The sequence below is a fragment of the Anolis carolinensis genome, chromosome Y, assembly GCF_035594765.1.
Source record: "Anolis carolinensis isolate JA03-04 chromosome Y, rAnoCar3.1.pri, whole genome shotgun sequence".
NCBI classification, from domain to species: Eukaryota; Metazoa; Chordata; class Lepidosauria; order Squamata; family Dactyloidae; genus Anolis; species Anolis carolinensis.
Window position 1 is genome coordinate 677,899 of NC_085848.1, and position 117,285 is coordinate 795,183.

The 117,285-nt window shown below is 45.6% G+C and overlaps 2 protein-coding genes and 1 long non-coding RNA gene across 9 annotated transcripts; all 3 read right to left on the reverse strand.

Moving 5' to 3' along the window:
* Window positions 1-831: 831 nt before the first annotated feature.
* On the reverse strand, window positions 832-57,079 carry LOC134292958 (ubiquitin-conjugating enzyme E2 L3). Of its 4 annotated transcripts, none has more exons than XM_062958867.1 (5): window positions 56,942-57,079; window positions 49,200-49,287; window positions 24,992-25,087; window positions 9,846-10,032; window positions 832-2,707 (listed from the first exon to the last, which is right to left on the reverse strand). In XM_062958867.1, the coding sequence occupies exons 2-5, from the start codon at window positions 49,224-49,226 to the stop codon at window positions 2,553-2,555; spliced, it is 465 nt and encodes a 154-aa protein (XP_062814937.1). In that variant the 5' UTR covers window positions 49,227-49,287; window positions 56,942-57,079; the 3' UTR covers window positions 832-2,552. The 4 variants fall into 4 exon arrangements, with proteins under 4 accessions (XP_062814937.1, XP_062814936.1, XP_062814939.1 ...); XM_062958866.1 differs by lacking the exon at window positions 56,942-57,079 and adding an exon at window positions 49,768-49,925; XM_062958869.1 differs by lacking the exons at window positions 24,992-25,087; window positions 56,942-57,079 and adding an exon at window positions 49,768-49,926.
* LOC134292955 (density-regulated protein-like) lies at window positions 53,880-72,430 on the reverse strand. Of its 4 annotated transcripts, XM_062958865.1 has the most exons (8): window positions 72,231-72,414; window positions 71,186-71,305; window positions 69,554-69,573; window positions 61,667-61,751; window positions 57,484-57,567; window positions 57,165-57,281; window positions 56,942-57,081; window positions 53,880-55,749 (listed from the first exon to the last, which is right to left on the reverse strand). In XM_062958865.1, exons 2-8 carry the CDS (start codon window positions 71,283-71,285, stop codon window positions 55,705-55,707), a joined length of 591 nt encoding a protein of 196 aa, XP_062814935.1. In that variant the 5' UTR covers window positions 71,286-71,305; window positions 72,231-72,414; the 3' UTR covers window positions 53,880-55,704. The 4 variants fall into 4 exon arrangements, with proteins under 4 accessions (XP_062814935.1, XP_062814934.1, XP_062814933.1 ...); XM_062958864.1 differs by having other exon boundaries at window positions 53,880-57,081; window positions 72,015-72,430; XM_062958863.1 differs by having other exon boundaries at window positions 53,880-57,081; window positions 71,892-72,430.
* A 12,413-nt stretch (window positions 72,431-84,843) lies between these two features.
* LOC134292959 (uncharacterized) lies at window positions 84,844-96,675 on the reverse strand. Its single transcript, XR_010000043.1, has 3 exons — window positions 95,736-96,675; window positions 92,180-95,481; window positions 84,844-91,925 (listed from the first exon to the last, which is right to left on the reverse strand). It is a non-coding gene; the product is annotated as an uncharacterized LOC134292959 (long non-coding RNA).
* Between the last annotated feature and the right edge of the window lie 20,610 nt (window positions 96,676-117,285).

Sequence of the window (117,285 nt, forward strand, 5' to 3'; positions counted from 1 at the left end):
ATAACATTTTTGTTATGTGTATGCAGTTGCAATAATTGCAGTTCTTCACTTGCTTGCCTTATTTGTTGCTGCCAATAAAAATGATTAATCATTCTGGCATGTCACTGTCCTCCTGTGCAGCAGCTTTCTAGTTTCCCATTGATGTATACTCACAGTGACAACGAAGAACAAACAGGTTGTTTACCTGTAAAGGTAGTTCTTTGAGTGAATAGACACACCTGATCACTTTCCCCAATTACCACGCCTTTCATATACACGTAGGTTTCTGCCCAACAGAAATCTGAATTGAGGAAATGGCAGCATCTGCCCAATATACAGAATATTTCAGAATGGTAGGTGGGGCTACCACCAAAAAAGTATTCTTTAGAGATCTAGAGATCTGCAGTTAACCCATTGGAGTGGATTCACAGAGGACTACTCAAAGAACTGCAGCTACAGGTAAACAACCTGGGTATTATAAGAGGGAAATATTAGTTTCTCTTTCACATTCCACATATCTTTTTTATGCATCAACACTGAACAGGTTTGACCTTTTAATAGCAGTTATTTTGATTACTTACATTTGCCTGTTCCTTTTTTTCAGAGCTTCAGTTCATACATATGCAGTTTGCTCTGTGAGATTTTCAATTGAAAAGATATTGAAAAGTATTTATCTACATACAAAGAGGCAGATAGCTAGATTTTGTACTTTGAAACAAACAAGAATGACTAATAAGTATAGAATAGGGTATGAAAAAAAGATTACCACACCAACAGATGCAAGTGACAGATGAGTAAATAAACATGATTCCTAGTAGGATATGTAGGATATACATACACGAGACTGACAGCTAACATGTGGAATTTCTGTTTATTTTGAATTTGTGTGAGCATGGTATAAATCAAACCAACTTTCTGTATATGAAAACACAACACCTGAAAATTTTGCTAACTGGCAGTGCTATCCATCAACCCTTCCTCCACTTTTAATCATTTACCAAAAAATTGCATAAGAACACTTAAAATAGAGATCCTTCACATCCAAGATATAAAAAGGATTTTCTAAAAGAAATATTATATGTTGGATTATGAAGCATCTTTAAACAGAGTGTATTATTTCCATGGATTTAAATCCAACTTTTCAGTATGGAAGACGGCTATACAAAACAGAATTCATAGTCATTCTGATGACCTGCTAACATCACAAGGTGGCAATTACAATTATACTTCTAGATTTTATATAGCCATCTATCTGTATGGAAAGATTTATTAACATAAATTTCTGAAAATTATAATATGTCCTCCTTTGTTTCTTAATATTCTATAGGGGTCAAATGTTTTCTTGAATCAGACAAGAACTCCAGAAATTTGTTTATGCTTAAAGCTTAAAATATTATTAATAAAATATAAAAATATTAACTGCAATTTACTTGCAACAGAAGTCATGTGACTGAAATGAAATTTATTAACATCTAATTCTAGAACATCTAGTTTCATAAAAATATTTTATAAATATGATCAACATAGCATTTGTTGGCCACTTACAGCTTAATGGAAATTTCTTGGATTTTCAACAATTAGATAAACAAATTCCTATGTTTTTAACAATTCAGTAAACTATTAGAGGAAAGTAAGAAAGAGAAAGGTAATTTGATAGAGATATGTATTCAAATGACTAGAAATCTAATTTTTGAAATTAAAATTTCCAGTATTCATTCTGTAACTCTTTCTCACAAGTGGGGATAAGATGGGGAACTTCCGTTTTCCATGTTGGTACATCTTGTTCTTTAGTGTGAAATTCTCAAATATGAATATTCAATGCTATACTGAATAATGATTATTCTAGACCCTGCATAGCTAGTACAAATAATATTTTTTTAAAAATTAAATCCCGTTTCTTTGCTTTTTCAACAATTCTCAGAAGCATATTGATTTTTCAAGCACACATAGCTTTGAGTTTCCCATTTAATAAAATATACTAAAGTAAATCAGAACAGTTGTACCTAACAATGGAAATCAATTCTAATTTTATAGAGTACATGTTTTGGATTTATTGTCTTATGAGAAATCAAGGACTAAGTTCCAAATTGTAGATTGCAACATTTAAAAGAGACTGGACAATCTGATTCTTTTTCTTTCTCTCTCTTTTTTTTTTGCTTTAGCAATTTAATTTTTGTAAAGATATCAGTGTTTTTAAGGGGAATGAAGAAAAGAAAAAATGGAATGGAAAGGAAAATAAGAAATAATAGTTAAATCCTTTAGAATGTCCCAGGGAAAATTATAGGTCTAATATATTTTTAAAAATTCTAAAAAGGAAAAAAGATACAGCCTCTGTTAGTATACGAAGCAATGATTTTAAACAAAGAAAGCAGTTCTAGAATTTCTTGAATTTTTAATATTTTTACAGATTACCTAGACCACTTTTGATTAAGAAACTGTAGAAAGTTAGTAAAGCCATAAGCTAACAATGGGAGGTGGCACTTGTCAATTTTCCAGAGTCCTGTTTGTGGTGTGTCTGAAATGTACTGCTCCAGGTCTTCTCACACACATTGCTAACTGTACTTCAGATTTTTTTAGTCCACTGGTCGCTTCTCACCATATTTCTTTGTAAACTCTTCTGCATTCTTACAGAATTTTTTACGGTCTTTAGAGTATTCTTCAGCTAGGTCAGCTCGAAGTGGATGCTCAGGCTGAGGATCATTCACCAGTGCTATGAGGGACTGGATTACTACCATGAAAAACAGGATAAATTGACAGATTAGGAGACATTTTGTTTTACATCTGCACCAAAATAAATAAATAAGCAAATACTTAGACATTACCTTAGTAAACAAGCCAATAACTTCCCAAACTCATAAACGGTTGACCTCTAAACTGCTGTTCTAAACTATGTGTGCGTGGACTACAAAAAATTGGCATCATCTGGATTTTAAAAATCTCACTGAGACATAGATCACTCCAAGTGTAACCTTGATCAAATCATTGTCTCTCCTAGCATCAATTTCTGTGAGTTTATAGAAGAACAAAAATAAATCTGAAATAAGGACAGTTCTACTTCCTTGTAAAAAAGTTCTAAACAAACTGCCTAACATTTATAGACAGGTGTAAATTTTTCTGCCTTATGGACTTCTATCAAGTGAAGAAACAACACTACATATTTAGAACATCAATTAACTGTAACTTTTGTGTGTTGTGAACTGTGGTAAAAGAATTTAATCTTTCCTGCAGCTGATGTCTGCACTGAACCATCTAGGAATTCATAGGAAATGAGTATGGCCATCTACCTATTTCAAAATTGATATTTTTAAACTGTACAAGATACATAATGGATTTTCATACCTTTTTATTTTTTTATTTTTATTTGCATAGACAATCAATTTATTTCATTCAACAGATTACTGTCCAATCAAAGTTAATTATGTTTTTAAAAAGCATTAATGGAGGGGTATACCCTATTTTGGAGAAATAGACCAAACAAGATAGGGGGTAGAGTAGCATTATATTTCAAAAATATTTACACCTATGAAGAGATGCAAGACCTCAGTCCTGGAAACCAGGATGAGAGCATCTGGATAAGAATTAAGAGAACAAAGACTGGAAAAGATGCAGTTGTGGGGGTCTACTACAGACCTCCAAGCCAGGCAGAAGAACTGGAAGTATCCTTCCTTGACCAGATAACCAAACATGCAGAAAGAAGAAACATAATGGTAATGGGGATTTCAACTCTTCTGATATTTGTTGGAAAGCAAACTTTGCCAATAGTACTGGCAAGTGATGGGGTGCATCTCACACAAGTAGGAAAACATCTTTTTGCACACAGACTGACAAACCTCATCAGGCACACTTTAAACTAGATCCACTGGGGGAGGGGAACAACAGCCTGGCGAACACTATATTACCCACGACTACAGGGAACCGCCAAAAGGCTAAACGGAGGGCTGCACAAACACAGCAAGGACCAAGTACGGAAAGCACAATAATCCCAAATAAACAGCTCAAGGGGAGGTCACAGGGGCTTACATGTCTTTACACCAATGCTCAGAGCATGGGAAATAAGCAAGACGAACTCCAACTCTTAGCACAACACCATACATACGATGTCATAGGCATCACTGAAACCTGGTGGGATGACTCCCATCACTGGAATTTAACCATTGAGGGCTATAACCTCTTTCACAGAAATAGAACAAAGGGGAGAGGAGGGGGAGTAGCTTTATATGTCAAAAACAGTTACGTTGCAGAAGAAATGCAAGACTGTAATCCGGAAAACATCTGGATAAGCATCCGGGAAAGCATCTGGATGAGAATCAAGGGAACCGGGACTCAAAAAGATCTCGTCGTGGGTGTCTACTACAGACCTCCGAACAAAGATGAAGAACTTGATGAAGCCTTCTGTCAGCAGCTGACCAAACAGGCACCAAGAAGAGATATAGTAGTCATGGGCGATTTCAACTATCCCGATATCTGCTGGAAAACAAACTCGGCCAAGAGTACAAAGTCCAACAAATTCCTCACTTGCCTTGCAGACAGTTTTATGGTCCAGAAGGTAGAAGAGGCAACAAGGGGATCGGCTACTCTTGATCTAATCTTAACAAATGTGGAAGACCTGATCAACACAGTTGAAGTGGTCGGATCCTTAGGGGCAAGTGACCATGTGCTCCTGCAGTTTGTGATACAAAGGAAGGCTGAAACTAAGACAAGTCAAACACGCATTCTGGACTTTAAGAGAGCTGACAAGGGAGTTAAGGATGGATGGGAGTTTTTCAAAAGTGAAATACTCAAGGCGCAAATGCAAACAGTGCCAACAAAGAAGAAAAATAAGACAAGTGCGAAGAAGCCAGAATGGATGTCCAAAGAACTTCTAACCGAGCTAAGATGCAAAAGTGACATGCACAAGAAGTGGAAAGGGGAAGAAATCACCAAAGAAGAATTCAAACGTATAGCCAAGTCCTGTAGGGAAAAGGTTTGCAAGGCTAAAGCGCAAAATGAGCTCAGGCTTGCCAGGGACATAAAAAACAACAAAAAAGGCTTTTCTGCTCATGCAGGTAGAAAAAGGAAGAACAAGGAGGCGATAGGGCCATTGCAAGGAGAAGATGGGGTGATGGCGACAGGGGACAGGGAAAAGGCAGAACTGCTCAATGCCTTCTTTGCCTCGGTCTTCTCAGAAAAAGAAAGCCATCTTCAACCTCAGCAACACGGAATGGACGAAGGATTGGGGGAAATCCAACCCCAAATAGGGAAACAAGCTGTCCAGGACCACTGGCCTCTCTAAACGAATTCAAGTCCCCAGGGCCAGATCAGCTACATCCAAGAGTATTGAAGGAATTAGCGGAAGTTATTTCAGAACCACTGGCAATTATCTTCGAGAGTTCTTGGAGAACGGGAGAAGTCCCGGCAGATTGGAGGAGGGCGAATGTGGTCCCGATCTATCTTCAAGAAGGGAAAAAAGAACGACCCAAACAATTACCAATGTCTGGTCAGCCTCACATCGATACCAGGCAGGATTCTGGAAAAGATCATTAAGGAAGTGGTCTGCAAACACTTAGAAACAAATGCAGTCATTGCTAATAGTCAACACGGATTTACCAAAAACAAGTCATGCCAGGCTCATCTGATCTCTTTTTTCGACAGAGTTACGAGTTGGGTCAATACAGGGAATGCTGTGGATGTAGCCGACCTGGATTTCAGTAAGGCCTTCGACAAAGTCCCCCACGACCTTCTGGCAAGGAAACTAGTAAAATGTGGGCTAGACAGAACTACGGTTAGGTGGATCTGCAATTGGCTAAGCGAACGAACCCAAAGGGTGCTCACCAATGCGTCGTCTTCATCATGGAAAGAAGTGACAAGTGGAGTGCCGCAGGGCTCCGTCCTGGGCCCGGTTCTGTTCAACATCCTTATTAACGACTTAGACGAAGGGTTAGAAGGCACGATCATCAAGTTTGCAGAGGGGACCAAACTGGGAGGGAGAGCCAACACTCCAGAAGACAGGAGCAGAATCCAAAACGATCTTGACAGACTAGAGAGATGATTGGCCGAAACTCACAAAATGAAGTTCAACAGGGACAAATGCAGGATACTTCACTTCGGCAGAAAAAATGGAAATCAAAGACACAGAATGGGGGGCGATGCCTGGCTTGACAGCAGTGTGTGCGAAAAAGACCTTGGAGTCCTCGTGGGGAGGAAGGGGAACATGAGCCAGGAATGTGGTGCGGCGGCTAAGAAAGCCAACGGGATTCTGTCCTGCATCAAGAGGGGAATAGCGTCTAGGTCCAGGGAAGTCTATTCCTCCTTGGCCAGGCCACTTGACCTGGAATCCCACTGTGCCCCATTCTGGGCACTGCAATTGAAGGGAGAGGGTGACTCTAAGCTGGAAAGCGTCCAGAGGATGAGGGAGGCTCAAGTGATCAAGGGTCTGGAGAACAAGAATCCCCATGAGGAGCGGCTTAAAGAGCAGGAACTCTCTCTCTGCCCCAGGGGAGTGTGGTGGAGAGAGGCTCCTTCTTGGGAGGCCTTGAAGCAGAGGCTGGGTGGCCATCTCTCGGGGGTGCTTTCAACGAGATTTCCTGCTTCTTGGCACAATGGGGTTGGACCGGGTGGCCCATGAGGTCTCTTCCAACTCTGCCGTTCTAGGATTCTAGGATTCTAAGTCCAACAAATTCCTCGCTTGCCTTGCAGACAATTTTATGGTCCAGAAGTTGGAAGAGGCAACAAGGGGATTAGTTATTCTGGATCTGATCTTAACCAACACGGAGGATATGGTCCATGGAGTGGAATAATACTAATACTACTAATAATAATACTTTATTTATACCCTGCCACCATCTCTCCAAGGGGACTTGGGGCGGCTTACATAGGGCAGAGGCCCAACAACATAATTAAACAAAAACAACATACATACAATTCACAGTATAACAAAATAAAAACAAAATACAATATATATATATAATAGTTAATAATATCAGTCAACGACCAAATACAGTTCTGTCGTCTACATAGATGGAGGAACTGAAACATCTATGCAAGAATACAATGATGAGATAAAATGCATAGATAATAAAACTAAGGACCTAATAAAATACCAGATAATACCATCTGGGGCCGATTAGTTAATGACTGTCTGACCGAAGGCCTGCCGAAACATCCAAGCCTTCAGTTGTTTCCTGAAGGAGGATAGAGAGGGAGCCATCCTAATCTCCCTGGGGAGGGAGTTCCAGAGTCGGAATGGCCGAGAAGGCCCCCCCCCCCTCTCTCTCTCTCTCTCGTCCCCACCAAACACAGTTGTGAGGAGGGCGGAAGCGAGAGGAGGGCCTCCCCGGAAGATCTCAGCGACCGGGTGGGTTCATAGGGGACAACGCGGTCACGAAGATAGGCAGGTCCAGAACTGTTCAGTGGAAGTGAATGGAAGTGGTGGGGTCCTTAGGAAAGCTTGGAAAAGATCATGATTGTGGGGAAAATGGAAGGAAAAAGGAAGAGAGGCTGACAAAGGGCAAGATGGATGGATGGTGTCCTTGAAGTGACTGGCATGAAGGAACTGGGGGAGGCGGTGGCCGACAGGGAGCTCTGGCATGGGATGGTCCATGAGGTCACGAAGGGTTGGAAACGACTGTGTGATTGTTGAAGAAGGACCTGTGAGGGCTTTAAAGGGATAGCCCAAGTTATAAATTATTATTTTTTATTCCCTGAAGTGAAATAGAACACTGAGGGACACATTAGGAACAGGCTCCTTTGGTCATTCAGTCCATGATAGCATCAGGATCCTTAATCGCACCGATGCCTCTGCTTACAGCCTTCTTTTCCTCTGTTAGTATTGATGATGCTGAAGAACAAAGCATCCTGTCTATCAGTGTGCATGGAACTGTTAGCATAGTGTTAATTGGTGGTGAAGTACTTGTTATTATTATATTTTTAACTCTAACCTGCTTTTTAACAGTGTTATCTAGGTTTCATACATAAAACGACAGTGCAATTAATTTTGTGACATGGGGAATCCCTTGGATATGAATCAAATACCCTTTCAAGGTCAATAAAAGTCTATACCTACAAGCAAATTGATTAGTTGGAAAGCTTGCCTGTCAGAGGAAGCTGAAGTAACTTCCAATACAAAATACCTTTTGCATACCACATGATTTTAAAATTTTATTTGCTAATAGGCAATTCTAATATAGGTTTATCATTCTAATGTGAACAATCCAGTTCTTCAGGATTATTTAGAATATTTCTGAAACGAGTTATAAAATTGAAGTTAAAAGTGGTGGAAAGCAGAAAAGAAAGCAAAAAGGCATATACAAACTTAAGAATGTACCATATATACTCGAGTATAAGCTGACCTGAATATAAGCCGTGGCACCTAATTTTACCACAAAAAACTGGGAAAACTTATTGACTTGAGTATAAGCCGAGGGTGAGAAATGCAGAAGCAACTGGTAAATTTCAAAAATAAAAATGGTCTCTGCCCCTTCCTTCCTTCCTTCCTTCCTTTCCTTTCCTTTCCTTTCCTTTCCTTTCCTTTCCTTTCCTTTCCTTTCCTTTCCTTTCCTTTCCTTTCCTTTCCTTTCCTTTCCTTTCCTTTCCTTTCCTTTCCTTTCCTTTCCTTTCCTTTCTTCCTGAGTGCTTGCTTTGCTTCCTCTTTATCCATCCTGGGCCCGGTTCTGTTCAGGATCTTGATTAAGGACTTAGACGAAGGGTCAGAAGGCACGATCATCCAGTTTGCAGAGGGGACCAAACTGGGAGGGAGAGCCAACACTCCAGAAGACAGGAGCAGAATCCAAAACGATCTTGACAGACTAGAGAGATGATTGGCCGAAACTAACAAAACGAACCTCAACAGGGACAAATGCAAGAGACTCCACTTTGGCAGAAAAAATGAAGTGTATTATTAGAAACTGGGATGGCACATTTTGGGGCTTTTATTTCAGTGTTTCTGCATGAAAGGAGGTGGGGACTGGACTACATGGCCTTTGGGGGTCTCTTTCTACATCATCACATCATCATCATCATCATCATCATCATCATCATCATAGGCTGGGCTTGCCACCTTTGTTAGCTTTTATTGTGGTTTTCCTGCATGGGAGCGGGAGAGGGTTGGACTACATGGCCTTTGGGGTTCTCTTCCTACTCTATTCTTACCTGCATGGAGCATGCTTTCTCTTGAAATCCACAAGAAGCAGGTGAACAATTTCAACAGAAAGCAGGAAATCATGAAAATGAACAAAGTCTGTCTCCCAGTATTTAAAAACTCTACAATCATAACAGTAAATAAGGAGCAAGACTCAAAAAGCAGGGGAATTCCAGACAAGAATCAATCAGTAAGTGGTGTTTATATATCTGTGGAATGTTCAGGGTGAGGAAAGAATTCTCTGGAGCATGCCTACACTCCCCTCGCTCCCCACCCCTTCCCTCCTGACTCTCACCCAGTATGGCTGGGACAACACAGGAGAACGGAGGGGAAGGGAAGGGGGGGGGGAGGAAGCAAATGCAGCCTCCCTGGAGCATGCCTTGGTCCAGGGACAACATGCAGCCTCCCTGGAGCATGCCTTGGTCCAGGAAGTGAAGAGGAAAAGAAGGAGAAAAAAGGCAGTGAAAGAGCTAAGCAGACTTGCCTCAAATTTCTCTTTTGCAGGAAGGCAAGGTTGGCAACCAGCAGAGCGACCATGGAGGGGTCCTGGTCTTTAAGCCCTACACTTTCCTGCCAGGACCCTCACCCAAGTATTAGCCAAGGGGAACTTTTTCAGCCTTCAAAAAGGGCTGAAAAACTCGGTCTATACTTGTGTATATATGGTAATTTTGATTTCCAACAGCCTAAAGTATGAGATAGTTAATCAATCCTATTTTTGGGAAAATTGGGTTCATCATTTGAAAACCTTTACCTTGATCAGTTTTGGTGGCCGGTTTCCAGTTTTCGGCACTAATTACTGGAAGACAAACTTGCCCTTTTTCATCAATGTTAGGATGATATATCTTTGTTTTAAATGTAATCTTTGGTGGTTTAAAAGGGTACTCTGCAGGAAAGTTGATTTCGATTCTGAATGCTCCTTTGTCATATGGAGGATTGTCCTGCAACAAAAATATCAAGAATGGGTCAAGACTGCAATAAATAAATAAATATATTATTATTATTATTATTACTAAAATATGGTGGTTCATCTGAAGCAGCAAAGGGAAAATGCGGGGACATGGAAATCTAAGCAATTTAACTGAAAGAACAAAACTGATAGCAGTGACCTAAGAAGAAAAGATGCAGCAATACAGATTTTAAAAAAAGAACCAAGAAGCCCATGGTCCACATGTACCCATGTTTAGAATTGCATAGTTCATTATAATTATTTTTAGTATTGCAACAAATATGAACAAGATACAAGTGGCTTTCTAAAGATAATATTCTTGCCAAATTCTTGGGGCTATAGAGCTTGATTCACAACACCAAAAAAAAAACCCCCAAAGAATTAATTCTCATCACCTGCCCATACAGATGTGCACTCAAATAAATTATTATGTTGTGAAAAAAGCCCCCACACAGGCAGGTGACACTTCAAAGGGAGCATCCACAGCTGATCCTTCAAAAAAGGCTTTTTTCACCATGTAATACTTTCCACCATATGGCAATCACCCCTTTTATAAATCATTTTTATTATTTATACAACAAACACATTTTTATATAAACACTGCATACACTATCAATATAAACATCAAACACATTAAAACAGGACTATATTGTTCAAGCTTCAAACACTTTCAGTATAGCCTTCTTAGATCTGATCATCTTGTCTACTCAAAGTTTTCTTAATCACAGATAAATAAGTTGATTCTGCCATTGAAATAAGATATTTATCTTCAAACCCCCTATATTCTGCGGTATTATCATCTTATATTACAGGGTCCCCCTGGGGGAGAAGAGTGATATCTGAATTAAATAAATAAATAAAAGTCATTCAACTGCTTCCAGACTTTGCCAGGTGAAGCAATTAAGTTATGATACTATGAAATTTATCAATCTTACAGATGAGAGGGGGGGGGGAGCGCAAATGGAGTGTGTATATACAGTAGAGTCTCACTTATCCAACATAAATGGGCTGGCAGAATGTTGGATAAGTGAATATGTTGGATAATAAGGAGGCATTAAGGAAAAGCATATTAAACATCAAATTAAGTTATGATTTTACAAATGAAGCACCAAAACATCATGTCAGACAACAAATTTGACAGAAAAGGTAGTTCAATACGCAGTAATGGTATGTAGTAATTACTGTATTTATGAATTTAGTACCAAAATATCATGATGTATTGAAAACATTGACTACCAAAATGCGTTGGATAATCCAGAACGTTGGATAAGCGAGTGTTGGATAAGTGAGACTCTAGTGTATTTTTAAACAAGCAATGCATGGAAGTGGAAGAAGGCAATAGAATAGGAAGGACAATTTCAGGCAAAAATGGGCATGATCAAAAACAAAGATGGCAGGGACCTAACAGAAGCTGAAGAGATCAAGAAAAGGTGGTGAGAATGTACAGAAGGAAGGATAATAATATCGAGGATGGCTTTGACAGTGTGGTGAGTGAACTAGAGCCAGACATCCTGAGGAGTGAGGTTGAGAAGGCCTTAAGAAGCATTGCTAATAACACGGCAATATTCGCAGGGACCCAAACAGGTGTGGGACGGGAAAGAGAAGAAAGGAGAAGGGAAAACTGCAATCTGTAGGTTTGCATTGCACAAAGCTCTTCCATTATTGGTCTTTTCTTCCATCCCTAACCCTTTCTGGTGGAAGAGGGGCAAAATCTTTTCCAGAGTGGTGTCCCTCCAGCACCAAGGAAAACTTTTTGCTCTTTCCTTCCTCAAGAGAAGGTGGCGAGAATGTACAGAAGGAAGGATAATAATATCGAGGATAGTTTTGATGGTGTGGTGAGTGAACTAGAGCCAGACATCCTGAGGAGTGAGGTTGAATGGGCCTTAAGAAGCATTGCTAATAACAAGGCAGCAGGAGACGACGGGATCGCAGCTGAACTGTTAAAATCTTGAAAGGTGACGCTGTCAAGGTGATGCATGCCATATGCCAGAACATATGGAAAACTCAAGAATGGCCATCAGGTTGGGAAAAAATCAATGTATGTCCCCATACCAAAAAAGGGAAATGCTAAAGAATGCTCACTCTTTCATACAGTGGCCCTTATTTCCCATGCCCATAAGGGAATGCTCAAGATCCTGCAAGACAGACTCCAGCAAGACTGGAGCAAGAGTTGCCAGATGTCCAAGCTGGGTTCAGAAAAGGCAGAGGAACCAGAGACCCAATGGCCAATATCCGGATGCTGGATCATGGAGGAAGCCAGGGAGTTTCTCTACTTCTGCTTTATTGACTATTCTAAAGCCTTTGACTGTGTAGACCATAATAAACGGTGGCAAGTTCTTGGTGGTCTGGGGAGACCAAGTCCCCTTGTCTGTCTCCTGAGGAATCTGCCTAAAGACCAAGTAGCCACAGTCAGAACAGACCACGGAACAGGAGACGGGTTCCAGATTGGGAAAGGAGTGCGGACATCAGGGCTGTGTCCTCTCACCCTCCCTATTCAACTTGTACGCAGAACACATCATGCGACGTATGTGCGGGGCTTGAGGAATCCAGGGAAGTCATGCTCCCCCTCTATTCTATTCCTCCTTGGCCAGGCCACTTGACCTGGAATCACACTGTGTCCAATTCTGGGCACTGCAATTGAAGGGAGAGGGTGACTCTAAGCTGGAAAGCATCCAGGGAAGAGCAACTAAAATGATCAAGGGTCTGGAGAACAAGAATCCCCATGAGGAGCGGCTGAAAGAGCTGGGCATGCTGAGCCTGCAGAAGAGAGAGAAGGCTGAGAGGAGACATGATGAGAGCCATGGATCAAGATGTGAGGGGAAGGGAGGAGGGAGACCAGGGCGCCATGGGACAAGGGCTGCAAAGGACAGGAAGGGAAGGAGATTCCGCCTGAACCTCAGGAAGAACTTCCTCACCGCGAGAAGGGCTGTTCGGCAGTGGAACTCTCTCTCTGCCCCAGGGGAGTGTGGTGGAGAGAGGCTCCTTCTTGGGAGGCCTTGAAGCAGAGGCTGGGTGGCCATCTCTCGGGGGGGCTTTGAACGAGATTTCCTGCTTCTTGGCACAATGGGGTTGGACCGGGTGGCCCATGAGGTCTCTTCCAACTCTGCCGTTCTAGGATTCTACGATTCTATGATTCTAATATTAACATTAACGGCCTCAGATATGCAGATGATACCACGTTGATGGCTGAAAGCGAGGAGGAGCTGAAGAGCCTTATCACCGAGGGGAAAGAAAGAAGAGAGTGCAAAAGCCGGGCTGCAGTTAAACATCAAGAAAACCCAGAGGATGACAACCAGACCGATTGATAACTGGCAAACAGGCAGGGACAGACTTTATATTTCTAGGCACAAAGATCACGGCAGACGCAGACTGCAGCCAGGAAATCAGAAGGAGTTTCCTTCTTGGGAGGAGAGCAATGGCCAACCTCGATGAGAAAACAGTGAAGAGCCGAGCCATCCCACCGGCAACGAAGGTCCGCATAGTGAAAGCAATGGTCTTCCCCATAGTAACCTATGGACCATAAGGAAGGCTGACTGAGCGAGGGAAGGAAGAGAGGCGCTTTTGAACCCTGGTGTCGGAGGAAAATCCTGAGCGTGCCTTGGACCTTGGCAAGGAGATCCCCCCAGTCCATCCTCCGGGAAATAATGCCCAATGGCTGCTCACTGGAGGGAAGGATACGAGAGGAAAAGATCCAGGACTTTGGCCACATCATGGGAAGACAGGAGACCTTGGAGTGATGCTGGGGAAAAGGGGAGGAAGAAGGAAGAAGGGCCGACCAAGGGCAAGATGGACGGACGGTATCCTTGAAGGAAATGGCTCCACCTTGAAGGAGATGGGGGGGAGGGGGGGCACCGCCGACAGGGAGGTCTGGCCTGGGTGGGCCAGGAGGTCACCAAGACACAGAAGCAAAAAATGCTACGGTCAGCGAAGGACAAGAGGGATCCTCTCTCCTCTGGAGGAGTCTACTGGATACCATGCAGCTGTGGACAAGTCTACACAGGGACCACCACACTCAGCAGCATTGCCCAGACACGAGTCAAGGAACATGAAAGGCACGGCAGACTCACTCAACCAGAGAAATCAGCCATAGCAGAGCCCTTGATGAACCAGCCTGGACACAGGATATTATTTGAGAACACAGAAATGCTTGACCTCTCCAACGACTATCACGTCAGACTACACAGAGAAGCCATTGAAATCCACAAGCATGTGGGCAGCTTCATCAGAAAGGAGGGAACCATGAAAACGACAAAATCTGGCTACCAGTATTACAAAACTCAAATATCAGAACAGTAGATGGGAAGCAACACTCTGAAAACAAAAATTCCAGACATGAATCAACCAGGGACAGCTAACGACTCTGAAGAAAGGATGCCCCCAGGCAGGAAGAAGCCAGGAGATGAAGCTATTCAATGCTAATTAAAGTGATTAATTACAACATTCACACTGGCCTCCAACTGACAAAGAGTTCTTCTCTCGCCCTGGACTTTCCACAGATATATAAACAATCCTTGCTTAGTTTCTCCATATACCTCACAACCTCTGAACACACCTGCCATAGATGTGGGAGAAACGTCAGGAGAGAATACTTCTGGAACATGGCCAGACAGCCTGGAAAACATATAACAACCCTGTGATCCTGGCCATGAAAGCCTTCGACAACACATTAAACAACATCAGAACCTGAGACTGGATAGTATGGACCCCAAGTTCTGCTGTCAGTGCTTGGACCAAGGTGTTTTTGTCTGTTCCAAGTATTGTCCTTAAGAGGCAGCCCTGTGTCTGTTCCAGAAGGCTACCTTCATTTGACCCCACAGTTCTGCCCCATAGGATAATACAGGCATGTTTTCGGCCCTGTAAACTTTTAGAATAGGGAATATACTGGTGGCCTGGTTGTAGGTTAGCAATTTATAAAGTACTAGCTGTGCCCGGCCACGCGTTGCTGTGGCGAAGTCTGGTGGTCTGGGAAATAAAGTATTGGGGAATTGGTGGTAGTTAAGGTCAAGGGTCAAGGTTTTCCCCAGACATTAAGTCCAGTCGTGTCTGACTCTGGGGGTTGGTGCTCATCTCCATTTCTAAGCCGAAGAGCCGGCGTTGTCCGTAGACTCCTCCAAGGTCATGTGGGATGACTACATGGAGCAGCGTTACCTTCCCGCCGGAGCAGTACCTATTGATGCACTCACATTTGCATGTTTTCGAACTTCTGGGTTGGCAGAAGCTGGGGCTAACAGTGGCTAACCCTAACTGGCTCTCTCCGCTCCCCCAATTCAAACCTGCGGCCTTTCAGTCCAGAAGTTCAGCAGCTCAGCGCTTTAACACGCTGCGCCATCAGGGGATATTATTTCCTAAAAATTGTGAATATACAATGTTTCTGATTGGTTTTTTTTGTTTGTTGGAGGCAAGTATGAATGCTGCAATTAGGAAAAATTCTATCCCAGTAATTATTTCATATTAAAGTAGAATCTCACTTATCCAACATTCACGTATATAATGTTCTGGATTATCCAACGCAGTCTGCCTTTTCATAATCAATGTTTTTGTAGTCAGTGTTTTAAATTCATTGTGATATTTTAGTGGTAAATTTGTAAATACAGTACAGTAGAGTCTCACTTATCCAACATAAACGGGCCGGCAGAATATTGGATAAGCGAATATGTTGGATAATAAGGAGGCATTAAGGATAAGCCTATTAAACATCAAATTAGGTTATGATTTTACAAATTAAGCACCAAAATATCATCTTAGACAACAAATTTGGCAGAAAAAGTAGTTCAATACACAGTAATGCTATGTAGTAATTACTGGATTTATGAATTTAGCACCAAAATATCACAATATATTGAAAACATTGACTACAAAAATGCGTTGGATAATCCAGAACGTTGGATAAGCGAGTGTTGGATAAGTGAGACTCTACTGTAAATACTACATAGCATTACTGCGCATGGAACTACTTTTTCTGTCAAATTTGTTGTATAATATGATGTTTTGGTGCTTAATTTGTATAACGATTACCTAATTTGATGTTTAATTGGCTTTTCCTGAATCCCTTCTTATTATCCAACATATTCACTTATCCTGCCGGCCTGTTTACGTTGGATAAGTGAGACTCTGCTGTATATTTCTCATCTTATATTATCTGCTCAGAACTGGATTATCTGAGGCCCCTTCTTCACAGCTGTATAAAATGCACACTGAAGTGGATTATATGGCAGTGTGGACTCAAGATAATCCAGTGCAAAGCAGATAATATAAGATTATAAATGGGTTATAGAGCTGTGTGGAAGGGCCTTGAGTCTACACTGCCATATAATCCAGTGCAAATTAGATAATCTGTGGAAGAAGCCTAAGTGAGGCCTAAATCTGCCTGTCCCCTAACTGAAGCCTGGCTGTCCCTTGGTTGCTAGGCAACCAAGTGGGCAGAGATTAGCCCTCTAAACTGGCAGCAATTGGATAAAAAGAATTATTGCTCTCCCTGTAATTAGGACTTTATTTTTCTTTTCTTTTTGTTGTATCAACCTGGAGGCGTGGATGATGGGTTGTGTTGTCAAATTTCGAGGTTGCGGGGCCTGTACTTTTGTTGTTTTGTCCACTGCCCTGATGCCATCACTCTTTTATATATATAGATATTTTCCTCCCAACCCTGCTCTACGCCTGCGAAACGTGGACGGTCTACAGACGTCACACCAAACTCCTGGAGCGTTTCCATCAGCGTTGCCTCAGGAAAATCCTGCCAATCTCTTGGGAAGACAGGCGGACAAAGGTCAGCGTGCTTGAGGAAGCAATGACCACCAGCATTGAAGCCATGCTCCTACGCCATCAACTCCGCTGGACTAAAGGCCACGTTGTCCGAATGCCCAAAGATCACCATTGTCTCCCAAAGCAGTTGCTCTACTCCGAACTCAAGAACGGGAAACGTAATGTTGTTGGGCAGGAAAAGAGATTGAAAGATGGGCTCAAAGCCAACCTTAAACACTGTGGCAGAGACACTGAGAGAGAACTGGGAAGCCCTGGCCCTTGAGCGCACCAACTGGAGGTCAGCTGTGACCGGCAGTGCTGCGGAGTTCGAAGAGGCACGAACGGAGGGCTTGAGGGAGAAACGTGCCAAGAGGAAGAAGGTGCGTCAAGCCAACCCCGACCGGGACCGCCTTCCACCTGGAAACCGATGTCCTCACTGCGGAAGGGAGAACATGCGGGTCAAGAATAGGGCTCTTCAGCCACCTAAGAACCCACCCCCAAGATGGAAGACCATCGTCCTCGAGCTACGAGGGATCGCCTAAGTAATATAGAAGTATGGACAAAGTAACTGCCTATTATGGAATGGTTTGAAACAAAGAATTACAGAGTGGAGGAGAAAGGAAAGCTCCAGAGGGGCCAAGAGCAGGAACTCCCCGGAACATCTTCATCTATGAACTGCTTGATAGAGGGAGAAACATTCAGACAGGTACATTGGACCAAAGCCATTTAAGGCTTTATCGGCTAAAGCCACACTTCTGCTAGTTCCTTCAATACTCTTGGATGTAGTTGATCCGGCCCTGGTGACTTGAATTGATTTAGAGCAGCCAAGTATTACTGGATGACTGGTTTCCCTATTTGGAGTTGGATTTCCCCTAATCCACTCCATGTTGCCTCCCTGTCCCGTCACTATCACCCCATCTTCTCCTCACAGAGGCCCTATTGCCTTTTTTTGTGAAAGAGGTTATAGCCCTCAAAGGTTACATTCCAGTGATGGGAGTCATCCCACCAGGTTTCAGTGATGCCTATCACATCATAAGCGTGGTCTTGTGCTAAAAGTTAAGAGTTCATCTTGCTTATTCCCCATGCTCTGTGCATTCGTGTAAATATATGCAAGCCTCTGTGACCTTGCTAGTGATTCAGCTCTAGGATGTGGACAAGGTGCTTTGAGAAGTGAGAGCAACTACATGCACCCTAGACCCTTGCCTATCCTGGCTTATAAAAGACTAGCTGTGCCCGGCCACGTGTTACTGTGGTGTTGTCTGGTGGTGTTGGTGAGAACTTGTTGAGGTAGTGGTGGTATTGAATGTCTGTTGTATGGTTGTCTTTGTGTTTAGTATGCATTTGGTTGTTTGTGCACTGTGAAAGTGGTGAGGGTAGAGGGGGTCTATGTCCCTGTGTAGAATTGTATAGTATTTATACATTAAGTCCATATGTTGTGAATGCTTGGATTGTGTCCTCCTGCATCGTAGAAAGAGTTGGGCTGAATGGCCCTTAGGGGTCTCTCCAAACTCTTGGATTCTATGCTTCTATTATCATCATCATCATCATCATCATCATCTTCATCCTCATTATTATGTAGAGGCTGGATGGCCATCTGTCGGGAGTGGTTGGGTTGTGTCCTCCTGCATGATATAAGGAAGTTGAACTGGGTGATCCTTAGGGGTGTCTCCTAACCTTAGGATTGTATGATAATCTTCTTCTTCTTCTTCTTATTATTATTATTATTATTGAGAGGGTGGCTGGCCATCTGTTGGGAGTGCTTAGATTGTATCGTCCAATGGCAGAGTTGGGTTGGACTGGATGGCCTTTAGGGGTCTCTTCTAACTGTCTGATTCTATGATTCGATTTGTATTATTACTGTGCAGATCTTGGATGGCCATCTGTCAGGAGTGGTTGGATTGTGTCCTGCATGATATAAGGAAGTTGAACTGGGTGATCCTTAGGGGTGCCTCCTAACCTTAGGAACGTATGATATTATTATTATTATTATTATTATTATTATTATTATTATTATTGAGAGGCTGGGTGGCCATCTGTTGGGCGTGCTTGGATTGTGTCCTCCATGGCAGAATTGGGTTGGACTGATTACCACAGTAATTATTTCATATTACAGTAGAATCTCACTTATCCAACATTCGCTTATCCAGTATTCTGGATTATCCAACACAGTCTACCTTTTAGTAGTCAATGTTTTTGTAGTCAGTGTTTTAAATTCATTGTGATATTTTGGTGCTAAATTTGTAAATACAGTAATTACTACATAGCATTACTGAGCATTGAACTACTTTTTCTGTCCAATTTGTTGTATAACATGATGTTTGGTGCTTAATTTGTATAACGATTACCTAATTTGATGTTTAATAGGCTTTTCCTGAATTCCTTCTTATTATCCAACATATTCACTTATCCAACGTTCTGCCAGGGTGTTTATGTTGGATAAGTGAGACTCCACTGTATATTGATAATCATATATTATCTGCTTAGAACTGGATTATCTGAGGCCCCTTCTTCACAGCTGTAGAAAATGCACACTGAAGTGGATTATCTGGCAGTGTGGAGTCAAGATAATCCAGTGCAAAGCAGATAATATATGATTATAAATGGGAAATATAGCTGTGTGGAAGGGCCTTGAGTAGTCTACACTGCCATATAATCCAGTTCAAATCAGATAATCTGTATCTTATAGGCAGTGTGGAAGAGGCCTGAGGCCTAACTGTGCCTGTCCCCTGGGCTGAGTAGGTTGCTAGGAGACCAAGTGGTAGAGCTTAGCCTTGTAACTGGCAGCAATTGGATAAAAAACAATTATTCCTCTCCCTCTAATTAGGACTTTATTTTTCTTTTCTTTTCTTTTCTTTTTGTTGTATGAACGTAGAGGCATGGATGAGGGGTTGTGTTGCCAAGTTTAGTGTTTCTGGGATGTGTAGTTTTGTTGTTTTGTCCTAGGCCAAAATTTGTTTACCCTTTTATATATATAGAAGCCAGAGGGGGTTTGGCAGAGTGGGAGAAGGCGGTGGTTAATGCCTCCCTCCGGGAAGGCAGTTTTCCAGCCAGTTTAAAACAAGCCATTATAAAACTGCTGTTGAAAAAACCATCACTGGACCTCACTCAATTGGTGAGCTATCGGCCTATTTCCAATCTCCCCTTTTTGGGCAAGGTCCTGGAACATGTGGTGGCCTCACAACTCCAGGGATTCTTGGTAGACACTGATTTTCTGGATCCGGCGCAGTCTGGTTTCAGGCCCGGGCATGGTATGGAGGCAGCCTTGGTCACCTTAGTGGATGATATACACCGGGAGCTGGACAGGGGAGTGTGTCCCTGCTGTTTCTGCTGGACCTCTCAGCAGCCTTCGATACTGTCAACCATGATATCCTTCTGGAATGCCATGCAGGAATGGGCCCTGGAGGTACTGTTTTGTAGTAACTTGAGGGTTGTTCTCAGAAGGTGTTGTTGGGGGACAACAACAACAACAACAACAACAATAATAATTTTTAATACCCCGCCCTATCCCCCCAAGGGGACTCGGGGCTGCTTGCATGGGGCCAAGCCCAGGCAAAACAGACAATATAAAACACAACAATAAAAACAAAGCAATCAACAATAAAGCAAGTCATAAAACAAATAAAATCATAGAAAACAAACATGCTTGATAAAATCCTGGGTTGGCTCCTAAAAGGAACTGGGCCATAAAAGTGCTAGTAGTATCAGATACAATTGGGGAGAGGACGATACAAAATCATTGTCCCATTAAAGTGCTGGGGAAGGCACAGGGCCGGCCGGAGATATTTTTTTATGTAAAGCGGGGGTGCTGAAAAGCGCCCCCGCCACCGGCGCCCTGGCCCCGCCCAGCGTGCCCTGGCCCCGCCTCCCACGCTGCGTGGGAGGCGGGGCCAGGGCGAATAGTGAGGGGGCGGGGCCAGAGTTGGCCCCGCCCCCGTGCCCTGGCCCCGCCTCCCACGCAGCGTGGGAGGCGGGGCCAGGGCACGCTGGGCGGGGGGGCGGGGCCAGAGTTGGCCCCGCCTCCCACGCTACCCCCGCTCGCCCGTCTGGCCTTTTGTAGCAGGCCAGACTCAGTCTGGCCTGCTACACAAGGCCAGACGGGCGAGCGGGGGTAACGTGGGAGGCGGGGCCAGCTCTGACGCCGCTCCCCCCCCCCGCCCAGCGTGCCTTGGCCCTGCCTCCCACGCAACGTGGGAGGCGGGGCCAAGGCACGCTGGGCGGGGGGGGGGGGAGCGGCGTCAGAGCTGGCCCCGCCTCCCACGCTACTCCCGCTCGCCCGTCTGGCCTTTTCTAGCAGGCCAGACGGGCCAGGGCGCACTGGGCGGGAGGCGGGGCACCGTCAGGGCGGTGCCCCGCCTCCCGCCCAGCCTGACGGCGCCCCCCCGGGCCTGCGCCCGAGGCGGCGGCGTCAGCTGCCGCATGAGTGGGGCCGGCCCTGGGAAGGCATAAACAAAGGAGGCTAAAGAAATAAAGTGCGGTAAAAATAAAAATGGGCAACTGGTCAATCCTTTGCTATGGAAGGAAATCACCAAAGGCCTGTTGGAAGAGCCAGGTTTTCAGGCTCTTCCTGAACACATCCAAGGTGGGGGCTTGCCTGATCTACCTGGGGAGCGAGTTCCAGAGCCGGGATGGGGGCCACGATGGAGAAGGCCCTCTCTCTCCCTCGTCCCCACCAACCGCGCTTGTGACGGAGGCGGAAGCGAGAGGAGGGCTTCCCCCGACGAACGAAGAGACCGTGCAGGTTCATAGGGGGAGAGGCGGTCACGAAGGTAGGGGGGTCCCGAACCGTGCAGGGCTTTGTAGGTGAGTACCTGCACCTTGAATTGGGACCGGAAGGTGAACGGCAGCCAGTGGAGCTCCCTAAACAAGGGAGTAGACCTCTCCCTGTAGGTTTAGTCTGGCTGCTCCGTTTAGTCTGGCTGCCGGTTGTTGGACTATTTGTAATTTCCGGGCCATCTTCAAGGGCAGCCCCAGGTAGAGCGCATTGCAATCGTCCAGCCTAGAGGTGACTCAGGCGTGGACCACCATGGCCAAGTCAGACTTCACGAGGTACGGTCGCAGCTGGCGCACAGGCTTTAGTTGTGCAAAGGCCCTCCCGGCCACGGCCGACACCTGAGCCTCAAGAGTCAGCCCCGAGACCAGGAGGACCCCCAGACTGCAATGGACCTGCGCCTTCGGGGGGAGTGCGACCCCGTCAAGCACAGGTGGCCACCCAATACCCCGGTCAGACATGCGACTGGCCTCGAGGACCTCTGTCTTGTCGGGATTAAGCTTCAGCTTATTCGCCCTCACCCAGCCCATCACAGCCGCCAGGCACTGGTCCGGTACCCGAGGGGCTTCCTTGGAGTTTGGTGGAAAGGAGTAGTAGAGTTGGGTGTCATCTGCGTAGAGATGGCACCCAACTCCAAATCCCCGGATGACCTCACCCAGCGGTTTCATGTAGACGTTGAAAAGCATGGGGACAGAATGGAACCCCACAGGTGTCCCCCAGCTTCACCAACTGGGAACGGCCCTCCAGGAAGGACTGGAGCCACTGCAGAGCAGAACCCCCAAGGCCCATCCCAGAGAGCCGTCCCAGAAGGAGACCATGGTCGATGGTCTCGAAAGCCGCTGAGATGTCCAGGAGAACCAGCAGGGTCACACTCCCCCTGCCCAGCTCCCTGCGGAGGTCATCCACCAAGGCCACCCAAGCCGTCTCGGTGCTGAACCCAGGCCTGCAGCCGGACTGCGATGGGTCCAGAAAATCGGTGTCATCCAGGAAACCCTGCAGCTGAGAGGCAACCACCCGCTCCAGGACCTTGCCCAAGAAAGGCAGGTTCGAGATTGGTCTGAAGTTGTTTAAAATAGAAGAATCAAGGGAGGTCGAATCAAGCCTTATATATAAAGATCTAACTTATATATCTTATATATAAATATCATATAAAGATATCACCTGATATCTGTCGGGAAGTAGCAGCCAGCAATTAAAGGACCAAAGCTCAATGATCTCCAGGACTGATAACCAATATGGGCTATGACCAAGCCAAATCTCTGATTAAGTAACATATAACTGACATTGAGTTCTAATTAGACTTAGCCAATGCCTCATGCTTTATTATTGATGGAGTCGGCAGGTTTTATACCTCTCCTATGATATATCTAGAGGTTCCTAGCCATTGGAACCTGTTTAAGGAGCTCCACTGGCTGCTTTTTATTTTCCGGTCCCAATTCAAGGTGCAAGTTATCACCTACAAAGCCCTGAACGGTTTGGGACCCCCCTACCTTTGTGACCGCCTTTCCCCCTATGAACCTGCACGATCTCTTTGCTCATCGGGGGAGGCCCTCCTCTCACTTCCACCACCCTCGCAGTTGCGGTTGGTGAGGATGGGAGAGAGAGAGAGAGAGAGGGCCTTCTCCGTCGTGGCCCCCCGGCTTTGGAACTCGTTCCCCGGGGGGATTAGGCAGCCCCCCACCCTCCTCTCCTTTCAGAGGAGCCTGAAACCTGGCTCCTACTAAGCAATAGACCCTCAGGTATGCTTTCTCAGGATTACACTTAGCACTTTAAGTACTACACGTGCTGTGTAATTACCCCTCCCTGATGACTTGACATTTTTTCTGCACCTTGGCCCAGATCTTTTGATCCAACTCATGATTTTAACATTATTTTGTATATTGACCTTTTATGACTGTTTTATCCATGTTGATGTTTTAACTGTTGGCTGATTTATTGTTTTTGTTTTGATTTTGTACTGTTGCGTCCGGGCATGGCCCCATGTAAGCCGCCCCGAGTCCCTTTGGGGAGATGGGGCGGGGTATAAGAATAAAGTTGTTATTATTATTATTATTATTATTATTATTATTATTATTATTGGAAGGCTTTCATGCTGGCCCATTCCCAAGCCTTCCCAACTGCTGTATTGGAATGTCATTACTGGAAGACCCCATACACTGAGAGACTGTGCCTGTGACTCAGAACACATAGAGAAAACGGAACATGTGCTTCTTCAGTGCCTATTCTAGAGAGATATTCGATCCCCCCTCATTATGCCAAGGATATACAAACCACCCAGGGTGCTCTGGACAATCTTACATCTCCCTTCTGCTTTCAGATAGAACTCAACTATAACTTATAACGTCTCCACAGTGGTTAAAATACTGCAGTCAATGACTAATAGCACAAGCTAGTACAAGTCAAGATTTCAACTAGCAGGAAATTGGGATTATAGTCTTTTAATTATAGTATAGATGTTGCTCTCTCCTCTATTAGACAGGATTTCCTTTCCCTGTGCCTCATGAGCACAACAATTTCCCTTCAGGCTCCCTCTTTTAATTCCACCAATTGTGTTGGGTTTTGATATAATCCTGTATATGGCTTGTCCTGATGTCCTGGCAATGGACTTATTTTAAGGTTTTAGAGTTTCAAAGTTTTGAAGTTTTAAAGCTCTACATTCCCTGACCCTTAGACCTGATGTGTTTGTCCGGAACTGGGCCCCTCTTCTTATGAACTGGTCACTGACCATAATACAGAGAACTTGAAAGGACCAAGGCATTGACATCTCCAGCCATCCCCTGTCTGGATATCAGACAGAAAGGCAATGCCTTCAATCAAGAAACAGCTTTCTAAGATCCACAGAGATACTCACAGGAACACTTCAGCAAGCAAGAGTCCAAAGTGGCAGGCTAAAACCTGGAAACTCAATCAGTGGCTGAGACCAGATGAGACTCCCTCCTGGGCATACAGAAGATGAGGCAACTCAGAAGGCACTGAACAGACTGCGCTCTGGCACCATGGGATGCAGAGCTAATCTTAGGAAATGGGGCCACAAAGTGGAGCCGCAACATGCAAGTGTGGAGAAGAGCAAACCACAGACCACCTACTGCAATGCAGTGTGAGCCCTGCCATAGGCGGGGCTTTCTCAGAGCTACAAGAGGCACTCTAAGTGGCCAGCTTCTGCTCAAAGGAAATTTAATATCATGCCAAGTTTTTAATTTTGTTTGTGGTTTTAAATACATTACAAATGTACCCTCAATTCACTTCTGACACAATAAATAAATAACGGTCAGATTTTTTTTTTATACTAACAGATTCATTAAATTGTCACAAATTTCTTTGAATGTAAGATTTCAAGAGTTCATTACAAAGTACATTTGTCAATTTCTTTGGAAAATTTATCACAAATATATAAATAATCCATGTAATATTTTCAAAATGGCAGCAGGCTGCTTTTTACACTCACGGGAACAATAAGACCTTGCCAAGTCAATAAGTTAGCTTCATCAACTTGGATATTACGGAAGTTCTTCATTCCACACTTGCGGATTTCTTCTAGTTCCTGTAAATGAAGCACAGTACAGATGACACATTATCAAGTATAGCAGAAACAACTGGCTGCTAAGTTTTATGAAAGCTCAAGTTTTTCTTTTCAAATATTTATCCATTGTAGGCAGTGACAGCAAATTAGTTTCTGCTGTAGAGCCCCCAAGAGAAGTAGGTCTGTGTATGGGAATTCCTACGATCTCGGGGAGGGGGAGGTATGACGGTAGGCGCAGGCCGAATATTAGAGGGAGGCTGAGTCGACGGAAGACTCGGCCCCCCTCTGACCTGCGGCCTATCCCCAAATGCACCTATGACAGGCGACCAGTTTCCTCCCCTCCTACCCTGGTGTTAGTGAATGCTAGGTCCATAAGGAATAAAACTGCTACTATCAGAGATTTTCTTACTGACCAGGGAGCTGACCTAGTGTGTATCACAGAAACTTGGATCCAAGAGGGGGATGAGATCCTACTCCAGGAAATAACGTCTCCATGTTATGTAATCACCCACCAGATGCGGAGTGGGAGGCGGGGTGGGGGGGTGGGGGGGGTGGCTATGCTCTCCCGAGAAAGCTGTTCTCTTAGGGCAGTTCCTGTTGTGGACATCTCTGGCACTGAATGTGTTGTTCTGGTGTGGGATTCCCCTGAGAGCATGGCCTTTCTGCTGGTGTACCGTGCGCCTATCCCAGCTGCTCGAGACTGTCGGAGTGGTCCTTGAGGTTCCCCAGACTTGTTGTCCTGGGGGACTTCAATGTCCACGCTGATACGGACTCTTGCTCAGCAACGGCTACGGACCTAGTGTCTACCATGGAGACACTAGGACTCTTGCTCTGCAGTACTGGGCCCACGCATCAGGCAGGACACACGCTAGACTTGATCTTCAGCGCAGGAATTCAAGTTTATTTATTTCGTGTCAAAAGCATTGCACGGCAAATACATTTCAAAATGATGGGGGGGGGGGGAAGGAAATCACAAGCAACGAAATAGTTTTGGACCAAAAGCGGGCAACAGCAACCGCATTGTCTGTAGCTTTAAACAACTCCTCCTCCGTACATGAGGCAGGGCATTGTGGGCAAGCAGACATATGCGGAGTTGTTTGTTCTGCTCCACAGTCACACAAGGTTGAGGATTCCTCCAGGTAGTGCCATCTTGCCAGGTTCCCTTTAGATCTGCCCACTCCGATTCTCAGTCTGTTTAGGGACTTCCAAGTTGCCCATTCTTGGTCTGACCCTGAAGGAAGACCCTCATGGCGGGTCATCCAGTTAGAATTGCCAGGTTTAGCATTCAATTAGTTAGAATTCAAGTGACCCAAGCCTCTAGAGCTTGGGTATGTATATATACTTGTAAACCGCCCTGAGTCCCCTTCGGGGTGAGAAGGGCGGTATATAAATGTCACAAATAAATAAATAATAAATAGAGGTTCCATGGTCGGACCACTGTGCCCTGAGAGTCAGGCTGGAGCATGCCTACCCACCTGGCAAGGGTGCCGAGCTGATTTGGGCTCGTCCAAGAAGATATATGGAACCTAGTAGGTTCCAGAATGCTCTGAAAGATCTGGAGCCTGTCAGCGACTCAATCGATGTGCAGGTGGACACGTGGAACATCAGGCTGTCCAATGCACTCGACGAGATCACCCCTAGACGCCCTCTCCAACCCCGCCGAAATCGGTCTCCTTGGTTCAACGAGGAACTTCGATCGATGAAGCGGGAAAAGAGACGGCTAGAGGGCATGTGGCGAGAACTTCATGACAGAGCCTCGAGATCAGCTTACAGAGCATTTATGGAGTCCTATGAGCATGCTACCATCGAAGCAAAGAGAGTATACTATGCCTCTTTGATAGAGTCCGCCAGCTCACACCCGGCAAAATTGTTCAAAATAATTAGATCTCTAACAACGGTTCCTACCAACCCAAAAAGTGATGATCAGGCCCCTTCAGCCGAGGCTTTTCAAAGCTATTTTGCTGACAAGATCTCACTACTACGCCGGGACCTCCCGGCCACAACTGATACAATGAGAGAACTTGAGACTCCGTGGCCACTTGCTGGGCCCACTCTCAACCAGTTCATCCCACTGGACGCAGAGGCTCTCGATAGGCTCATAGCTGCAGCTAGACTGACCACTTGCTCCCTCGACCCGTGTCCCTCCTGGTTGGTAAAATCCTGCTTGGAGGGATTACGTGAACCTCTGTTGAAGATAATAAACAGCTCCCTTGAGCAAGGAGTCTTTCCAGAGGGTTTAAAAGAGGCGGTAGTCTCTCCTCTGCTGAAAAAAACAGATTTAGATCGTTCGGTTCCCTCCAGCTACTGCCCAGTTTCGAATCTTTCATTTCTGAGCAAGGTGATTGAGAGGGCAATAGCGGTGCAGCTGCAGCAGTTCCTAAACGACACAGCCGGACTGGATCCTTTCCAGTCTGGCTTCCGTGCGGGGCATGGGACAGAGACTGTATTGGTTTCCATCATGGATCATCTCCGATGCCAGCTTGACCAGGGCGGGTCGGTGTTGCTTGTGTTATTGGATCTCACAGCAGCATTTGATACAGTCGATCACAATCTTCTGACCCACCGCCTTGCCGTGGCTGGAGTTAGGGGGACAGCTTTAAATTGGCTGGCCTCCTTTCTTCACAACCGTGGCCAGCGAGTGGAGAGGGGAGGCCTGGTCTCTGTAGGTCCCCTCTACATTGTGGGGTTCCTCAGGGGGCCATTCTCTCCCCTCTGTTGTTTAACATCTATATGCGACCACTTGCTCAGCTGGTCCGAGATTTCGGGCTCAAGTCTTATCAAAATGCTGACGACACTCAGCTTGTGTTAAAGATGGAGGGCCGACCGGAGTCTGTACCCAACTGTTTTCATCGGTGCCTCGAGGCCATTATTGGATGGTTGCGTTCCAGTAGGTTGAGGGTGAATCCAGCAAAGACGGAGATCCTATGGCTGGGCCGACCGGGCAGTGGGGAGATCCGGTTGCCAACCCTGGATGGCGAAGTGCTACGCCCGTCTTCACTAGTAAAGAGTCTGGGAGTCCTCTTGGACGCTTCATTGACGATGGAGGCCCAGGTCTCCGCCGTTACTAAAACTGCCTTTTTTCATCTTCGGCAGGCTAGACGGCTGGGCCCCTCTCTGTCTAGGGACAACCTGGCTACGGTGATCCAGGCTACGGTCATCTCGAGACTGGATTACTGTAACGCCCTTTACATTGGCCTTCCTGTGTCGGTGATCCGGAAGCTCAAATTGATGCAAAATGCAGCCGCCCGGCTCCTTGCGGGAGTCCCGATGAGATGCCACATAACACCAATCTTACGGCAGCTGCACTGGTTACCAACTGAGCACCGGATCACTTTCAAAGTGATGGTGCTTACCTTCAAGGCCTTACATGGTCTAGGGCCGATGTACCTGAGGGACCGCCTCACTCCCAACAAACCCCAGAGATCCCTCCGTTCTGAGGACCAAGTCCTGCTGGAAGTCCCCAGTTTTAAGACCTTGCGTCTAACAACGACTAGACGCAGAGCCTTTTCAGCAGTGGCACCGTCTCTCTGGAACACCTTGCCACCTGAAGTCCGTGCCCTGCGGGACTTGTCGGCCTTACGCAGGGCATGCAAGACTCGTCTGTTTCGACAGGCTTTTGAGTTCTGTTGTTGATGTTTTAAAAGGTGCTTTTAGGATGTTTTAAAGATGTTTTTTAAAATGATGTTTTTAAGATGTTTTTAAATTGTTAAAACTTTTAAACCCTCTGGAAAGACTCCTTGCTCAAGGGAGCTGTTTACACCAACGTTACATGGTGAAGCTGTATTTCTGGCCTTGCAGAGGGATTGGCTGGTGCCTGTTGGAAGAGCACATTGGTTTTCTCGATGTCCAATGAGAGGCCGAGCTTCTCGTATGCTTCTGCGAAAGTGTTTAGAGTGGCTTGTAGGCCTTCTTCTGAATGCACACAGACTACGTTGTCATCAGCATATTGGAGTTCTATAACACATGTTGTGGTGACCTTGGTTTTGGCTTTCAGTGTGCTGAGCTTAAATAGCTTGCCATCTGTCCGATAGATAGTTCCCGCTCTGGTGGGGAACTTCCCATCAACAAGGTGCAGAATCATAGTGATGAAGATGGAGAATAAGGTCGGGGCAATAACACATCCCTGCTTGAATGAATAAACAGCAGCAACAAAAAAGCTTGACACCTGATTCCACCTTGAATGGGTCACTTTGGGAGCCGTTGCTGTCCAAGACTGTCGCCGTCATGTCATCATGGGGGAGCCGCAGGATGTTCACAAATTTGTCAGGGCACCCGGTTTTTTGGGGGATGCTCCAGAGAGCCCTTCGATTCACTGTGTCGAATGCCTTTGCAAGGTCAATGAATGCCATGTACAGAGGTTGGTTTTGTTCCCTGCATTTTTCTCTGAGCTGTCGTGCATTAAAGATCGTGTCCCCTGTTCCTCTGGAAGGACGGAAGCCATTCTGGAAGGCTGTCTTCTGAAACAGGGAGAAGGCGGTTTGCGAGAATTCTTGCGAGGATTTTCCCAGCGGAAGTCAGATGGGAGATACCGCGATAGTTCCCACAGTCTGTTCTATCCCCTTTTTTTTGAAAAGGGTGATGATGGTGGCATCCTTGAAGTCTGTTGGGATTTTCTCGGTCATCCACACCTTTTCAATGAGCTGGTGGAGTTGTTGTATCAGCTCAGGTCCACCCTCTTTGAAGATTTCAGCAGGGATCCCATCAGGTCCTCTGGCTTTGTTGTTTTATTGTTGGCTGGTGGCATTGCTGACTTCTTCCAAACTAGGTGGTGCTGCAAGCTCATCCCTGGTTTGTTGTTGCGGGATTTGTGAGAGGGTCTCTTCGGCCACATTGGAGCTGCGATTCCGCAGGTTCTGGTAGTGCTCTTTCCAACGTAGTGCAATTGATGGTTTGTCCTTCAGAATTTCGTTCCATCTGATGAGCGTAGGGGCTGTATGCCATGGTTTCTTGGTCCATAAATGATCTTTGTGGCTTTGACAAATCCCTGAGTATCATGGGTATCTGCAAGGTGTTGGATTTCTTCAGCCTTCTTTGTCCACCAGATGTTCTTGAGTTCCCTGGTCCTTCTTTGGACCTCAGCTTTTGCACTGGCGTAGATCTTTTACTTAGCAGCGCAGTTGGTGTCTCTCTGCCATGTTTGGAAGGCTTTCCTTTTTATCAATTAGCTGTCGGATCTCTGTCATTTTCATCAAACCAATCTTGATGTTTTTTAGTTTGGTATCAAATAGTTTCTTCACAGGCTGTGATGATGGAGGTCTTCAGTTTGTTCCAATGTTCCTCAACATTTTTGGGGTGTTCTGTGAGTAGATGATCTTTGAGTGTTGTTTGGAGAAGGGCTCGTTTGGAGGGCTCCTGAAGGGCTTGGGTGTTCATTTTGTACCTCATCTTTCTTCTTTGGAGCCTGCATTTGGGGGCGATCTTGATAGCCACCATGGATTGGATTAACCTGTAGTCTGTCCAGCAGTCATCAGCACCTGTCATGGCTCTTGTGAGAAGCACATTGTGGTGGTCTATGGTACATGTAATTACACAGTCTAAGAATCATAGAATAGTAGAGTTGGAAGAGACCTCATGGGCCATCCAGTCCAACCCTCTGCCAAGAAGCAGGAAATCGCATTCAAAGCACAAAGAGGTCCCAAAGCTTTGACCGGGGGTGCTCCCATGATGTCTTGAGCTTGTATTTCTGGCAGAAGTGTATGTTGGTGATGAAAGGGTTGTGTTCTGCACATTTGGTGAGAAGCAGGATGCCATTTGAGTTGCGTTTCCGACCCAATCTTTTCCTATGATCCCTGGCCTCAGGTTGGAGTCTTGTCCGACAGTTGCACTAAAATCCCCCAGGAAGATAATTTTGTCTTCCTTAGGTATTTCCAATAGAATTGTGTCCAGCTAACAGTAAAAAAATTCCTTGATGTCTTCATTGGCATCTAATGTTGGTACATAGCCACTTATGATGGTTGCCTGTTGGTTTTTAGCAAGGCTAATTCGGAGGGTTGACAGTCATTCGTTAATGCCAGTGGGTGCTTCAGTCAGGTGCTTCACCAGGTCGTTTCTGATAGCAAAGCCAACTCCATGTATTCTTCGCTCTTCTTCAGGCAGTCCCTTCCAGAAGAAGGTGTAGCTTCCCTTTTCTTCCTTCAGCTGCCCCTCTCCTGCTCTCCGGGTCTCCTGAAGGGCTGCTATGTCGATCTTAAAGCGTCCCAGCTCCCTTGCAATGAGAGCAGTCCTGTGTTCGGGGCGTTCGCTGTCAGTGTTATCTGTATGTTCCATGTTCCAAAGTTCCTTTTTCTTTTTTGGCCGCAGAGTGGTGACCCCTCTGGATGCGGCAGTCCAGTCAAGGATAAGAGAGGCAGACTATGGGGTTCTTGTATGTTTTCTGGATTGTATGGCTATGTTCCAGAAGTATTCTCTCCTGATGTTTCACCTACATCTATGGCAGGCGTGTTCAGAGGTTGTGAGGTATATGGAGAAACTAAGCAAAGGTTGTTTATATATCTGTGGAAGTTCTGGGTAGGGGGAAGAACTCTTGTCTGAAGCTATAAAAGCTGAGTCACACTAGGCCTGGTAAGGCTTCAGTCTGCTGCAGCTTTTCCACAAGAGAACTGAGGATTCCATCCAGTTTTGCTGTCTCTGGACTACTTTTGCAGAATCCAGAGGTATGGCATTCCAGATCAGTGATTTCCAATTAAGCAGAGGCAGGTGGTGCTCCCAAAGAGCAACAAGGAGGTCCCTGGGCCAGATTTTACGTAGAAGCCTGCGGAAGTCAAAATTAGTCTATCAATTGGCTCTGCAGAGAATATCACAGCCAAGATCGCTCTTCACACTTCCTAATTACATTTGAGGATGTTTCAGTACTTGAAGAGATCCTAGCACAAAAACCTCAATTGGACAATTGGGGAATTTACATCAAAAGAATATTCAAAGACCAAATCATCCGCCCCCTTATCCCAGGACTTAAATTAGGCACTGAATCTAAAAGGAACTTAACCCATCCCAAAAGCCCATTACAACGATCACAGAGAACATCAGATAAAGATCTCAATTCACCACCACAGGCCTCAACCCATTTACAAGAAAAACACCCTCTCATACTATCGACACCATCCCCGAATAGCTCACTCCCTAACATACAAAAGAATCTCTTTGCCCAACTAGCACAGGAATTCTCCCATCAGCCTCCCTACTCAGTAGTACACTCCTTGGCCCTTTAGTGGAACTCGACAGGGAGAGTGTGACCCTGCTGGTTCTCTTGAACATCTCAGTGGCTTTCAATACCATCAACCATGGTATCCTTCTGGGTTGGCTCTCCGGAATGGGTATTGGGGGTGTTGCTTTGCAATGGCTCCGCTCCTTCCTGGAGGGCCATTCCCAGTTGGTGAAGCTGGGAGACTCCTGCTCGGACCCCTGGCCATTGACCTGTGGGGTCCCGCAGATGTCCATTCTGTCCCCCATGCTTTTCAACAACTACATGAAACTTCTGGGTGAGGTCATCCAGAGTTTTGGAGTTCGGTGCCATCTCTATGCAGATGACACCCAACTCTACTACTCCTTTTCACCGAAGTCCAAGGAAGCCCCTCGGGTCCTAGATCAGTGCTTGGCCACTGTGATGGACTGGATGAGGGCGAACAAGTTGAAGTTTAATCCTGACAAAACAGAGGTCCTCCAGGTCAGTCGTTCGGCCAGTCGGGGCATAGGGTGGCAACCTGTGCTCGACGGGGTTGCACTTCCCCTGAGGGCACAGGTCCACTGCAGCTTGGGGATCCTCCTGGACTCAGTACTGACGTTTGATGCTCAGGTGTCGGTAGTGGCTGGGAGGACCTTTGCAGAACTAAAACTTGTGCATCAACTGCGACTGTAGCTCGTGAAGTCTGACTTGGCCACGGCGGTCCACTCCTTACTTACCTCTAGGCTGGACTACTGCAATGCACTCCACGTGGAGCTGCCTCTGAAAACGGCCCGGAAACTATAGGTAGTACAAAGATTGGCAGCCAGATTAATAACCGGAGCTAGCTGCAGAGAGCGGTCAACCCTCCTGTTTAAGTAGCTCCACTGGCTGCCGATAAGTTTCCGAGCCCAATTCAAAGTGCAGGTTATTACCTATAAAGCCTTAAACGGTTCAGGACCTGCCTATCTCCGCGATTGCCTCCTCCCCTACGAACCCACGTGGGCCCTAAGATCATCTGGGCAGGTCCTCCTCTCGCTCCCGTCTCAAACGCGGTTGGTGGGGAAGAGGGAGAGGGCCTTCTCGGTGGTAGCTCCCCAGCTCTGGAACTCTCCCCAAAGAGATTAGATTAGCTCCTTCACTGCCCATCTTCTGTCGGGAACTGAAAACATGGACTTTCCAAAATGCTTTTCAGCAAAATGGCCACGAGATGTGAAAATTGTACAGTACCTTCTTATATGTCCTAGCACTTTATTGGAACCTTAGTTCATCCCTTCCTGCCCTGATTTTACTCATGGATCCTTATAGAGTCCTTGCACTATTCACTTTTTTATATGTATATCGATGTTGAGTTTTGAAGTATTTATTTAATGTGCACATTTTACTGCTGTATTGTGTTAACTATTGTTTTAAATCACTGTTTTTATGATGTTATGTTGTTATGCTGGGCATGTCCCTGTTTTAAGCCGCCCCGAGTCCCTTCGGGGAGATACAAGAATAAAATATTATTATTACAAGTATGACACAGCAAACAAGATAGATATGCTGGATTTCGTTTCACAAAACCACAAGTCGAACACTTCCCAAGTGTCTAGGACTGTGTGATGTATTAGTATTATTATTATTATTATTATTATTATTATTATTATTATTATTATTATTTTATTATGACACAGCAAACAAGATAGACATGCTGGATTTCATATCACAAAACCACAAGTCGAACGCTTCCCAAGTGTCTAGGACTGTGTGATGTATTTTCGGATGATGCGCACAGATCGTAATATTGTCAATGCCTATTGTTTCCAAATGCCAGCTGAGATCTTTTGGCACGGCACCCAATGTGCCCATCACCACTGGGACCACCTGCACTGGTTTCTGCCAGAGTCTTTGAAGTTCAGTCTTGAGGTCCTGATAGCGGCTGAGTTTTTCCTGTTGTTTTTCGTTAATGCGACTGTCACCTGGGATGGCGACATCAATGATCCAAACCTCTTTCTTTTCCACAACTGTGATGTCTGGTATGTTGTGTTCCAGAACTTTGTCAGTCTGGATTCGGAAGTCCCACAGTATCTTTGCGTGCTCATTTCCCAAGACTTTTGCGGGGTTTGTGATCCCACCAGTTCTTTGCTGCTGGGAGGTGGGACTTGAGGCATAAGTTCCAATGAATCATTTGGGCCACGTAGTTGTGCCTCTGTTTGTAGTCTGTCTGGGCGATTTTCTTACAGCAGCTGAGGATATGATCCATGGTTTCGTCGGTTTCCTTGCACAGTCTGCACTTTGGGTCATCAGCTGATTTTTCAATCTTGGCCTGAATTGCCTTTGTCCTGATGGCTTGCTCCTGGGCTGCAAGGATCAGGCCTTTTGTCTCCTTCTTCAGGGTCCCATTCGTGAGCCATAGCCAGGTCTTCTCCTTATCAGCCTTTCCTTCAATTTTGTCAAGGAACTTTCCATGCAATGTTTTGTTGTGCTAGCTGTCAACTCTAGTTTGTAGTGCGATTTTCTTGTACTGATTCTTTGTCTGTTGTGCTTTCAGGAGTTTCTGATTTTTGACTTCAATCAAAACAGGTTCTTCACTGTGCTTTACATATTCTGCCAGGGCATGTTCTTCTTCTTTGACTGCTTGTTTGACTTGTAAAAGTCATCTGCCCCCTGATCTTCTAGGCAAATATAGCCGGTCAACATCACTGCGAGGGTGCAGTGAATGTGAATGGTCATGAGTTTTCTTGTTTTTCTGTCCAAATTGTCCAGTTCCACCTGTGTCCAGTTTATGATGCCAGCAGTATATCTTATGACAGGTGTGGCCCAGGTGTTTATGGCCTTGATGGTGTTGCCTCCATTGAGCTTGCTTTTTGAGAATTTTTCTGACCCTTTGTGTGTATTCTTTGCTGACCACAGTTTTCACATGTTCATGCTTGATGTCAAACATTTGTCCAAACCAAACTCCATGCTGATATCAGTGCTAAAAATTCGGACAGTGTTGGTCAGAGACTGGATTTCAGTTTCCGTTTTCCCATATGGCTTCAGGTCATCCATGTACATCAGATGTGAAGTTTTGTGAGATTTTTTAGATGTTTGATAGCCGAGGTTTGTTTTTTGTAAGATTGTTGTCAGAGGGATCATGGCATTAATGAAAAGCAGAAGGGACAATGAATCTCCCTGGAAAATTCCTCTCCTGATGTTGACAAGTCCATAGCTTTCATTTCCAACAAACAGTTCAGTTTTCCAGTGCTCCATCATGTTTTCAATGAAGGTGCCAACTTTTTTACTAATCCCGATGGCGTCCAGGCACTTGATGATCCAGCTGAGTGTCAAAGGCCTTTTTGTAGTCAATCCACGTCATGTGAAGATTAGCTTTTCGGCTCTTACAGTTCTCCAGAATCATTTTGTCAATCAATAACTGGTCTTTTGTGCCCTGCTTTTCCGTTTGTTGCCTTTCTGTTCATCTGGCAAGATGTTTTTTTCTTCAAGATAGTCTTGAATTCTGTCAGCTATGATGCCAGTCAGTAGTTTAAACATAGTGGGCAGACACGTTATTGGCCTGTAGTTTCCTGGTGCTGCTCCTTTTGCTGGATCCTTTTGTATCAGGTATGTTCTTCCAGTTGTTAGCCATTCACTGATACTTCCTTTCTGCAGCATCTCATTGAATTGTTGGGCCATTTTTCCATGTAAACTAATCAGATGTTTGAGCCAAAATCCATGAAGTTGATCACTACCAGGCGATGTCCAGTTCTTGACTTTTTGCACTCGTTTGCTGATCATTTCAGTTGTTATTTCCATCAGTTCCATTTTGTTCTGTGAGAATTTTCCTTCAAACTCCTTTATCTACCCAGCGTTTTTGTTGTAGTTCTTATTATTTTCCCAAAGCTCTTTCCAGAACTTTATTGTTGCAGTTTTCTCTGGCTTTATGGTTACTGTGTCTGTTGCTTGGTTCAGACTCTGGTAGAACCGTCTATAGAACTCCAATATGCTGATGACAACGTAGTCTGTGCGCACTCAGAAGAAGGCCTACAAGCCACTCTAAACACCTTCGCAGAAGCATACGAGAAGCTCGGCCTCTCACGGAACATCGAGAAAACCAAAGTGCTCTTCCAACAGGCACCAGCCAATCCCTCTGCAAAGCCAGGAATACAGCTTAACGGTGTCACATTAGAAAACGTTGACCATTTCCGCTCCCTTGGCAGCCATCTCTCCACAAAAGTCAACATCGACACTGAAATACAATACCGCCTGAGCTCTGCGAGTGCAGCATTTTTCCGTATGAAGCAGAGAGTGTTTGATGACCGGGACATCCGTAGAGAGACCAAGGGGCTTGTTTACAAAGCCATTCCCCTCCCAACCCTGCTCTACGCCTGCGAAACGTGGACGGTCTACAGACGTCACACCAAACTCCTGGAGCGTTTCCATCAGCGTTGCCTCAGGAAAATCCTGCCAATCTCTTGGGAAGACAGGCGGACAAAGGTCAGCGTGCTTGAGGAAGCAATGACCACCAGCATTGAAGCCATGCTCCTACGCCATCAACTCCGCTGGACTAAAGGCCACGTTGTCCGAATGCCCAAAGATCACCATTGTCTCCCAAAGCAGTTGCTCTACTCCGAACTCAAGAACGGGAAACGTAATGTTGTTGGGCAGGAAAAGAGATTGAAAGATGGGCTCAAAGCCAACCTTAAAAACCGTGGCCTAGACACTGAGAACTGGGGAGCCCTGGCCCTTGAGGGCTCCAATTGGAGGTCAGCTGTGACCGGCAGTGCTGCGGAGTTCGAAGAGGCACGAACGGAGGGCTTGAGGGAGAAACGTGCCAAGAGGAAGAAGGTGCGTCAAGCCAACCCCGACCGGGACCGCCTTCCACCTGGAAACCGATGTCCTCACTGCGGAAGGGAGAACATGCGGGTCAAGAATAGGGCTCTTCAGCCACCTAAGAACCCACCCCCAAGATGGAAGACCATCGTCCTCGAGCTACGAGGGATCGCCTAAGTAAGTAAGTAAGTAAGTAAGTAAGTAAGAACCGTCTTTGGTCTGATTGAAACAGTTGATTTTGTCTGTACTGGATGATTCTGGCTTCATACCTTTCAATTTTTCTGGCTGTTGCTGTAATTTGTTCTTTCACAATTTCCAAAGCTTCTTCAATTTTTCTGGTTTTCAGCCAGTACTTTCTGATCAGGTATTGCTTGATTTTGTCATTCTTCAGTTTCTTCTCTTTCATACTTTTCAGGTTACTTGCATCTGATCTAAGTTTCTTGATTTTCAACTCTAGCCTGACCTTCCACTTTGGTTTTCCAGTCGATTTTCTTTGGGGCTGCCTTGGTTGTAGGAGCCCAAGTTCTTCTGTTACTATCACTGCTGCACTGTAGGCAAACTGGTTTGTTTGTTCAATTGATGTTATTTGGACACTGGAGAGTGCTGCATTCACATCTTTCATGAGAGGCGCTAGGTGTCTCTTGGGCACTGTTTTTAGAGTTGGGAGCCGCTGTCTTATTGCATTTGCTGCAGCATGAGCCATGATCTTATCCTTGAGCTCTTGTTGTCTTGCTGTCAAGGTTCCTGGTGGTTCAACAGGTGTTTCAAGGGCTGGTTCTTCAAATTCTTGCAAAGGTTCCACACTTTCTTCTGGTTCAATCTGTTCCACCATTCCAAGTGTTGCTGGAGTCTCTGCTGCTGTCTGTGCTGCGGTTTGATGGTAATTTGCTTTGCAGATTTTCTGGATTTCTTCAAGTTCAACTTCACTGAATACTTTGTTTCTGATTATGAATCTTCGTTGGTCAGCCAGTCGGGGTTCTGTTATCTGTGAGTCAGGGTACTCTTGTTTCCATAGCTGATGCATCCTTTTTTGGTAGCCACGTTTTTTGGGTTCAGAGTTGTAATAGCATTTCATGACTGTGCGGTTTTCTGGCATTGTGTATTTCTGCCGCTTCTGTGACTATTCATTTGGGTTTTGATGATTCCATAGCCCACTTGTCAATGGATGTCCAGAATCAGCAGCATCCACCGCGGTCCTTTTTATCCTGGGCGACGACCGAGCCAGTATAGACTTCGTTTGGGTTTGATTCTCCATAATGCTAATGGGTTAGGTGCTCTTAGTTCCGCTGAGGCCTCTCTGGCTTGGTTGGACCTGCCGGTAGTTACACTACCACCAGCATAGCCCTCAGTCATCATTAGAGTGGTTAAGCCCCCCCACCACGTCAAGGTGGCACCTGCGGGGGGATTATTATTATTATTATTATTATTATTATTATTATTTTATTGTATGACACAGCAAACAAGATGGATATGCTGGATTTCGTTTCACAAAATCACAAGTCGAACACTTCCCAAGTGTCTAGGACTGTGGGATGTATTTTCGGATGATGCGTGCAGATCCCAGCAGGGTGGCCTTTTGCAGTTGGCAGATCGTAATTTTGTCAATGTCTATTGTTTCCAAATGCCGGCTGAGATCTCTAAAAACCGGAATATTAGAACATCGCTCACGTATCAAGAATAAAGCATCAGATTCCATTCTTTATTCACATTTTTTTAGAGAAATCGCACTCCTATGCAAGCTTTAGATTCTGTGCTCTAGAAAGGATCACCATAAAACCCCATGGGGACATAAAAAGGATTTTACTACATAGGGAAGCCTTTTGGATATTTAAATTACATACAGTCCATCCACATGGCTTGAATGATAAATTAGATCTCTCTTGTTTTTTGTAATTACCCTTAATGAGTGCTCCAGGTAGCTAGCAATCCTTAAAAAGGGAGCTACCTCCATGAGCTAATTGCTTACAAATGGAAGGCAGTAGGATCATTATCCACAATTGAAGTGCTACAGCAGAGCCACAAACTCCTTAGTGGAAGTAAGTGTTTTTCTTTGTTTAAATGAGTGTTAAACTAATGAGAAATTGTTTAATGTTACTGGGTGCTGGCAACAGCAAATCTATTTTGTCTTTTTAAAATATAGTTTACAAAAGTTGCAGAAAAGTCTACTACAAACGCATGAAAGAACTTTCAGAAGCTACCTGAAGAAGGGATTTTAATCCAGAAACAAGGGTTACAAAATACCCAGGAATCCTTTTTGTTCTACATTCCTTCATGGTTTACATTCCTTTTGCGCATCTCCAAAACATTAACTTACATGGGACTATGATAAATTTATCTAAAGTGTGAACTACAATATACAGTTGTTTATTCCTTTGACCATGCATTTCTAAGACGTTTATCTACGTGGGACAATACTGGAATTTAAAGTGTTGTACTCAGTTATTGAATATACTTATCTGTTACTGAAAAAACATACAAACATGAATATAATGTTTGATGTAATGCTGTAAACAGTTTGTATTTGTGTATTACTCATGCGCCTGTAAGGATTATAATTTGTCTGTTACCATTGTTTTATTCTGTATATTAGTTAGTAATAGGACAACTGTATCTTTACACGTATTATAGATTTCTGTGTACTTTAGTGAACAACTAAGAAAGTCTTGATGAAATATCTAAGAGCACTGCATAAATTGCTGAGTTATAATCATGTGAAGTTTATAACAAGGGATTGAATCAATCATTTGTCTCTTACTGATGACAAGTCAGTAGGTAGCCTAGGGGATAAAAGCCTTGTGACTTGAAGGTTGGGTTGCTGACCTGAAGGCTGCCAAGTTCGAATCCCACCCGGGGAGAGTGGGGATGAGCTCCCTCTGTCAGCTCCAGCTCCATGCAGGGACATGAGAGAAGCCTCCCACAAGGATGGTAAAAACATCAAAAAAAACATCCGGGCAATGTCCCCTGGGCAACGTACTTGCAGACGGCCAATTCTCTCACTCCAGAAGCAACTCTGGTTGCTCCTGACACAGAAAAAAGTAGGTTGTTTTAAAAAAGAGATGAGATGCTCAATCTCTCTCTTACTGCTCTTTCTGTTCTCTTTCCTGTAAGAATCTTGTCATGAATATCTCTCTGACTCTGAAAATTGTTTGTAACTACAAATCTGACTGTGGATCAATGCATCCAGATTGTGCAGCTGTAAATAGCACAATGATGAAATTAAACCTCCTGAAATTTTTAGATGAAAAACTGAATCTATGAGTTTACTAAACAGTGTGTGGAGAAGGTCAGAAATTGCACTTATATTCTGCAGACAAGCTGATTAACTAATATGTTTTTTCTGGAAATGGATTCTGCTGTTTTGTTTGCGTCTATGACACTTACTTATCCGGTATGCAGCGGTTCCATGGAGGTCATTATTGGAAAACTATAAATCACTTCAAGAGTCTATCCCACAACATTCCTGCCATGCAGTTACAGCACAGGGAATATTAACAATGGTAATTAACTGTAATCCCTTGTGCTATGAACACATGCTTCTTGGACCACTGTCTGGTCTCCCCCATTAGTTGTGTTACTACATTCCACTGGCATTTTGGAGGAGGGACCATGTAGTCACTTGCCCTTTTCTACTCTTTTGGTGGTTCCCAATGTCTTCTGAGGCAATGGCAGTAGTCTCCTGGGAATAAATGTCTAGTCAGGCAGCTTATTCAATAAAGTTCCTTCCTGTTATGTGGAGAACTCTGATATTGGTTAATGTGACTCACCTCCTGGTGTGATTCAATTAAGCAACTGCAGTGAGATTTTCCCCCCACTGACTATTCTGGTAGTTCCCTTGCCAAGCTTGAACCCTCTGGTAACATTTCCTGTGCTCCCACTGCTTGTAGGTGGAGGTGTGAGATTGACAGCTCTCTCCTCAGTTTTTCCAAGGTCTTCTTTTCATTCTTCCCATAGGGAAGGGATGGGAGAAGAGGGAAGGTAAAAGAAAGATTTCAGGGGCTCTTAGGTTTGAGAAGTTTAGAGATTTTTAGAAACTGACTTTTCAAATTGCTCCACAACCAGGGAGATCAAGAGGCTCCCCCCCCCCCCCCAGACTGTTGGAGCAAGTGAGAAAAACAACCCAATCTGCACAATGTTATTACATTCCCTGTTGGATTTTTGTTTAGGTTTGTACAGTAATATCTGCTAATTTGTATGTACAGATCAAAACATTAACATCTGTACTATCAGTACACATAATGAAAATGAAAATATGTATGTTCAGTAGAATCTTGCTTTTCCAACCTTCACTTATCCAATGTTCTGTATTACCCAACGCAGTTAGCCTTTTAGCCGTCAATGTTTTTGTAGTCAATGTTTTCAATACATTGCGATGTTTTGGTGCAAAATTCGTAAATACAGTAATTACTACCGTGTTTCCCTGAAAATAAGACAGTGTCTTATATTAATTTTTGCTCCCAAAGATGCGCTAGGTCTTATTTTCAGGGGATGTCTTATTTTTCCATGAAGAAGAATTCACTTTTATTGTTGAACAAAAAAATGGACATTTATTATATACTGTACAGTAGATATCATCACAAAGCATCATAACCAGACAAACTGTGAATCCTATCAAGAATTTCTTGTTACTACCATTATTTTCATGTACAGCAATCTATGGTACGTACATTTACCAATCCTGCCTGCTCTGTTGTTCTGTTTGGCGGGCATAATTCCAAACAAAAACTTTGCTAGGTCTTACTTTTGGGGGAGGCCTTATATTTAGCAATTCAGCAAAATCTCTACTAGGTCTTATTTTCTGGGGATGTCTTATTTTTGGGGAAACAGGGTATATATCATTACCGTATATTGAACTGCTTTTTCTGTTGATTTGTTGTATAACGTGATGTTTTGGTGCTTAACTTGTAAAATCATAATGTAATTTGGTGTTTAATAGGCTTTTCCTTAATCCCTCCTTATTATCCAACATTTTCACTTATCCAATGTTCTGCCAGCCTGTTTATATTGGATAAGTGAGGCTCTACTGTATGTATGTATGTATGTATGTATGTATGTGGCTGGGGAGTCCCACTTTCACAGAGAAGCTCCCACTTCCACAAATAGCTACAGCCCCACTATGCTGATAGCCCTCCTTTCAATGGCAATGCAGATTATAGAGAGCACCGTGAACGTGTCCAAGAGCCTTGCCCATGTCCTCCATAAACACCATACTGCTCACCACCCGAGGGAAGACTTTCATTCTGGGGCAACTCCATCCTAGATTTTCTGTGTTTCCTCCACCACAGACATCCCAGTGTTTCTGACTCTCTACACTGGTGTGGAATTTGCATGACCCCGCCCACTGCCTCTCCCTTAACCCTTTCCTATTCTTTTCTATGGCACACTGCAAACAGAGGAATTGATCAGCAACTGAACATACCAGAGAGAGAGATTTGGGGAGAATTCACTATTTTTTTTCGTGTCAGAAGCTACCGGAGTTGCTTCTGGAGTGAGAGAATTGGCCATCTGCAAGGACGTTGCCCAGGGGACGCCCGGATGTTTTGATGTTTTTACGATCCTTGTGGGAGGTTTCTCCCATGTCCCCGCATGGAGCTGGAGCCGATAGAGGGAGGGATTCGAATCTGGCAGCCTTCAGGTCAGCAACCCAACCTTCAAGTCACAAGGCTTTTATCCTCTAGGCCACCAGAGGCTCCATGAGAATTCATCATCATTTATAGGAGTTGTAGGTACTGGGATGTATAGTTCGCCCGCAATCTAAGAACACTTTGAACCCCCCACCACCACCACCACCAACGATGGACCTGGAACTCACTTGGCACAAAGAACCCCCATGACCAAGAAAAAAACTGGAGATCTTTGAAGGGATTTATAGGAGTTGTAGCTCACTTATATCCAGAGCGCACTATGAACCCAAACAATGATGGATCTGGACCAAATTTGGCATGCGTATCTCATATGCCCACATTTGAATACTGGTGGGTTTTTAGGGGAATTGGCCTGGACATTTTGGAATTTTTGGTACTAGGATTTATAGTTCACCTGCAATCAATGAGCGCTCTAAACACCAACGATGGAATTGGACCAAACTTGGCACACAGAGCCCCCATGACCAGGAAAATTCACCTTGATTTGGAGGAGTTATAGTTCACCTACATCCAAAGAGGACTGTGAACTCAAACACCAATGGATCTGGACCAAATCTGGCATATATACCAATCATGGTCTTTGGAAAAAACAGGAAACTGTTCACTTGGACCCTGAATGGCACATACCTCAAACAAATTAATAGCTACAAATATCTAGGCATTACACATTATTCATAGTATACAAAGAGCAACGAGAACTGCAGGTCCCATTTATAAGCTGTACCATCATAGATGCCCAGGCACAATTAGACCCACCCTGGAAGTCTTTAAGACAAAAATAATTCCAACACTTATATTTGGGGCTGAAATTTGGGGGCACATCAATTTGGCCAAGATTGAAGCTGTCTAAGTTAAGCAACTTCGCATCCTCCTGGGCCTTTCCAGAACAACACTGATGGCTGCAGTAAGGGCAGAGCTAGGAATGCTCCCAGTAGAATCATAGAATCATAGAATAGTAGAGTTGGAAGAGACCACATGGGCCATCCAGTCCAACCCCCTGCTAAGAAGCAGGAAATCGCATTCAAAGCACTCCCGACAGATGGCCATCCAGCCTCTGCTTAAAAGCCTCCAAAGAAGGAGCCTCCAAAGAAGGAGCCTCCAGTAAATGCTCAAATTTTAAAGAGAAAATTCAATTACTGGTCAAAGGCAAATCAAACAAATTCCCGTAGACTTCCTCGCCTATGTCTAGAGGATCAAGACCAATGTGCCCACAACTCATCTTGGTAGTGGCTCTAAACAATGAGATAGCTAACATTGGCCTTCCTTTACCATTTCTGAATGATCTAGGACTTAGGGCAAAAGAAGTGCTCATGCAACGCACCTGTGATATCTATTCTCAACTGGACCTAGCAAGTATAGGTAGGTCTTCTGCCACAAAGTTTTTAGCTTCCCACAAAATGATTATTCATTTAGAACACTATCTGACCATTCCAGTTCTGTTAACCTTAAAAAGAATATATACCAGGGCCAGGTTTGAACAACTCAGTATTATGATACAAACTCGTCGCTACTGTAACATCCCAAGAAGTGAGAGATTTCGTGTTTGGGGAGAACAAATCGTCGAAGATATCGAACATTTTTTGATTGATTGCCCAGCATATATTGAACTTCAATACAGATATTTATACCCATTACTATCTAATTTTAGGTCTCCCAACAGAAATGATCTTCTGACAGTCCTCTTGCAAGGACAAGAAAGATCCACCATAATCAGAGTAAGCCTTTTTATCCTGAAAGCTATCAAGAAAAGAGCACATTTCCTGAAAGAAGAATAGGGAAAATAAGATTTTGTCTGCAAACAGAAGGTCAGCTGCTGTCCTCCCATCCTTTCTACCATGTTTTTGTGTTGTACTTTGAAATGGTCATATGACTGGTCAAATAAATACATCATCATCATCATCATCATCACCACATACCCAAAATGTCCAGATTTGAATACTGGAGGGATTTGGGGGGAACTGACCTTTTTTTTCTGGGAGTTGTAGTTCACCTACAACCAGAGAAACTGTGACTTCCACCGATGATGGACCTGGACCAAACTTGGCACACAGAACTCCCATGACTAACTCAACCTACCGGAGGGGTTTGAGGGGACTGACTCACCATAGTGGGAGTTGCAGCTTAGCCTTCAGCCAGAGAGCACACTGAACCCCACCCATGATGTATCCAGAGCAAATGTGCCCAATATAACAAGTACTGATGGAGTTTCTCATGGTTAACCTGGCATGATGCCAGATGTAGTTCTCAACCTTGTGCATTTTGTACAATTTTTTAAAAATGGCTTTTTCAAATAACCCGGGCAGCACTGAGTACCTAAGCTAGTAAATAATAAATCACATTTGAGCAAATATTAATTTTCACCCATTAGTATGTAAACATTTTAAGTTTAAGTTTGCTTTTCAGTAAAAAAAAATCTTCTCTTTGAAACCAGCAGGTAACAAATATGAAAGTAGAACGAGGAAATACAAATGTTCATATAAGGTGTGACAGCATTTTTAGATTGTATTATTAATTTTTTTTAAAAAGTATACATTACTGAAGACTAACTTCTTATGTGTTGCTGTTATGTTATTGTGGTTCTATATTTTTCTAGTTCAGAGAAATATTATGTTGTTATTGGTTAACTGCCTCGTCACATGGTTCAAGGGAGAAAGTACAACATATTCAAAATATTTGTACATAGCAAAATTCATAGTACAAAATTGAAACATAATACCAATAGAATGCAAATCTAATATTCACATTTTTAGATTGATTGGGTTGGGATACTGGCATAGATAGGTGTTAAGTTTTCACGCATCACCTCTTACCAACCTGCCTGATCATTAAGATGTTCTGGAGATACCCTTCTCTTATTGCCGCCACAAATATGGTTGGCGGCAACAAGAGAGAGGGCCTTCTCAGTAGCCGCCTTGGCCCTTTGGAACACCCTCCCCATTGAGCTTAAATCTGTCCCTTCCTTCCCTATTCTCTTTCAAGAACCAGCTGAAGACCTACCTGTTCAAGCAAGCTTTTGACAAATGAATTCTATTGCTAATGACAGCAAGGTTGACTTACACTGAGCTTAGTGAAATATACTATTTAATTGATGAGTCTCCACAATAATTGTAATTGGCTTTAAATGTTCTAATGCTTAATATTATACCTTATTTCTGGACGTTATTAAGCTTTGTGTGATTTTTGTCTTTTATTTTATGTTAACATGCTCTGCTTCAGGACTTGCTTATCTCTGTGATTTGCCTCCTCCCCTATGAATTCATGCAGGCCTTAAGATCTTCCAGGGAGGCTTTTCTCTTGCTTCCACCTTAGTCTCAAACATGGTTTGTGGGGATGAGGGAGAGGGCCTTCTCGGTGGTAGCCCCTCAGCTCTGGAACTCTCTCCCCAGACTGGCACCTTCGTTGTCCACCACATAAAAATGTGGATGTTTTGGTGCACATTCAAGTAAATAATCCTGCCAATTAATCAGTTTGTTTACAATTTCTTATTTCACTTTATCAGAGTTCCTTTTTAGATTTCCAGTGTCTTGAGGAGACCGTTCCTCCTGTCCCTATCCCTGATTGTCCCTATACTTCCCACGAACCCCACTCAGAGTCGTACACAAGTCATCCTCCGCATATGCTGTACTTATGGCCAGGTTTTTAAGTAATTGCTGTGTTTTATGCTGTTTTATATTTATATTGTTTATATTATTTTAATTCATGGATTGTGTTTTAACCTATGTTACTGTTGGGCTCGTCCCCATGTGAGCTGCCCCGAGACCCTTCAGGGAGATGGAGGCGGGATATAAGAATAAAGTTGTTGTTGTTGTTGTTGTTATTGATTTGTATTGTATCGATGTGAGCCACTTTGGATCTTATTATGGAGAAAAGAGGGATATAAATAAAGACACCATCATCATCATCATAATTATTTATTATTATTATTATTATTATTATTATTATTATTATTATTATTATTATATTTTGTCTGACATTGTCTGACATTCTGACATTGCATTTAACTGCTATGGGGTCTCTTTTGACCAGTCATTCCAGTCTTCTCAGAGTGACCAATGAAAAATTGCCAGTAAGATTCCAGTTCATTGGAGTAAACATTTAAAAAACCCATTTAAAAAACATTTAAAAATCCCAGAGGACCTGCTTGTCCTAAGAGGCCATGGATTATATGGGAGCAGATGGTCTTGCAGGTAACCCAAACTATTGAAAGTTTTAACGGTTGGAGACTATACTTTTTACTAAACTAATGGTCAGCCAGTGGAGTGATGTTAGTATAGGTGTAATATGCTCACTCCTGGATGTTTCCATAACTAATCTGGCTGCCAAGTTAAGAACTAATCAGAGTATCAGCTGCAGTTGAGAGTAAGCCCTCCAAATCACCACTGCATCTACCTGGGCTGACCTTTTGAGAAATGGATCCAGGAGCCCTTGTCACAAGCTGTGAACACAGTATTTCAGGGGTGAATCCCCTTTCAGAACTTGACACACCTCCAACGTTAGGTTAGGTTGCTTAATGGCAAGCACCTTTGACTTCAGTTTGTTTCCCCTCCTCTAGGAATTCATTGTGAAGGCATGCAATCTTTAGTTGAGGTTGTTTTTGAAGGCATGGAGAAATACGTTTGGGTGTCATTAGTGTACTGATAACACCCTGCCCCATGCCTATAAATGATATCTCCTAACGGTTTATGTAGATTAAACATTTAAGCATAGGGAACAAAATAGCCTCTTGTGCGATGCTATGTAACATCTCCAAAAAATACTAACAATGTAAAATCACCTTATTAAACATGCATTTGTGCTCATGAACAAAAATATCCACATAGTAGCACAACATAGGATTTATAAAAATCCAGTTTATTAAAATTGTTTTCATCTTTTCATTTCAATACCTGAAAAGTTTGCTCATATAGTTTGCCCTTTGCTCAGTCATCAATAATGTAATATCCTTTCTTCTCCTACTTTTACCTTTCCTACTAGGACCCCTTTACCCCTTTCCCACCTTTTCCTCTTCTAGTATCCCCTTTCTTAACTTTCCCCTCTTATGTGTTGTCGAAGGCTTTCATGGCCAGGATCACAGGGTTGTTGTGTGTCTTTCGGGCTGTGTGGCCATGTTCCAGAAGCATTCTCTCCTGACGTTTCGCCCACATCTATGGCAGGCATCCTCAGAGGTTGTGAGGTACCTCACAACCTCTGAGGATGCCTGCCATAGATGTGGGCGAAACGTCAGGAGAGAATGCTTCTGGAACATGGCCACACAGCCCGAAAGACACACAACAACCCTGTTTCCCCTCTTATTTTACGTAAACTTTCTTTTTTGAACACTCTAATAAAATTATATAAAAAATAATATAACAAATGACAATTAAGGTGCAAGGTGCAAATACATACTGTTTATCTTAACTTCTCACAGAATATGGATTGAAAACCACAGTTCTGACAAGTTTTGCAGATTTAATGTCCAAACTGCAAAATCCAGACATGTGAAACCTACCATTTTACTTCCATATAATTTGTCCCTTACACTCAGGTTCTCTGAGGGATGTTTACTCCAACCAGTCGGGGCTCAACTGGCAATTGTCATCCAGACTGACCACTCCTAGATTGGAATGATCTGTCAGGAGAGATTTGACAATTAAATGAACTCTTAAATGTTAAAACACAATTAAAGATAGTCTTAATTGTATCTTAATTCTTTTCGCAGGCCTACTGTGATAATTTTAACCTACGAATTTGAATGTACATTTCATTGCAACAAATAATTTTCATAATTATAATTATAATTTAATCTTATGCTAGTCTTCAATATATACATTTCAATAGTCTTGCTTTTATGTATATATTTTAATTGTGCCCCACCTGAAGTTATGAAGAAAGACAAGTAAGAAAAATTACTCATCATTATCAGAACTATAGCGGTGAATGGAAGGATGTAAAAGCATTGTACCTGAACTTATTTATGAATGTAGATGAAAGGGAGGATGAATTGAAAAATTCTGCCAAAAAATATTTCTCACCTAATTCACTGTCACCAACTTTCCTATCCTGACAAAATTTGATAGTGTTGGTACCTTTCCATTCCTAATAATGTCTATCTGGATTTAGACGATTATAGGCTGTGTTTCTTACGGTCTTGTACACCTATGGACGAGGCTATGTCTCTTAGAGCAGGGGCTTCCATAAATATGTGGCTAAGGGGCCGCCCCTAAATCGTCCGTTTTCTCTTAAAAAGTTTTTTTTCGAGTCGGTGCCACTAGACATAAAGGAAATGAAAGTACGTTCGCCATAATTCAAGCATCCCACCTCCCACCCCCCAAATCAATCGACTAGAAGACTAGCCCGGTTCCTTGTTATTGATGCTTCCACGGCCGACGTTTCTCTGGAACCGTCGGTATAAACGGCTAAAAATCGAGGCGGGAACGGTTTAGGGGTTGGGGTAAGGAGAAACAACGGGAGATATCCTCGATGAGGAAAAGTCTTACTTTACACGCAGATGCCTCCCGCCCAGTCAGCCCTAGGCCAGCGGCGAGGATGTATATGTTACCTTCATCAGCCTCCTACTGGCCGCCATCTTGAATCTGCTGCCACTGTCCCACGCTGCTTAGCGGCTGCGAACGAGGCGCTTCCTGAAGCTGAAAAAGGAAGTGGGGGGGGGGGGGAGGGGGGGGAGAGAGAAGGTATTTACCTCAGCCGGTCGTTATCTTCCCTTTTCAGGACTGCAGTAGAGTCTCGCTTATCCAACCTTCGCTCAGCCAACGTTCTGTATTATGCAACTCCTGCCAGGATCCACAGTTGTTTGTAGTCTATTTTCTGTCAATGTTTTTGTAGTTACTGTTTTCAATACATTGGGATGTTTTTGTGCTAAATTCGTAAATACAGTAATTACTACATAACGTTACCATGTATTGAACTGCTTTTTCTGTCGATTTGTTACAAAACATGATATTTTGGTGCTTAATTTGTAAAACCATAACGTAATTTGACATTTAATAGACTTTTCCTTAATCCCTCCTTCTTATCCAAGATATTCGCTTATCCAACACTGTGATGGCTCGTTTCTGTTGGATAAGTGAGACTCTATTGTACAATAAGTAGTGGTATCCCTCACTCACCTCACTGGGCCCAGGAAAAAGTTTTTTACTCAGTATTCCTCCTTTCTATGGCTAGGCCACAGAGCCTGTTTGCGTAACTCGCCAAGCTGATTTGAGTAGCAAGGAGGCAGGCTTAGCCATCCCTTGCAGTCCCATCCTGTTGCTAAAGGGAGAAGACGGCTTGGCTTAGCCGTTGCTAGCACCATTGCTAAGGGGAGGAGCCGTCTGCTTTGACAGTCACTAAGAGGAGACTGATTGGCTGTGCTAAGGGGAATGGTTTTATCTGTCTGAGATATGACTGGTTTGTGATAGTAGGTATGCGAATACCTTAAAACACATGTCACTTCGAATACTACGTTGTGTCCAAATTTTGTAGCAATCAAAGTTTGGGAGATAATGAGGTTCTCAAAATAGACATTACATTTTTATACAGAATGAAGAAAGGGGCAGGAAGACATCATTCCACTATGTCTCCTGTGTCCATATAACAATATAATATATAATAATCATATTATACTATAAAATAATAATAATACACTATTATAATGGTGTATTTATATTACATGTAATATTGCAGACAGTGGAGTGGTTGGAGTGGAAGTGCAAAATATTCTTCCATTGTCATGGTCCAACCACCATCTGATCAGTTTAAGACTAACTGTGATTTTTAACCTCCACAGGGGTGGTGGATCGAGGCTAATGGATCTGGATGGTTTCCTGAGTCTCTTGGGGATCTTCCTATCATGGAGGCTGACAATCCTGTTGATTTCCTGGTAGATCACTATAATAGGCAACTAAGGCACCTGTCTGTCAGATTTTGTGGGATTTGTTCCAGCTCGTTTGTCCTAATGACATGGATGGGATCCTTGGTGCTGTGAGGCCCACCACCTGCCCACTGTACCCTTGCCCTTCCTGGCTAGTCAAACTGGCCAGTGGTGGACTAGGTAGTTGATTGGTTTGCGACCATCATAAATGCCTTGCTGTTCTAAGGGAAATTTCCATCTGCCCTAAAACAGGCCATAGTGAGGCCCATATTGAAGAAGGCCTCCCTTGATTCTTCTATTTTAAACAACTTCAGACCAATCTCGAACCTGCCTTTCTTGGGCAAGGTCCTGGAGCGGGTGGTTGCCTCTCAGCTGCAGGGTTTCCTGGATGACACCGATTTTCTGGACCCATCGCAGTCCGGCTGCAGGCCTGGGTTCAGCACCGAGACGGCTTGGGTGGCCTTGGTGGATGACCTCCGCAGGGAGCTGGGCAGGGGGAGTGTGACCCTGCTGGTTCTCCTGGACATCTCAGCGGCTTTCGAGACCATCGACCATGGTCTCCTTCTGGGACGGCTCTCTGGGATGGGCCTTGGGGGTTCTGCTCTGCAGTGGCTCCAGTCCTTCCTGGAGGGCCGTTCCCAGTTGGTGAAGCTGGGGGACACCTGTGGGGTTCCATTCTGTCCCCATGCTTTTCAACGTCTACATGAAACCGCTGGGTGAGGTCATCCGGGGATTTGGAGTTGGGTGCCATCTCTACGCAGATGACACCCAACTCTACTACTCCTTTCCACCAAACTCCAAGGAAGCCCCTCGGGTACCGGACCAGTGCCTGGCGGCTGTGATGGGCTGGGTGAGGGCGAATAAGCTGAAGCTTAATCCCGACAAGACAGAGGTCCTCGAGGCCAGTCGCATGTCTGACCGGGGTATTGGGTGGCCACCTGTGCTTGACGGGGTCGCACTCCCCCCGAAGGCGCAGGTCCATTGCAGTCTGGGGGTCCTCCTGGTCTCGGGGCTGACTCTTGAGGCTCAGGTGTCGGCCGTGGCCGGGAGGGCCTTTGCACAACTAAAGCCTGTGCGCCAGCTGCGACCGTACCTCGTGAAGTCTGACTTGGCCATGGTGGTCCACGCCTGAGTCACCTCTAGGCTGGACGATTGCAATGCGCTCTACCTGGGGCTGCCCTTGAAGATGGCCCGGAAATTACAAATAGTCCAACAACCGGCAGCCAGACTAAACGGAGCAACCTACAGGGAGAGGTCTACTCCCTTGTTTAGGGAGCTCCACTGGCTGCCGTTCACCTTCCGGTCCCAATTCAAGGTGCAGGTACTCACCTACAAAGCCCTGCACGGTTCGGGACCCCCCTACCTTCGTGACCGCCTCTCCCCCTATGAACCTGCACGATCACAGGTTCGGTTGGTGGGGACGAGGCTCTGGAACTCCCTCCCTAGGGATATTAGGCTGGCCCCAACTCTGTCTGCCTTTATTAAACAACTTAAGACATGGTTCCTTCAGTGCACTTTCAATTAAACAAGACACTACAGACCCCTTGACAACCATGCTGCTATTCTCTGGTCCCATCTCATCCTACTCCTAATGTCATCTTAGGAAACCTTGGAACATTCAGCCAGGAACTTTAGGGAATAATATAGTTATTACACATTTTGCTTTGACCCCCTTTTTATTCCTTTTGTCCCTTTCATGGTGAAATTTATATTGTTTTAAAACTTTTTATCTTGTTTTATGCATTTATGTATAACTGTTCTTGAATTCATTTTTGATTTTATACTGCTTTTTATTTTATCTTTTTGTTTTATATTTTAACTTGTCTACACTCTGTCTTTTCTGGGCTTAGCCACCCAGAGTCCCTTCGGGGAGATGGTGGCAGGATACAAAAATAAAGTATTATTATTATTACTAATAATATTACAATATAGTGTTATAGTACAATATAGTTTATATATAAAAAAATGTAATTCTCGTTTTAGTATGGAGTAAGCAACAAAACCACTGAACCAAATCCCACCAAATTTGGCCACAAAAGACATAGTAATCCAAAATATATCTTTCAATAAAAACCCCTAGAAAATAGTCCAAATTACAGAGGATGAGGAAGAGCCTTTCTCCCTCTAACTGCCCGTCCGAAAGGTTGGCTCTACTGCCTTTAGCCCCCCCCCCCCGGCTGCCTTTAGGCCCCACCCCCTTCGTGTCCTACCAACTCCCTCAGCCAAGATGGCGCCAGGGCACAGGCAGAGTGCACTTAGGCCTCATCTACACTGCCTATAAAATACAGATTGTTTGATTTGAACTGGATTGATTATATGGCAGTGTAGACTCAAGGTCCTTCCACACACCTATATTACCCATTTATAATCTTATATTATCTATTTTCAACTGGATTACCTTGAGTCCACACTGCCATATAACCCAGTTCAGTGTGTATCATATCATCCCGTTCTAAGCAGATAATATAAGATTATAAATATAATATGAAATAATTACTGTAGTAAAATAATACAGAACAATATAATCTCTAAAAATAGGACAGTAAATAAAGAGCAACACTCTGAAAACAGGGAAATTCCAGACAGGAAACAACCAGAGCCAGCTAACACCTCTGAACAAAGGCAGGAAGCCGCTAGGCTTTTAAGCTGCAAGGCCATTAAATGTTAATCAAGGTGGCTAATTGTAGCATTCATACTTACTGCACCGAGACTATTAATTGCTATTCAACCTGGCCAACCAAGGACTCCCCTAGATGAAAAAACCCCCAGACTCTGAAGCCATGAGGCTACTCTGTCCCATTCAATCTAGCCAACGAAGGATGCCCCTATATAGAAAATGGCCAGGCTTGCAAGCAGCGAGGCTATTCAGTGCAGTTCAAGCTGGCCAATGGCATGAATAATAGAATCATAGAGCTGGAAGACACCACATGTGACATCCATTTTTAGATATGTGGAGACCAGTGTATAGCAATCAAAGCATAGTCATCACAGAGAGAGGTTTTGATCCAATGGCATGAATAATAGAATCATAGAGCTGGACATCCATTTTTATTTATATAGATTGAGTGTTGCTTGTGCCAGGAGCAGTAGAAAATATGTATGAAGAATGGAAGTAAAGGGAGAACATGATGTTAATGGCTGCCTCAGCTCTAACATTCCCTCATTTCCCATGACAGCAGTAGTTTTGGAGAACCAAGAATTCAAATGTTTGCTCCCTGCTCATCTTAGTTCAGCCAAATAAAGCTTTTGAATCTTTCACTCTCTACAACAGGGGTCCTCAAACTTTTAAAGTGGAGGGCCGATTCATGGTCCCTCAAATTGTTGAGGGGCTGAATGATCATTTGAAAAAAAAATGAACAAATTCCTATGCTCACTGCACATGTCTTATTTATTTGTTTATTTATTATTTCCAACATTTATATCCCACCCTTCTCACATGAAGGGACTCAGGGTGGCGTACACAATTGGCAACAATTCGATGCCTGCATGTAATTAAAATAATTAAAAATAATATAAAAATATAAAACATATGGTTAAAAATCTGTTCATCCAAAATCCTCATGCTGTAGCTGTAAATTAGTCTGGGTCGTCTTTATCACTTAATCTTTGAAAGCCTGGGCACATAGCCATGTTTTCAGGGCAAAACAAACAAACAAAAAACCCAGCAAAATTATTTATTTATTTATTTATTTGCTACATTTATACCCCACCCTCTCTCACCCCAAAGGGGACTCAGAGCAGCTTACAAGTTGTATGTACATACAATATATTATATTATTAGCATAGCACAATATTAGCATTATATATTACTATATTGAACTATACCATTATACCGTAATATTATTAGTAATATTACATTTAATATATAATATATAATTAATATTATATTATACAATATTATTATATTGTATTATTATTATTAGCTGCCCTGAGTCCCCTATTGGGTGAGAAGGGTGGGGTAGTAATACTGTAATAAATAAATAAATAAATAAAATATTGTATTACATTATAATATTATTATCAATATTATATGTATACACAATATATTATATGATTACCACATCATTCATTTACAATATTTCATTTACAATATTAGTAAATGAAAGAACAATACAATATTTAAAAATAAAAATAATTTTAACCAACATACTGTAAACTTATCAGGATTTCAGTGGGAAGTGTGGGCCTGCTTCTGGCCAATGAGATAATCAAGTAGGATTGTTGTTGTTGTGCCTTCAAGTCATTTCAGACTTTGGGCGAGCCTAAGTCTAAAACTGAGGGTGGGGGCCAGGTCAATGGCCTTGGAGGGCCGCATCCGGCCCCCAGGCCTTAGTTTGGGGACCCCTGCTCTACAATATAGAGCAACACACATCTACTGAGGCAGTTGGTGTATCCTAACATATTTTCTCTGGAGCTCTGGGGATACAGAATGTTCACGGTAATCTTGTAGACAAAGAAGCTCAGCACCTTTTGATTTCCAGAAGGACATTTATGTTAGTCTATTCAAGTGCATAGCAACAAATGAGTTATCTGTAACACCCCAGACATTTGTGAGGAACTCTTATTTGATTTCCTGTAAAAAAAATATATTGCATCAGAAGCGAATTGAGACAAGTTGCTTCTGGTGTGAGAGAATCAGCCATCTACAAAGATGTTGCTCAGAGGACACCCAGATGTATTATCATCCTGCTGGGAGGCTTCTCTCATGTCCCTGCATGGAAAGCTGGGGTTGACAGGCAGGAGCTCACCCCATCTTGCAAATTCAAACCACTGACCTTCAGGTCAGCTGCTCAGCCAGCATAAAGGTTTAACCCATTGTGCCACCGCGGCCACTCCTGTAAATTCATACAAAGCATCTATTTTTCATGATATCTATCTTCTTTTGAAAACATAATCTCAAAGCTTGCTGAAAAATTAAACTCTGTTAGGAAAAATGTTTAAAAACCATTTGAATAAGGAACAATTACTTTTTATTCAATCAAGTCTCTGTGGAAGCATGATGGTCTTACTTCCTTAGGTTTTAAATTTGGCAAAAACACAATAATATAAGTGACCAATACAGAACAGTGAAATGCCAACAATAAGGTGCCTTTTAATAATTCTGCTATCAAGCAAGAAGAAACTTTATGTTGGCCACATCAACTAAAACTTGTTGCTGGTCAGAAGGCAGGTTTTGTTTTTTAAAAACACATTTTCACTTCTTGACTTCTCCCAAATCGTCAATGTTCTCATCATCAACCTACAACACATAAACTGTATTTATCAGCATTACAAAAATATTTAGTAGAAGCATGCTAGCTCTGGTTTGGTGAGGTTTTTTTCTCTGGGATCAAATCAGGCCTTGCATGTGAAATAACATGATTGGGCATAAAATACCTCAACTTTTAAAACATAACACACACATTTTCTGCTAAAGTAAGTTATGGAGAAATAACAGCAATGGGGGTAAAATATGGAGTTGTACCTAAGGAGTTGAAGCTTTTCAGTTAATGATGAAAACAGCCATGAAGGTTATTATTTATAATGGGATTCATAATACAGTAAACCTCCACTCATCCAACGTTCTGTATTATCCAACGCAGTCTGCCTCCCGCCCGGAGCCACAGCTATTTCTCCAGGCAGCAACGTGCAGCAGGCCAACACGCCCAACAACAACACAAGTGCAGCCACGCTCCCAAACAAGTGGCAGGCTTGTTGTAAAACACGATGATTTGGTGCTTAATTTGTAAAATCATAACATAATTTGACATTTAATAGGCTTTTCCTTAATCCCTCCTTGTTATCCAACATTTTTGCTTATCCAACCTTCTGCCGGCCTGTGTAAGTTGGATAAGAGAGACTCTACTGTAATAACAAAATGTGTATATATAGTTCATGCACAGTAAATAACTAGAAAGATTTCACCCCACTTTATAATCTTATATCATACTAATTCAACCAATGAGTTGATGGGAAATAGAATGTTGCTGAATATTGAATAATCTCTTAACAAAAGCCTTGACAAGCTATCCCTCATTAGAAGAAAAATCCAAACCTGTGGTCAGTCTAGTCACTAACCTTGTCTCACTATCTTCCATCTTCTTGAAATGCAGAGAGAGATGGTATGAATGTTGAATGTATGTGAATTAATGGATTATGAGTGAACGTTAGAGTAAATGTGATGTTTCCGCTTTGTCTGTGTAACCAATATAGCTATTTATAAAACCTGTACTGGGTCTGTATCTACTGCTTTCTCTGAAAGTGTCTGATGCACTCTGCCCCACTAAAAACAGATTAAAGAACATTTTTAAGATTCAAAAAGTTTTCATGATAATACAACAGGAATTTAAATACACATAATTTTGTTCTTCCTCTCTCTGTGTCTCTCTCACTCTTCCTCTCTCTGACATAAGCAAACAAACACACAAAGTGCAAGACAGAAGATAATTCACCTCAGGCCATTTTTCCAGGATTACATCAATGATGTCATCTGTAAAGTCCCCTTGAATGATTATTTCATCTTCTCCCGTGACTGAGGCACCACAAGAGAACTTCTGAGCAAAGAATCTTTGTGCTTCCTTAAGGTCTATTTCTATTTAAGGAAGAAAAACAATGTAAAACCAATAATAAAAAAGTCCAGAGATCTCAGCAGGTGCCAAATCCTCCTTCACTCACCAAAAGTTGCGAGACCACACACTCTTGTAACATATTTCTTTTTTGCTCTAGGAATTTTTGCTATTGTAACTTTTTGAGGAACAGATTTTTTCTTCTGTTTTATCTGACCTCTTCCACCTGGAGGAATAGGGAAAACAGAAAACATCAGTTGCTACTTTGCCAGTCTACACAGAAGCAGGAGTTTCTGATTTTTGGGGTTTCAGCCCCTCCATCAGTGCTGCTTTAACCAAAAATAGCAAACAGTAACTAGTTTTCATATATTCAGTTTAGTAACTTTTTTTTACTAAATCTAACCCAGATATCATTATTTAGACCTTGCCTCTCTTTTGCTTTTTCTTTTCTTCCTCTTCACCAGTTGTTCCTTGACCTTCTCCAACTCCAGATGCTTGTTTAGGAGATGTTTCTAAATTAGAATATAGAAGTTAGTAATAATATTTAAGCTTCACCATGAAAAGAATTGAATGCAGACTCCTTTTGGGATTGATGGGGCATGAGCAGAACTAATTTTTGGTTGTTTCACATATCAGTTTTCAAGTGATACTGTTTAATGTTAGCATATTGGGAACATATAGTTATTGTTCTCATTTAGAAAAATGCAATGGAAGGAAAGATGCACTATTCCATTGCACTTAGTATGATGTTGTCATCATACTAAGTGCAATGGAATGTACTTGCAAGTTAAATGGGTTTACTGTTGCAACTTAAGAGATACAGATTGCAGCTTCATTCATACATTGTTATCAGAATAGGATTTGCTGCAGCTTTTGATAAACTGAATCTTTGGTTTCCTACATAAGGAGAGGCTTGTTCCTTCATTAGTGAAAACTCATCTCTTCCAACAGACCTACCCAGACAGCTTTTATGACTTGCATTTTATGTTTAATCCATGTTTTGTATATCTCAATATCTAACTTGTAGAAATGTGTTTTAATATGTTTATTTTAAAGAATGCTCTTAACTGAATGTGCATTTTACAATGCTGTAACCTTGAGCCATGAGAAGAGGTGGGAAAGAAGTAAAATTTATTATTTATTATTATATTCATTAGAATTCTTGAAAAGTGATATACAATTTCTTGTAACTTCTTTGAAAAGATTATCCCTACAGATGCATTTATTTATTTACCATATTTATATCCCTGCCAGCTAACTTGTAGAGTTTGTCATCAGGTGTGGGTTCCAGGCCTCCTGTGAGGACTCTGCATGTTTCGTTCAGTGCTATGTCCACCTGCTTCGCATGGGCAGACTTGTGCCAGACAGGCCTGGCAGGCGCACTCAGCCGGTGAGAAAGACAAGGCCAGGGCTGAGGTTCTGACGACTTGTGGGTCTGCTCCCCATGCGCTGCCAGTCAGTTTCCGCAGGATGTTGTTGCGTCTGGTGCCTGGTGTTCACGCAGTGTTTCCCCAATGTGCGACGGGAAGTCGCTGCTAACGGCGAGAGGTCTACCATCGTGAAAGCCACCCCCTGCATGACTCTCGGCCCGGGCCCTCCCTCCCTCCCAGCAGACTCAAGTCCAGGAAGGGCTTCATGAGGACCACCCCCAGCAGCAGCATGGGTGCCCCTCTGGGCAGCCAGGCCAGGCAACCCCAACTGGGCCTCCCTCCCTCCAGGGCAAACCAGGAATGGGCCACTCAGAGGTCCCTGAAGAGACTCAGGAGCGGAGTGGGCAGATCCAAAGGGAACCTGGCCAGGGGCACCGCCTGGAGGAATCCTCCACCTTGTGGACAACTCCGCATCTGTAGGTTTGCCCACCCTGCCCGCCTCATGCACGGAGGAGGAGGAGGAGTGGTTGAAAGATACCGACAATGCGGCCGGTCGTGTGGCCCGCTTTTGGTCTTAAACTATTTAGCTGTTGTGATTCCTTTATCTCATCACTTTTAAAATTAGTTATCATGAAATGCTTTTGGAAACAAAACAAACAAATAAATTTATATCCTTTTCTCAACCCCTGGGGGCACTCAAGGTGGCTTACAAATGGCACTACATAGTGTCTACAGCATAAAACAAGATCTCACTACTACGCCGGGACCTCCCGGCCACAACTGATACAATGAGAGAACTTGAGACTCCGTGGCCACTTGCTGGGCCCACTCTCAACCAGTTCATCCCACTGGACGCAGAGGCTCTCGATAGGCTCATAGCTGCAGCTAGACTGACCACTTGCTCCCTCGACCCGTGTCCCTCCTGGTTGGTAAAATCCTGCTTGGAGGGATTACGTGAACCTCTGTTGAAGATAATAAACAGCTCCCTTGAGCAAGGAGTCTTTCCAGAGGGTTTAAAAGAGGCGGTAGTCTCTCCTCTGCTGAAAAAAACAGATTTAGATCGTTCGGTTCCCTCCAGCTACTGCCCAGTTTCGAATCTTTCATTTCTGAGCAAGGTGATTGAGAGGGCAATAGCGGTGCAGCTGCAGCAGTTCCTAAACGACACAGCCGGACTGGATCCTTTCCAGTCTGGCTTCCGTGCGGGGCATGGGACAGAGACTGTATTGGTTTCCATCATGGATCATCTCCGATGCCAGCTTGACCAGGGCGGGTCGGTGTTGCTTGTGTTATTGGATCTCACAGCAGCATTTGATACAGTCGATCACAATCTTCTGACCCACCGCCTTGCCGTGGCTGGAGTTAGGGGGACAGCTTTAAATTGGCTGGCCTCCTTTCTTCACAACCGTGGCCAGCGAGTGGAGAGGGGAGGCCTGGTCTCTGTAGGTCCCCTCTACATTGTGGGGTTCCTCAGGGGGCCATTCTCTCCCCTCTGTTGTTTAACATCTATATGCGACCACTTGCTCAGCTGGTCCGAGATTTCGGGCTCAAGTCTTATCAAAATGCTGACGACACTCAGCTTGTGTTAAAGATGGAGGGCCGACCGGAGTCTGTACCCAACTGTTTTCATCGGTGCCTCGAGGCCATTATTGGATGGTTGCGTTCCAGTAGGTTGAGGGTGAATCCAGCAAAGACGGAGATCCTATGGCTGGGCCGACCGGGCAGTGGGGAGATCCGGTTGCCAACCCTGGATGGCGAAGTGCTACGCCCGTCTTCACTAGTAAAGAGTCTGGGAGTCCTCTTGGACGCTTCATTGACGATGGAGGCCCAGGTCTCCGCCGTTACTAAAACTGCCTTTTTTCATCTTCGGCAGGCTAGACGGCTGGGCCCCTCTCTGTCTAGGGACAACCTGGCTACGGTGATCCAGGCTACGGTCATCTCGAGACTGGATTACTGTAACGCCCTTTACATTGGCCTTCCTGTGTCGGTGATCCGGAAGCTCAAATTGGTGCAAAATGCAGCCGCCCGGCTCCTTGCGGGAGTCCCGATGAGATGCCACATAACACCAATCTTACGGCAGCTGCACTGGTTACCAACTGAGCACCGGATCACTTTCAAAGTGATGGTGCTTACCTTCAAGGCCTTACATGGTCTAGGGCCGATGTACCTGAGGGACCGCCTCACTCCCAACAAACCCCAGAGATCCCTCCGTTCTGAGGACCAAGTCCTGCTGGAAGTCCCCAGTTTTAAGACCTTGCGTCTAACAACGACTAGACGCAGAGCCTTTTCAGCAGTGGCACCGTCTCTCTGGAACACCTTGCCACCTGAAGTCCGTGCTCTGCGGGACTTGTCGGCCTTACGCAGGGCATGCAAGACTCGTCTGTTTCGACAGGCTTTTGAGTTCTGTTGTTGATGTTTTAAAAGGTGCTTTTAGGATGTTTTAAAGATGTTTTTTAAATTGTTGATTTTAGCCGGTTTGTAAGCCGCTCTGAGCCCTAGGGGAGTGGCAGCATATAAGTTTGAAAAATAAATAAATAAATAAATAAATAAATAAAAGATGAGAATGTTATATTACGTAAGATTAAAATAAGCATACATAAAGCATATTTAAGTACAATCCAATGTTAAGACACAGCATCCAAAAAAATAAGGTCTAAGGACAATCCCGAGTCAATTACACGATTTCAAGTAAACTTATTGTACAACTAATTCTCAAAGACTTGCTCCCAAAATGTCCTTGGCTTGCATAGGAGCACATTTATGATGACATAAGCTTTTTAAAATCTTAGTCAACCTGGACAGGAATTGACTTAATCAAGTTATCTTCCTACTTTTCTTAACTAAAGAAAAGCTTGTGGGATTAAAAACTATAAAGCAAACCAGAATGCTAAAAAATAAAGTTATTTAAAAGTCATAATTAAAGCAAATCCAGATAGGGAGTGAAAGGGGTCATGAAGAGTGGAAAGAAGCAGAATAATTACTAATGTGGCAATCAAGGGACAGTACTGTATTTCTAGAAAAGTTACATATAATCTGCTCAAATAAACACTGCCTTATATGCCACATTTTTATTTTCATAGCAAAAATCCCATTCTATTACTGCTATACATTGATTTTGTATCTTGTGTTATCATTGGAGTCCTATGTTCTCTCACAAACTGTTATGAATTCAGTTAAGCTGTTTCCTAAGTGAATGTACTGTGATCAAAGATCCACATTAAAAACAATACAGAACTCTTCTTACCTACAATAAGTTTTGCAAACTCATTTGGAAACTTCTTTTCTAACCATTGCCTGCATTTTGATACATTAAGCATGTATTCGCAATACTGAAGAAGAAACACAAAAGAAATTTAGCAGCTGAGGGGGCTCCGCATATTTATAGATTCTCACAGCCTAACAAAAACATTTGCAACAGTAATCTTATAAATGAACAATTATGCAAAAACAGGCATCTCTGCAAAATTATGTCATTCATTTCTTATCTTCCAGTTGTAAATACCACTACAATTTTTAACAAACAGGCACTACTTATGCAAAATAAAAAAACAGAGTTTATAAAAGTTGAAAACTTTCAAAATAGTTGACTGAGGATTAGGCATATTCAAAGGCCATGGAATATTGACTGATGTAAAATGAAGGGCATGTAGCACAGCAGGAAATAGCTGGAGCCCTGCACAGGAAACATGCAGCACTGCAGTTTTTATTGTAGACATGCTTTGACTTTCCATCTTCATCTGAAGACAAAATTAGAGGCACTGAAGGGACCATAATCCAGAAAATAGAAAACTTTTGCATATATAGTTTTGCCTCTGCATATATCATATTAGACTTTATATAGACAACTAGCTGTGCCCGGCCACGTGTTGCTGTGGTGTTGTCTGGTGGTGTTGGTGAGAACTTGTTGAGGTAGTGGTGGTATTGAATGTCTGTTGTATGGTTGTCTTTGTGTTTAGTATGCATTTGGTTGTTTGTGCACTGTGAAAGTGGTGAGGGTAGAGGGGGTCTATGTCCCTGTGTAGAATTGTATAGTATTTATACATTAAGTCCATGTGTTGTGAATGCTTGGATTGTGTCCTCCTGCATCGTAGAAAGAGTTGGGCTGAATGGCCCTTAGGGGTCTCTCCAAACTCTTGGATTCTATGCTTCTATTATTATCATCATCATCATCATCATCATCATCTTCATTATTATGTAGAGGCTGGATGGCCATCTGTCAGGAGTGGTTGGGTTGTGTCCTCCTGCATGATATAAGGAAGTTGAACTGGGTGATCCTTAGGGGTGCCTCCTAACCTTAGGATTGTATGATAATCTTCTTCTTCTTCTTCTTCTTCTTCTTCTTATTATTATTATTATTATTATTATTATTATTATTGAGAGGGTGGCTGGCCATCTGTTGGGAGTGCTTAGATTGTATCGTCCAATGGCAGAGTTGGGTTGGACTGGATGGCCTTTAGGGGTCTCTTCTAACTGTCTGATTCTGATTCGATTTGTATTATTACTGTGCAGATCTTGGATGGCCATCTGTCAGGAGTGCTTGGTTTATGTCGTCCTGCATGGTAGAAGGAAGTTGAACTGGGTAATCCTTAGGGGTGCCTCCTAACCTTACGATTGTATGATCTTATTATTATTATTATTATTATTATTATTATTATTATTATTATTATTATTGAGAGGGTGGCTGGCCATCTGTTGGGAGTGCTTAGATTGTATCGTCCAATGGCAGAGTTGGGTTGGACTGGATGGCCTTTAGGGGTCTCTTCTAACTGTCTGATTCTATGATTCGATTTGTATTATTACTGTGCAGATCTTGGATGGCCATCTGTCAGGAGTGGTTGGATTGTGTCCTGCATGATATAAGGAAGTTGAACTGGGTGATCCTTAGGGGTGCCTCCTAACCTTAGGATTGTATGATGATATTATTATTATTATTATTATTATTATTATTATTATTATTATTATTATTATTGAGAGGGTGGCTGGCCATCTGTTGGGAGTGCTTAGATTGTATCGTCCAATGGCAGAGTTGGGTTGGACTGGATGGCCTTTAGGGGTCTCTTCTAACTGTCTGATTCTATGATTCGATTTGTATTATTACTGTGCAGATCTTGGATGGCCATCTGTCAGGAGTGGTTGGATTGTGTCCTGCATGATATAAGGAAGTTGAACTGGGTGATCCTTAGGGGTGCCTCCTAACCTTAGGAACGTATGATCTTATTATTATTATTATTATTATTATTATTATTATTATTATTATTATTATTATTATTATTGAGAGGGTGGCTGGCCATCTGTTGGGCTGAGTAGGTTGCTAGGAGACCAAGTGGGCGGAGCTTAGCCTTCTAACTGGCAGCAATTGGATAAAAACAATTATTCCTCTCCCTCTAATTAGGACTTTATTTTTCTTTTCTTTTCTTTTATGAACGTAGAGGCATGGATGAGGGGCTGTGTTGCCAAGTTTAGTGTTTCTGGGATGTGTTGTTTTGTCCTAGGCCGAATTTTATTTATCCTTTTATATATATAGATGTAAGCTCTTTGTATGAACCAAAAGTACTACTTGTCAGGGCCTGTGCCCCTCCCTTCTTGGGGACTAGTGCCTTTCTCCAGAATGTTCCGAGGAGAGAAGAAAGCTCAGAGTAAACAAGTGAGGTCACAGAAACCACTTGTGCCAAAAGAGGTGTGGAAGGTGAGGAAGACCATCGGCAATTAGTCAAATTTTAGATAAGCCAGGATATATATTCTTTGTTAACTGTGACACACTTTGCAGCAGCCATTTGCATAGTACAGACCTTTCTGGGTGTGTACAGCTGTTTTGCCTTAGCATAGCTGTGATAACAATACATACTTTGCTTTTTGTACTCTCACGAGACTGGGTTTTCTGCCTGCCTACCTCTTGGGCTGGAACCTTTGAAGGTAAATTGTCTTAAAGCACTGCAGCATAAGCAAGAAAGGTATAACCTTCCAGATGGTGCTAGATGCTAATTCCCAACAATCCTCAACATTGGGTCTTGCTGGCTATGACTAAGGAGAAATGTATTTTAAAAATATCTGGAGGGCTGTATTTTGACTCCTGCTAAATGCCAAACAAGAAAAGGAGAGACTCGGGTTAACATCTCTGTGTAATTTAGCTGACTCATCACTCTAGAGTATGGATCTACTTTAAATCCAGTTTCTACCTCCTGTAGAATTCTAGGGTTTATAGTTTGGTGAGGCTCAGGACCTTCCCTCCCTAAACTACAAGCCCCAGAATTATTCAGGAAGCAGAAACCAGATTTAAAGTTGATCCATGCTCTAATGTGATGAGATCCTAGGATGCAGCTTTGCCTCAACCAGTATCATTTAGTTTAGCTTATCTTGCAGATTTGTTATGGAAATAAATAAAAAAGGGAGGGGCTATACTGTCAACCTTGCATTCTTTGAAAGAAAGGTAGAACATGAATATAAACATGAAATAACCCAAATCTTTACAAATTTGGGCAAACCCAAAAGATGCTACATATTTATTCTGATTTCTGCATTGCTTTTATATTGTACTGTTTATAATATGTCAGTCCCATCACCGGGATAAAGGCAGGGTATAACTGAAATTAATAATAATAATAATTTTTCCTGAAGGACACAACCAGAACACTGTTCTGCCTTGCATTGGCAAAAATCTGCTTAGTTGTAGCCAAAAAACTGGAGTGTAAAGTAATAAATCTTAGAGGGATAAAGTCACCATAAGTCAAAGGTGACATGAAAGCAAATACTGTATTTACTCTAATGCTAATCTTTTTTTAGTTAAAATTACACTCCCAAAATTATGTTCTATATTAAAGTAACATGGTAACTTTAGGGCTGAGTCAAAGCCAATGGGGAAGCTGCTTCAGGAACTCCTCTTTGAGGGACCTCATCTGTAATTTAACAGCTGGGGCTCAATGCTATCCAATGCTTCGATTTGTAGTTTGATGAGGCATAAGGAACATCTCAAGTTCAGTTCCTGGCATATCCAGATAAGTCTGTGAAAAACATCCATGATGACATACAGAAGAGCCATTTCTATTCCTCAGACCTGAGATGGCAAAATAAACTTCAATATTTTAGATTTGAGGACATATAATAGAATCCTATAATCCCAGAGTTGGAAGAGACCTGGTGGGCCACCCAGTCCAACCCCATTTTGCCAAGAAGCAGGGAAATCGCACTCAAAGCCCCCCCGACAGATGGCCATCCAGGCCCTGCTGAAAAGCCTCCAAAGAAGGAGCCTCTCTCCACCACACTCCCTCCGCTCTCTCTCAAAGTGAGGAAGTTCTTCCTCATTTTCAGGTGGAATCTCTTTATAGGGATTCTTGTTCTCCAGACCCTTGATCCTTAGAGTCCACATCTCCCTTCAGTGGCGGTGCCCAGACTTGGGCACAGCGTGATTCCAAGTATAGTCTGATCAGGGCAGAATAGAAGAGAGGGAGAGCATGACTTCCATCCCTGGATGTAGGCACTAGGCTCCTCTTGCTGCAGGCCAACATCCCATTGGCTTTTGGAGCTGCCAAAGGACATTGTTACCTCTTCCCCTTCCTCCCCACAAGGACCCCAAGGTCTTTTCCACACGTCCTGCTGACGAGCCAGAGGTCTTCCCCAATCCGTCTCTTTGCATTCCATTATTTCTGCCTAAGAGGAGTCTCTCTCTTGCATCTGTCCCTCTTGAACTTCGTGGTGTTAGTTGTGGCCCATCATCTCTCTCATCTTCTTCCATTCCATTTTCTTGGATAATATTTTCTTATTATTCAGTAATATTTTTTCTTGCTAAGGAGAAAAAAAAATAGCAAAATTGTCTCTCATAATCTTCATTTTCTCAAATTATCCAGATAGTCCTGAAGATCATCCCAATTCGTTCTTTTCATTATCTTGCCTGTATTTTTCTTCAACAAAAAAGTCAATTCATCCATATCCTTTATTTCTCTTATCTTCTCCACCCACTCTTCAATTGATGGGACTGATTCCTGTTTCCATTCTCTAGCAAAAACAATTCTAGCGGAAGTCGTAATATAAGTAAAAAGTTTATCTTCTTGTTCCGTCAATTGTAAGTCTAAATCTGTAAATCCTAATAGATAATACTCTGGTTTTCTTATAAATGTTCTTTTTAAAATCTTTTGTGATTCTTCATGAATCTTCATCCAAAACTTTGTTGCTTCTTTCCAAGTCCACCACATGTGATAGAAGGAGCCAACTTGTTCTTTACATTTCCAGTACTTATCACTGTTTTATACATTTTGGCTAATTGTTTCGGTGTAGTTTACCATCTGTGGAACATTTTTATCCAATTCTCTTTCAAATCCATTGCATATGTATATTTTAATTTTTTTTGTTCCACATTTGTTCCCATTCTTTCATTTGAACTGGTCTTTTTAAATTTTGGGCCCATTTTATCATACAATTTTTAACCTGTACCATTTCAGTCCGCCAGGTAAGTAATATATTATAAATATTTGATATTACTTTCTTTTCTAATTTTGAAATCCTATCCCGTCACCTCTTCCCAACTAAAACCTAATTTCACCTTTTCCACTTCTTGTGCATGTCACTTTTGAGTTTTAGCCCGGTTAGATGTTCCTCGGACTTTTTCTGGCTTTTTTGCACTTGCCTTATTTTTACTCTTTGTTGGCACTGTTTGCAATTGGGCCTTGAGTATTTCACTCTTGACAAACTCCCATCCACCCATAACTCCCTTGTCTTTTAGTACTGGCCTCCACGGAATGCCGCTCTGTCTTTCCTTCCTTTTTTGGAAGTCAGCTCTCCTGAAGTCCAGAATGTGAGTTTGACTTGTCTTAGTTTTGGCCTTCCTTTGTATCGCAAACTGCAGGAGCACATGGTCATTTGCCCCTAAGGATCCGACCACTTCACCTGCATTGATCTGGTCCTCCGCATTTGTTAGGATGAGATCCCCTTGTTGCCTCTTCTACCTTCTGGACCATAAAATTGTCTGCAAGGCAAATGAGGAATTTGTTGGACTTTCTACTCTTGACCGAGTTTGTTTTCCAGCAGATATCCAGGGATAGTTGAAATTGCCCATGACTACTATATCTCTTCTTTGTGCCTGTTGGGTCAATTGTTGACAGAAGGCTTCATCGAGTTCTTCATTCTGGATCAAAGATTTGTAGTAAACACCCATGACGAGATCTCTTTGAGTCTCGGTTTCCTTGATTTTTACCCAGATGCTCTGAAGCTCTGATTACAGTCTTGCATCTCTTCTGCAACGTAACTGTTTTGGACATATAAAGCTACATCCCCTCCTCTCCCCTTTGTTCTGCTTCTGTGAAAGAGGTTATAGCCCTCAATGGCTACATTCCAGTGATGGGAGTCATTCCTCCAGGTTTCAGTGATGCCTATGACATTGTACGTGTGGTGCTGTGCTAAAAGTTTGAGTTCATCTTGTTTATTTCCCATGTTCTGTGCATTAATGTAAAGACATGTAAGCCCCTAAGACAGGGGTCCTCAAACTTTTTTAGTGGAGGGCCAATTCATGGTCCCTCAGATTGTTGAGGGGCCAAATTATCATTTGAAAAAAAAACCGAAAAAATTCTTTGGTCACTGCACATGTCTTATTTGTAGTGCAAAAAAAAATAAAAAAACCCCAGGAACAATTACTTATTTATTTATTTACTACATTTATACCCCACCCTCTCTCACCCCGAAGGGGACTCAGAGCAGCTTACAAGTTGTATGTACATACAATATATTATATTATTAGCATAGCACAATATTAGCATTGTATATTACAATATTCTACTATACCATTATACTGTAATATTATTAGTAATATTACATTTAATATATAATATATAATTAATATTATTATATTATATAATATTATATTGTATTATTATTATTAGCCGCCCTGAGTCCCCTATTGGGTGAGACGGGTGGAGTAGAAATACTGTAATAAATAAATAAATAAATAAATATTATATTGTATTACATTATAATACCATTATCAATATTATATGTATACACAATATATTATATTATTACCATATCATTCATTTACAATATTTCATTTAGAATATTGGTAAATGAAAGAAAAATACAATATTTAAAAATAAAAATAATTTTAACCAACATACTGTAAACTTATCAGGATTTCAGTGGGAAGTGTGGGCCTGCTTCTGGCCAATCAAGTAGGATTATTGTTGTTGTGCCTTCAAGTCATTTCAGACTTTGGGCAAGCCTAAGTCTAAAACTGAGGGCGGGGGCCAGGTCAATGGCCTTGGAGGGCCGCATCCGGCCCCCGGGCCTTAGTTTGGGGACCCCTGCCCTAAGACCTTTCCCTGAACTATTTAATTGGGTTTATTGTGCTCTCGCTACTTGGTCCTTGTTGTGTTTGTGCAACCCTCCATTTAGACTTATGAAAGTTCCCTCTGGTTGTGGGTAAAATGCTGTTCACAAGGATATTGCCCCTCTGTGGGCCTAATTTAAAGTGCGCCTGATTAGGTTTGCAAGTCTGTGAGAAAAAAGGTGTTTTCCTACTTGTGTGATATGTAACCCATCCCTTGCCAGTAGGCCATCCTCCTCAAAAAGCAGGCCATGGTCGAGGAAGCCAAAGCATTCCTCCTGACACCATTTTCTGAGCCAGTTCCGACCTACTTTTCTGGCCCTTGTAGGGTTACGTCTTACAACGGGGAGGAGGGATGAAAAGGTCACATGCACATTACACAGCTTGAGTTTTGTCCCAAGAGATCAGTGATCATTAAAAACACTGTAGAGTCTCACTTATCCATCCCTTGCTTATCCACTGTTCTGGATTATCCAACACAGTCTGCTTTTTAGTAGTCAATGTTTTTTGTAGTCAATGTTTTCAATAAATTGCAATGTTTTGGTGCTAAATTCATATATATATAGTATTTACTGCAAAACATTACCACTTTTATTGTGGATTTGTTGTAAAACATGATGTTTTGGTGCTTAATTTGTAAAATCATAACGTAATTTTATGTGTAATTTTATCTTTAATCCCTCCTTATTATCCAACATTTTTGCTTATCCAGCGTTCTGCCAGCCCATTTATGTTGGATAAGCGAGACTCTACTGTAATACAATCACTACACTTGGGGAGTACAATCCACACTACTACTTTCCAATCAAATTAAAGGTAACTTACCTCTGTTGGCAATGAGCAGACTGGGGAAAGAGAACAGATAATATTTTTTAAGATAAGGAATATGAAATTATTTCTGCAAGTCTTATGTGTAAAATTCTATATTTTAAAATGAAAATGTACAGTACCGTGTATTGATTGCTATTATGCCTGGAGTTTCATCAGCCACCAAATGGTCAAAAGATATTTAGCTGCTTGTCTCCTTCTATTTAGTATAAATTTATGCAATGCTTGTGATATGAAATAGATAAACAAATCAGCTACCCAGGCTAATTTTTTTTGCAATAAATAAATATAGATTAACGAGTATTGACTATAGGAATTGCCCAGATTATGCTTGTGGATTATGATTACCTGTGATTGTTTGGTTTTAAATGTCTCTGTTTTCATTATATTTTATGGTTCTATTTTAAATGTCGTTAATTTTGTATTGTTTTTAAGGCATCAAATAGTTGCCTATATGTAAAGCTCCCTTGAATCTCCCTTTGGAGTTGAGAAAGGTGGTATAGAAATATTACGAATAATAAAATAATAATAATAATAGGACTCTAGCAGCATCTTTGTGACTACTTTAGCATACATTTTCATGGACTTCCTCAGATAGTAATAAGAAGAATCTTTCAGCATGGCAATATTGTTAACAGCACATGCTGGGAATAAGTTTCCCAGGATTTAGTATTGCCTACCTATAAAGTGGGAAATACAACTGCACATTTATTCTTATACAACTTGGATTTCTCTAAATGTTGTTGGCCTTTGTTTTCCCATTGATTCCTTACAGTCAATGGTGAGGCATGATGCAATCAAAGTTCACTAACATATTGAGAGGCACAATTGTTCACTTATGTTTAATAGCCTCATGTACATAATCTGTTGCAAGCCCCACGATCACATGTTTTCCCCATCTATTTCCACACAGCTGAAAGGAGTGATTCAGAAGTCTTCCTTTCCATTTTACTCATATGCTAAAAAGGTAACAGTTTCCCCTGACGTTAAGTCCAGTCGTGACCGACTCTGGGGGGCTGGTGCTCATCTCCATATGCTAGCTTGCTATAAAAATTAAAGCTTGTAAAAATGAACATGGCCAGTGTGATGGAAGATTGTATGGAATACAGTTTTCTTTTGTTGTTTTAAGTAATTAATAATCTGCTCTGTCCCATTCATGTTTATAAGAATGCTCACATATTATTGCCCTAGATATCAATAGGTAAAGGTTTCCCCTGACGTTAAGTCCAGTCATGTCTGACTCTGGGGGTTGGAGCTCATCTCCATGTCTAAGCCCAAGAGCCGGTGTTGTCCATAGACACCTTCAAGGTCATGGGGCCACTGGCATGACTGCATGGAGTGCCATTACCTTCCTGCTGGAGCGGGACCTATTGATCTACTCACATTTATATGTTTTCGAACTGCTAGGTTGGCAGGAGCTGGAGCTAACAGCGGGTGCTCAAGCCGCTCCTGGGATTTGAACCTGGGACGTTTTGGTCTGCAAATTCAGCAGCTCAGCACTTTAACACACCGGGGTTCAATAACAAATACAAATTCACAAGGAACCATCTGAAAAGAAAATAGGTCCTTTGGCATCTCTTTGGTCTAGTGTTGTTCACAACAATAATATTGTGCCCCTTAAATACTTGCCTCCACAGTAGAGGACTCTGAGAGGATAGTCTGCATCTGGCTTGGTGTTGCACCTTTGGTCTCCTTTAGACCTGACAATCACCGACTCAGCTGCCTCCATGGCTCTCTCACCTCACAATTCTAGGAAGGACAAGTATTGACCTTTAGTACAAAATTTCAATGGCAAAAATGGCTGGTAAGTAATCTGTATCTCTAAAAGTAATAATAATAATAATAATAATAATAATAATAATAATAATAATAATAAACCTTTATTTATACCCCGCCACCATCTCCCCGTGGGGACTCGGGGTGGCTCACAATGTCACAAAAGTAACAGCGCAAATACATTAACAATATACACAGTTTAAAACACAAGAAGATGATAAAACAGAAGTTAAAACAAAGGTTTATACAACAGTAATAATATCAAACAACCTCCAATGCAAATCCGTCAACTTCAAAGGTGGGAGGGGGACTATAGCAGCAATATAAGATAAAATCATTAGATTAAAATACCCTGATGAAAGGAACCTAATAGCATTCAGAATAGAATTATAATGAGGCTGGTCATCCAATGGCTGCCTCTCCAAAGGCCAGCCCAAACATCCAGGGTTTCAATTGTTTCTTAAAGGACGGTAGGGAGGGTGCCAACCTAAAACATGCATTTTATATTATAGGAGCACAGGACAGCTTACAGGCTACATAAAACAGTTTAAACTATCACCTGTGTATATTTTTTGTGGCAAAGATAAGACAAGGAAGGGTGGAAGAAGGGTAAAGCAAGAGATCAGAGAAACTTTCCAATTCAATCTTTAGTTAAAGATTAGTAGCAGGTGATAGAAGAGACCTTTTCCTTGGGCTCAGGCGTTGATGGGTCAACTGCCAGCCAAGATAAAAAAAAAAAGTCCTGAGCTCCGCATTACTAGGACAAAATACTGGGTGGTGCCATGGACTGGGGTTACCAAGGCCCAACAGATCTGCAGGTACCAATTCTTCTACAAAAGAGGGGAAGGCTGCCCAAGACTGAGTAAGAATCAGCCATGGCGCGGATGAAGCCTCTTACGCGGGAGCCTCGGGGATGCGGTTGTTTCTCCTCCGAGGTGGAATGAACAATACTGCGAATCACCGCCCGGCAACAGACAGGCAACAGCCGGAAATCCCACGAAGGTGGTAGACCTCGCGAGAATTCTCGCTGGATTTTGCCTCCGCTGGACCCTGTTCCTTCCAATGGGTAGGGGAGGGACGTTAATCACGCAGCCGCAGTATCGTGCAAATTTAGCATCTGTCAGCTTGTAGGCGGAGTCCATCGGGTGCTCGGCAAAAAATAAAAAAGAGCTTCAGGTCTCATAAAGACGAACAGGTTTGTAGTTTAAAATTTTATAGACAAGCTGCACAGTTCTTAGTGTATACTCGAGAGTAGAACTCTTTCAGTTTAGGGCCTCATACTTCCAGATACCTAGTGGTTATAGGATTAGTGCAAGGAGGTAAAATATGCTAATCCTGAAAGTGGACTGGTCCCTGAAGTCACGAATAGTCGGAAACGACTGAGTAATTGAACAACAAACCCTGAAAGTTCTTCAAAACACATGCATGTTGGATAGTGAGTGTTCCAAACTGCTTTGCGCAGAATTCATTTTCTGAGCATCTATGAAAACCAGCTTTGACAACAGTCCCACCCACTTAGGCTCGGAGGATAACAAAGGCAAATCTGGCCAAGAAAACTTTGTACAGTACAGTCTCACTTATCCAACAGAAACGGGCCAGCAGAACTTTGGATAAGCAAAAAATGTTGAATAATGAGGGATTAAGGGAAAGTCTATTAAACATAAATTATGTTATGATTTTACAAAGTAAGCACCAAAACATCATGTTTTACAACAAATCCTTAGAAAAAGCAGCCCAAAACATGGTAATGTTATGTCATAATTACTGTATTTATGAATTCAACACCAAAACATCACAATGTATTAAAATATTGACTACAAAAATATTGGCTACTAACAAATTGACTACAAATAAAGATAGAGTTACATAAAATGAACTTACAGTAGCAACATTGTCAGAAATTTATTTATTTATTTATTTATTTATTAGACTTGTATACCACCACTCCCAGTTTGGCTTGGAGCAGTTTACAGAAATAGATTAAAACAATACAATTAGCTTTAAAATAACAATAAAAACAACAATAAAAACAACAATAAAAACAGACATAGCTCCGAGTTTTTCACTCATTGAAAGCTTTAAATCCATAAAAAGTTCAGTCCTTGCTGCCTAGAGAAACAGCTGTGGATCTGAGTGGGAGGCAAACTGTGCTGGCTAATCCAGAACATTGGATAAGTGAAGGTTGGATAAGTGAGACTCTACTGTAATAGAGTCACTTTAGAGTTATCATAAGACACAAATGATTTGAAGGCAATAATAGAGCAGGAATCCCATTTTAAAAAAAGGATCTTCTTGATTTCATAGATTTCTTCAGAACTAGGCTCAAAATATCACTTCTTGGAGATCTACTTAGTCTTCATACATTAAACCAGAACAATCACATTCTGATGCAATAGTATCTTATATCTCCAGGCCAAATCACAAAATCACAGGTGACACAGCACATTAAATCACTGAGCTGCTGAACTTGCTGATCAAAAGGTCAGCAGTTCAAATCTGGGATGAGCTGCTATTGTCAGCTTAGAAATGGAGATGAGCACCACCCCACAGAGTCAGACACAACTAGACTTCATTTCAGGGGAAAGCCTTTAAAAGTCTGCTGCAGAGATTTATAGGATTTTTACATAGAATCCAAGTGAGCCATACCCAAATCACATTTGCATCTTTAGCCATTAAAAATACAGACTGGGCCAACTACAGCTGCCATGCACCAAAACATGGATCTCAGTTGCAGATCCTCATAGATCTATATTATTTTTACATTGGATCTACCTGAATTATATAAAATCACTCTCATGCATTTCTAGCTGCAGACCGAATCCCTTTAAACACATCCCATACACAGATGTAGTATGTTGGCATAAAAACACTTGAATCCTCATGAATACAATCCATCAGGTTAACATGATACACTGAACTAAACTCAAATAATGTCTTATCTTCACCACAAGCCACATGCACAAATGAATCTCCTACATAACTATACCACAAAATGTACCTTACCTGGGAATTTTATGTTTTTTAAATGAGAACCACTTGAACTACATCCAAATTTTCTCATATACTATTAAGAATTTAATGTAAAATTATATATAAGGAAGCACATAGAGAAAAATTATTATTAGTAGTAGGAATGACAACAACAATAATGATAGTAATAGTAAAAATGATGTTTTATTTGTTACCCACCTCTCCAAATGGTTTGAGGAGGGATACATATAAACCTAAAAGACATACAATAAAATACATTAATAATAATAATAATAATAATAATAATAATAATAATAATTTTTTAAAAACTTTATTTATACCCCGCCACCATCTCCCCACAGGGACTCGGGGCAGCTCACATGGGGCAAGGCCCGACTAGCACAATTTACAAAAACAACAGCATAAATACATTAAACAATATACAAAAAAATAGTAAAACACAGTAAGACAATAAAACAAGAGTTAATACAGCGGTAATCAAATCAATCAACCACCAAGTACAATTCAGTCGACTTCATTGGAGGGACCTAATAAAATTCAGGATAGAGTTATAATGCCAACTGAGGTCAACCTAAACATCCAGGTCTTCAGTTGTTTCCTGAAGGAGGATAGAGAGGAAGCCAACCTGATCTCCCTGAGATCCCAGAGCCGGAATGGGGGCCATGGCCGAGAAGCCCCCCCCCCTCTCTCTCGTCCCCACCAGTCGTAACTATGAGGAAGATGGAAGTGAGAGGAGCCCCCCCCCCCCAAGAGGATCTTAGAGATTGAGTAGGCTCATAGGGGACAACATAGACAAAACCACATCATTATAAAAAATATTCACCACAAGGAATATACTCAACATATAACAGTAATGTAAATTCAAACCTCCTGATTCAGAGTTGACTGGGTTAGGAGAGGACATTTGGGAGCGATCATGTCCACAGCCCAGATTAGATTTTGATTCCACTTATTGACCAGGGATTCAACAGGACCCAGCCATACAACTTTCTATGATCTGGAATCTCAAGGGATTACCGTAATTGGCCTTTGAGGGCGGACTACTTTAAAAGATCCTCCACCTCTACATGGATCGATTGTAGCTGTGATACTAGCCTTGACCAGACTCAAATTTCAAATTTCAAATTTATTTGACGCTTAGACTATAGGTCTTTCACATGCAAGGCAAACAAACAAATACATAAAAGGGTTGTTGTATGTCTTTCGGGCTGTGTGGCCATGTTCCAGAAGAACATCTTCTGGAACATGGCCACACAGCCCGAAAGACATACAACAACCCTGTAATCCCGGCCATGAAAGCTTTCGACAACAAAAAGCCAGATTATTAAATACAATATAAAACACGCCATTAAAACCCTATATAAATCATTAAAACGCTACATATATCAGTTTCAAGATATGCCCTTCCTTATTCTAGAAGGCCTGGGCCCATTCTGTGCTACTTTCCTACATGTGTTGGCATACAAAGACATTTTAGGATATGTTGTTGAAGACTTTCCCGGCCGGAATCACTGGGATTTATGGATAAAGAAGTGTTTTGGGGTAAAATAATGAGGACACAAAACAAAATTATTACAAAGATTGATAAGAAGCTAACTGTGCCCAGCCACGTGTTGCTGTGGCAAACTGTGACGGTGTGGGAAATAAAGTATTGAATAAGTGGTGGTAGTTAGTGTATGTTATTTCCTAAAGCTTTTGAATATACAATATTTCTGGTTGTTCCTTGTTTCTGTCTGTTGGAGGGAAGCATTAATGCTGCCATTATCCAGAAAGATTAGCATGGAATGGCCTTGCAGCTTCAAAGCCTGGCTGCTTTCTCTCTGGGGGAATCCTTTGTTGGGAAGTGTTAGCTGGCCCTGATTGTTTCCTGTATGGAATTCCTTTTTTCAGAGTGTTGTTCTTTATTTTCTGTCCTGATTTTAGAGATTATATTGTTCTATTGTAATTTTTATATATTATAATTATAATCTTATGTTATTTGCTTAGAACTGGATTATATGAGGCCCCTTTTACACAATTATATAAAATCCACACTAAACTGGATTACATGGCAATGTGGACTTAAGATAACCCAGTTCAAAGCAGATACTATAAATTATCTGCCTTGGCATTCTGGGTTATATAGGTGTGTGGAAGGTCCTTGAGTCTACACTGCCGTATAATCCAGTTCAAATCAGATAATCTGTATTTTATAGGCAGTGTGGAAGAGGCCTAAGTGACCCTACCTGTCTCCCAGGCACCATTGTGGCTCAAGGGGTTGCTATGACAAGAAGGGGGTGGGACCCAAAGGGGATGGGGCCTAAAGGGGCAGGGCTTGTCCTTCTGACTGGCAGCCAAGGGGAGAATGGCTCTTCTTTGTCCTCTGTAATTTAGACTTTATTTTTCTAGTTTTTTTTATTGAAAGACATACATTGGGTGACTATGTCTTTTGTGGCCAAATCGGGTATGATTTGATTCAGTGGTTTTGTTGTTTAGTCCATAGGAAAAATGCACACTATTTGTATAGATTGCTGGAATGGTCAATGGAAGAAGAATCAGTAAGAGAATGAATGGTGAAATGCGCAGCAAATGTGGGGCACTCTATTAAAATGTAAGATTGGGAGACGGTGTGGAACACCAAGATTAAATTTACATATTCATATGACATAAAAGAAAATTGGTATAAAATGATGTACCAATGGTATATCACCCCAGGCAGGTTGGCAAAATTTTATAAAAATATGAGTGCAAAATGCTGGAATTGCGAAACAGACAGAGGTACTTTTTTTCCACATGTGGTGGAGTTGTAAGAAGACAAAGAATTTTTGGAAGGAGATACACGGAGCAATTCAGAAGATTTTAAAAATAAAAATACTACTAAAACCAGAATTCTTCCTGCTGGGCTTTATAGAGACAAAATTAGAGAAAAACAAAGATATCCTTCTCTGAGTTCTTTTCATTGAATCAGACTGGACCACTGCAATGTGTGGCTGGGTATAGCCAATCTAATCTAAATCTAATCTAATCTAAATCTAATCTAAATCTAACCTAGGTAATCTATATCTATATCTAATCTAATCTAATCTAAATCCATCTAATCTATCTTCTAAATCTATATCTATCTATATCTATCTATATCTATATCTATATCTATATATGTAATAAAAGTGAATGTTTGTATGCAAGTATGTATCAATGTTTTGATTGGCCTGGCGGAATATGTATCAGCGTTTTGATTGGCCTGGCGGAATATGTGCTCACGTTTTGATTGGCCTGGCGGAATATGGGTCAGCTTTCTGATTGGCCGGCCGGAATATGGCCCAGCTTTCTGATTGGCCTCCACTTTCACAGGCCACTGGGACTGCTGAGGGAAAAGCTACTACCAACTGGCTTCATTCGGCCTACTTATCTCCCCAGAACGACGCTAGCTTTGGGACAGTTAACAGCCTTTGGCCTACACTTTGGTAATCCAAAACACCACTGGGACCACCAGGAAGGCCGGAGCTGGACCAAACCTGACACACATAACCCCTACGACCCATGAACCCACTGACAATGGATCTGGACCACATAGACCCAACATGCCCAACTTTCATACTGATAATAAAAATAAAAAACTTTGGTTCTAAGAATTACAGTTCACTCACACATTCTCAGCATTCTGCATCCAACTAATGATGGAAAATAATTATGTTTTAATGCTTCCTTTTAAATGCTTCCTTTATGGAAACTTTTATTCCCCCCCCACACCTTACCCACGCAACACTGGGGCCCTTTCGCCCCTCTGCTGACATGTTTCCAGGCTGTCTTTCTCCTCCTAGGCCCCAAAGAGGACGCCATCTTGCCTCCTCAAGACTTGCAGGCTGGCTTTCTACTCCGAGGCCCCAAAGAGGACTCCATCTTGCCTCCTTAAGATTGCTCCAAAGAAGGCAGCTTCTTCTACTTTTATGTCTTATACTATTGCTTGACATTACTTTTATGTTTTATTTATATGGTGGATGTTAGCACGTGGCTTAATGACCTTGCAAGCTACTTTGGGTCCATTGCAGAAAGGCGGGGGAGAAATATCAGACATAAATAAATAAATAAATGTCTCAATCGTATGTATGGTTAGAATGACCTTCTGTCAGGAGAGCTTGGATGGTGTCTTCCTTTGCGGCAGAAGGGGCTGGACTGGATGACCTTCAGAGACCCCTTTCAAATCTTCCAATTGTATGTATGACTGGATGGTCATCTGCCAGGAGAGCTTGGATGGTGTCTTCCTTTGTGGCAGAAGGGGCTGGACTGGATGACCTTCAGAGACCCCTTTCCAATCTAGAACTCTATCTCCCAATCGTATTACAACTGGATGGTCATCTGTCAGGAGGGCTTGGATGGTGTCTTCCTTTGTGGCAGAAGGGGCTGGACTGGATGACCTTCAGAGACCCCTTTCCAATGTAGGACTCTGTCTGTCTCCCAATCGTATGTATGACTGGATGGCCATCTGTCAGGAGGGCTTGGATGGTGTCTTCCTTTGTGGCAGAACGGGCTGGACTGGATGACCTTCAGGGACCCCTTTCCAATCTAGGACTCTGTCTGTCTCCCAGTCGTATGTATGACTGGATGGCCATCTGTCAGGAGGGCTTGGATGGTGTCTTCCTTTGTGGCAGAACGGGCTGGACTGGATGACCTTCAGGGACCCCTTTCCAATCTAGGACTCTGTCTGTCTCCCAGTCGTATGTATGACTGGATGGCCATCTGTCAGGAGGGCTTGGATGGTGTCTTCCTTTGTGGCAGATGGGGCTGGACTGGATGACCTTCAGGGACCGCTTTCCAATCTAGGACTCTGTCTGTCTCCCAATCGTATGTATGACTGGATGGCCATCTGTCAGGAGGGCTTGGATGGTGTCTTCCTTTGTGGCAGATGGGGCTGGACTGGATGACCTTCAGGGACCCCTTTCCAATCTAGGACTCTGTCTGTCTCCCAATCGTATGTATGACTGGATGGCCATCTGTCAGGAGGGCTTGGATGGTGTCTTCCTTTGTGGCAGAAGGGGCTGGACTGGATGACCTTCAGAGACCCCTTTCCAATCTAGGACTCTGTCTGTCTCCCAATCGTATGTATGACTGGATGGCCATCTGTCAGGAGGGCTTGGATGATGTCTTCCTTTGTGGCAGATGGGGCTGGACTGGATGACCTTCAGGGACCCCTTTCCAATCTAGGACTCTGTCTGTCTCCCAATCGTATGTATGACTGGATGGCCATCTGTCAGGAGGGCTTGGATGGTGTCTTCCTTTGTGGCAGAACGGGCTGGACTGGATGACCTTCAGGGACCCCTTTCCAATCTAGGACTCTGTCTGTCTCCCAGTCGTATGTATGACTGGATGGCCATCTGTCAGGAGGGCTTGGATGGTGTCTTCCTTTGTGGCAGAACGGGCTGGACTGGATGACCTTCAGGGACCCCTTTCCAATCTAGGACTCTGTCTGTCTCCCAGTCGTATGTATGACTGGATGGCCATCTGTCAGGAGGGCTTGGATGGTGTCTTCCTTTGTGGCAGATGGGGCTGGACTGGATGACCTTCAGGGACCGCTTTCCAATCTAGGACTCTGTCTGTCTCCCAATCGTATGTATGACTGGATGGCCATCTGTCAGGAGAGCTTGGATGGTGTCTTCCTTTGTGGCAGATGGGGCTGGACTGGATGACCTTCAGAGACCCCTTTCCAATCTAGGACTCTGTCTGTCTCCCAATCGTATGTATGACTGGATGGCCATCTGTCAGGAGGGCTTGGATGATGTCTTCCTTTGTGGCAGATGGGGCTGGACTGGATGACCTTCAGGGACCCCTTTCCAATCTAGGACTCTGTCTGTCTCCCAATCGTATGTATGACTGGATGGCCATCTGTCAGGAGGGCTTGGATGATGTCTTCCTTTGTGGCAGATGGGGCTGGACTGGATGACCTTCAGAGACCCCTTTCCAATCTAGGACTCTGTCTGTCTCCCAATCGTATGTATGACTGGATGGCCATCTGTCAGGAGGGCTTGGATGGTGTCTTCCTTTGTGGCAGATGGGGCTGGACTGGATGACCTTCAGAGACCCCTTTCCAATCTAGGACTCTGTCTGTCTCCCAATCGTATGTATGACTGGATGGCCATCTGTCAGGAGGGCTTGGATGATGTCTTCCTTTGTGGCAGATGGGGCTGGACTGGATGACCTTCAGGGACCCCTTTCCAATCTAGGACTCTGTCTGTCTCCCAATCGTATGTATGACTGGATGGCCATCTGTCAGGAGGGCTTGGATGATGTCTTCCTTTGTGGCAGATGGGGCTGGACTGGATGACCTTCAGAGACCCCTTTCCAATCTAGGACTCTGTCTGTCTCCCAATCGTATGTATGACTGGATGGCCATCTGTCAGGAGGGCTTGGATGGTGTCTTCCTTTGTGGCAGATGGGGCTGGACTGGATGACCTTCAGAGACCCCTTTCCAATCTAGGACTCTGTCTGTCTCCCAATCGTATGTATGACTGGATGGCCATCTGTCAGGAGGGCTTGGATGATGTCTTCCTTTGTGGCAGATGGGGCTGGACTGGATGACCTTCAGAGACCCCTTTCCAATCTAGGACTCTGTCTGTCTCCCAATCGTATGTATGACTGGATGGCCATCTGTCAGGAGGGCTTGGATGATGTCTTCCTTTGTGGCAGATGGGGCTGGACTGGATGACCTTCAGAGACCCCTTTCCAATCTAGGACTCTGTCTGTCTCCCAATCGTATGTATGACTGGATGGCCATCTGTCAGGAGGGCTTGGATGATGTCTTCCTTTGTGGCAGATGGGGCTGGACTGGATGACCTTCAGGGACCCCTTTCCAATCTAGGACTCTGTCTGTCTCCCAATCGTATGTATGACTGGATGGCCATCTGTCAGGAGGGCTTGGATGATGTCTTCCTTTGTGGCAGATGGGGCTGGACTGGATGACCTTCAGAGACCCCTTTCCAATCTAGGACTCTGTCTGTCTCCCAATCGTATGTATGACTGGATGGCCATCTGTCAGGAGGGCTTGGATGGTGTCTTCCTTTGTGGCAGATGGGGCTGGACTGGATGACCTTCAGAGACCCCTTTCCAATCTAGGACTCTGTCTGTCTCCCAATCGTATGTATGACTGGATGGCCATCTGTCAGGAGGGCTTGGATGATGTCTTCCTTTGTGGCAGATGGGGCTGGACTGGATGACCTTCAGGGACCCCTTTCCAATCTAGGACTCTGTCTGTCTCCCAATCGTATGTATGACTGGATGGCCATCTGTCAGGAGGGCTTGGATGGTGTCTTCCTTTGTGGCAGATGGGGCTGGACTGGATGACCTTCAGGGACCCCTTTCCAATCTAGGACTCTGTCTGTCTCCCAATCGTATGTATGACTGGATGGCCATCTGTCAGGAGGGCTTGGATGGTGTCTTCCTTTGTGGCAGATGGGGCTGGACTGGATGACCTTCAGAGACCCCTTTCCAATCTAGGACTCTGTCTGTCTCCCAATCGTATGTATGACTGGATGGCCATCTGTCAGGAGGGCTTGGATGGTGTCTTCCTTTGTGGCAGATGGGGCTGGACTGGATGACCTTCAGGGACCCCTTTCCAATCTAGGACTCTGTCTGTCTCCCAATCGTATGTATGACTGGATGGCCATCTGTCTGGAGGGCTTGGATGATGTCTTCCTTTGTGGCAGATGGGGCTGGACTGGATGACCTTCAGGGACCCCTTTCCAATCTAGGACTCTGTCTGTCTCCCAATCGTATGTATGACTGGATGGCCATCTGTCAGGAGGGCTTGGATGGTGTCTTCCTTTGTGGCAGATGGGGCTGGACTGGATGACCTTCAGAGACCCCTTTCCAATCTAGGACTCTGTCTGTCTCCCAATCGTATGTATGACTGGATGGCCATCTGTCAGGAGGGCTTGGATGGTGTCTTCCTTTGTGGCAGATGGGGCTGGACTGGATGACCTTCAGAGACCCCTTTCCAATCTAGGACTCTGTCTGTCTCCCAATCGTATGTATGACTGGATGGCCATCTGTCAGGAGGGCTTGGATGGTGTCTTCCTTTGTGGCAGAAGGGGCTGGACTGGATGACCTTCAGAGACCCCTTTCCAATCTAGGACTCTGTCTGTCTCCCAATCGTATGTATGACTGGATGGCCATCTGTCAGGAGGGCTTGGATGGTGTCTTCCTTTGTGGCAGAACGGGCTGGACTGGATGACCTTCAGGGACCCCTTTCCAATCTAGGACTCTGTCTGTCTCCCAGTCGTATGTATGACTGGATGGCCATCTGTCAGGAGGGCTTGGATGGTGTCTTCCTTTGTGGCAGAACGGGCTGGACTGGATGACCTTCAGGGACCCCTTTCCAATCTAGGACTCTGTCTGTCTCCCAGTCGTATGTATGACTGGATGGCCATCTGTCAGGAGGGCTTGGATGGTGTCTTCCTTTGTGGCAGATGGGGCTGGACTGGATGACCTTCAGGGACCGCTTTCCAATCTAGGACTCTGTCTGTCTCCCAATCGTATGTATGACTGGATGGCCATCTGTCAGGAGGGCTTGGATGATGTCTTCCTTTGTGGCAGATGGGGCTGGACTGGATGACCTTCAGAGACCCCTTTCCAATCTAGGACTCTGTCTGTCTCCCAATCGTATGTATGACTGGATGGCCATCTGTCAGGAGGGCTTGGATGGTGTCTTCCTTTGTGGCAGATGGGGCTGGACTGGATGACCTTCAGAGACCCCTTTCCAATCTAGGACTCTGTCTGTCTCCCAATCGTATGTATGACTGGATGGCCATCTGTCAGGAGGGCTTGGATGGTGTCTTCCTTTGTGGCAGATGGGGCTGGACTGGATGACCTTCAGAGACCCCTTTCCAATCTAGGACTCTGTCTGTCTCCCAATCGTATGTATGACTGGATGGCCATCTGTCAGGAGGGCTTGGATGATGTCTTCCTTTGTGGCAGATGGGGCTGGACTGGATGACCTTCAGGGACCCCTTTCCAATCTAGGACTCTGTCTGTCTCCCAATCGTATGTATGACTGGATGGCCATCTGTCAGGAGGGCTTGGATGATGTCTTCCTTTGTGGCAGATGGGGCTGGACTGGATGACCTTCAGAGACCCCTTTCCAATCTAGGACTCTGTCTGTCTCCCAATCGTATGTATGACTGGATGGCCATCTGTCAGGAGGGCTTGGATGATGTCTTCCTTTGTGGCAGATGGGGCTGGACTGGATGACCTTCAGGGACCCCTTTCCAATCTAGGACTCTGTCTGTCTCCCAATCGTATGTATGACTGGATGGCCATCTGTCAGGAGGGCTTGGATGGTGTCTTCCTTTGTGGCAGATGGGGCTGGACTGGATGACCTTCAGGGACCCCTTTCCAATCTAGGACTCTGTCTGTCTCCCAATCGTATGTATGACTGGATGGCCATCTGTCAGGAGGGCTTGGATGGTGTCTTCCTTTGTGGCAGATGGGGCTGGACTGGATGACCTTCAGAGACCCCTTTCCAATCTAGGACTCTGTCTGTCTCCCAATCGTATGTATGACTGGATGGCCATCTGTCAGGAGGGCTTGGATGGTGTCTTCCTTTGTGGCAGATGGGGCTGGACTGGATGACCTTCAGGGACCCCTTTCCAATCTAGGACTCTGTCTGTCTCCCAATCGTATGTATGACTGGATGGCCATCTGTCAGGAGGGCTTGGATGGTGTCTTCCTTTGTGGCAGATGGGGCTGGACTGGATGACCTTCAGGGACCCCTTTCCAATCTAGGACTCTGTCTGTCTCCCAATCGTATGTATGACTGGATGGCCATCTGTCAGGAGGGCTTGGATGATGTCTTCCTTTGTGGCAGATGGGGCTGGACTGGATGACCTTCAGGGACCCCTTTCCAATCTAGGACTCTGTCTGTCTCCCAATCGTATGTATGACTGGATGGCCATCTGTCAGGAGGGCTTGGATGGTGTCTTCCTTTGTGGCAGATGGGGCTGGACTGGATGACCTTCAGGGACCCCTTTCCAATCTAGGACTCTGTCTGTCTCCCAATCGTATGTATGACTGGATGGCCATCTGTCAGGAGGGCTTGGATGGTGTCTTCCTTTGTGGCAGATGGGGCTGGACTGGATGACCTTCAGAGACCCCTTTCCAATCTAGGACTCTGTCTGTCTCCCAATCGTATGTATGACTGGATGGCCATCTGTCAGGAGGGCTTGGATGATGTCTTCCTTTGTGGCAGATGGGGCTGGACTGGATGACCTTCAGGGACCCCTTTCCAATCTAGGACTCTGTCTGTCTCCCAATCGTATGTATGACTGGATGGCCATCTGTCAGGAGGGCTTGGATGGTGTCTTCCTTTGTGGCAGATGGGGCTGGACTGGATGACCTTCAGAGACCCCTTTCCAATCTAGGACTCTGTCTGTCTCCCAATCGTATGTATGACTGGATGGCCATCTGTCAGGAGGGCTTGGATGATGTCTTCCTTTGTGGCAGATGGGGCTGGACTGGATGACCTTCAGGGACCCCTTTCCAATCGAGGACTCTGTCTGTCTCCCAATCGTATGTATGACTGGATGGCCATCTGTCAGGAGGGCTTGGATGGTGTCTTCCTTTGTGGCAGATGGGGCTGGACTGGATGACCTTCAGGGACCCCTTTCCAATCTAGGACTCTGTCTGTCTCCCAATCGTATGTATGACTGGATGGCCATCTGTCAGGAGGGCTTGGATGGTGTCTTCCTTTGTGGCAGATGGGGCTGGACTGGATGACCTTCAGGGACCCCTTTCCAATCTAGGACTCTGTCTGTCTCCCAATCGTATGTATGACTGGATGGCCATCTGTCAGGAGGGCTTGGATGGTGTCTTCCTGTGTGGCAGATGGGGCTGGACTGGATGACCTTCAGGGACCCCTTTCCAATCTAGGACTCTGTCTGTCTCCCAATCGTATGTATGACTGGATGGCCATCTGTCAGGAGGGCTTGGATGATGTCTTCCTTTGTGGCAGATGGGGCTGGACTGGATGACCTTCAGGGACCCCTTTCCAATCTAGGACTCTGTCTGTCTCCCAATCGTATGTATGACTGGATGGCCATCTGTCAGGAGGGCTTGGATGGTGTCTTCCTTTGTGGCAGAAGGGGCTGGACTGGATGACCTTCAGAGACCCCTTTCAAATCTAGGACTCTGTCTGTCTCCCAATCGTATGTATGACTGGATGGCCATCTGTCAGGAGGGCTTGGATGGTGTCTTCCTTTGTGGCAGAAGGGGCTGGACTGGATGACCTTCAGAGACCCCTTTCAAATCTAGGACTCTGTCTGTCTCCCAATCGTATGTATGACTGGATGGCCATCTGTCAGGAGGGCTTGGATGATGTCTTCCTTTGTGGCAGATGGGGCTGGACTGGATGACCTTCAGGGACCCCTTTCCAATCTAGGACTCTGTCTGTCTCCCAATCGTATGTATGACTGGATGGCCATCTGTCAGGAGGGCTTGGATGGTGTCTTCCTTTGTGGCAGATGGGGCTGGACTGGATGACCTTCAGGGACCCCTTTCCAATCTAGGACTCTGTCTGTCTCCGAATCGTATGTATGACTGGATGGCCATCTGTCAGGAGGGCTTGGATGGTGTCTTCCTGTGTGGCAGATGGGGCTGGACTGGATGACCTTCAGAGACCCCTTTCCAATCTAGGATTCTGTCTGTCTCCCAATCGTATGTATGACTGGATGGCCATCTGTCAGGAGGGCTTGGATGGTGTCTTCCTTTGTGGCAGATGGGGCTGGACTGGATGACCTTCAGGGACCGCTTTCCAATCTAGGACTCTGTCTGTCTCCCAATCGTATGTATGACTGGATGGCCATCTGTCAGGAGGGCTTGGATGATGTCTTCCTTTGTGGCAGATGGGGCTGGACTGGATGACCTTCAGAGACCCCTTTCCAATCTAGGATTCTGTCTGTCTCCCAATCGTATGTATGACTGGATGGCCATCTGTCAGGAGGGCTTGGATGGTGTCTTCCTTTGTGGCAGATGGGGCTGGACTGGATGACCTTCAGGGACCGCTTTCCAATCTAGGACTCTGTCTGTCTCCCAATCGTATGTATGACTGGATGGCCATCTGTCAGGAGGGCTTGGATGGTGTCTTCCTTTGTGGCAGATGGGGCTGGACTGGATGACCTTCAGAGACCCCTTTCCAATCTAGGATTCTGTCTGTCTCCCAATCGTATGTATGACTGGATGGCCATCTGTCAGGAGGGCTTGGATGGTGTCTTCCTTTGTGGCAGATGGGGCTGGACTGGATGACCTTCAGAGACCCCTTTCCAATCTAGGACTCTGTCTGTCTCCCAATCGTATGTATGACTGGATGGCCATCTGTCAGGAGGGCTTGGATGGTGTCTTCCTTTGTGGCAGAAGGGGCTGGACTGGATGACCTTCAGGGACCCCTTTCCAATCTAGGACTCTGTCTGTCTCCCAATCGTATGTATGACTGGATGGCCATCTGTCAGGAGGGCTTGGATGGTGTCTTCCTTTGTGGCAGATGGGGCTGGACTGGATGACCTTCAGAGACCCCTTTCCAATCTAGGATTCTGTCTGTCTCCCAATCGTATGTATGACTGGATGGCCATCTGTCAGGAGGGCTTGGATGGTGTCTTCCTTTGTGGCAGATGGGGCTGGACTGGATGACCTTCAGAGACCCCTTTCCAATCTAGGACTCTGTCTGTCTCCCAATCGTATGTATGACTGGATGGCCATCTGTCAGGAGGGCTTGGATGGTGTCTTCCTTTGTGGCAGAAGGGGCTGGACTGGATGACCTTCAGGGACCCCTTTCCAATCTAGGACTCTGTCTGTCTCCCAATCGTATGTATGACTGGATGGCCATCTGTCAGGAGGGCTTGGATGGTGTCTTCCTTTGTGGCAGAACGGGCTGGACTGGATGACCTTCAGGGACCCCTTTCCAATCTAGGACTCTGTCTGTCTCCCAATCGTATGTATGACTGGATGGCCATCTGTCAGGAGGGCTTGGATGGTGTCTTCCTTTGTGGCAGATGGGGCTGGACTGGATGACCTTCAGGGACCCCTTTCCAATCTAGGACTCTGTCTGTCTCCCAATCGTATGTATGACTGGATGGCCATCTGTCAGGAGGGCTTGGATGGTGTCTTCCTTTGTGGCAGAACGGGCTGGACTGGATGACCTTCAGGGACCCCTTTCCAATCTAGGACTCTGTCTGTCTCCCAATCGTATGTATGACTGGATGGCCATCTGTCAGGAGGGCTTGGATGGTGTCTTCCTTTGTGGCAGATGGGGCTGGACTGGATGACCTTCAGGGACCCCTTTCCAATCTAGGACTCTGTCTGTCTCCCAATCGTATGTATGACTGGATGGCCATCTGTCAGGAGGGCTTGGATGGTGTCTTCCTTTGTGGCAGAACGGGCTGGACTGGATGACCTTCAGGGACCCCTTTCCAATCTAGGACTCTGTCTGTCTCCCAATCGTATGTATGACTGGATGGCCATCTGTCAGGAGGGCTTGGATGGTGTCTTCCTTTGTGGCAGAAGGGGCTGGACTGGATGACCTTCAGGGACCCCTTTCCAATCTAGGACTCTGTCTGTCTCCCAATCGTATGTATGACTGGATGGCCATCTGTCAGGAGGGCTTGGATGGTGTCTTCCTTTGTGGCAGAAGGGGCTGGACTGGATGACCTTCAGAGACCCCTTTCCAATCTAGGACTCTGTCTGTCTCCCAATCGTATGTATGACTGGATGGCCATCTGTCAGGAGGGCTTGGATGGTGTCTTCCTTTGTGGCAGAAGGGGCTGGACTGGATGACCTTCAGAGACCCCTTTCCAATCTAGGACTCTGTCTGTCTCCCAATCGTATGTATGACTGGATGGCCATCTGTCAGGAGGGCTTGGATGGTGTCTTCCTTTGTGGCAGAAGGGGCTGGACTGGATGACCTTCAGAGACCCCTTTCCAATCTAGGACTCTGTCTGTCTCCCAATCGTATGTATGACTGGATGGTCATCTGTCAGGAGGGCTTGGATGGTGTCTTCCTTTGTGGCAGAAGGGGCTGGACTGGATGACCTTCAGGGACCCCTTTCCAATCTAGGACTCTGTCTGTCTCCCAATCGTATGTATGACTGGATGGCCATCTGTCAGGAGGGCTTGGATGGTGTCTTCCTTTGTGGCAGATGGGGCTGGACTGGATGACCTTCAGGGACCCCTTTCCAATCTAGGACTCTGTCTGTCTCCCAATCGTATGTATGACTGGATGGCCATCTGTCAGGAGGGCTTGGATGGTGTCTTCCTTTATGGCAGAAGGGGCTGGACTGGATGACCTTCAGAGACCCCTTTCCAATCTAGGACTCTGTCTGTCTCCCAATCGTATGTATGACTGGATGGCCATCTGTCAGGAGGGCTTGGATGGTGTCTTCCTTTGTGGCAGAAGGGGCTGGACTGGATGACCTTCAGGGACCCCTTTCCAATCTAGGACTCTGTCTGTCTCCCAATCGTATGTATGACTGGATGGCCATCTGTCAGGAGGGCTTGGATGGTGTCTTCCTTTGTGGCAGAAGGGGCTGGACTGGATGACCTTCAGAGACCCCTTTCCAATCTAGGACTCTGTCTGTCTCCCAATCGTATGTATGACTGGATGGCCATCTGTCAGGAGGGCTTGGATGGTGTCTTCCTTTGTGGCAGAAGGGGCTGGACTGGATGACCTTCAGGGACCCCTTTCCAATCTAGGACTCTGTCTGTCTCCCAATCGTATGTATGACTGGATGGCCATCTGTCAGGAGGGCTTGGATGGTGTCTTCCTTTGTGGCAGAAGGGGCTGGACTGGATGACCTTCAGAGACCCCTTTCCAATCTAGGACTCTGTCTGTCTCCCAATCGTATGTATGACTGGATGGCCATCTGTCAGGAGGGCTTGGATGGTGTCTTCCTTTGTGGCAGAAGGGGCTGGACTGGATGACCTTCAGGGACCCCTTTCCAATCTAGGACTCTGTCTGTCTCCCAATCGTATGTATGACTGGATGGCCATCTGTCAGGAGGGCTTGGATGGTGTCTTCCTTTGTGGCAGAAGGGGCTGGACTGGATGACCTTCAGAGACCCCTTTCCAATCTAGGACTCTGTCTGTCTCCCAATCGTATGTATGACTGGATGGCCATCTGTCAGGAGGGCTTGGATGGTGTCTTCCTTTGTGGCAGAAGGGGCTGGACTGGATGACCTTCAGGGACCCCTTTCCAATCTAGGACTCTGTCTGTCTCCCAATCGTATGTATGACTGGATGGCCATCTGTCAGGAGGGCTTGGATGGTGTCTTCCTTTGTGGCAGATGGGGCTGGACTGGATGACCTTCAGAGACCCCTTTCCAATCTAGGACTCTGTCTGTCTCCCAATCGTATGTATGACTGGATGGCCATCTGTCAGGAGGGCTTGGATGGTGTCTTCCTTTGTGGCAGAAGGGGCTGGACTGGATGACCTTCAGGGACCCCTTTCCAATCTAGGACTCTGTCTGTCTCCCAATCGTATGTATGACTGGATGGCCATCTGTCAGGAGGGCTTGGATGGTGTCTTCCTTTGTGGCAGAAGGGGCTGGACTGGATGACCTTCAGAGACCCCTTTCCAATCTAGGACTCTGTCTGTCTCCCAATCGTATGTATGACTGGATGGCCATCTGTCAGGAGGGCTTGGATGGTGTCTTCCTTTGTGGCAGATGGGGCTGGACTGGATGACCTTCAGGGACCCCTTTCCAATCTAGGACTCTGTCTGTCTCCCAATCGTATGTATGACTGGATGGCCATCTGTCAGGAGGGCTTGGATGGTGTCTTCCTTTGTGGCAGAAGGGGCTGGACTGGATGACCTTCAGAGACCCCTTTCCAATCTAGGACTCTGTCTGTCTCCCAATCGTATGTATGACTGGATGGCCATCTGTCAGGAGGGCTTGGATGGTGTCTTCCTTTGTGGCAGAAGGGGCTGGACTGGATGACCTTCAGGGACCCCTTTCCAATCTAGGACTCTGTCTGTCTCCCAATCGTATGTATGACTGGATGGCCATCTGTCAGGAGGGCTTGGATGGTGTCTTCCTTTGTGGCAGAAGGGGCTGGACTGGATGACCTTCAGAGACCCCTTTCCAATCTAGGACTCTGTCTGTCTCCCAATCGTATGTATGACTGGATGGCCATCTGTCAGGAGGGCTTGGATGGTGTCTTCCTTTGTGGCAGAAGGGGCTGGACTGGATGACCTTCAGAGACCCCTTTCCAATCTAGGACTCTGTCTGTCTCCCAATCGTATGTATGACTGGATGGCCATCTGTCAGGAGGGCTTGGATGGTGTCTTCCTTTGTGGCAGAAGGGGCTGGACTGGATGACCTTCAGAGACCCCTTTCCAATCTAGGACTCTGTCTGTCTCCCAATCGTATGTATGACTGGATGGCCATCTGTCAGGAGGGCTTGGATGGTGTCTTCCTTTGTGGCAGAAGGGGCTGGACTGGATGACCTTCAGGGACCCCTTTCCAATCTAGGACTCTGTCTGTCTCCCAATCGTATGTATGACTGGATGGCCATCTGTCAGGAGGGCTTGGATGGTGTCTTCCTTTGTGGCAGAAGGGGCTGGACTGGATGACCTTCAGAGACCCCTTTCCAATCTAGGACTCTGTCTGTCTCCCAATCGTATGTATGACTGGATGGCCATCTGTCAGGAGGGCTTGGATGGTGTCTTCCTTTGTGGCAGAAGGGGCTGGACTGGATGACCTTCAGGGACCCCTTTCCAATCTAGGACTCTGTCTGTCTCCCAATCGTATTTGTGACTGGATGGCCATCTGTCAGGAGGGCTTGGATGGTGTCTTCCTGTGTGGCAGATGGGGCTGGACTGGATGACCTTCAGAGACCCCTTTCCAATCTAGGATTCTGTCTGTCTCCCAATCGTATGTATGACTGGATGGCCATCTGTCAGGAGGGCTTGGATGGTGTCTTCCTTTGTGGCAGATGGGGCTGGACTGGATGACCTTCAGGGACCGCTTTCCAATCTAGGACTCTGTCTGTCTCCCAATCGTATGTATGACTGGATGGCCATCTGTCAGGAGGGCTTGGATGGTGTCTTCCTTTGTGGCAGATGGGGCTGGACTGGATGACCTTCAGAGACCCCTTTCCAATCTAGGACTCTGTCTGTCTCCCAATCGTATGTATGACTGGATGGCCATCTGTCAGGAGGGCTTGGATGGTGTCTTCCTTTGTGGCAGAAGGGGCTGGACTGGATGACCTTCAGAGACCCCTTTCCAATCTAGGACTCTGTCTGTCTCCCAATCGTATGTATGACTGGATGGCCATCTGTCTGGAGGGCTTGGATGGTGTCTTCCCTTGTGGCAGAAGGGGCTGGACTGGATGACCTTCAGAGACCACTTTCTAATCTAGGACTCTGTCTGTCTCCCAGTCGTATGTATGACTGGATGGCCATGTGTCTGGAGGGCTTGGATGGTGTCTTCCTTTGTGGCAGATGGGGCTGGACTGGATGACCTTCAGGGACCCCTTTCCAATCTAGGACTCTGTCTGTCTCCCAATCGTATGTATGACTGGATGGCCATCTGTCAGGAGGGCTTGGATGATGTCTTCCTTTGTGGCAGATGGGGCTGGACTGGATGACCTTCAGGGACCGCTTTCCAATCTAGGACTCTGTCTGTCTCCCAATCGTATGTATGACTGGATGGCCATCTGTCAGGAGGGCTTGGATGGTGTCTTCCTTTGTGGCAGATGGGGCTGGACTGGATGACCTTCAGGGACCCCTTTCCAATCTAGGACTCTGTCTGTCTCCCAGTCGTATGTATGACTGGATGGCCATCTGTCAGGAGGGCTTGGATGGTGTCTTCCTTTGTGGCAGATGGGGCTGGACTGGATGACCTTCAGGGACCCCTTTCCAATCTAGGACTCTGTCTGTCTCCCAATCGTATGTATGACTGGATGGCCATCTGTCAGGAGGGCTTGGATGGTGTCTTCCTTTGTGGCAGATGGGGCTGGACTGGATGACCTTCAGAGACCCCTTTCCAATCTAGGACTCTGTCTGTCTCCCAATCGTATGTATGACTGGATGGCCATCTGTCAGGAGGGCTTGGATGGTGTCTTCCTTTGTGGCAGATGGGGCTGGACTGGATGACCTTCAGAGACCCCTTTCAAATCTAGGACTCTGTCTGTCTCCCAATCGTATGTATGACTGGATGGCCATCTGTCAGGAGGGCTTGGATGGTGTCTTCCTTTGTGGCAGAAGGGGCTGGACTGGATGACCTTCAGAGACCCCTTTCAAATCTAGGACTCTGTCTGTCTCCCAATCGTATGTATGACTGGATGGCCATCTGTCAGGAGGGCTTGGATGATGTCTTCCTTTGTGGCAGATGGGGCTGGACTGGATGACCTTCAGGGACCCCTTTCCAATCTAGGACTCTGTCTGTCTCCCAATCGTATGTATGACTGGATGGCCATCTGTCAGGAGGGCTTGGATGGTGTCTTCCTTTGTGGCAGATGGGGCTGGACTGGATGACCTTCAGGGACCGCTTTCCAATCTAGGACTCTGTCTGTCTCCCAATCGTATGTATGACTGGATGGCCATCTGTCTGGAGGGCTTGGATGGTGTCTTCCTTTGTGGCAGATGGGGCTGGACTGGATGACCTTCAGGGACCGCTTTCCAATCTAGGACTCTGTCTGTCTCCCAATCGTATGTATGACTGGATGGCCATCTGTCTGGAGGGCTTGGATGGTGTCTTCCTTTGTGGCAGATGGGGCTGGACTGGATGACCTTCAGAGACCCCTTTCCAATCTAGGACTCTGTCTGTCTCCCAATCGTATGTATGACTGGATGGCCATCTGTCAGGAGGGCTTGGATGATGTCTTCCTTTGTGGCAGATGGGGCTGGACTGGATGACCTTCAGGGACCCCTTTCCAATCTAGGACTCTGTCTGTCTCCCAATCGTATGTATGACTGGATGGCCATCTGTCAGGAGGGCTTGGATGGTGTCTTCCTTTGTGGCAGATGGGGCTGGACTGGATGACCTTCAGGGACCGCTTTCCAATCTAGGACTCTGTCTGTCTCCCAGTCGTATGTATGACTGGATGGCCATCTGTCTGGAGGGCTTGGATGGTGTCTTCCTTTGTGGCAGATGGGGCTGGACTGGATGACCTTCAGAGACCCCTTTCCAATCTAGGACTCTGTCTGTCTCCCAATCGTATGTATGACTGGATGGCCATCTGTCAGGAGGGCTTGGATGGTGTCTTCCTTTGTGGCAGATGGGGCTGGACTGGATGACCTTCAGAGACCCCTTTCCAATCTAGGACTCTGTCTGTCTCCCAATCGTATGTATGACTGGATGGCCATCTGTCAGGAGGGCTTGGATGGTGTCTTCCTTTGTGGCAGAAGGGGCTGGACTGGATGACCTTCAGAGACCCCTTTCCAATCTAGGACTCTGTCTGTCTCCCAATCGTATGTATGACTGGATGGCCATCTGTCAGGAGGGCTTGGATGGTGTCTTCCTGTGTGGCAGAAGGGGCTGGACTGGATGACCTTCAGAGACCCCTTTCCAATCTAGGACTCTGTCTGTCTCCCAATCGTATGTATGACTGGATGGCCATCTGTCAGGAGGGCTTGGATGGTGTCTTCCTTTGTGGCAGAAGGGGCTGGACTGGATGACCTTCAGAGACCCCTTTCCAATCTAGGACTCTGTCTGTCTCCCAGTCGTATGTATGACTGGATGGTCATCTGTGAGGAGGGCTTGGATGGTGTCTTCCTTTGTGGCAGATGGGGCTGGACTGGATGACCTTCAGAGACCCCTTTCCAATCTAGGACTCTGTCTGTCTCCCAATCGTATGTATGACTGGATGGCCATCTGTCAGGAGGGCTTGGATGGTGTCTTCCTTTGTGGCAGATGGGGCTGGACTGGATGACCTTCAGAGACCCCTTTCCAATCTAGGACTCTGTCTGTCTCCCAATCGTATGTATGACTGGATGGCCATCTGTCAGGAGGGCTTGGATGGTGTCTTCCTTTGTGGCAGATGGGGCTGGACTGGATGACCTTCAGGGACCCCTTTCCAATCTAGGACTCTGTCTGTCTCCCAATCGTATGTATGACTGGATGGCCATCTGTCAGGAGGGCTTGGATGGTGTCTTCCTTTGTGGCAGATGGGGCTGGACTGGATGACCTTCAGAGACCCCTTTCCAATCTAGGACTCTGTCTGTCTCCCAATCGTATGTATGACTGGATGGCCATCTGTCAGGAGGGCTTGGATGGTGTCTTCCTTTGTGGCAGATGGGGCTGGACTGGATGACCTTCAGAGACCCCTTTCCAATCTAGGACTCTGTCTGTCTCCCAATCGTATGTATGACTGGATGGCCATCTGTCAGGAGGGCTTGGATGATGTCTTCCTTTGTGGCAGATGGGGCTGGACTGGATGACCTTCAGAGACCCCTTTCCAATCTAGGACTCTGTCTGTCTCCCAATCGTATGTATGACTGGATGGCCATCTGTCAGGAGGGCTTGGATGGTGTCTTCCTTTGTGGCAGAAGGGGCTGGACTGGATGACCTTCAGAGACCCCTTTCCAATCTAGGACTCTGTCTGTCTCCCAATCGTATGTATGACTGGATGGCCATCTGTCAGGAGGGCTTGGATGATGTCTTCCTTTGTGGCAGATGGGGCTGGACTGGATGACCTTCAGAGACCCCTTTCCAATCTAGGACTCTGTCTGTCTCCCAATCGTATGTATGACTGGATGGCCATCTGTCAGGAGGGCTTGGATGGTGTCTTCCTTTGTGGCAGAAGGGGCTGGACTGGATGACCTTCAGAGACCCCTTTCCAATCTAGGACTCTGTCTGTCTCCCAATCGTATGTATGACTGGATGGCCATCTGTCAGGAGGGCTTGGATGGTGTCTTCCTTTGTGGCAGATGGGGCTGGACTGGATGACCTTCAGAGACCCCTTTCCAATCTAGGACTCTGTCTGTCTCCCAATCGTATGTATGACTGGATGGCCATCTGTCAGGAGGGCTTGGATGGTGTCTTCCTTTGTGGCAGATGGGGCTGGACTGGATGACCTTCAGAGACCCCTTTCCAATCTAGGACTCTGTCTGTCTCCCAATCGTATGTATGACTGGATGGCCATCTGTCAGGAGGGCTTGGATGATGTCTTCCTTTGTGGCAGATGGGGCTGGACTGGATGACCTTCAGAGACCCCTTTCCAATCTAGGACTCTGTCTGTCTCCCAATCGTATGTATGACTGGATGGCCATCTGTCAGGAGGGCTTGGATGGTGTCTTCCTTTGTGGCAGAAGGGGCTGGACTGGATGACCTTCAGAGACCCCTTTCCAATCTAGGACTCTGTCTGTCTCCCAATCGTATGTATGACTGGATGGCCATCTGTCAGGAGGGCTTGGATGGTGTCTTCCTTTGTGGCAGATGGGGCTGGACTGGATGACCTTCAGGGACCCCTTTCCAATCTAGGACTCTGTCTGTCTCCCAATCGTATGTATGACTGGATGGCCATCTGTCAGGAGGGCTTGGATGGTGTCTTCCTTTGTGGCAGATGGGGCTGGACTGGATGACCTTCAGAGACCCCTTTCCAATCTAGGACTCTGTCTGTCTCCCAATCGTATGTATGACTGGATGGCCATCTGTCTGGAGGGCTTGGATGATGTCTTCCTTTGTGGCAGATGGGGCTGGACTGGATGACCTTCAGGGACCCCTTTCCAATCTAGGACTCTGTCTGTCTCCCAATCGTATGTATGACTGGATGGCCATCTGTGAGGAGGGCTTGGATGGTGTCTTCCTTTGTGGCAGATGGGGCTGGACTGGATGACCTTCAGGGACCCCTTTCCAATCTAGGACTCTGTCTGTCTCCCAATCGTATGTATGACTGGATGGCCATCTGTCAGGAGGGCTTGGATGGTGTCTTCCTGTGTGGCAGATGGGGCTGGACTGGATGACCTTCAGGGACCCCTTTCCAATCTAGGATTCTGTCTGTCTCCCAATCGTATGTATGACTGGATGGCCATCTGTCAGGAGGGCTTGGATGGTGTCTTCCTTTGTGGCAGATGGGGCTGGACTGGATGACCTTCAGGGACCCCTTTCCAATCTAGGATTCTGTCTGTCTCCCAATCGTATGTATGACTGGATGGCCATCTGTCAGGAGGGCTTGGATGGTGTCTTCCTTTGTGGCAGAAGGGGCTGGACTGGATGACCTTCAGAGACCCCTTTCCAATCTAGGACTCTGTCTGTCTCCCAATCGTATGTATGACTGGATGGCCATCTGTCAGGAGGGCTTGGATGGTGTCTTCCTTTGTGGCAGATGGGGCTGGACTGGATGACCTTCAGGGACCCCTTTCCAATCTAGGACTCTGTCTGTCTCCCAATCGTATGTATGACAGTCCAGCCCCATCTGCCACAAAGGAAGACACCATCCAAGCCCTCCTGACAGATGGCCATCCAGTCATACATACGATTGGGAGACAGACAGAGTCCTAGATTGGAAAGGGGTCTCTGAAGGTCATCCAGTCCAGCCCCATCTGCCACAAAGGAAGACACCATCCAAGCCCTCCTGACAGATGGCCATCCAGTCATACATACGATTGGGAGACAGACAGAGTCCTAGATTGGAAAGGGGTCCCTGAAGGTCATCCAGTCCAGCCCCATCTGCCACAAAGGAAGACATCATCCAAGCCCTCCAGACAGATGGCCATCCAGTCATACATACGATTGGGAGACAGACAGAGTCCTAGATTGGAAAGGGGTCCCTGAAGGTCATCCAGTCCAGCCCCATCTGCCACAAAGGAAGACACCATCCAAGCCCTCCTGACAGATGGCCATCCAGTCATACATACGATTGGGAGACAGACAGAGTCCTAGATTGGAAAGGGGTCCCTGAAGGTCATCCAGTCCAGCCCCATCTGCCACAAAGGAAGACATCATCCAAGCCCTCCAGACAGATGGCCATCCAGTCATACATACGATTGGGAGACAGACAGAGTCCTAGATTGGAAAGGGGTCCCTGAAGGTCATCCAGTCCAGCCCCATCTGCCACAAAGGAAGACACCATCCAAGCCCTCCTGACAGATGGCCATCCAGTCATACATACGATTGGGAGACAGACAGAGTCCTAGATTGGAAAGGGGTCCCTGAAGGTCATCCAGTCCAGCCCCATCTGCCACAAAGGAAGACACCATCCAAGCCCTCCTGACAGATGGCCATCCAGTCATACATACGATTGGGAGACAGACAGAGTCCTAGATTGGAAAGGGGTCCCTGAAGGTCATCCAGTCCAGCCCCATCTGCCACAAAGGAAGACACCATCCAAGCCCTCCTGACAGATGGCCATCCAGTCATACATACGATTGGGAGACAGACAGAGTCCTAGATTGGAAAGGGGTCCCTGAAGGTCATCCAGTCCAGCCCCTTCTGCCACAAAGGAAGACACCATCCAAGCCCTCCTGACAGATGGCCATCCAGTCATACATACGATTGGGAGACAGACAGAGTCCTAGATTGGAAAGGGGTCTCTGAAGGTCATCCAGTCCAGCCCCTTCTGCCACAAAGGAAGACACCATCCAAGCCCTCCTGACAGATGGCCATCCAGTCATACATACGATTGGGAGACAGACAGAGTCCTAGATTGGAAAGGGGTCTCTGAAGGTCATCCAGTCCAGCCCCATCTGCCACAAAGGAAGACACCATCCAAGCCCTCCTGACAGATGGCCATCCAGTCATACATACGATTGGGAGACAGACAGAGTCCTAGATTGGAAAGGGGTCTCTGAAGGTCATCCAGTCCAGCCCCATCTGCCACAAAGGAAGACACCATCCAAGCCCTCCTCACAGATGACCATCCAGTCATACATACGACTGGGAGACAGACAGAGTCCTAGATTGGAAAGGGGTCTCTGAAGGTCATCCAGTCCAGCCCCTTCTGCCACAAAGGAAGACACCATCCAAGCCCTCCTGACAGATGGCCATCCAGTCATACATACGATTGGGAGACAGACAGAGTCCTAGATTGGAAAGGGGTCTCTGAAGGTCATCCAGTCCAGCCCCTTCTGCCACACAGGAAGACACCATCCAAGCCCTCCTGACAGATGGCCATCCAGTCATACATACGATTGGGAGACAGACAGAGTCCTAGATTGGAAAGGGGTCTCTGAAGGTCATCCAGTCCAGCCCCTTCTGCCACAAAGGAAGACACCATCCAAGCCCTCCTGACAGATGGCCATCCAGTCATACATACGATTGGGAGACAGACAGAGTCCTAGATTGGAAAGGGGTCTCTGAAGGTCATCCAGTCCAGCCCCTTCTGCCACAAAGGAAGACACCATCCAAGCCCTCCTGACAGATGGCCATCCAGTCATACATACGATTGGGAGACAGACAGAGTCCTAGATTGGAAAGGGGTCTCTGAAGGTCATCCAGTCCAGCCCCATCTGCCACAAAGGAAGACACCATCCAAGCCCTCCTGACAGATGGCCATCCAGTCATACATACGACTGGGAGACAGACAGAGTCCTAGATTGGAAAGGGGTCTCTGAAGGTCATCCAGTCCAGCCCCTTCTGCCACAAAGGAAGACACCATCCAAGCCCTCCTGACAGATGGCCATCCAGTCATACATACGATTGGGAGACAGACAGAGTCCTAGATTGGAAAGGGGTCTCTGAAGGTCATCCAGTCCAGCCCCATCTGCCACAAAGGAAGACATCATCCAAGCCCTCCTGACAGATGGCCATCCAGTCATACATACGATTGGGAGACAGACAGAGTCCTAGATTGGAAAGGGGTCTCTGAAGGTCATCCAGTCCAGCCCCTTCTGCCACAAAGGAAGACACCATCCAAGCCCTCCTGACAGATGACCATCCAGTCATACATACGATTGGGAGACAGACAGAGTCCTAGATTGGAAAGGGGTCTCTGAAGGTCATCCAGTCCAGCCCCATCTGCCACAAAGGAAGACACCATCCAAGCCCTCCTGACAGATGGCCATCCAGTCATACATACGATTGGGAGACAGACAGAGTCCTAGATTGGAAAGGGGTCCCTGAAGGTCATCCAGTCCAGCCCCATCTGCCACAAAGGAAGACACCATCCAAGCCCTCCTGACAGATGGCCATCCAGTCATACATACGATTGGGAGACAGACAGAGTCCTAGATTGGAAAGGGGTCCCTGAAGGTCATCCAGTCCAGCCCCATCTGCCACAAAGGAAAACACCATCCAAGCCCTCCTGACAGATGGCCATCCAGTCATACATACGATTGGGAGACAGACAGAGTCCTAGATTGGAAAGGGGTCTCTGAAGGTCATCCAGTCCAGCCCCTTCTGCCACAAAGGAAGACACCATCCAAGCCCTCCTGACAGATGGCCATCCAGTCATACATACGATTGGGAGACAGACAGAGTCCTAGATTGGAAAGGGGTCTCTGAAGGTCATCCAGTCCAGCCCCATCTGCCACAAAGGAAGACATCATCCAAGCCCTCCTGACAGATGGCCATCCAGTCATACATACGATTGGGAGACAGACAGAGTCCTAGATTGGAAAGGGGTCTCTGAAGGTCATCCAGTCCAGCCCCTTCTGCCACAAAGGAAGACACCATCCAAGCCCTCCTGACAGATGACCATCCAGTTGTAATACGATTGGGAGATAGAGTTCTAGATTGGAAAGGGGTCTCTGAAGGTCATCCAGTCCAGCCCCTTCTGCCACAAAGGAAGACACCATCCAAGCCCTCCTGACAGATGGCCATCCAGTCATACATACGATTGGGAGACAGACAGAGTCCTAGATTGGAAAGGGGTCCCTGAAGGTCATCCAGTCCAGCCCCATCTGCCACAAAGGAAGACACCATCCAAGCCCTCCTGACAGATGGCCATCCAGTCATACATACGATTGGGAGACAGACAGAGTCCTAGATTGGAAAGGGGTCCCTGAAGGTCATCCAGTCCAGCCCCATCTGCCACAAAGGAAGACATCATCCAAGCCCTCCTGACAGATGGCCATCCAGTCATACATACGATTGGGAGACAGACAGAGTCCTAGATTTGAAAGGGGTCTCTGAAGGTCATCCAGTCCAGCCCCTTCTGCCACAAAGGAAGACACCATCCAAGCCCTCCTGACAGATGGCCATCCAGTCATACATACGATTGGGAGACAGACAGAGTCCTAGATTTGAAAGGGGTCTCTGAAGGTCATCCAGTCCAGCCCCTTCTGCCACAAAGGAAGACACCATCCAAGCCCTCCTGACAGATGGCCATCCAGTCATACATACGATTGGGAGACAGACAGAGTCCTAGATTGGAAAGGGGTCCCTGAAGGTCATCCAGTCCAGCCCCTTCTGCCACAAAGGAAGACACCATCCAAGCCCTCCTCACAGATGGCCATCCAGTCATACATACGATTGGGAGACAGACAGAGTCCTAGATTGGAAAGGGGTCCCTGAAGGTCATCCAGTCCAGCCCCATCTGCCACAAAGGAAAACACCATCCAAGCCCTCCTGACAGATGACCATCCAGTCATACATACGATTGGGAGACAGACAGAGTCCTAGATTGGAAAGGGGTCCCTGAAGGTCATCCAGTCCAGCCCCATCTGCCACAAAGGAAGACACCATCCAAGCCCTCCTGACAGATGGCCATCCAGTCATACATACGATTGGGAGACAGACAGAGTCCTAGATTGGAAAGGGGTCCCTGAAGGTCATCCAGTCCAGCCCCATCTGCCACAAAGGAAGACACCATCCAAGCCCTCCTGACAGATGACCATCCAGTCACAAATACGATTGGGAGACAGACAGAGTCCTAGATTGGAAAGGGGTCCCTGAAGGTCATCCAGTCCAGCCCCATCTGCCACAAAGGAAGACACCATCCAAGCCCTCCTGACAGATGGCCATCCAGTCATACATACGATTGGGAGACAGACAGAGTCCTAGATTGGAAAGGGGTCCCTGAAGGTCATCCAGTCCAGCCCCATCTGCCACAAAGGAAGACACCATCCAAGCCCTCCTGACAGATGGCCATCCAGTCATACATACGATTGGGAGACAGACAGAGTCCTAGATTGGAAAGGGGTCCCTGAAGGTCATCCAGTCCAGCCCCTTCTGCCACAAAGGAAGACACCATCCAAGCCCTCCTGACAGATGGCCATCCAGTCATACATACGATTGGGAGACAGACAGAGTCCTAGATTGGAAAGGGGTCCCTGAAGGTCATCCAGTCCAGCCCCTTCTGCCACAAAGGAAGACACCATCCAAGCCCTCCTGACAGATGGCCATCCAGTCATACATACGATTGGGAGACAGACAGAGTCCTAGATTGGAAAGGGGTCCCTGAAGGTCATCCAGTCCAGCCCCATCTGCCACAAAGGAAGACACCATCCAAGCCCTCCTGACAGATGGCCATCCAGTCATACATACGATTGGGAGACAGACAGAGTCCTAGATTGGAAAGGGGTCCCTGAAGGTCATCCAGTCCAGCCCCTTCTGCCACAAAGGAAGACACCATCCAAGCCCTCCTGACAGATGGCCATCCAGTCATACATACGATTGGGAGACAGACAGAGTCCTAGATTTGAAAGGGGTCTCTGAAGGTCATCCAGTCCAGCCCCTTCTGCCACAAAGGAAGACACCATCCAAGCCCTCCTGACAGATGGCCATCCAGTCATACATACGATTGGGAGACAGACAGAGTCCTAGATTGGAAAGGGGTCTCTGAAGGTCATCCAGTCCAGCCCCATCTGCCACAAAGGAAGACACCATCCAAGCCCTCCTGACAGATGGCCATCCAGTCATACATACGATTGGGAGACAGACAGAGTCCTAGATTGGAAAGGGGTCCCTGAAGGTCATCCAGTCCAGCCCCTTCTGCCACAAAGGAAGACACCACCCAAGCCCTCCTGACAGATGGCCATCCAGTCATACATACGATTGGGAGATAGAGAGAGTCCTAGATTTGAAAGGGGTCCCTGAAGGTCATCCAGTCCAGCCCCATCTGCCACAAAGGAAGACACCATCCAAGCCCTCCAGACAGATGGCCATCCAGTCATACATACGATTGGGAGACAGACAGAGTCATAGATTGGAAAGGGGTCTCTGAAGGTCATCCAGTCCAGCCCCTTCTGCCACAAGGGAAGACACCATCCAAGCCCTCCAGACAGATGGCCATCCAGTCATACATACGATTGGGAGACAGACAGAGTCCTAGATTGGAAAGGGGTCCCTGAAGGTCATCCAGTCCAGCCCCATCTGCCACAAAGGAAGACACCATCCAAGCCCTCCTGACAGATGGCCATCCAGTCATACATACGATTGGGAGACAGACAGAGTCCTAGATTGGAAAGGGGTCCCTGAAGGTCATCCAGTCCAGCCCCATCTGCCACAAAGGAAGACACCATCCAAGCCCTCCTGACAGATGGCCATCCAGTCATACATACGATTGGGAGACAGACAGAGTCCTAGATTGGAAAGGGGTCCCTGAAGGTCATCCAGTCCAGCCCCATCTGCCACAAAGGAAGACACCATCCAAGCCCTCCTGACAGATGGCCATCCAGTCATACATACGATTGGGAGACAGACAGAGTCCTAGATTGGAAAGGGGTCTCTGAAGGTCATCCAGTCCAGCCCCATCTGCCACAAAGGAATACACCATCCAAGCCCTCCTGACAGATGGCCATCCAGTCATACATACGATTGGGAGACAGACAGAGTCCTAGATTGGAAAGGGGTCCCTGAAGGTCATCCAGTCCAGCCCCATCTGCCACAAAGGAAGACACCATCCAAGCCCTCCTGACAGATGGCCATCCAGTCATACATACGATTGGGAGACAGACAGAGTCCTAGATTGGAAAGGGGTCCCTGAAGGTCATCCAGTCCAGCCCGTTCTGCCACAAAGGAAGACACCATCCAAGCCCTCCTGACAGATGGCCATCCAGTCATACATACGATTGGGAGACAGACAGAGTCCTAGATTGGAAAGGGGTCCCTGAAGGTCATCCAGTCCAGCCCCATCTGCCACAAAGGAATACACCATCCAAGCCCTCCTGACAGATGGCCATCCAGTCATACATACGATTGGGAGACAGACAGAGTCCTAGATTGGAAAGGGGTCCCTGAAGGTCATCCAGTCCAGCCCGTTCTGCCACAAAGGAAGACACCATCCAAGCCCTCCTGACAGATGGCCATCCAGTCATACATACGATTGGGAGACAGACAGAGTCCTAGATTGGAAAGGGGTCCCTGAAGGTCATCCAGTCCAGCCCCATCTGCCACAAAGGAAGACACCATCCAAGCCCTCCTGACAGATGGCCATCCAGTCATACATACGATTGGGAGACAGACAGAGTCCTAGATTGGAAAGCGGTCCCTGAAGGTCATCCAGTCCAGCCCCTTCTGCCACAAGGGAAGACACCATCCAAGCCCTCCTGACAGATGACCATCCAGTCATACATACGATTGGGAGACAGACAGAGTCCTAGATTGGAAAGGGGTCTCTGAAGGTCATCCAGTCCAGCCCCTTCTGCCACAAGGGAAGACACCATCCAAGCCCTCCTGACAGATGACCATCCAGTCATACATACGATTGGGAGACAGACAGAGTCCTAGATTGGAAAGGGGTCTCTGAAGGTCATCCAGTCCAGCCCCATCTGCCACAAAGGAAGACACCATCCAAGCCCTCCTGACAGATGGCCATCCAGTCATACATACGATTGGGAGACAGACAGAGTCCTAGATTGGAAAGGGGTCCCTGAAGGTCATCCAGTCCAGCCCCATCTGCCACAAAGGAAGACACCATCCAAGCCCTCCAGACAGATGGCCATCCAGTCATACATACGATTGGGAGACAGACAGAGTCCTAGATTGGAAAGGGGTCCCTGAAGGTCATCCAGTCCAGCCCCATCTGCCACAAAGGAAGACATCATCCAAGCCCTCCTGACAGATGGCCATCCAGTCATACATACGATTGGGAGACAGACAGAGTCCTAGATTGGAAAGGGGTCCCTGAAGGTCATCCAGTCCAGCCCCATCTGCCACAAGGGAAGACACCATCCAAGCCCTCCTGACAGATGACCATCCAGTCATACATACGATTGGGAGACAGACAGAGTCCTAGATTGGAAAGGGGTCTCTGAAGGTCATCCAGTCCAGCCCCATCTGCCACAAAGGAAGACACCATCCAAGCCCTCCTGACAGATGGCCATCCAGTCATACATACGATTGGGAGACAGACAGAGTCCTAGATTGGAAAGGGGTCTCTGGAGGTCATCCAGTCCAGCCCCTTCTGCCACAAGGGAAGACACCATCCAAGCCCTCCTGACAGATGACCATCCAGTCATACATACGATTGGGAGACAGACAGAGTCCTAGATTGGAAAGGGGTCTCTGAAGGTCATCCAGTCCAGCCCCTTCTGCCACAAGGGAAGACACCATCCAAGCCCTCCTGACAGATGACCATCCAGTCATACATACGATTGGGAGACAGACAGAGTCCTAGATTGGAAAGGGGTCCCTGAAGGTCATCCAGTCCAGCCCCTTCTGCCACAAGGGAAGACACCATCCAAGCCCTCCTGACAGATGACCATCCAGTCATACATACGATTGGGAGACAGACAGAGTCCTAGATTGGAAAGGGGTCTCTGAAGGTCATCCAGTCCAGCCCCATCTGCCACAAAGGAAGACACCATCCAAGCCCTCCTGACAGATGGCCATCCAGTCATACATACGATTGGGAGACAGACAGAGTCCTAGATTGGAAAGGGGTCCCTGAAGGTCATCCAGTCCAGCCCCATCTGCCACAAAGGAAGACACCATCCAAGCCCTCCTGACAGATGGCCATCCAGTCATACATACGATTGGGAGACAGACAGAGTCCTAGATTGGAAAGGGGTCTCTGAAGGTCATCCAGTCCAGCCCCTTCTGCCACAAGGGAAGACACCATCCAAGCCCTCCTGACAGATGACCATCCAGTCATACATACGATTGGGAGACAGACAGAGTCCTAGATTGGAAAGGGGTCTCTGAAGGTCATCCAGTCCAGCCCCATCTGCCACAAAGGAAGACACCATCCAAGCCCTCCTGACAGATGACCATCCAGTCATACATACGATTGGGAGACAGACAGAGTCCTAGATTGGAAAGGGGTCTCTGAAGGTCATCCAGTCCAGCCCCTTCTGCCACAAGGGAAGACACCATCCAAGCCCTCCAGACAGATGGCCATCCAGTCATACATACGATTGGGAGACAGACAGAGTCATAGATTGGAAAGGGGTCTCTGAAGGTCATCCAGTCCAGCCCCATCTGCCACAAGGGAAGACACCATCCAAGCCCTCCAGACAGATGGCCATCCAGTCATACATACGATTGGGAGACAGACAGAGTCATAGATTGGAAAGGGGTCTCTGAAGGTCATCCAGTCCAGCCCCTTCTGCCACAAGGGAAGACACCATCCAAGCCCTCCTGACAGATGGCCATCCAGTCATACATACGATTGGGAGACAGACAGAGTCCTAGATTGGAAAGGGGTCTCTGAAGGTCATCCAGTCCAGCCCCTTCTGCCACAAAGGAAGACACCATCCAAGCCCTCCTGACAGATGGCCATCCAGTCATACATACGATTGGGAGACAGACAGAGTCCTAGATTGGAAAGGGGTCCCTGAAGGTCATCCAGTCCAGCCCGTTCTGCCACAAAGGAAGACACCATCCAAGCCCTCCTGACAGATGGCCATCCAGTCATACATACGATTGGGAGACAGACAGAGTCCTAGATTGGAAAGGGGTCCCTGAAGGTCATCCAGTCCAGCCCCATCTGCCACAAAGGAAGACACCATCCAAGCCCTCCTGACAGATGGCCATCCAGTCATACATACGATTGGGAGACAGACAGAGTCCTAGATTGGAAAGGGGTCTCTGAAGGTCATCCAGTCCAGCCCCATCTGCCACAAAGGAAGACACCATCCAAGCCCTCCTGACAGATGGCCATCCAGTCATACATACGACTGGGAGACAGACAGAGTCCTAGATTGGAAAGGGGTCCCTGAAGGTCATCCAGTCCAGCCCCATCTGCCACAAAGGAAGACACCATCCAAGCCCTCCTGACAGATGGCCATCCAGTCATACATACGATTGGGAGACAGACAGAGTCCTAGATTGGAAAGGGGTCTCTGAAGGTCATCCAGTCCAGCCCCATCTGCCACAAAGGAAGACACCATCCAAGCCCTCCTGACAGATGGCCATCCAGTCATACATACGATTGGGAGACAGACAGAGTCCTAGATTGGAAAGGGGTCTCTGAAGGTCATCCAGTCCAGCCCCATCTGCCACAAAGGAAGACACCATCCAAGCCCTCCTGACAGATGGCCATCCAGTCATACATACGACTGGGAGACAGACAGAGTCCTAGATTGGAAAGGGGTCCCTGAAGGTCATCCAGTCCAGCCCCATCTGCCACAAAGGAAGACACCATCCAAGCCCTCCTGACAGATGGCCATCCAGTCATACATACGATTGGGAGACAGACAGAGTCCTAGATTGGAAAGGGGTCCCTGAAGGTCATCCAGTCCAGCCCCATCTGCCACAAAGGAAGACACCATCCAAGCCCTCCTGACAGATGGCCATCCAGTCATACATACGATTGGGAGACAGACAGAGTCCTAGATTGGAAAGGGGTCTCTGAAGGTCATCCAGTCCAGCCCCATCTGCCACAAAGGAAGACACCATCCAAGCCCTCCTGACAGATGGCCATCCAGTCATACATACGATTGGGAGACAGACAGAGTCCTAGATTGGAAAGGGGTCCCTGAAGGTCATCCAGTCCAGCCCCATCTGCCACAAAGGAAGACACCATCCAAGCCCTCCTGACAGATGGCCATCCAGTCATACATACGATTGGGAGACAGACAGAGTCCTAGATTGGAAAGGGGTCTCTGAAGGTCATCCAGTCCAGCCCCATCTGCCACAAAGGAAGACACCATCCAAGCCCTCCTGACAGATGGCCATCCAGTCATACATACGATTGGGAGACAGACAGAGTCCTAGATTGGAAAGGGGTCCCTGAAGGTCATCCAGTCCAGCCCCATCTGCCACAAAGGAAGACACCATCCAAGCCCTCCTGACAGATGGCCATCCAGTCATACATACGATTGGGAGACAGACAGAGTCCTAGATTGGAAAGGGGTCTCTGAAGGTCATCCAGTCCAGCCCCTTCTGCCACAAGGGAAGACACCATCCAAGCCCTCCTGACAGATGGCCATCCAGTCATACATACGATTGGGAGACAGACAGAGTCCTAGATTGGAAAGGGGTCTCTGAAGGTCATCCAGTCCAGCCCCATCTGCCACAAAGGAAGACACCATCCAAGCCCTCCTGACAGATGGCCATCCAGTCATACATACGACTGGGAGACAGACAGAGTCCTAGATTGGAAAGCGGTCCCTGAAGGTCATCCAGTCCAGCCCCATCTGCCACAAAGGAAGACACCATCCAAGCCCTCCTGACAGATGGCCATCCAGTCATACATACGATTGGGAGACAGACAGAGTCCTAGATTGGAAAGGGGTCCCTGAAGGTCATCCAGTCCAGCCCCTTCTGCCACAAAGGAAGACACCATCCAAGCCCTCCTCACAGATGGCCATCCAGTCATACATACGACTGGGAGACAGACAGAGTCCTAGATTGGAAAGCGGTCCCTGAAGGTCATCCAGTCCAGCCCCATCTGCCACAAAGGAAGACACCATCCAAGCCCTCCTCACAGATGACCATCCAGTCATACATACGACTGGGAGACAGACAGAGTCCTAGATTGGAAAGCGGTCCCTGAAGGTCATCCAGTCCAGCCCCATCTGCCACAAAGGAAGACACCATCCAAGCCCTCCTGACAGATGGCCATCCAGTCATACATACGATTGGGAGACAGACAGAGTCCTAGATTGGAAAGGGGTCCCTGAAGGTCATCCAGTCCAGCCCCTTCTGCCACAAAGGAAGACACCATCCAAGCCCTCCTCACAGATGGCCATCCAGTCATACATACGACTGGGAGACAGACAGAGTCCTAGATTGGAAAGCGGTCCCTGAAGGTCATCCAGTCCAGCCCCATCTGCCACAAAGGAAGACACCATCCAAGCCCTCCTGACAGATGGCCATCCAGTCATACATACGATTGGGAGACAGACAGAGTCCTAGATTGGAAAGGGGTCCCTGAAGGTCATCCAGTCCAGCCCCATCTGCCACAAAGGAAGACATCATCCAAGCCCTCCTGACAGATGGCCATCCAGTCATACATACGATTGGGAGACAGACAGAGTCCTAGATTGGAAAGGGGTCTCTGAAGGTCATCCAGTCCAGCCCCATCTGCCACAAAGGAAGACATCATCCAAGCCCTCCTGACAGATGGCCATCCAGTCATACATACGATTGGGAGACAGACAGAGTCCTAGATTGGAAAGGGGTCTCTGAAGGTCATCCAGTCCAGCCCCATCTGCCACAAAGGAAGACATCATCCAAGCCCTCCTGACAGATGGCCATCCAGTCATACATACGATTGGGAGACAGACAGAGTCCTAGATTGGAAAGGGGTCTCTGAAGGTCATCCAGTCCAGCCCCATCTGCCACAAAGGAAGACATCATCCAAGCCCTCCTCACAGATGACCATCCAGTCATACATACGACTGGGAGACAGACAGAGTCCTAGATTGGAAAGGGGTCCCTGAAGGTCATCCAGTCCAGCCCCATCTGCCACAAAGGAAGACACCATCCAAGCCCTCCTCACAGATGACCATCCAGTCATACATACGACTGGGAGACAGACAGAGTCCTAGATTGGAAAGGGGTCTCTGAAGGTCATCCAGTCCAGCCCCATCTGCCACAAAGGAAGACACCATCCAAGCCCTCCTGACAGATGGCCATCCAGTCATACATACGATTGGGAGACAGACAGAGTCCTAGATTGGAAAGGGGTCTCTGAAGGTCATCCAGTCCAGCCCCATCTGCCACAAAGGAAGACACCATCCAAGCCCTCCAGACAGATGGCCATCCAGTCATACATACGATTGGGAGACAGACAGAGTCCTAGATTGGAAAGGGGTCCCTGAAGGTCATCCAGTCCAGCCCCATCTGCCACAAAGGAAGACATCATCCCAGCCCTCCTGACAGATGGCCATCCAGTCATACATACGATTGGGAGACAGACAGAGTCCTAGATTGGAAAGGGGTCTCTGAAGGTCATCCAGTCCAGCCCCATCTGCCACAAAGGAATACACCATCCAAGCCCTCCTGACAGATGGCCATCCAGTCATACATACGATTGGGAGACAGACAGAGTCCTAGATTGGAAAGGGGTCCCTGAAGGTCATCCAGTCCAGCCCGTTCTGCCACAAAGGAAGACACCATCCAAGCCCTCCTGACAGATGGCCATCCAGTCATACATACGATTGGGAGACAGACAGAGTCCTAGATTGGAAAGGGGTCCCTGAAGGTCATCCAGTCCAGCCCCATCTGCCACAAAGGAAGACACCATCCAAGCCCTCCTGACAGATGGCCATCCAGTCATACATACGATTGGGAGACAGACAGAGTCCTAGATTGGAAAGGGGTCTCTGAAGGTCATCCAGTCCAGCCCCATCTGCCACAAAGGAAGACACCATCCAAGCCCTCCTGACAGATGGCCATCCAGTCATACATACGATTGGGAGACAGACAGAGTCCTAGATTGGAAAGGGGTCCCTGAAGGTCATCCAGTCCAGCCCCATCTGCCACAAAGGAAGACATCATCCAAGCCCTCCTGACAGATGGCCATCCAGTCATACATACGATTGGGAGACAGACAGAGTCCTAGATTGGAAAGGGGTCTCTGAAGGTCATCCAGTCCAGCCCCATCTGCCACAAAGGAATACACCATCCAAGCCCTCCTGACAGATGGCCATCCAGTCATACATACGATTGGGAGACAGACAGAGTCCTAGATTGGAAAGGGGTCCCTGAAGGTCATCCAGTCCAGCCCGTTCTGCCACAAAGGAAGACACCATCCAAGCCCTCCTGACAGATGGCCATCCAGTCATACATACGATTGGGAGACAGACAGAGTCCTACATTGGAAAGGGGTCCCTGAAGGTCATCCAGTCCAGCCCCATCTGCCACAAAGGAAGACACCATCCAAGCCCTCCTGACAGATGGCCATCCAGTCATACATACGATTGGGAGACAGACAGAGTCCTAGATTGGAAAGGGGTCCCTGAAGGTCATCCAGTCCAGCCCCATCTGCCACAAAGGAAGACACCATCCAAGCCCTCCTGACAGATGGCCATCCAGTCATACATACGATTGGGAGACAGACAGAGTCCTAGATTGGAAAGGGGTCCCTGAAGGTCATCCAGTCCAGCCCCATCTGCCACAAAGGAAGACACCATCCAAGCCCTCCTCACAGATGACCATCCAGTCATACATACGATTGGGAGACAGACAGAGTCCTAGATTGGAAAGGGGTCCCTGAAGGTCATCCAGTCCAGCCCCATCTGCCACAAAGGAAGACACCATCCAAGCCCTCCTGACAGATGGCCATCCAGTCATACATACGATTGGGAGACAGACAGAGTCCTAGATTGGAAAGGGGTCCCTGAAGGTCATCCAGTCCAGCCCCATCTGCCACAAAGGAAAACACCATCCAAGCCCTCCTGACAGATGGCCATCCAGTCATACATACGATTGGGAGACAGACAGAGTCCTAGATTGGAAAGGGGTCCCTGAAGGTCATCCAGTCCAGCCCCATCTGCCACAAAGGAAGACACCATCCAAGCCCTCCTGACAGATGGCCATCCAGTCATACATACGATTGGGAGACAGACAGAGTCCTAGATTGGAAAGGGGTCTCTGAAGGTCATCCAGTCCAGCCCCATCTGCCACAAAGGAATACACCATCCAAGCCCTCCTGACAGATGGCCATCCAGTCATACATACGATTGGGAGACAGACAGAGTCCTAGATTGGAAAGGGGTCCCTGAAGGTCATCCAGTCCAGCCCCATCTGCCACAAAGGAAGACACCATCCAAGCCCTCCTGACAGATGGCCATCCAGTCATACATACGATTGGGAGACAGACAGAGTCCTAGATTGGAAAGGGGTCTCTGAAGGTCATCCAGTCCAGCCCCATCTGCCACAAAGGAATACACCATCCAAGCCCTCCTGACAGATGGCCATCCAGTCATACATACGATTGGGAGACAGACAGAGTCCTAGATTGGAAAGGGGTCCCTGAAGGTCATCCAGTCCAGCCCGTTCTGCCACAAAGGAAGACACCATCCAAGCCCTCCTGACAGATGGCCATCCAGTCATACATACGATTGGGAGACAGACAGAGTCCTAGATTGGAAAGGGGTCCCTGAAGGTCATCCAGTCCAGCCCCTTCTGCCACAAAGGAAGACACCATCCAAGCCCTCCTGACAGATGGCCATCCAGTCATACATACGATTGGGAGACAGACAGAGTCCTAGATTGGAAAGGAGTCCCTGAAGGTCATCCAGTCCGGCCCCATCTGCCACAAAGGAAGACACCATCCAAGCCCTCCTGACAGATGGCCATCCAGTCATACATACGATTGGGAGACAGACAGAGTCCTAGATTGGAAAGGAGTCCCTGAAGGTCATCCAGTCCGGCCCCTTCTGCCACAAAGGAAGACACCATCCAAGCCCTCCTGACAGATGGCCATCCAGTCATACATACGATTGGGAGACAGACAGAGTCCTAGATTGGAAAGGAGTCCCTGAAGGTCATCCAGTCCGGCCCCTTCTGCCACAAAGGAAGACACCATCCAAGCCCTCCTGACAGATGGCCATCCAGTCATACATACGATTGGGAGACAGACAGAGTCCTAGATTGGAAAGGAGTCCCTGAAGGTCATCCAGTCCGGCCCCTTCTGCCACAAAGGAAGACACCATCCAAGCCCTCCTGACAGATGGCCATCCAGTCATACATACGATTGGGAGACAGACAGAGTCCTAGATTGGAAAGGAGTCCCTGAAGGTCATCCAGTCCGGCCCCTTCTGCCACAAAGGAAGACACCATCCAAGCCCTCCCGACAGAAGTTCATTCCAACCATACATACCATTGAGACATTTATTTATTTATTTATTTATTTATTTATTTATGTCTGATATTTCTCCCCCGCCTTTCTGCAATGGACCCAAAGTGGCTTGCAAGGTCATTAAGCCACGTGCTAACATCCACCATATAAATAAAACATAAAAGTAATGTCAAGCAATAGTAGTATAAATAAGAAATAGCAGGGTTCAGTGGGGCAGGTGAACTACAACTCCCATAGGCAAGTCCATCATCCATGGTCCATCCCACTCCAAACAGGGCCCGGATGTATAGTAGGCCATGGGGACTGTATGTGTCAGGCCTGTTAGAGTGAGTAGGCCAAAGCCTGCTCTGTGGTAGTTTTTTGCCTCAGTAAAAACTGGGGGGGGGGGGGGGGGGATTAAACGATCCTTAAGAGGCAAGAATAAAAAGATAGTCATGATTTTCTCTTTAGTCTGCTGTGAATAGTATTTACGTACTGCTGCCTGACCTTGTTGAAGGAGAGTGCTGTATCCAAAAGACACAGGCAAAAGCTGCTCTGTTTGGAACCATGGGGAACAGGGAAGATGGCTGCCTCTTTTGCGGCCTAGCACAATGGAGCCAGGCTGCAAGGCCTGAAACGTGTTAGCCAAATGATCAAAGGAGGCTTGGATTGGGGCTTTGGGGGCTAGAAGTGTTCAGAAGCATATCGTTCAAAAGATAATAACAATGTCTCTGCTGTCTTTTGAGGAAAGTAGGGCCTTACAAAGAAGTTGAAAGCTGAGGCAAGATGGCGTCCTCCTTTTGGGCCTAGCAGCGAGGGGCCAGCCTGGAAGGCCTTAAACATGTCAGCAGAGGGCCCAAAGGGGGCCATCCGTTGTCAGTGGGTTCATGGGGTGATGTGTGTCAAGATTGGTCCATGTCGGGCCTTCCTGGTGGTGGCAGTGGTGTTTTGGATTACCAAAGTGTAGGCTCAGGCTGTTAACTGTCCCAAAGCTAGCGTCGTTCTGATGACCGTCACCCCGGCTTTCAAGTTGATTTGAAAACGCAGCGGAGAGTTCCGCGGATCGCTCACCAAAGGAACGGAACGGGACCGCAGCAGACTATTATTAAGAGATCTTTTTATTTCACTTTCCCCTTCCCTGAACTATGTAACAAAATCCCCCAATAAAAGTAGCATTTATTTTAACAATAACACTCTCTATCTGGTTATTTTGTATCTTTCTCTGACTCCTTCCTTTGCATGCAATTTCTCTCTCTCTCCCGTCCCTTTAACTCCGGCTGAGGTTCTCCGCCATAGATTAATATGGCGGACGATACAAATCGGCTCATATCTCTATCAAAATTACCCCTAGAACGCTCCTCTTTTAGTCCTAACCCTTTCTAAGGCTCCTGACTCGAAGACCACCAACGGAACCGAAATCGGTCCAGTTTTCGGCACCTCAACAGCTGACTGTCAAACGGGACCGACTGCCCTCCTCCAGCCTTATCCCGGACTTTCCTCTCCCCGCGGCCCGCGGAATGGTTTTAAGAGATCCCTAGCCCCTTTCTGTGAACTGGGGATGGGGGGATCGCTCTCTCGCTGGGGAAACATAGTTCTCCAAGAACCCTTACCCTCTCTACAGCTGCCAGGGGGTGCCCGGACGGGTGCCCTCCACGTTTCATTCATACTTTCATAATTTTATGAAGGAGAAGAACACTCTTCCCCAGACCTACCCCTGGACTTATGAAATCCTATACTTCCAAAGACTGCAACCCACATGTGCCTCTTCCCCATGCCATCTCTACGAATTCCTCCCATCACAGATGAACTCTTTTTCCTCATGTATCCATGAATTTGCATATTCTATGTACCTGGACACCCTCATGACCCACTGTTGTATGAATTTCTAATCGTTGGGCTAACTTCATGAATTGTGAAATCATGCTGCTTGAACTCCACTCCTATGACTTTCCATATTGGGTTCCCCAGATGTTGTAAACCTCATTCTTATCAAATGTTTTCAATTGTTTATATCATCCATGGTTCCCCTTTGTGCAATGTAACCCCCCCCCCTCTATGGATTCTCCCTTTCCTCCTTGAAATCTACCTATCTGCCTATATGTATTTATACTCTTTGGGATCCCCGGAAAATATGTGTTTTTCCCAGCTGGGTTTATGTACCAACTTTATTTTAATTTTCATTTTATCCCATATAATTGTCAAATCATGGAATCAAATGGGAAATATTATGACCCCAACGTGAACCCTAGACCTCCCTTCCCAAAAACAAAAGGATAATCTGCCACAGTTTAATCCAATCTCATTCCGATCGCATGGACAATATAGGGCTTGAGTCACCAAATTCCTAAAGGTGACTCGCCCCCAAGGCAAACATTGTCATATCCCAGGCCAGGACGCCTCAGGAAGGCACCCTGTGGGGCCCGTCAATGACGGCTCATCACCACCCTTCTTTACTTCCCGTCTGACACCCCAAGACATATCTAAAAACCTGTGAACGTGACAGGACCCCGGACATCCTTGATGGGTGCCATTAATTCCTTTAGAAATCGGCCGGGCCAGGATTAATCTGATATTTCCTGTCCGGTCACGTCATTGTTTCAATAGCTCCCGCCTCCTCCTCCCTGATTGGCCCAAGTGGGGACAAAAAAACGGCTCCCCATTGGGCCAGCAGAGCGAGGCGGGAAACGAAAGCCCGCCTCGTTCAACCTCCCAGCCTATCCACGATCAGATGGGCGGGGGAGCGGGGCGGGAAATTCAAAGGGCTGTCAGACCGAAACATTGTATAAATATGGCTTTATTTGAAACATATGTTACGCTAGTAGATTGAATGATCGCTATTAGCGTCCTTTTCAGCTGAATTGCTCAATAAAGACTCCTTGGCGGATTTTCCTTCAACTTTGGCGAACCTTCTTCATTTCAGGCTTCAGGTTGTATTGCGGCTTATATTCTCCTTTTGGCTTCGCCAAGGTCCGTTCCCTCTGGACCGGGTCGGGTCTCTCCTTAAGGGCCCGATCCCCTAAAACGCGGTCGACAACAGTTCTGAGGAGAGAAGTAGGCCGAACGAAGCCAGTTGGTAGTAGTTTTTCCCTCAGCGATCCCAGTGGCCTATGAAAGTGGCGGCCAATCAGAAAGCTGGCACATTCCACCCAGCCAATCAGAAAACTGACTGATATTCTGCCAGGTCAATCAAAACGCGAGCACAAACAAACATTCACTTTTATTATATATATAGATATAGATTAATTATTCATTTTAGAAATTTTGAAGATTCATTTCTCTTTATGTTTTGTTTCTAGGAAAGTAAAAAAAGTTGACATGTTTTTTTCAAGCAGTTTCTTGTAGAAATTATTTCCTTTTGTTTGAGGCAAATAAATGAATTTAGTAAATTGGAATGTTATCATTTCTTCATAGAAAAAGAGTGCATGATAGTGTGTGTGTTATGTTGGTGAAAAGGTAGAGAGTATTGTCAAAATATTAGTTATAAAAATTCTTAAAGAAAGTATAGCTTCTACCATGTTTCCCCAAAAACAAGACAGTGTCTTATATTAATTTTTGCTCTCAAAGATGCTCTAGGTCTTATTTTCAGGGGATGTCTTATTTTTCCAAGAAAAAGAATTCACATTTATTTTTGAACAAAAAAAAGAACATTTATTATATACTGTACAGTAATTGTCATCACAAACCAGCATAATCAGACAAACTGTGAAGCCTATCAGGAATTTCTTGTTACTACCAGTATTTCAATGTACAACACTCTATGGTACGTATATTTACATGCTCTGGTGTTCTGTTCGTTGGGCATGCTTCCAAACACAAACTTACTTTCGGGGGAGGCCTTATATTTAGCAAATCAGCAAAACCTCTACTAGGTCTTATTTTCTGGGAATGTCTTATTTCAGGGGAAACAGATTGCAGACTGAGGAGCCCACTATAATTTTTGAGCTTTGATATTTAATATTTACTTTAAAAATATTTTCTTAGAATCCTTACATTTGTCTCACCTCTCAGACATTTCAGATTTGCTTCACATCAAATACAGTTTTTTTCTATGAAGTAACTGCTCTTCAGACTCCTGAAAATGAGAGAAAAAAACAATATCTGTACATGAAGGCAAAACATTAACTTCACTACATTGGACAGGAATGTAAGAATCTACAAACTGCTTGTTTTGAAATGTTTCCCATCTATCAAAAACTTATATCAGAAATCTGTTGTTTAAATGTTAATTCAAAATCTCTAATTTCTAAGTCAGCAATACCCAAAACCAGTTGAAACCAGAAGAATGTGATTCTATATCAGTAGGGATTAAATAACTTGGAATATATATATAAGTATACACACACATATACATTTTTTTTCAGACTGCTTGTTATGTTTGCTTTCTGGGACCGCCTTCCACCTGGAAACCAATGTCCTCACTGCAGAAGGGAGAACATGCGGGTCAAGAATAGGGCTCCACAACCACCTACGCATCCACCGCCAAGACACTACACCTGGAGGGCCATCATCCTCGGCCTATGAGGGATAGCCTAAGTAAGTAAGCTTACTGGTACAGTTCTTTCAATTTCCAAACAATTTAATTTTATACACACCAGGAATTACATTTTTTGGGTTTTTATAATAACAAGGCCTGTTGATTAATTTTCTACATAATACAATATTTACTATTTTAAATAATAATTTCAAAAATTGGACAATAGACTGAACAGAACTGAGTATCAATTTTGGATATAGAACATTATACGCAATAAACAGTTGTTGGTCTTATCAGCTATGCCAACAAGATTTTTTTAAAATATAGCAGTTCTTTGGTGTATACAAAAATATATTTTATACAAGTGAGTCTCACTTATCCAAGGTTCTGGATTATCCAAGACATTTTTGTGTTCAATGTTTCCAATATATGATATTTTGGTATAAAATTCAAAAATACAGTAATTACTACATAGCATTAC

Coding starts and splice junctions, on each gene's coding strand:
- LOC134292958 (XM_062958867.1), bottom strand. CDS start 49,226: ATGGCGGCCAGTAGGAGGCTGATGAAG. Junction 25,088..49,199: donor CCAGTAGGAGGCTGATGAAG/GTAACATATACA, acceptor CTTCATTTACAG/GAACTAGAAGAAATCCGCAA. Junction 2,708..9,845: donor GGCCACCAAAACTGATCAAG/GTAAAGGTTTTC, acceptor TTTTCATGGTAG/TAATCCAGTCCCTCATAGCA.
- LOC134292955 (XM_062958864.1), bottom strand. CDS start 71,285: ATGGAGGCAGCTGAGTCGGTGATTGTCAGGTCTAAAGGAGACCAAAGG. Junction 69,574..71,185: donor CAGAGTCCTCTACTGTGGAG/GCAAGTATTTAA, acceptor CTCTTTCCCCAG/TCTGCTCATTGCCAACAGAG. Junction 57,282..57,483: donor AAAGAAAAAGCAAAAGAGAG/GCAAGGTCTAAA, acceptor CTATTCCTCCAG/GTGGAAGAGGTCAGATAAAA.